Here is a 144,179-nt window from a genome sequence, read left to right on the forward strand (position 1 = left end):
AAGCCTAAAATCTCCATATGTTAACTCCTTTAACTCCTCCTGAGTTTTATTTGAAGTGTTGATCTATAAGAAGAAATTTAAACCATCTCAATGTAGTTTTACATCTCCTCTCTCAGGCCTCTCTCTGGAGCTCTAGTAACAACAGTTCGAACAGCTGACTGTTTTCTTAGTGAGCCAATAAAAATATAGCAGATTTCACACTCGGAGAAACCAAATCCTGTAAGGCTGGATGGGTCCAGGTGGGCGGGGCTTGGTGACTGGTTTGCTGTGACATCACAAGGTCACAGAAGTCCTGATGACTTGTGTTAAAACATCGTACAGTAAAGGTAGATGTCCATGTGTAGTGTGATTATAGATCAGGTCTAGCTTCTATATTAATACTGTGAAAGTATCAAAGCCTCAGTCCACAGAGAAATGCACACAGCCTGTATTCAGAAACTGAGCCTTAAAACCAGCCGTCAGGACTTCTGGAACTTTGTGATGTCGCAACAAAGCAGCAACTGAAGAGAGGCTCAGAGCCTCCTCTCTTCTGATTGGCTCACTGACCTGCTGTTACTAGAGCTCCAGACAGAAGCCTGAGAGAGGAGATGTAAAACTACACTGAGATGGTTTTTGGTTCTTAAAACCACAAATATATCCTGTTATGGATCAACACTACAATTATGAATTTACCCTAGGGGATAAATAAATTATCTATCTATCTATCTATCTATCTATCTATCTATCTATCTATCTATCTATCTATCTATCTATCTATCTATCTTCAAATAAAACACAGGAGAAGAGGAAGTTTTAAGGCTCAGTTTCTGAATACAGGCTGTGTGCATTTCTCTGTGGACTGAGGTTTTGATACTGTCACAGTATTAATACAAAACCTAGACCTGATCTATAATCACAGATATAGAGCTGCCAGAATGAATCAAATAAAATATCTACACTTCACATAATACTGTTGATATTTATCTACATTTTACGAGCTTGAAGATCTTATCATCACTAAACAGTCTATCATGTAGAGAGCTGATAAAAACTAATCAAATAGTCAAAGTTGTCATATTGACATTTAAGGTGTATTGATTGATTTACAAACATCAATCATGCATTGAGTTAGACACAAGAAAACATACCTTAAACGGACTTTAAAGTTGTGGTCCTTTGACGTGGGGTTGTGTGAGGTAAACATATATAGTCGGTAAATTACCTGCAGTACATTGTGTTCATCAAGTTAGGATTCCAACCAGCAGAGTGGCGGAGCGATGAGCTGTCACTTTAGAAACAATCCAACATCTGTTTAAATGTAGCTTTATGTAGAATATTTTCAGCTTTTTATCTTCCCGTGAAAACAGCACTTTCCTTTGTTTTCTACATTTTTCAACCCCTGTACCGTATTCCTATGCAGAGGCACTATAATACGCTGCAGTCACAGGTCATCCGAGTGAATCACAGTGAAAATATTCTACATGAAGTTACATTTAAACAGATGTTGGGTTGTTTCGGTGGGCACAGCACATCAGTCTGCCACTCTGAGGGGTGTTGCCAGTCGGCTTTACTAACTGGGAGCATGCTGAGCAGAATCTACTGCAGGTAATATACCGACTATTGATGAGTACTTTCACACAACCCCACGTCTAATATTCACAACTAACCCTTTAACACTGTCCAGTAGCTGCAGCCTCTGAACTGCTCAGTCAGTTACATCGTTAATTATTAAAGATGAAAAGACAGAAAACATCCTTTCATTCATCATTCACTGATGAAACTGTTCATAAGACGGAAATTGCGTTTGTGTGTGTGTGTGCGTGTGTGTGTGTGTGTGTGGGGGGGGTCATTTCGCAAAAGAAACAACAACCCTATACATACATAAAAAGCTTTATATTTTAAACCCCCCCACCACCATGGGTGCACTCCGGTACTTAAACACATAGCACCAAATCTTTGTTTATAATCAAAAAACACATGGAAATGTACATTTATAGAAAATGGGAGGTTTAATGCAAACGTATGTGTGAGACATTCACAGTATCACACATGGCTCTGTGCCTTCTCTCATCATGTGATCATCATTTTACAGTAAGACACTTAAACCTGGTGGTCAACGCTGAAAATGTCAGGTAACAATGAAACAACATGCCATGGACCACAGACTTGAATCACTATTTACACTAAACATGAGGACACAACAACAAGGAGACATTACATCATTTTAATTCATGTAATTTTATGGAAATTAAACTGTTGCTTCTGTGTTTGGTGTCAGAAACTGTCAGAAACTGCATGGTGCAGTAAAGCCAGTAATATCTAAATAAAAGTAAAAAAAGAATAATACTGAATACATGTGCATGTAGTCATGCAGATACACTGGTTTAGTTTTATTAAGTGAAGTTTTCAGACAGCTGATGCTGAGTTTTGTGCCTCCACCCCAGAACAGCGGAGTGAATATGTCCTGATTAAAAGATGAAAATTATAAGAATACAGTTTTCATGAAGTATATCTACTTTACTGAACAAGCTCCAGTCATGCAGTAACCAGGATGTTTGGTGTTGCTGCGACACAGGAAAGTGTCTCGTCTTTAGCTTTAGCCTCTGAAACAGGAAGCTAAAGTCAGTCAAGGCAACAGTGTTGATCTGAGCTCAGAACACAACGGTGCCAGTGTCAAGAGAGGCGGAGCTCGCTGCTCCATCTTCCCTCCACGCTCATCTTCTCCCACATTCTCCCTCCCAGCTCTTCCTCAGGTGGGATCTGTGTGTGTGTGTGTGTGTGTGTGTGTGTGTGTATGTGTGTGTGTGTGTAACCAAGTATCAGGATCCACTCCATTTGCAGTTCAACAACCTGCGGTGAAATAAAGCGAAAGGCATTAGCTACGACTCCGATTAATCTGACATTTAATGTGTTTTTGCATCACAGGAGTGAGAGTGTGTTTGTGTACAAAGGAGAAAACAAGAAGGGAGGGAAATGAAAAGCAGAGTGAGAGAGAGCAGGTGTTGGAGTGGTTAATGGCCGACAGCGTGAATAGCTGCCGCTGTCCGTTCCTGATTAAGGGAATGAACTTGTCCTTTGTCTTGGCGGTCAACAATGAACACCCAGCAGCACTCAGAATACCATCCATCAGGCGTTCCTCACACAGGGCCAAACATTTAATGAAGCTATTACAAACTTCCTTCTCCACACTGCCGCGCAATTGAGAGCCAGTGACAGTGACTTAACCCTCAGCAGATATGGGGACCATCTGTTGTGCCCGCTGCACATTCAAATCAACAAAAGACACGGGGTCGGGTTTTCACACAGGCCTAATGCTGCAGGTAAATGAAGAGAATCTGAGAAAAAGGAAAAGCTCTCCTGCTGTCTCTGCCTTATATCTGCTGTGTGTCAGTGGCTGCTCTTCACACCCTACACACTGTGCACAAGCTTATATTGTTCAGACTGAAGCCATTAACAGACCATGTTTCTTACAAATACCAAGAACCTTTAAAAAAATGACAACTATTCTGTTTTCTCCTTAAGTGAAAATTAAAAACATAAAAGTACTCGACCATCATTCCACATGAGAACACCAGCAGCAGCACAAACACTTCTACCACCAATAACATTAACATAAACTCAAACATCTCAGTCGCTTCATTCAGCCGACTTAAATGAGGAATCTCAATGAGCATAAATGCAAATACTTATTTTTCTTTTTTATTTCATCCTCAAGGTTGTTTTAAAATGCTCTATATGTGGAGTGATTTAAAGGCAGACAAAGAGGAAGCGGGTGGAATGGTTGAAGGTACACAGGCCACAGGTGGATGCTGGGCTGTGAAACATACAGGAAGTATAGGTGCACATGCAACGGCTCTGACGAGCTTATTTCAGAGATGAAATGTCAGAAATGTCAGAAATGTCAGGATGGATTGATTAGCAGTGGCAGCAGTGAGAGATCAGTGCCGCCTCCTGACTTTGTCACCATCACAAGGTCAAACACCTCCTTCAGTGTGGAGCAGCCAACGGGGGGGGGGTCTCTGGCCTTAAATGACTGTGTTTCCTGTTTTACTTTGAAATTATTTTCCTCATGTCCAATTACCCTTGCCTCCCTGATGCATTTAATTAAAGTCAGGAACACATGGAATGTCTTGTGTTTCATTTTGGCACCATGTTATCAGTTTAGAGCAACACTGTCTGCATGACCTGAGCGTCTCTCGCCTCACGGCTGCACCACGTGATCTAGAGATTCGGCCTCTCAACATAAAAAAATATAGATATATTTTTAACCATTTTAGCAGCTGCATGTGGAGACACTTTAGTCACGTTTACTGTCAAAAATAAATAAATAAATTCAAAATGAAGAGAAATCCAACATTCAGTAACCTGTAAACCCTATGTAGAGAGACAGAGCAACCGGCAGTGGGTTCGGGCTGCAACTCGGTTTGCTGCTGGAGAAGTCGTCAGTGTTCAGGTCATTGAATGTCACTATCTGCAGGAGCCAAGACTGAAAACCTGAAATGTTCTGATAATATTAAACATGTTTAATTTTATCTGAACGTCAGAGATTTTCCTGTGACGGTGACGTCAGCTGAGAAGTGGTTTGGTGACAGGATGAACGTCAGGCTCCTGGTGATGTCAGCAGGTCTGAAGTGAAGCAGGTTTGTGAAGGACCACTGCTGCTGTTTCTCTACATTTCAATCACTATTGTTCTGAGCAGACAAAACAGCAACTCACATAACACAATCACACCACTTCACCATTAACTGTCTGCACCAATACCTGTGCATAAGACACAGTTCACACACTTTGATAAAAACAAGGTCGCTGCGTTCCATGCCGCTAACACAGCTAACGCTGCTAACTGCAGACACCAGAATCTTTCACCATCATTAAACTCTTTATCACTTACTGTAGCTTTCTTGTCTCCTGGTCTAGTTTTCTATTTTTATTCATCAGTGCCGGGGCACTTTAACATTGAACTCAAGGATCAACAGATTAGATTTTGGGGGTCAAAGGTTAAAGTCATGGTGACCTCATAAAATACGTTTTTGGCCATAACTCACAAATTCATCCACTAATTATGACACAATTTAACACAAATGTCTATAAGGATAAAATTAAGTGATTTTATAAGTGATTTTATATCCAAAAGGTCAAAGCTCAACTTCATTGTGACATCATAATGTTCTGTAAACATACATCTGGTTATTGTTCAACACTATAACTCAGGAAGGTGTGGACTGTGACCATGTTTCCTGACACTGGTGGAGGAAACAACCTGATTCTAATTCATTTTTATTTAATTTGAGCAAATGCAAATCAAAGAACTTGAAGACCAGTATCCAGTGATGTTAGCACTGTACCTGATGGTTTGAACCCAGTCAGCTGGACCACCTGTTGAAATGAAAAAGACACATCAAACGTTCAATCAAATTCAATCAGTGTGATAAATGACAACACATTGTGCAGTGACAATGCAGACATGCTACTTACTTGGTTTCCTGATGCTTGTTTCAAAGAGAAACTCACAAAACTCTCTTTTCTGAAACTCTCTGAAAGACAGAAAAATACTGATTTGTATTTAAAGTCGTCATTCAGGACCAACACATTTGTTTATGCAAGGACAAATATAGAGAAGTAACACAAAGCAAAATACAAAGAAATCACAGAGACACAAAATGCAAACAATATGAACGACAAAAGAACATTATGAGAATTCTCAGAATTAAATCTTTTGGTTCTTTCTTTATGCAGATTTTCCTTGATTTAATCATCAGCCTCGTGTCAGACGACCATAAGTCACTTCGTCTTCTCCAACCTGAGCACACAGGTCGTTTGGTCTTCATCTTCTGATACGACCAATTGGAGCATCGTCGTCATGGTAACAATTATAAAAGGGAAATGAACAGCAGTTTCCTGTTTGGAAATTATGTGTTTTGTTGATCCTCAACCAAAGTTTCATCTTATCCTGTCAGTTGCCAAAATAATATGGACACTTTCTCATTCATATCCCCACATCTGCACATAGAGAGTCTGACTCTGTAGAACTGAATATGAAACTGGTCCTGTATATGATTATTTCCCTGATATTTTAAATGTTTGGCTGGACCGCAACAGCCATCATGAATGTCACTGACTGACTTGATTGACTGAAGATGATATTTGCACCACTGGTCAGCAGAGTGCCGAGCCATAGGGTGCTGAGCCGCTCTGGTTTCCCAGCTGCTTGGGAACTGCAAGGAAGAGGAGGAGCACTTCCAATACATTGAGCCTCGCCTCCATTACAGCAAATAAACTACACACAAGACACAGCGAGCAGGAGAGAGGGAGGGAGAGAGAGAAGTCACCAACTATGACCAACTTTACATGTCAAACAGAAAGAGTTAGACCTGCCTCTAATAAAAGTCTGTGACATTCTGAAGTTGAAGTAAATAAAGACTAAACTATTGTGGATCCAGACAGAGGCTGTGCTCTGTGTGAGAGACTAAATAACAAAGATAGTCTGTCTCTGGGCGCCCAATAATAACCACAGGCACCAGCTGTGTAAACAATGACTGACTGAGTGACTGAGTGACTGACTAACTGAGTGACTGAATGACTGACTGACTGACTAACTGAGTGTTGCCACTTCCTGTGGAGTTTGATTTTTATTTTTCCTGTGACCAACTGACCAATCAAATCCCAGTCGACTCTTCTGATCAACCAATGCTGTGACCAACATTTACCCTGGAAGTTGGATGTTGGAGCTAAGACTGACATGTTGTCCCAGTAAAAGAAGTCAGAAGCTTGTTGTTATTATTGTTAATAACACCAGTTAATAAAAAGTATTACACAGTGTTTTGCTCAACACCATAGAGCAGTTATGTGTGACTGATTTAATGAGGAAAAAATAAGACAGAAGAGCTAATAAACAGAAAAAAAGAAACCTGTGGGTGAGGTCACAGAGGCTACAGCCATCTTTATTTATACTATGTCTTTTGTAAATACTGGACAAGAGAGAGCCTAAAAAAACCCCTGAGCCTCAGAACACACACACCAGCCTTAGGTCAGGCAGCCTACCATTCTTGATGACCAGGGACGTGGAGGTGCAGCTGGGGGGTCCAGAGGTGTCACTGGTCTCAGGGCTGGAGGGGGTGGGTGGACTGCGGCACCAGGAGGTCATTGGGGCCCTTTGGGAAGGCAGGAAGCTGGTTGGCTGGGAACAGTTCTGAAAGTAAATCCCAATCAGAAGTGCTGTGAGGTCGTCAAGTATAATATGTGTATTACTACTTTCCTGAAATGTATAAAAAGGTTGTTGTTTCTTACTCACTCACCGTGAAAGACAAGGCCTTTCTCTTCTCTTTGATCCTCTTTATGGCATTCCTCACCTAAATGAGAAGCAGCGTTTACACCCACTGGTTTGGCAGCCTCACATGCTGCACAAAGATACATTCTGAAGTTCTGCCACAGCGGCGACAATGGACTGAATGCCTTCTTACCTCACTGTTGTAAACAGCGTACACCAAGAAGATGTACAGGCCCTGCAGAGAGGAGAGGGACATGTTAGAAAAGACATGTGAGAGAGAATAAACTTAATTCATACTGGCAATATGGATCATGATCAAATCCATTCAGTGCTCCATTCTGTTGTCCCAGGCAAACAATTCTTTTCTCTTGACCATCAGATAGAGAATTGCTAAATAGCTCCTCATGCTCTCCATCTGTGTGGGTTTCTACTCCCTTCTGGCACAAACTTCAGTTGGATTCATCAGGGTGTGGCGCTCAGATCTCATTTGAACTGAATCCAGATTGAATCTGTGCTCCACTAGAGTGGTACCAGCTCTAACAGTTCTTAAAGTGACAGTTCAGGTTATTGGACGTGGGGTTGTGTGAGGTACTGATCTATAGTCAGTGTGTTAGCTGCAGTAGATTCAGATCAGCTCCCAGTTTTCTGAGCTGTGGAGTAATACAGTGCACACTTCAGGTGTGCTTGTTCATATTAATGCAGTAGTTCAACGGTTCACAAACTGTAGTTCCAAACAAAGGTTTGTGTGACTGCAGATGAAGTGGTGAAAATATTCAAAGTGGCTAAAACAGGTTTTTCTGCCAACTCGGCCCACAGCAGCTCATCCCTCAGATTCTGTACCGGTGCTCCTGCTGCTTTCTATAAACTGGGAGCTGAGCTGAATCTACTGTAGGTAATACACCGACTAAAAATATGGACCTCACACAACCCCACATCAAATAACCTGAACTGTCAGCCATCTGAACAGCTGGGTTATGCTTGAAAAGACCAAGTTTGTATTTGTTGTCCAATCACATCAAGAAGGAACAAGTATTTGTAGGTATTCCCAGCTAACCACACTGGAAGGCAGTATGAAAAACGTACTGTTACACAGAGGTGTTATAATCTTTAAATCGTGGCGTAATGGTGCACAGTTTCACAATGTCTCCTCATAGTGTTAGCTTCAGAAGCAGTGGACATTGGAGAATTTTGGAGAGAGGGGATTTCAAAGGCTGTGTGACCATCTGACAAGCACATCTATTGAAGTACATTGACAACTTTAGCTGCTGTTTCTGTTCTGTTCTTAACCCATTAAGACCGATGAGATGCACATGGCAGAGCTAGTCTATGAAGCCAGGGAACGGCACACCCAGCTTCCCAGCCTGGCATACCACCCAACATCCATCACACACAGAAAACAGTGGATTACTCTCTTTGGGTTTGGATGGAGTTCCTGCCCTATCTGCTCATCTTTGGGTCTGGTTCACTAGTGAGAGTCAGATGAAGTGCAGGTCGACAGGTGGATCAGTGTAACATCAGCAGTGAAACAGGGTTTGTAGTGAAGAGGGAGCGGAGCTGGAAGGCAAAACTCTCAATCTTCGTTCTGACCCTCACCTGTGGTCATGAGCTCTAGAAACTATGTTTCATCCTCAGGGTGTCTGGGCTCAGGCTTAGAGATAGGGTGAGGAGCTCGTCTTCCACTGGAGGTTTTTGGCAGGAGGTGGGGTCCCACAGGAGTGGCTGGAAAACATAGCTAGGGAGAGGAACATCTGGACTACTTTACTTTACTTGCTGCCACTGTGACCCCACCTTGGATAAGTGGAACAAAATGGATGGATGGTTGGACATGTGACTGATGAAATGTGTTGTGATTCGCTGAAGTTCATGTTGGAAGGTGAAATCCATCATGGGAAATGTATTTCATTTGTTTCTTCGGTGCAAAAAGGTTTTTAAAGTCGTGGTTCGGACAATGGCTGACAGCTTGAGTGAGGGGAGAGATGCTGAAGTAGAGTAGAGCAGTTACCTATATGAAAACAACAATGACAACGAATTAGAAGATTCAGACACTACCCTGCGAATAAGACCCAGTATGGCTTTTATTGTAAATTCTTTTCTTTACCCTACTTCATCCATATATAGTTTAGAAAAAACTAAAACTTTAGAAAAAAGAAACTGTACTTACATTTTTGACAAATATGCTTGTTATGTCTAATTACCAAGGCAAAGCCAATAATTTACAATAAAACCCACAGGTTTAAGCTCTCAAATGGTTTTTATTTCATGTATCTATCTAGTTCAGAGGCTTAGTAAATCAGAAACCCTCAGGTTTTAGGAGGTAGTTTTCAAACAATGTTTAGGTTTTAGAGGCAGCCTTACTTCTTAATGGGTTAAAGCTCTATATTCTACACATTTCTGGTGTTTTATTTGAAGTGTTGATTCATAAGAAGATATATTTGATGACTGATTGGCTGACTGTTTTCTGAGTGATCCAATAAAAATATAGCAGATTTCAGGTAGAGAAACCAAATCCTGCAAGGTTGGATGGTGGGTCCAGGTGCGCGGGGCTTGGTGACTGCTTTGTTGTGACATCACAAAGTTCCAGAACTCCTGACGGCTGGACTGCACTTTTATAGCATGTTTCCAGTCTTATCAACCTGTCAAAGTGCTTCACACTACAAGCCACATTCACCCATTCACACACATTCATACAGGTTTTTTTTCAACTCATACAGGGCTTCTGCACTTCACTCATACACTGGTGGAACATCCATCAGAGGCAATGTAGGGTTCACTGTCTTGCCCAATGACACTTCAACACGCAGACTGGAGGAGCCAGGGATATGGGCCTTTATGATCTGGTGTCCCAATCTTGATCATTTGTCAGTGCCTTCCAAACCATGAATGTTTTCTGATCACCTCCCTCTGTGATTAAGGGTTGGTTCAAAATTTTCACACTACACACAACAGGTACACAAAGATGACAATGTACAAAACCAGGACATGACAGAGTAAGAGGGAGTTGCTTATTGGGTAGAACAGCAGATAAGCTGCTGGGTTCTTGCTGCTGTTGTTTGCTCTCTCTGCTGTTTGGGAGCAGATAGATGCAGCGGCCATGTTTATGTGTATGATATGATTAAGGCAGTGATGTGAGTGGAGGTGGAGCCACAGGAGATACTGTGTTCTTTGTGTTTGGGCAATTGTGTTCACAATTAGAGAAAGTGTAATCACAGTCAAAAACAGGGACCGTTATTCAAGGACACATTGATCCAACTGTGACTCTGTCTGAGTTTCACTGGATGTTTAGAGAAGCTCTCTGAGCTACAGAAAATTTAATTTAATTGACTGTTGAGCAACTGTTGTGTGTTTCTCTGGATATTTAAAACTGTTGTTTCCCATTGTGCTGAAGCTGCAGCAGACACAGGCTTCAGTTTACCAGTCACTGAATTGTAATCAAACATGGTGATAAATAAACAGCAATTCTTTTATTGATGATAATTTATAATCTCATAATTATGTGCATGTAAACAGCTACTGACAGACAATCACACTCTGTAGACTGCACAACATTACAATATGTCTGAAATCTGAAATATCCCACTGACCAAATAATTCAGTCTTACAGACAGTGGTGGTCGGTCAATAGAACGTGCACATGCAAGCTTAACAAATTATTTTTAAATATTTGAAATTAGTAAATGAGTGACTGTTTACTTTCTAAACATTTCAACATTTTAACTTCAAATGAATAAACCATTAAACCAGTCTGTTTTCCATTGGTGTGCCAACACTATTTCAACATTAGTTTCCTCCTGGTCCTGTCTCCATCTCATACATTTTTATGTTTTATTTTATTTTCCTGTCATGTGCACAAAATCAAAAACCCTAATATGTTTATGAAACACCAAAAAATGTGATTTCATTAAAGAATTACAGGATTTTATACAGGTTGGTCTTAAATAAAATATTCTGCCATCTCTCTCAAAGAAATGAACATAAATAGAGGACATTTTACAAGAGGATGCCTCTCATGCCCTTGTGTCTCACACAACAAACACGGTCCGTCCTCTGGAGGGACATTAAACCTCTAGGGTTACTGTTAGTGACCCTGAATGTAACACATATTGATTGATTGTGCACATATTGATCTTTGTCTTTTGTTTAAATCAGACTTCACACAAGGTTTTTGTATCAACAGACCATTTTCCTCCATATAATATATCAGAAACATTTTACTCCTGATCTCCTGGATGTCACACATTCGCCTGTCCTGAAGAAAAATTGACAAACTGCTCAAATAAAACAAGGATTTCAATAAATATCTTTTTACTGAGTCTCCGGTCAGACGTGCTCACAGGTCTGTTTCTGTCTGGAGGTTCCCATCCAACATCTCCACTACTGACCACAACTGAAGTTCATTTACAGACTCGCAAGCAAAAGTCAAACAGCTCTATGATGTTCCGTATTACAACTTGTATGTTCACATAAACTGCAAACACCAGAAACACAGGACACACACATGAATTATGGAGCTGTGTATCAGTATTGAATCCCAGATTAGTTAAGTCCAGATATACATCTTCTTGATATATAAAGATATACATTTAGAACATAAATGAAATACATGAAATATAAATACATAAATATATGAAATAGTAACATTTTTATATGGTATAACATGTTGTGACCATGTATGTTAATGATATACAGTATATTTTATTTATATATGTGTGTTAATGTTTACAATATAAAACATACAATTCATATTTGTATGGGCTAACAATATATGAAATTGTTCCAATTTCTAACAGGTTTAATATATTATTTCTGGAAGCACTTGTGAAGAACCAGCGAGCATATCGTGAGTGTAGTCTCATGTGTTTCACGGAGACCTGGTTAAACGACAACACTCCGACCACTGTGGATTTACCCGGCTTCACTGCAGTACGAGCGGACAGAGACACCAGAGCAAGTGGAAAGAATAAAGGTGGAGGACTGGTTCTGCTTGTGAAAAATAGATGGTGCAACCCCGGTCCTATCACAGTGAAGGAGAAGATCTGCTGTTGGCTGAACTGTTGGCAGTTGGTTTTAGACCGTGCCATGTACCGAGGGAGTTCTCACACATCGTTGTCATTGTTGTTTACATTCAACCACGAGCAGAGCCTGCAGTCGCGTGTGATGTCATCACAAGACTGTTGTGTGAGTACAGACCCAGCACCCTGATGCATTCATAGCAATATCTGGGGATTTTAACCATGTTACTCTCACCTTTCACTTGATTGGCTTCACTCAGTATGACTGTCACTGTCCCACAAGGGAAAATAAGGCACTTCTGATCTGTTGTATGCAAATGTCAAGGAGGCCTACACTGCTTCAGCTCTACCACCACTTGGCAGATCAGATCAAAATCAGTTTTTTCTTCAGCCTTCCTAAAAGCCCCGTGTACTGAGGCAGGCTGCAACCACCCGCTCATTCAAGAACTGGACCCGCAGGCCAGTGAGTCTCTAAAAGACTTTTGAGTGCACAGATTGGAATGTACTGTTGGAGTTACAGGGAAATTATAAAAGCAAGGACTCTGACCTTGATAGAATGGTTGAAAGTACCACAGACTACATTAACTTCTGTATGGACACTGTAATACCAGCAAAAACTGTACACTGCTTTCCAAACATCAAACCCTGGATCACCAGTAACATCAAGACCCTCCTCAAGCAGAAAAAGGAGGCCTTCAGGGATGGAGACAGGGAGAAGCTCAGGTGTGTGCAACATGAGCTGAAGAAGAGATTAAAGCAGGAGAAGGAGGACTACAAAAAGAAAGTAGAGAGGAAGCTGCAGCACAACAACACCAGAGAGGTGTGGAAGGGGATGAGGACCATCACTGGCTATAAAGAGAAGAACAGCCAGGCAACATCAGGTGATGTGGACAAGGCCAATGAGTTCAACCTGTTCTACAACAGGTGTGACACAGCCTCACCTGTTCTCTCTCCACTGCTTCAGCTGCAGCTTCTCCTACAGCATCTCCTCCACAACCTGACACTGCAGCTGCAACTCTCTCCACACTGGGGTCAAGTCTCCTGTCCTTTACAAGACCAAGGAGATGTCAACATTCAAAGGAAGGACATTGAGGTGCTTCACACTTATAAATACCTAGGTGTGCACCTGGACAGTAAACTGGACTGGTCCCTGAACACGGAGGCCTGAAGGGGCAGAGCTGGCTCTTTTTCCTCAGGAAGCTCAGGTCCTTTGACGTCTGCAGTGAAATGCTGCACATGTTTTATCAGTCAATGGTAGTCAGTGTACTTTTTTATGCTGCAGCATGTCAGACATGAACACAAAGAGACTGGACAAGCCGGTCAGAAAGGCTGGGTCTGTGCTTGGCAGGAGTCTGGACTCACTCAGGACTGTTGTGGAGAGACACATGCAATGTAAGATGGAGGCCATCTTGGACAATACCAACCATCCTCTACACAACATTCTGGCAGGACAGAGAAGCAGCTACAGCTGCAGCAAACATCTCATCTCACTGCGCTGCAGAACAGAGAGGTTCAGGAGATCCTTTGTTCCCACTGACATAAGCCTATACAACACCTCAGCCAAAGGAGGTGGACTAATCTAATTATTATTGTTTATTTATTATCAACTGTTATTATTATTACTATTATTATCAACAATGAGCTAATGAATTTCCCCTAGGTTATAAATAAAGTATCTATCTATCTATCTATCTATCTATCTATCTATCTATCTATCTATCTATCTATCTATCTATCTATCTATCTATCTATCTATCTATCTATCTATCATATTTGTGTATGTTCAACAGTCTGCAGATCTTTTTCATGTTTAGCAACTTAAACTACATCATCCACAAACAATAATATAATAATATGATCACAATCTGATTATTGACTTTAAATCACAACCAGTCTCCAACTTGAACAATCACACAGGTCGTTTTCTTCAACCCTCTGATTCGACCCTTAGCAGACCGCTATGGGTCGAAAATGGCCAGTACCACTTTACAACAAGACTATCCTTATAGAGGATTTATAAATGGTTTATAATTAGGTTATCAATTCAGTGTTTAAACTGATTAACTTTATAAATCATAAATGAACAATTATTAACACGTTATAACACAGTTTTCATACTTTGATGCAGTCTCACTATTTGGCAAGTTAATGCTTACTACTCTTTAACGTTTCATGCCACATAAAACTTTTCTGACCAATCACATGCTGACGCTAGTTAATTACTCGCAACTTAAACATGTGATGAAGCAGCAGGTACAAATGCTGATGATGAAGAAAACTAAGAGAGCTCAGTAACTCATGAGATATGAGGCTTATTAGGGCACTAAGTCACTGCTGCCCTTTTTATCTAATGTGTTATAACAGCATTAGTGTTAACAAGCTAATTTATAAACTAGTTATAAACCACTCATAAATCCTTTATAAAGGTAATCTTATTGTGAAGTGGTACCAAACAACCTGTGTGGTTGTTCAGGTTGGAGGTCTGGCTGACTGTATGCAGCCTCACCAAGGTTGATCATCACCACCTGCTACTGGCTGATACTGAGGTGTGTCAGACAGAAGCACAGGTGGAAGATTTGGAGACAGGTAATATCAGACACTGAGGCCTCGGTCTACTTGCCAACGTTCTCTCCTTGGAAGGTGCTCAGACTGTTAAAGCAGCCCAGTAAAACAAAAGGGTTTTTTTGGTATTAAGAAGAAAACGGTCTGGCCCAGCGTCATCCTTCTACCTCCATGAGGAAGAACTCCTACTGTAGTGTTATCTGCCCTCAGCCGGACACCAGCAGTAAATCCAAATTAACTAGCAGCTCTCTGGGGGTCACCCAGGGGCTAGCTCATTCTGATTAATTAAAGACTGCAGAGGAGCATAGGAGAGAGGTGGGCTGAGAGCGAGCGAGAGAGAGAGAGAGAGAGAGAGAGAGAGAGAAGGATGTACAGAACGGGTGGAAGATATAAGAATAACAGAGCCAGTGTATGGAAAAGTGGGCAGCAAGGGGAGAGAGAGAGAGAGAGAGGAAGTGAGCACTGTGTGTTATCAGGGGAGGAATGCTGGAGGTCGATGTGGTATGACCTGTCGTTCAAAGAACACACACACACACACACGAAGGTGCATGAATACCCAGCCGCAGTTACACAGCACAAACTGCAGATGAGCAGATAAAAACATTACACACAGGTCTCTGTATTACTTCCAGTCTGCTGTTGCTGCAATAGTTTATGAGTTCATTTATGAGTTCATTTGCTCCTGATGTGAATTTAAGATTAATTTTTGACTAACATCTGAACTTTGACAGCCAAGCACACAAGGTTTTTCAGTCTTGTTTCTCTAAAATTAAAGCATTTCTATCTGTCACTGACCCCAACCTGACCTGCATGTCCTTGTTTCATCTCCTCTGGATTACTGTAACTATCCATGTTCTGCACACAGCTTCTAACTGGCACTACAATACTGATGAAAGCATTATAGCACTGGATGTTGTTTGTTTGATATGTGAGGAAATTAACTCTTACTTCAGACTTCTTCCTTAACGTATCTCAAACAAGTGGCTGCCCTGACAGATGTCCAGGAGTGGGAACTGCAGTCCAGGTGGACACAGGCATGTAAACTGGAAGATTGTACTCAAGTACAAGTAAAAGTACTTGTATGAAAATGTACTCAGATACAGGAACATGTCAGTTGAAATGTACTTGAGTGAGAATGTAATGCTGCTTCTTATGGAATTCACAGCAGAATAAAGCAGCAGTAAAGGTGGATATGTATAAACTACATATACTCCACAGCGGCTGAACTGACAAACACAGATGAAACGCTATGTTGCTAGGCAACACGGTAGTTGATGCTGTACAGTGTTTCAAACACCTGTCTGAACTTCTGTCTGCACCGCAGCGTCCTCCATAATTAGTCCACTCAGCCTCCGTCTCACTACACTCCTCAGTATTTTAGCATTTAGCGTTAGCAACACCCAGCATGCACCTGTTGGTCAGGCAACATGGCAGGTGTGTTTGATTTAGGACACTTGCCATGGTCGCCGGGCAGTGCATCCAATCATTGATCATCTGATTTCACTCTTTTCATTTGTCAACCGGAACTTCATCATGTGACTTTTGTTTTTACTCAATAGTGATTTTAAATTTAAATGTACTAGAAGTAGTAGTAAGACTAAAGTTACAGATTTTTAAAAAAACTCCAAAAAGTACACCACACACACAAAAACGACATTGTTATAGTGACGAGAGTAAATGTAATTCGTTACTTCTGCCCTTGGTCACTGTTGTTCTGGGGGGCACATTGTTTCACCTGCTACACAGCAGCTTCATGGGAAATGAAAGCCTCCCCCTTCAGATTCACCTCCACCCACACCAGTGGGAGTTTCTCACCACTCCGTCCACTGGAATACATACGCAGGCTGATGTACAGAGAATCGTGCTTCAGCCCAGACATTTAACCAAGAAAGGCGGCAGGACTGTATCATCTAACTATTAAGCCCAAACCACTCACGCTGTATTACACCACCTCTGAGTTCTGATTATAAACATGTCACAGGACATTTTAACTTTATTTGTACCAGTTATGTTTTGGATGATGGCTGATGACCTGAGTGCAGTTGACAGCAGTTACATGACATGACAACGACTTGGAAGATTCAGACTTCAATCTGCTAAGATGCTAAACTGCTAGTCAAGGTCAAGGTGACACTTGTTGGTGGAGGGGGAAGAGGGGGAGGAGCTAGTATCACTGCTAGCTAGAGGTAAAGATTGACCTGATTCAACACCGTCACTAAAACCTTTATTTCTCAGCCTCTGAAACAGATAGAGACATGAAATAAAACCATCAGAGACCTTAAACCTTTGGCTTTTATTGTGAATCATTACCTTAGTCCTAATATTCATCAAAATTAAAAAAGAAAAATAAATAAACGTTATAAAAAAGTTGAAGTGAACTGAGAATATTAACAAAGGTGCTTGTTCAAATTGCCTGAACACCAATATATATGTATGTATGTATATAAAAATAGTATTCTACAATTTTCCCTAGCAATGAACCAACACACATTTGAAACCTGAACCACATGCATGTATCCATTTTGGTATGATAATAGAGGGCATGATAGGCCAGACAGAGTTGAGTTCAGAGTGGAGATTTATTCTTTCAGGTTATCTACTACAAATAATACTCATATGTATCTTGTATATGTATCTCATTATTTTTCATTTTTTCCATTTCAGAATGCCACCAGAGAGATCATCTATAAACTGTGACTCTACACTCTGTGAACTATGACAAAATTTTGTTTTGTAAATAGATAAAGGAAGATTTGCAAATGAAGCCTTAATTTCATCTGTATATATGTTCTGATAATGTGAGTACAAATACAGAAATTTTTCTCCACTTAGGCCCAATGTTGTCCTAAAAACGGACTATAATTTAACAAATTCGATACCCTTTCATTTCTGCATCAGAGGCCTCCTACATCAACATCTGGAAGGTGAAAAAATGTTCTGCTTTTTTTTCTATGTCTGGGTTTTACAGGGTTAAACCTTTAGTTACAAGCTAAAGAATCTAGCAAGCAAATAAACCAAAATACTAACCCATTATTCAACAGTTTAAAACACGTTTATCCATAAACCTGATACAAACTACCACAGTTAGTCATCCAGTTATCCAACTGGCAGCAGATGATGTGAAAACAGCCTGTTCAAAATAGTGTAGTCCATAAACTAGCTACCATCTAAACGTTGACATGATCCTGAACATAACTTCGCCCTTAGTACATTTGACTTTTTCTCTCATTTTCCATGTGCTTTTCATGCTGTTTTCCAGGGCGCACCTACGGAGCGCTGGATATTACGCCGCTTTCTGATTCATTTAGCTGACCTGTGGCTGTGGCGTAACACAATGTAGGTGCGTAGGAAATGTAGTGCGGGGGTGCCCTGGTGGCTCACCTGGTAGAGCGTGTACCACGAAGGCTTAGTCCTAACCGCAGCGGCCTGGGTTCCTTTGCTGCATGTCATCCCCCCTCTCTCATCCTAACTTTCCTGTCTCTCTCTCACTGCAACTACCGGATTTAAGGCAAAAAAATGCCCCAATAAAACCTCAAGAAAAAAAAAGAAGAAAGAAATGTAGTGCCAAAGCAAAATGCTGCTTTGGCGGGAAGATACCGCTGAATATATTCTACATGTCTGACTATGTATGACTACTTCACACAACCCCATGTCAGCCTGACTATCCCTTTAATATTTGACTATGAATAAATCATCATGTAGAACTTCCTTTCTTATGCTATATTTAAACCTACAGTGTTGTTTTGTTTCAGTCACTTGGGGGCAGCAGAGACAAGGTCAACAACAGCACTGACATATCACCTGTTAAAGTTTATGTTGTGAACTTATTGAACTTATATCAAGCTGCCATGCACTGTGTGTTGTGACACCTTTCTATCAGAAACAGCATTAACCTTTTCATCAGTTTGTGCTACAGTAGCTCTTCTGTGGGCTCAGACAACACAGACTATCCTTCACTCCTCACGCATATCAATGAGCCTTGGGCGTCCACGACCCTGTCACCGGTTCACCACATGTCCTCCCTTATCCTTCCGGTTGTCCACTTTTGGTCGGTACTAACCACTGCAGACCGGGAACATCCAACAAGACCTGCAGCTCTGGAGATGCTCTGACTCAGTTGTCTAGACATCACAATTTGGCTCTTGTCAAAGTCGCTCAGATTCTTACACTTACCCATTCCAACATCAACTTCAGGACTGAATGTTCACTTGCTGCCTAATATATCCCACCCACTGGCAGGTGCCATTGTAACGAGATAATCAGTGTCATTCACTTCACCTGTCAGTGGCCATAATGTTATGGCTCATCGATGGATACACATATACATACATATATGTATATACACACACACACACACACAAACATATGTATCTATATATAAATACATACATACAAACATACATATATATATATATATATATATATACATATATGTCCTCTTATTGTGCCCCGGTGGCTCACCTGGTAGAGTGCATATCATAAAGGTTTAGTCCTAACTGCAGCGGCCACAGGTCGGAATCTGTGGCCTTCTGCTGCATATCATCCCTTCTCTCTATCAGAATAAAGGTGAAAAAAAAATCTGCCTTTTCTGCAGACGATGTGGATACATTAATCTTCCAGAATAAAAAAAAATAAACTCGAGAAAAGAGTAACTGTATCAATACTTTTCTATATCTATATCATTTAGTTGTTATTATTACTTATTTAACCTTCTGAAGCACTTTAAGTCGTGTAAGTAGATTGTAGCCAAACCCTTAATACCTCAATGAATTAGGTATGTTTTAAGAAATGTGCCTTTATGTGCATTTCTTGTTCAAGAAACAAGTCATCCTTAAATCCTGAAATTACGGAAAGTTTGCCACTGGATTACAAGTTTACAAGTTTACAATTACACGTTTATGTTTACAAGTAAAATTCATAATTCATAAAGAAATGTAACGTTTTTCATGTCTTTTTTTTTCACTGTACTGAAAACAGACCAAACCGTGAATTCGAAACTGAAGTCAGTACCGAAATGTGAGTTTGATCGAAAATGGATTATATCTGCTTTAACATTTGCCATTTACTCAAGATACTGATCAGAACAACAATCACTGTGCATGTGTTAAACCGTAAACAGAAAAAAACAGAAAGGAAAGTATTAAATTTGAAAATGAAAATGAGGTTGTTTATTTACCTGGAAGGCATTGAGAGCAATGAAGACATAGGCGACCACGACAGACAGATGGACCAGGACTCCACATAGCCAGGTCAGACCCAGCACCGGCAGCAGGATGAGGACCGGACGGGTCACAGCCCTGCACGCACGCACGCACGCACACACACACACACACACACACACACATACATGTATCATGAATGCACATACGTCTTTGCATGAATTGAAGACATATTCTGAAATACAGCGGCATGAGAAAGATGTCCAGTGACCAGTGAAAAAAAACTCCACATAGTTCTGTGGCACCATTTGATTCCCGAGTACTACACAGGAGTATAGGCAGACAGAAGGACCCAGCAAAGTGGAGTTTCAAGGTATTTTGATGACATTTTCTTCTCAAATATTTCCTCCTTGAATCCACATCAAACATCTCTGCACAGCTATAGATTTTACGCCTACCACAGTCATACTCCTGTTCCTTTGCAATCATCCTTTCAATGATCCTGGTGCTTATACGGCCAATAACCATTTCATGGGGCAAGGCAGAAAAGGTTGCCTTTGTTCAAACCACCATTGTTGTCACACTGCTGCACCTGGGTAGAGAGATTGAGTTTTCAGACTGCACTGTGTCTGCAAGGACAAAGCCAGCACTCAAAATAAAAGGGAAGAGAAGGCTCTTCCCTTTTATTTTTGAAAGTCGTTTTCCCTCTAATCTCCTGAATTCACATAACACTCTTGAGCTGGCACAGACATCTACTTTCAGACTGTTTGTGAGGGAATGAAGAGACGTGGTGAGAGGGGGAATGGCGTTGTGGAATTTTCATCAGACTAAGACAAAATGTGTGAAAAGAAATTCTGGATGGAAGAGAGCTGCTGCATGTTGGGTTGAAGGACTTTTTACCTGAATATGAAAAGAGACCCTCGCCTCTCCTCAGCCATAAGATATATTAGTAGCACCTACCATTTCTAGTGTACTGACCTGTGTATTAACCTTTGAAAGTGCGCATTAGCACCAACAGAAAAATGTCCCTAATACAGACATGTCTTCTAATCCATTTACCTGTAATCCTCACAATTGATACCGAGTACAACGTGAGGGAGGTGTAGATGACTTTATGCGGCGCAGGCTTCATCAGGATGAATCAGCTAATCACAGGAAGTCAGTCAGTGCACTAATGGGATGGTTAATCTAAATTTCTTACTTGCTTCCTGAGGTTTCTTGTTAAAGATGGTTTTGTATTTATTTGTCCAGGTTTTTGAGATTTCTGCTCCCCACCAAAATACAATGAGAGTGAATGGGCTTTCATTTGTACTTCAGCATCTCCTCCCAGAGTAATTGTTCCCACTGCTCTGGATGCTCCACTGACCTCATCGTCCATGGTTTGCATCGGGACTCTTTATTCAATAGAAAGTAGTTCCAAAGAAAAGCTCACAGCAAAGGTCTGTGCTCCGTTAAGGGGAATGTGCTCTCCGGCCGTTTGTTGAATAACGTCAGTGCATATTCATATGTTTTACCAGAAATCATCATCCTAGAAATCGGACAAGCTTGCATAAAGGTATACCGTAGCAGAATTACTAGAAATGTGTGTGTACTATCATCCTGTAACCATAGCAACGTAAACAGGCCTGACACATTGAAAGGGGAAATTATGTTTGCTGCTCACTCTCTGACTGGCTGTCATATGAATGTAAAGCTGGGGCACAGCAGCTGCAACAGGAAACAAGCTAGCTGTGTTCAAAGGAACGAGACTGTGATATTCTATATTTTCTAATTAACAACAAATCAAACAATGAATGTTTTCTACTAACAAGTATTGTGTGTGTGCGTGTAGGTGTGTGTATCCAAAGCCTGATATGTCTTATTCCTCTGAGCCACAGAGCTCCTTTGTTCCCAAAGACCATTAAAGTGAGATGCACTGTGTCACTGGGCAACATGTTCCTTGATCAGTCCACTACTGAAAGTAGTCCCCACTACTGTAAGTCTTAAGCCAGGAACACACTGGATGTGTCGTGTGTGCGTAGCGCCTGCAAAGCGTTGTGGTTTTCACTTTCGGGTTTCAGTGCACACGTTTACGGGTTAGAGCAACACACTGGCTGCGTGATCTAGAGATTTGGCTTCTCGCCTGTTTTTCACGCGTGACGCATCCTACAGTAAAAACAGACAGAGAAAATACCTGAGGATGCCTCGTGACATCATACAAGCAACATCACTTAACTGACACCTACGCTATAGTTTCTATGTCTAGACTGAATCTGAATATGAAAGACATGAAAAAATATAAATATATTTTTCAACCATTTCATCAGCTGCATGTGGACAAAGATGCATTTTGGGGACATTTTCTGTCAAAAATAAATTGATTAATTTATAATGAAAAGAAACTCCTGCAAACTCTGTGTAGAGAGACAGAGCTGCGATCCATGTGAACACACACTCCGCAGCAGGTCTGTAATGTCAGCCGCCATGCTCACACCACACAGACACTGTGTTCCTAGCATTAGGATTCAGTGTCAGTTTTGAAAACCACCAAGGTGTAAAAAGTGTATATGACTTAAAACTAGATAAAAGTCAATGTTGAGCTCCTGGCAGGAAACCACAACACTGACACATGATCATAGACCTGGAAACTTTACTGACCTATGTGCAGATTGTTTCTGCGTCCAATGACAAGAAATTGGTTTTCAGTGTGCAGAACAACCTACAACTGTGTGGAAATTTTCAATCAGCCTCTCAACAGGTCATTAAGGTTGAACAATATGTCTGTCAGAAATGAAACAGCTTTGTTCTTCTCTTTTTTGAGGAAATCCACAAACAGTTTGTCTTGCTTGACGGTTTGAAGCTCAGTGCAAATGTCCCAAAATACTCCAGAGCTCTTCTTTTGCTGAGCCACATGACGTTTTTGTGGAGTTGTGACTCATGAAAAGCTGACCTCGGGAATGTGTGCATCATTTGATGATGCCCTCAAACAGCTGAGCAGTCTCTTAGTCCCAAAGCTATTGTTTTTCTTGATCATAAAATCCAACAGAATGAACCAATGGTGCATTGTCTGTTGATTCATCCACAGTCAGCTAGATGAACAGTGGTCATGAAGTTTGTGTTTGTCTCACTAGGACTCAAAGATGAACTGATTTAATTTTGGTGGTCAAAGGTCAAGATCACGGCGACCTCACATTCTTGTGAAAATATCAGTAACGCCCTGAGGGAACATCATCACTGTGACCTCACAAAACACGTTTTTAGACATGAATTCCTCCACTAATAATGACACAGCTTAACTCAAATGTCCGTGAAGATAAAATCAAGTGATGACGTTTTATATCAAAAAGGTCAAAGGTCAACTTCATAATGTTCATCATAATGTTCTGCAAAAACACTTCTGGTCATTCATCAACACTGTAATTTAGGAAGGAGAGACTGTGACCATGTTTCCTGATACTCAGCTGGTTGCCGGAGGAAATAACCAGGTGGAGGTGGAGGTTTTTTTTTTAACCTGCTGCATTACTTTTTAAACTTCTGACAACAGTCTTGCTCACTGCAGTGATCAGCAGACGGCTGAATGATGACAAGAGCGATCTGGCTCATGTTGTGGTAGGTTTTTTTTGCGGTAGGGGGTGTTGTTTATAATTTAATTATATTGTTGTATTTTATGTTTCAGGTGTTTTTTTATAATGTAACTTTTTTTAAATAAAAAAACGAAATAAAAACATATTATGAACTAGAATCACCTCTTCATGGTTGTTTCATCCACTACTCAAACAAATTTCAGGTTACATCACTGTTTATCCAGTCATATAAAATATTAAACATTTGTGTGAAATTGTGTCATAATTGCTGTGAAGTCTTGAGTAATGGCTGAAAAGTGTGTTATGAGGTCATACTGACCTTGACCTTTGCACCTTGACCACCAAAATCTAATCAGTTCATCCTTGAGTCCAAGTAAAATGTTTGTGCCAAATTTGAAGAAGTTCTGTCAAGGAGTTACCGAGTGATTGTGTCCACTAGGATGAGATGGATGGATAACCTGAAAATAATATTTTCATAAGATGGATTTTATTAATAATATCGATTTTCCATAAAAAGTACTAAATATACTAAAAATTTAAAAAATATTACATATGGGACTGGGCTGAAAATTAAGCGAAATATTATCGAAATATCAATATGGGCAAGTGCGATCAAAATCAGAGGGGCTGGAGTTTTTTTTGACAAAGGTAAAAAGTGTCACATTGTTGGGTATTGTTAGCACCATCAGTGTTGTGGTGCTACAGAGACGCCCCAACCTGCAAATCATATTCTCCAGACCAAAAGGAACATGATTGTTTGGTACAAGACCAACACCTTTTGGATTGTGGTCAAAATTGTTTTTGGAGGATTAAACTGTATTTTGGTCTAGATCTGGATCATGCAAATAAGAGAGAGTAGTGCATCCAAGAAATAACTAAAGCTCTTCTAAAGATGAGAGTTCAGCAGAAACAAAATGGTTTGAGACTGAAAGCCACAGATAAAAAACACTGAGAGGGACCAACAGTTTGTTGGTTCTTCTCTCAGAATCTGTCGACAGCTTTATCCTTTATCATACAAACAGCAATATTTCTGTAATATGTGGTGAAATAATTGATTAAGAAAATAACAGAACTAAGAACGAGCCCCTCAGCCAGTCAAAACCTTTAAAGTGAGGACTTGAACTTTACTGTTGTAAACTGAACACTGCTGGATGGATCCTACAACTCATTTTAAATATCAGAATTTACTGTATGTGCTGTACACTCACACAAACATAAACACACACACACACACACAAACACACACACAGTTCTGCCGGGACCAGGTGTTAAGCTGATAAGCCCTTACAACTCCCACAGCAGGACCGGAGCTAAACTCCCATTCTCTCACACAGTCTGTATTGACTATTGCTGGCTCGACCAAGACAGAATCAACAAGTGTGTATGTATGTGTGAGAGAGAGAGAGGGAGCGAGGGAGAGGGAGAGAGAGAGAGAGAGAGCGTGGGCTCACAAGAGAAAAAGGCTCATGAAAGAACGAGCATGAAAAGCAGGAGGAGAGAGAGAGAGAGAGAGAGAGAGAGAGGCAGAGAAGCCATTGTATCTCACCAGGTGAGGTCAAAGGTCTGCATCTTTGATGCTGAGCTTGGACTGAGCATCTTAGCACGGCGACGAGCACTGGAAACAGTCACCATGACAACCCGACACAGCACAACTGCATTGACCTGCAGGCAGAGGACAACAGCATCAACATGGCCTCCAGCAAACACGAGACGTGCCGCTGCAGATCCACTTAGCTTCCAGCTCACATGTAGAGGAGGGAAAGTTTAGCCTCCTGCTCAGGCTGCAGGAAATCAGTGTTCACTGACGTACGTTACTTCTTTTTTTAGTTGCTCCCTGCCTCTCTCTCCGAGGCAGGAGAAAATAAAATATAAAAGGGAAATGCAAAAGCTCATCTTCATCTAGAAGCTTGCTCCTCTGATTTTGTGATTTTGATTTTGGGGCAAGTCTGGAATCATGCCCCTCATTTATTCCTCCTACTGAAGTCCACTGCGTTTCTTTGTGGTGTTACTAAAATGTTAAGAGTTTCCTTCATGATAAAACATTTGTAAAGTCATTGTTAGATTTTCTTTCTTCTTCTTCTCTGCCTTTGGCTAGTGCACTGCCACAGCCAGTGGTGGATCAAAACACTGTCAGTGCTCGTGCAGGTGCAGCTGTTGGTGCTGGATTCAAACACAAAGGAGACCATGCTAATCTAAACATGGTTAAAGAATGCTTTGGGCTTTTAACAGAGTTCAAACTGTCACTGTATAAAATGAATGTTATCAAATTATGGTTATTATTGTCCCTTCTTTTGCCTTGACCTCCTTTAAATGTTTGAAAATAAACTAATTTAAAAGATTATAGTAAGTCATCACACACACACACACACACACACGCACACACACACAGACACACACACACACACACACAGACACACACACACACACACACACACACACACACACACACACACACACGCACACGCACACACACAGATTACATACCGCCAACACAAATACAACAGGTCCCACAAAGGCCCAGATGGTGTCGGTCTTCACGTTGAGCCAGCAGTGATCCTCTGCCTTGTACTCGTCCACTGATATTGCCAGTGTCACACCGACTATCAGAACAGGAAGTCCTGAAAAACAATCCAGAACCAGAAGATGAACTGTGGTGGGATGTTTAAGGATATTCATGGAGCGGTGACTGTATGAAACACAGTATTTAGTCTGTTGTGTTCTCTTGGTCTATTTAGTCTGAACGGGAACATTGAGCACAGAGAGCTGAGAGAACACCTGAGTGTCTGTGCTGTGGATTCACATTCTGTTCTCATCTCATTGTGTGACACACACTCATACATGGATTTGGGAACATGAACAGTAGCAGCTGCAGGAGGCTTTAACTGGGTTAAGGTTGCAGTATAGAATAACATCACTTCACATAATGTTATCATGAATAAATCATCATTACAACAGCTATAATATACTGGCAATAACTACAAGCAAGTCTAAGAGTGTAAAGCTCCACTAGCGGCCCCAAGAGGATTGGACGTTCATTACAAGAGGGTAAACATGCACAATCTGCCCTGCGGGCATTAGAAGACAGAATTTTCAAAATGGAAATGTTCATCCTCTGGGGAGTGGATTCAGTTTGTTTCATGGTGTCTGCAAGTCTAATTTTAATAGCATCATTCTGTCAGGTTTATAATGTTTTAAATACATCTGGACAGAAGTTAAGATGCTTTGAACAAGAGCACAGACTTTAGCTTTAACATCCTGAGGACAGGAAAAAAGGAACAAAATCACCTTAAGTAAGTGGAGGAACAAAGAGGTTTATGGGAAATGTGGTCTTTGTTGGAACAATAAGACTAATTTTTGCCAAAAACATTGTTGAAAGTCAACATGATTGCATGGAAGACGAGTTGAAAACATTTGACTACAAGTTATCAAGTGTGGTTTCAATTTCTTTATATTTATATTTGTTTCTCTGCCTCTCTGCTGTTCAGCCTGGACTTCACTGATCATTGTGAACACTAACACCAACATATCACCACTGCAACTTTGACATGAAGTCATGAAAAAACCCTTTACACCCTAGAAATTAACATCCAACTGTGTTATCTTAACTGACAATATCATAACCATATTATAACCCAGCAGGCACCAACTGTCAAAATAATGTCAGGAAGACTTTGGACTCTAATGTTAGAAAGATGTTAAATTTTGGTTGGAAATGAAAAGCCTGTTGGCGCCAGAATTCAACGTTATAGTTGTGTGTACAACTGCATGTTAGTACGTGCCAGTCCTTCCTGTTTAACCGCTGGTCCTCCCAACGTTTAAAAACACATCAGCTCCACCCACAGGTTAGTGCAGCATGCAGCACGAAAAGTGAAAGTGAAGTTCCAGAATTTCCTCCACTGAAGAAGAAACATTTTCCTCTAAAAAAGGCCTCAGACAAAGACAGAAATGAAACCAGAGCACATTTGGATTGGACATTGGGACTACTGGTCAGCTGGTGAACCGTCAAAACATCTTTAATGTTTTTATTGGCTCTGTCATTGTCTTTACTAGCTCCATTAGTGTCTTTACTGGCTCAGTCATTGTCTTTAACAGCTCCATCTGTGTCTAGCTCCATAAGTGTCTTTACTGGCTCCATCAGTGTCTTTAACAGCTCTGTCAGTGTCTAGCTAGATTAGTATCTTTACTGGCTCTGTCAGTGTCTAGCTCCATTAGTGTCTTTACTGGCTCAGTCATTGTCTTTAACAGCTCCATCTGTGTCTAGCTCCATAAGTGTCTTTACTGGCTCCATCAGTGTCTTTAACAGCTCTGTCAGTGTCTAGCTAGATTAGTATCTTTACTGGCTCTGTCAGTGTCTTTACCGGCTGCATCAATGTCTTTATCTGCTTCGTAAGTGTCTTATCCGGCTCCGTCAGTGTCTTTACCAGCTCCGTCAGTGTCTTTCTCAGCTACATCGGTGTCTTTACCGGCTGCATCGGTGTCTTTAATGGCTGTGTCAGTGTCTTTACTGGCTCCGTCAGTGTCTTTATCAGCTCCATCAGTGTCATTCCTGTAACAACAGCCCCAGTGGATAAATCCAAGGCTGAACTTCTGTCCCAGTCTGACTGTGTTGTTGTTGGTGGCAGCTGTGTGTTTGCAGAGAACTGGCCTTCGTGTGACAGTATCTTAATATTTCTGTACTTAGATTTGGCTGCAGCATGTGAATCAGCACAGTTTCTATCGAAATTGTGGATCATGGATTACACTAATTAACTGGTGAGGATGCAGTGAATGTCACATCAGAAATATTAGTGGATATATCTACTCGAGTAAATAAATAAATAATTTATAAAATCAACTGTGTGTTAGGTTAGTTCTGAACAATGAGACCAGATTTTACATTGCTGATAAATAGTAAATAATTAACGTGATGTGACTGAAATAATCTCAGTGTTTCATGTGACAGTGTCTTCTTTTATTAATGGTTTGATTTCTGAGAAGGAATCACAGTGGAAATAAATATTTAGCTTTACTGTGTTTTTATTTGTTACAAGTTAATTGTACGGCAGGATTAATCTAATCTAATTTTATCTAATCTAATCTTATCTAATCATTTCCACTTTCAGTATTATTTACAACTGAGGTCATCATCTTTTGCTAAACACACATTAAGTGTAAATGCGAGATTATTGATGTGTCCTTCAACCACACTGCTTCAGCACTGGTACACTTTCTCCTCTTTTCTTTTTGACAGTCTACTAAAAACTTTTCTGCTATGTTTACTGTTGCTCTTTATCCTGATTTGACTGAAAGAAAATTGCAATGGTGAACATTTGTTGTTTTCATCTAAATGACACACCAACTGTATCTGATGTTAAAAAAAACAACCAAATAGATGCACAGTGTAAATTGTGACAACCCATTTTGTTAAGCTGCATAAATCCAGTCACAACAGCTCCACTAAAGTTACATGTAGTAGGATTTATCTGATTTTGATAATTATAAATTAAACATACAAGAAGAAAACACTGTATCCTGAATGTTTTGCATTAAAGCAAATTTGGTATATATATACTTTTATACCATATAGCGCTTTCCTTACTCAAAGTACTTTACAATACTTGCCACATTCACCTATTCACTAACACATCCATACATCACAGTCACACAGTGATGGAACAGCAGTCAGGGGCAAAGTGAGGTTCAGTATCTTGCCCAAGGACACTTCGACAAGCGGACTGGAGGAGCTGGGGACTGAACTACTTACCTTCTAATTAGTGGATGACTCGCTCTACCTTCTGACCCACAGCCGTCCCATTTGTAATATGTTTCAAATTAAAGCTGATATCAAGATCAATTATCACATTATCATGAGGTAAAAACACCAGGGTGTCAGATGTGTGATGATATGAAGTACGAACCATGATGTAAAATAAAAATCTTGTCTTCACTATAGAAATAAAAGAATAACAGGAAGCTGTAGGTTTAGAATCAAACATTTACATGCGCCTCTGCTGCTGGACAAGGCGACAGTCAGTGTTGAATCTATCTCGTCTTCAGGATTCATGCAGTTTAACCAGGTCATAAATCAGTCAGTTTACCCCAGCCGATGACGTAGTAGAGCTTCATCCTGCGGTCCTCACTGATGTTGACGGACACGACTTTGCTCCAGAGCAGCAGGCCCTCCACCAGCATCCAGGAGAAGGATGCCATGAAGAAGAGGTGGAGCAGTGCCGTCACCATGAAGCATGCTGCCTGCAGGTTTGGAAATATCTTATAAGCTTAGCGAGTACCTGCGAGCATCCAATCAGCCAATCTAGTGGCAGCAGTGCAGTGGATAAAATTATGTATCAACAGTCCAGGCTGGTGGTGGGGGTGTAATGGTGTATACATGAAAAAAATATTGGTTTGGACCTTCAGTAAAACTATTTGGTTAATGGCTCACCAAGCCTTATTTTCTCATTGATCTTCTTTTGCTGACTGAAAAGTTCCTACACAACACACCATTTGTCCTTTTCTCTTTCAAAATCTCAAACAGATGTGGTAAAAAATGTATTACTGAAACTGTAATGCCGTGTTTGAATTCAAAAATTACAGTCGATAATTTCAATACGGTGTTTGAAGTAGTTTTCCTTTCTGTCCAGCAGAAGTTGAGCTTAAATTTGCATACCCTATTTACATATTAAAGATCGGCAGTATTTATTATTAACTAAGCTAATCAAATTAGGAGGACATTATCAAGCTAAGCAAAACCAACAACCCCATGACAGTGATGGGGTTGTTTTCTTATGTTAGTATTGAATTTTTAAAAAATATTGTAAGAACAAAGCAATAAGTTGAAAGCAAACATCAACCTCCGAGACTGAAAAATGAAGCCAAAACAGAAGAACCAATAGCTGCAATTCTTCTAATGACCACTAGAGTCTGGCTCTAGGTGTGAGTATTGTATAATAACCTTCCAGCCATGATCCAGGCTGAATTAGACTGTGGTCTGGCAAGGCCTCTGCATTCAGAGAAATGTATTATTATTATTATTATTATTAATTTGTGAATTATGCACTTACACACTTGAAATGCACAAATATGTCGTATGTGAAATTTCACCTCGTTGACAGATGCCCAATCACTGCACATCAACAGCAGCTCAGCGGTTCCCAGAGAAACGATCAGGTTCTTGTGGACTGTGGTCCGGTCTGATTTAGGGACACTGCACAATTAAAGACACACACACACATAAATGAATGTAAGCACACAGCACGAGTATCTGAGTGAGGATCTGACAGTTTTTCAAAAATGTTTCACAAATGCAGAGCTGTTCACATATCTACAGAGCACAATGTTCTGGGTTTTTTTTCCCATTTATTGAAGTGAATCTGGCAGTTTTATGAAATGCTTTTCACCCTCAGCGCTTTACAGAGTGCACTCTGTGACGTTTGTGACTCACCCCACAGCAATGAAGAGGATGAAGGTGAAGAGGAGGCCACACAGAGACACTCCACAGCCGATGAACGTCAGCACCTGCAGAGCGTTTTCGTTCTCTGGGCTCCTCTGACACACACACACACACACACACACACACACACACACACACACACACAGCGTGAGCTGTAAATAGCAGCACATGCTGTAGATGAAAGCCTACACAAAACACACTGTGATAATTTGAGAGAGGAATGTTACCTGGGCTTCGTAAACCTGCAGCAGCAATGCAAAATTGGTGGTGTGGTTGCAGTGGCACACAGTGTATCCATATTCTTTGGACACCACCTCACAGCCTCTGGTATTCCACCACCCACCAGCCTCCGGACTAGGTAGACACAAACAGTGCATACTTACATATCTACATACACCAGGAACGCCAAGAATGAAAATATTTTCCTATCTAAAACTTTTGCAGCATTTAATCAAATTTTTACATTGAGGCAGGTGAGATAACTGTTGCATTAGCTACAGAGAAATCTGAGACCTCCACATCGGCTGTGCTTTTTCAAAAATACTCATTGGTACGTACGTGAGATCAAAATCCCAGAAGGCACACACTGGATCATACACAGCACCGGTGGGATTCTGCAGTAAATACAGAATACATAATGAGTATTCATTAAATATCTATATAAAGAAATAAAAGGTGGAGATGACAATAGGAATTTCAGAGAGCTAACCTGTACTCTGTGCTGGAGCTGGAAACTAACTGCCGTGCTAACTGGCTGGTCATCTCCCAGTGCGGTGGAGGATATGACTGAGGAGCCCAGGACGGTGCCCAGATACCTGGTTATATACACATTCATTTCTATTATAAGAGACACAAGGAGCGAGCTGCAGACATACATGAAGACTATGTAGAATATGCTTTACACTAAGAAGGCATTTTCTTACCACAATGACAGAAGTAAGTGTTGTATTACCTGAAGTAGGGCTGGGCGATATAAAAATCATATCGTGTTAATAATCTTCATATCAGTCGATATCGATTATATCACGATATAAACCAAATCACTATTTCTGTCAAGCTTAAAGGTTCATTTTTACTCCTAAGTGAGATGTGAAGATATCATAAGGATCATTTTGGTTTTAAATATAATTTTTTTTTCTCAGAAGTTGAACATGACAAATACGCTGAAGAACATTATACAACTGTATTTAAAATAAATAAAATAGGTATATATTATAAACTAAAATCTTAGCTCTGACCATCAAAAGCTTCGTCCGGGACTGTAAAGTCTTGCATTGCGCGTGCTCTAAGGATGGCACTGCCTCAGATGATATAAAAGATTAGTGGTATTAACTGTCTTGGCGGGAACATGCTTTTGACACAGTTTGCAGTGCACGCTACTCTGCTTCTTATCGGACTTTAATTAGCCAAAGTATCTCCACACTACCTCATTCCTCTGACCCTTCTTTTCAACAATGTCCTCGTCTTTTGAGCCTTGGCTGTATGTGTTGTGGTGTCTTCTTTTTTATTTAGTTTTTATTAACATTTTCTGCCGTCATTTTCTCTTTCATCTCTCTCCCGCTCCTGACACACAGGCGGGAACGGCCGCAGTAGCCCAAACATTACCAGCTGCTTCTCCTGCTCTGTCCTGTGTGCGTCAACCAAACCTGACGTGACCAGCCACATGATTGCTTCGGCGCAATGCTATTGTCATTATCATTGGCTGTTTGTATTTTCTGTCGAAACATGGATGAAGGAGTTCTATCGACGTTGTATCGACCACGTTTTATATTTCTATCGAGGAAAAGCTATTTTTGCGATAATTATCTTTATCATTTTATCGCCCCGCCCTGACCTGAAGGTTTTTTTTAATATCTTCCTAAAAACAATCCTTTGATTTGTTTCAATTTAGCACACGTGGTATTTTCTATTCTAATTCTAAGTCTTACATATGACATTTTATATTTTAGCTTAAGTGGATAGATGTGAATGTTTGCTAACATGTTTGCAAAAAGGCAGTTTCAAACTCACGTAAAGCACGTTACTCAATATAAGATAATAATTAAGATAATATGAAGTCAGATGTGTTATGTAGGTTAATATCTTATTCTAAAAGCTAAAATAGATTCCAAAGGTTCGACCCCATTATGTCCATAAGACTGCAAACCAATACAACAAGATATAACTGATTGTATACTTTCTCATTTCGGTGGATGTTTTCACATGATGTGCCCTTAGAGTGCTTGTGCTACAATGCTAGACTAGGCTAACTATAGCTTACATAGCTTTCATGTAGCTTTATGTTAAGGTTCCAACTAATGACTGAAATCCAATTTATTTCCAAAAGGGTCTTTTTAGATTTTTAGATTAGGGTTGTGAAATCTCTGCCATAATAACCACAAATTTAGTTGTTGAATTATTCACTTGTTTAAGCTTGACCTACATTTCATTTTCAATCAATGACAGTGAGGCAGCGTGATTCCTATTTTCGCGTAATTCACCAATGTGTTTTTTCCCCAATTCAATTATATTGCGGAATATTTGTGATACAATTACCTTACAATAAAGCTAAAATTCCACAAAAAACAACACTTTAAATGCCAAATTTATTTTCCTCTTGAGAGAAGGTAGCTTAGCCACTAAAACAGTTAGCATTATTCTGGGGAAAAACCATGAGCCACTGTGGGAGCAGACATATCGCCTTGTCAAACAGGTGGAGTAATAAATTAGCTAGCTATTAATAGTTTCATGACATTTATCCTAGTTCATCAGCATCTTCTTTTGGCACTCTCAGAAAGTCCTAGTCCTGTCACATGTGCTGTCTGATCCTGGACAACAACAACAATGTGGGGGTAGATTTGGTGGTGGCCAAGAGAGTCAGGCACACTGAAGTTTAACTTCATCAATTTGACAACATAACTGAACAGATGACAATGAATTCTTTCCAGGGGACACAAAAAAGTGATGAGCTCAGCTGGGATGCAGCAAAGATGCTCTTTGTGGTTTTGAAGTGATTTGTCAGTTGCATTTTGTAAAATTAGCTAAAACTTCCTTGAATTGGCAGGCTAATGAATAAGCCAAAGGCTAAAGCTAGGTTAACAGCAGATGTCCACAATACTGATGAGAAGATCAGAGTGTTTGTCTATTTGGTTGTTTTGTGTGTTTGCAGCACGTTATCAAATTCATGAAGATGTTTTCTTCATTTCTTTATGTTTTGTCTATGTGTAAATGTGTGCAGGCATAATTATCACTTTAGTGGATTAACCCACTTTTCAACATGGAAATATTCAGTCAGTCACCCGAGTCCACGAGTCATTCGCTGACTATTCTGCAATATCTGATCAAAGAAATATCCCATAATGTGAAAAGTGAGAGTACCACAGAGAATGAAAAAAAGCATCCATTTACCTCTGGCTGCCGTCTGTGACGGTGGGAACCATAGTGATGTTCTCCTCAGGACTGAAAAGAGGCCGCAGAGAGCCATACCACGTGTTGACCAACGTGAGCTTCTGGAAGCCTGAACATTCACCACAACAGATAGATGGAGCTTTCTTCAGCTTGCACCAGACAGTTTAACAAAACAGTACCAAGGGAAATGTAGTTCATTTAGGATCATGCATTGTTTAAGATGAATAGTTGTTGCAAAACCCAACAATGCGCCTCCATCTCCACTTCACTGTGAGACCTTGGGAGTGTAAGTAGGTGAATGCATGCTACATTCACATGTCTGTTGTTGGTACATTGTCAACTGCATTCATTGGCAAGACTTAGGTTAATAAAATGCGTGTTCTCTCTCCAAACACTCGGCACTGTGATAGATAAGTCTGAATAAGTGTCTGCTGTAAGTGGAGGAAGATGATTGCGTCTTGCAGCATTTTCCTACCGTTGTTATGGAGATCCTGTATCTTCTGATGTGGGACTGAAATACAGTCTAGGTTGGTGTGTTTCTCTGTGTCAGGCCCACAGAAGCTCAGTCCTCTGGATCCTTCCTGCAGCATGTGCTGCTGTACCTCCACTTCTTCAAAAGGAACAGCAGCAAAGAGATTTACTCAGTTACTGTTCAATTTTTCTGCATAAAGTTCCTTGAATACACCGTGTGTAACTTCCGCCTCTAGGAGTCTCTCAATCAAAACAATATCAAAAGACGGCGTTGGGTGACGTCATGAAATAGGGTGGGATCATGGGAGTTGCTGTCTTCATCACCATTACTGGAAGCTCCTCCCAGTTTGGATTCCTTCAGTGTCAGTGGTTTAAGACACCAAATAGACCCAATGATTCTAACCGTTAAAAACACTGAATAAAGCAGTTTTGCATTACAAGTCAGGCTGCAATGTGCAAAATTAGTGGTAAATTATTGGATAAAGTTAAAAGGCTTTGGAACTATCTATCAATCTCTGCTAGTGGAGTTCTGGGAGTTTGAAAAGGGTGGCAGTAGGAACTGGGATTTAGTGGAATAAAGGTGGGGCCCTGTGGATGCTGGCCACCTGTCCCTCAATGGCTGTGGACAGAGACTGATGCAGAGTTGTCAATAAAAGAATTAATACAGAAAGGTGAAATAGGAACGCCTTAGGAAAAGGCTGAATCACTCTATGAATATTTATACTCATGGCTCAAGAGATTCTGAAAGCAGAGGAGTGGGATTAGGCATATACGTACCCCATAATATACATACATTACAGCTGTTAGGGTAGAGGGTTGCCTGAAGGGATATCAATACTCTACAGTATTAGTTGATTTATTGTGGGAACTGTGGTGAGTGAAGAAGGTGGTTTTGGGGGTTGCCAGCACATGTTGAGGGTGATGAGGTGGGTGATAGGGCAAATTTAGGCAGGCATGTGCCAATTGGCAAGATGGAGTGTTGCAGTGTCATCAGTCAGAGACTGAATCATCAATGGCAGCAAGAGTGGGATGAGGACAACAGAGGGAGAAAAGTATACAACATCCAACCATCAGTTAAACCTGGCAACGAAGTGAACATTCGTAACCAAGCAGAGATCAAGTTGACAAGACTAAGGCTGGGACGATGTGGACTACCAAATTAGTTGATGCAAGTGGGGAATCACAGAGGTGGCAAATGTGAAAAACTGTGGAGACCTGGAGTCTATACAACACATCCTGGTACATTGCCCACTAAGGGGAGGGTTTAATTAGTGGAATTGCTGGTAATTTAAAAAAATGGAAAAATTGAAATTTACATGTAAGCTTAGACAGAGTTATGCTAGTAGTTTCCCCCCTACTTGTAGGCTTTGTGCTAAGCTAGGCTATATTTTCACTGTGTATTCTCACACTGAACCAGCTACTCAGGCTCTAACCTATGATGGATGTTTACAACAGACAGTTTGAGTAACAGTTTTCCTGTTAACCTTCATTTTTCTCTTCTTGTGGTTTGTTCAGAGCCTGACTTCCTGTCCCATATGAACCTATTTTTAACCATGTCTCCACATTTAGGTTTATCAGAAACAACAGAACTGATGGAGCTAAAATAAATCCCAACTTGTATTAAAACATATATTTATTTTACAATCCCTGAAAATGTGTTTCAATTGAAATATTTTTCAACAGCCTTAAATATGAACAACTATAGCTAAATCATTAGTTACTATATATTAAGTTTCCAGCTGAGCTCCACCCACTACAAACTGGTGAGAGAAGCACAGACAGAAATCTCTGTCTGATCGACCTTGATGTACATTTCCTCACCTAACCCTATGTAAGATGGAAAACAAGTGTATTCAACAAAGCATCACATTATCCCAGGTCTGTCCATTTAGAGGCTCCATATTTTCCTCTTCCTCTGTGTTTTATTTGAAGTGTTGATCCATAATAGGATATATTTGTCGTTTTAAGAACCAAAAACCATCTCAATGTAGTTATACATCTCCTCTCTCAGGCTTCTGTCTGGAGCTCTAGTAACAACAGGTCGGTGAGAAGAGAGGCTCAGGGCCTCCTCTCTTCTGATTGGCTGACTGTTTTCTGAGTGATCCAATAGAAATATAGCAGATTTCAGGTAAAACACACAAAGAAACCAAATCCTGCAAGGTTGGATGGGGGGTCCAGGTGGGCGGGGCTTGGTGTCTGCTTTGTTGTGACATCACAAAGTCCCAGAAGTCATGACGGCTTGTTTTAAGAACAGGCTGTGTGCATTTCTCTGTGGACTGAGCGCTTTGATACTTTCACAGTATTAATATAGAACCTAGACCTGCTTTATAATCAAACGACACATGGACATCTACCTTTAGACTTGATGGACCTTCTACAGCTGTTTTCATTTGGCAGCTTTTTCATATTGAGGTAGTTTCCACTTGTTAATTAGCAGCCGTTATGATTAAGAATAGAAACTGATGCAATATTTTAAAACTGTCAGGACTGCATCATTTTGTAAAACCCGTGGAAATATTACATGTGTGTTCATGTCTGTCTAGGCAATTTTATTTGTATAGCACATCATCACACAAAGAGGTCATTCAATGGGCTTAACAGAAATAAAAGACACATAAAAATAGAAGTAAAAAGCATAATAAGAAACCTGTATAAAAACAGTATAAAAACAGATTATAAACTAGATTATATCTCATTAAAGTGCAAAGATTAAAAGATTAAAAGTCACTTATGGGCAGATTTGATCTCCATTGGAAGCTGCTTATAGCCGCTGGCAGCATGTTTAGTTTTAACTTAGGTTTGAAACCATGGTTGTGAGGACATTTCGGCTGGTCCTCACTTCAACTTCAAAGGGCTGTTTTAAAGTTAAGGGTAGGGTTAGGGAATGCATTATGTCAGAGTGTCATCACTACTAATGTAAGACAAGCGTGTGGGTGTGTATGTGTGACTCACTGATATTGGGGCTGTGAATAGTCAGGTGATCAGTCTCTGCCATCATGCGAGGGCTCAGGCTGGTCACCATCCGGTCAATGCTCTTGACCACGTCCATGGGGCCATTCACCACCTGAAACACCCAGATTGGCAGCAGCACTCACTCACTCTGCGCTGCTCAGCATGGCTGTCAAAGCTAAAGAGGTACATTTCAAAATGACCATTCATATGCCGCACAATGACAGAACGCTTTCAGTGCCGTAAACTGTTTGCCAGAGTCCATGCTCAGTTTGGCTGAAGTGGGAGATAGGCCTATAATGCGTGGTACAATCATGGGATTTGCCATTGTTTGTTCTGAAATTCCTCGTTCTGAATTCAATATGCCCATCTAAGAGCTGAGCCTTAGAGACAGAGCTGGGAGTAGAGCGAGGTAGGTTTGTGGATGAGTATGGCCACAGTTTGTCAGAGTGCTGCTCATCCATTGAGTCTGGGCTGAGGTGGCCTTGGAGCTCTGAGAGGCCTGGGGGTGGGGTAGGGTGGGGGTGGGGTGATGGTGGGTGTACTCTACTACAAGGCACAACTCCATACAGAGCCACTCTACACACATCAATAGTGCAGAGGCAGAGGTGACAAAACGTATACAGATTTGGTTCTATGGTTTGGGGAGAACGCAAAGTCCCAGCAGTTACTGGATCAGAGCTGGTTCTGTTCAGAAACTCACAATGTGAAAATGAATTAATCTACATCTTAATCAAGAGGTAGGAACCATGTTCTTAGCTCTGCTCTACAGTTCTTATGGAACGCCATCATTCCGGTTCTGATGATGAGCTCTTATAATACATTACCTATAGAAGCACACTGCCCTCTAGTGCTTGAGAACTGGAATAGCAGCACTCTATCTATCTATCTATCTATCTATCTATCTATCTATCTATCTATCTATCTATCTATCTATCTATCTATCTATCTATCTATCTATCTATCTATCTATCTATCATCTATCTATCTATCTATCTATCTATCTATCTATCTATCTATCTATCTATCTATCTATCTATCTATCTGTCATGAATTCATTCTACTGCCCCACAGAGGACTTCTTCTCCTCATGGAGCCACATTAACAGATGTGATAAACAGGTCTGAAGACTGACAGGGATCCATCCATCCAACAGCTGTATTAAAGAGAGAACGTGAGCTTGGTTTGACTAGCACAGCTGTATATCTCTATCTGTAGCTATCCTATGCATGTATGTTGGTGAATAAATATATACATTTATTTTTTCTATTGCAGTGCTGAAAGCCTACTGTGAGGTATCACAATCGCTGCAGAAAAATACGGCCATTCTTTTATTGTAATCTTGGCTTATGCAAAGGAAGCAGCTCAAGCTGAGGTTAAAGGGTCTGAATTTTATTGATCCTGATTTTGCTCCCTGATCCCCTGACCCTAAACCAACATAAATAGTATTTACTAGATCTGCAAAACTAATATAAAATATAATTGAAATCACTTGGTCAAGTGCAATTTACAAATCACAGGAGCTGCAATTTTTTTTGATAAAAATTTTTCACAGCATTGTTGTGCATTGTTAGCACCAAAAGTGTTGTGGTGCTTTTTAGCAAAAATGAATTTTTTTTTAATTCCAGTTGAAATCACAATATCTGCCAAGATAATCATAATAAAATTTTTTTGCATATTGTGCAGCCCTAGTATTTACTTTTTACTAGTATTATAATATATAATTTATATACAACAACAATTTATGATCTAAAAATGTTTTAATTGGGTCTAACAGTTCTCTTTGAACTAAATTTGAAATAGAAAATTTTATTGCAATAACAGTATCAAACTGAAAAAATACATTGTGTTAAATGCCTGCAGGATAAAAATGTCCTTAGTGTCCCTGAGCCTAAATTATCGGCCACAGCTGATATAGATACCATCAGCAGAAAGTAAAAATGATGCACAGAGAGCAGCCACATATGAAGCAGATCTGAAGAAACAGTGAGGGAGTGCTACCTCTCTGATGGCCTGCCACTTCGCGGTGTTGTCTTCACTGAGGATGCTGTCCGCCACACTGACAAAGTGCTGGCTGAGCTCCTGGATGCTCTCCTGGCTTTGGTTGGTGGAGTCAGCCGATGGATGCGTGGGGATGTCAGCAGCCAGAGACAGAAGCTGGATGAGGGACACCATGTCTGCCGGCTGCAGTCCCTCCTGCTGGGTGTCCTCCAAGGCCTGGACAGAGACATCCAGCAGGGCAGAGGCTTGGGCGAGGCTACTCAGCCCTGAAGGCTGCTGCTCCAGCACGGGCTGGGAGAGACAGAGACACCAGGGTCCAAACAGGGTTTTTAATTCATATTTATTTTGGACATTACTGTATGAAAATGTTTCATGGACCTCTGTGGGAGTCCTCCATCTCTTATGTAATGTATCATTTAGTACATGAAGACAAGTGTTAACTCTATGTTAGGTGTGGTTTACATGCTGCAAAGTCATTTGACAACAACAAACAGAAAGTGTTAAGATGTGGGAAAAGAAGGGAAAGGAAGATTTCTAGGTCGTCTACCTGGGTTTTGTTGGAAATCTTCATCAGATGGTTCATGAAGGTGGTCGGCTGAGACCTCTGAGAATCACTCATCTGCTTCATCTTCAGGTAACGCTCTGTGCCAAAGACAATTTCACATCAGTACACTGGCCCGAAGAGCTCAGTGCACTGCAACTTAAGAAAACACATGCAAATAAACAAACGTGCTGTAAATTCAGTCCTACAACACCACAAAGTGTTTCCAGGGGACACTAAAAAGTGATGAACCTGACTGGGACTTTTGAAGTCAAAAGCACTGGATAAAACGTGTGTCACAGCATCACTTTTTTTCTTTCGAAGTTATGTTTTGCCTTGATTCTGATAGAGAGAGAGGGAGAGAGAGAGAGGGTGATCACAGGGCCACAGGTTGGACTCGGATAAAGGATTACACTTTAATGCCCCACTCCCAGCTGCCCAGCCCGCCCCTACACTTGTGTCCGTAGGAAACATTTCCATTGTGTTGTAGGACAGAATTTTCAGTGCGATTGTGTATTTACATGTGTTTTTTGCAGTGCATTTGTTGTTAAATTGATGAAGATGTTTTCTGAATTTGCAGCATGTTTGTGTCTGCATGTGTTTCCTTAAATTTGCAGTGCATTGAGCACTCAGGACCACCCTGCATCAGGACTGATAATATAATGGCTGCTGTGAGATTTTATCTCTCAGCTGAAGGCATTCAATCCTGAGACTGCTGAGGCATCCCAGAATAAAACACTGAACTCCCAGGGGTACCTGACCCCCAACTTCCCTCTCAGCGGGGGGGGGGGGGGGGTTTCCTGCACTTAAAGCTCAGACATTCTCATTTAGTTAGAGCTGGCTCACATATTATACATGTGTACTCTTATCAGCGTCTCTAACAAACCATCCTCTCTGCTCTACTTGACAACTAAAATGACAGATTACAAGAAATGTTTCATGTATGTAAACAGAATGGTCTCAGACTTTTGGACCCTGTTTGTTATGATACTTCCTCCATTTCTCTGGATCATCTCTGAGATGATTCTACACCTTAGTTGGAGTTCACCTATGGTAAACTCAGCTGATTGAAGAAAGGCACACACCTGTTATAAAGACTGGTTATTATAACATTAATAACATATACTATATAGAAATACTACATGAACCTCAAGCTGCACCGTCATGTGTTACCTCAGTCAATACAGTGTATCCAGATTATTAACAATGAGACCAGACAAGCCTGGTGTTGTGGACAGTGTGTGAGCCTCACCTCTGCTGCTCCTGCAGATGAACGGCAGTGGATCAGAGCAGTCAGCCAGTCCAAACTGTGGGAGCTGGTGTGACCAGCTCTGCAGAGTCTTGCAGCCCTGCAGCTCCACCTGCTGGTGCACTGCTGCCCACATAAACACACACACACAAGACAGGGGTGTTTAAAGGTCTTTACTGGTGAAAAATCTCAACAATGGATGAGGTAAATTTGATGCAAAAGACTGGTGGCAGAAAAATCTGTCTTAGTGACTTTCACTCTGTCTGGATCAGGGGTCTCCAACATGTGGTGCCCTAGGCGACATGCAGTGATAGAAACTCTTCTGATAACAGAACAGAGACAAACTAAACTTTTCCAACAAACAGGAAACATGTTGCCATAGATACAATGAGTTAAGCTGTGGGCTTCAACTTGAGCCCCGTCTTTCTTTTTTTTTCGCCCATGTTTTTTTTTCAATTTGGAAAATGAATTGTAGTGAATGATCTATTTTTACTTCCTGTTTCTCATGAACCATTGGATGAACTTACAACTATCACTGATCACTGACTGAGGAGCTTCTTCTTCTCTGGTTTCTAATCAGATTTATGGAGGTTTATTTACAGTGGTGTTCTCAGGTGTGACTGAATCATGACTCAGATCTTTGACACTAAAATTGATGTTTTGGTACAAAATGTGAGTTTTGGATACTGATATTAGATGTTTTGTTTAATTATCTTATTCATCTGATCTGGTTTGGAGACTCAGATTCAGTTTGAGTGTTTTCATATGTGAATAAATGTTACCAGTAATATAAGAGATGAGGAGCTTTGTCAAAGTAGCTCTCAGAGTAAAAAAAGGTTTGAGAGCCCTGGTCTGGATGGGCAGGCCACTTTAGGGAACGACTGAACCACCAGAGGCGACACACCAGTTATTGACAAACCTGCTCTTTACTGATCTGACATCAGGATGAGAGCTAGAACAAAAACTAAGGAAACTCAAGGCTAAAAAAAAGAACATGTAACAAGAACAGTAAAATATGAAGAAAGCAACATTAAATACACATACTGTGATATTAGCATATCAAATAAATAGTCAAGACTCACAACTTGGTAAACTCACGCAAACTCACACTATTGTAGTTACAATTAAAGGAGTAATCCACCTATTTAGTACGTCACCTCCACAAAAGATTGGGGTTCTTACAAGGGACAGATTAGATTCTTAAATTCCCTTTGGCTGATTTGGGTTATGTTGTTTCTATCCAGATGCACTGCAGTTGTCTTAAAAGGATGAATAACCATCTTCAGGTGTCTTGGTGTGAATTTCTTGGAACAGAACTTTGCTGCAACAAGGTCCAATGAAGCAAGAAACTCGAGTGGTGGATGGAGGTCAAACTGAAAGTGAGCACATCTGAAATCCTTGCTAATGCCTCAATTCAAAGGAAAACTGTGCACAAAACTAGGGTAAACACAGTCGGTCAAAGAACCAGGAAGTGAGTCCGTAAATTGTGATGAATGTTTACAACAGACAGTTTGAGCATGATTTTTTTGTTTTCTCTTCCAAATAAGTTTGGCTAACCTGGGGGTTTATTTAAAGCCTATCAATGTGTTTCCAAATTCAGCCTTTACTATGCTGAGTAAAATATTAACATAACCAGTAAGAAACTATGGCCTTCACAGGACTAAAGACTAATAGGCTGACCCAGGGCTTCACTCCAGTTCTGCCCTCTCACCTCAAAAACTTGCACGTTATAACATCAAAATTCAGATTTTTTGATGGGCCTTTGATGATGCTTTTTGCCAATTGTCCATTGTGAAATACAAGAACGTGATCTTACCTGGACAAAACAGCAGGGCCTGCACCTCTTTGACCACTGGGTGGCAGCTCAGCAAGTCCATGTTCCAGCTGAAAAGCACGTCATGGGTCATGGGTGAACATGCTTTGAGGGCTGTGACATGTCTCGTGTCCAGGGACATATTCCAAACATTCAGATCAGTGATAGTTCCAAAAAATGGCTCTGTAAAATTCCCTCCAAAGGAATCTTGGTCCTGACCCAGAATAAATATCCCATCTCCATGGATATCCCTGGAAGTGTCTGTGCCTGAACCTGTGTCCTTCCTGTCCCCGTCCACGTAGATAGCCCAGTGGCTGCTGCTGCGGCGCCATGTGACACAGATGTGATGCCATGCTCCGTCATTGGGGAAGGACGCCTTATATGGCAGGTGCTTCCCGTGGATTATAAGTGCCAGGAGGATGCGTTCCCGCATATCCACTTGACCTCGCAGCTGGAATTCATTGGTAAAGACGGGGGCAGCGTAGGAGAAGATGGTGGACACCTCATTCCACTCAGTGTCCCACTGAAGGCGAACACACACACTGACAGAGGACAGTGCAGGGAGCGACATGTTGACACGAGCAAAGCCATCACGGGAGTCCTTTGGGAAGTTTAGAGCTGAGAATCGAACGTCTAAATGAGAGCAGAAGAAGAAGTTGGTGATTAAATTGCACATTTCAGTTTTGTATTCTTTCACTTTCTTTATAAACTTCACTGATTCCCTCACACTGCTTGGCCAGGGCCACAGGTTTGGAGGCTGCTTTGCTGGAATCCCTGACCCAGATAGGTGACTGAAGACCAGTCTGCTGGAGTAGCTCCAAGGCCCCCTCCTGGTCCTCTGACGGGTCCAGGGTAGCGAGGGAGCTGAACTGGCCTCTGCAAAAACTGTCTGCCCTGGAAAAGGCCAGCGAGTCATTGACCAGCTGGAAGGCTGAGTGAGACCTCAGGTGGACCTTTGTGGACTTTCCTAAGGGGTCAGAGACAGACAAAACCAGGACATTATGAGTTAAAAAAACTAGTGGAGCATCAATCAATAAGTGTTAAATGCTTTTTTTGATGGATTGAGTGAAGGCATAAGGAGAATTACTGGCCACTAAATGGCCACCAGAAAGTGTCTCACCATGTGAGCCCCCCACTGTGTCTGGCCCAGCATGTGTTGGCTCACTCTCACATACCACCTACAGGGAAGAAGTCACATTTACTTTATCATCTCAACAACTGCTGTGCAGCACATTTAATACAAGCAGCGTCCAAAAGCTGCAGTTTATCTGCCATTTCAAAACACATGTGTAGAGGGAATTTGAAAAGACAAAAAGCAGTTTGAGAAAGATGAGAAAGTTATTACCATAAACGAGAGTATGAGCATGAGTCCAGTGCGCAGGGCTCCAGTCATCTCTGAGCCAGTGTTGTCTCCAGCTGAAATAAACCACTCAGACTACACAGAAAGTAATAATTCAGTTGGATCCAGATGTACCTCTCTTTAAAAAAGGTCTCTATCTCCGTCAAGTCAAAAAAAAAAAACACAGCACCCTACTGATTATGGGTAATTAAACCAATCTCAAATGTAGCTTTGAGTGAGGTAAGGTAAGCCAAAAGCATGTTTTGGCAAGTTGTTTCCAGTGTGTGTCCTGACTCCTTGTTGCTCTCTACTCAGTTGTAGAATTAGGATTTTCCTCCAAAGCAGCAGAAAGTCTCTGCATGTGATATGGGAACAAACTCCACAGCCGTGGGACAATCCAACCCAAATCCAGTCCAGACTCCTCATCCACTGCATCAGCCACAGCGTCCAGCGTATCCATCAGTCTCTAGTCTCCTGACTGGGAGACAGCCAGCGATCCCAGTGCATCTGTCCAAGAGTCCCAGTCTGCCTCCTGCCTCCCCTCAGACCCCTCAGACCCTCCCTCCTGCAGCACCCTGAAGCCATCTGCCTTTGTCATGCAAATAGGGCCATTTTTTAAAAGAACCCTACTTACGCAAGCAGTGTCAAGCCTTTGGCATAGAGTTCATCTGGAGGAATAGGGCGGTGGACATTTTTACCATGATACACACTCAGGCCTTTTATTGGACTCCTTAAAGATAATTGGAACATCTGTTTTATGGCTGGACTTCGTAGTCAATAAAAGATTAGTAGCCCACTGATTCGAGCAGTGTATAGTGAACAATAAAGTCCGGATGGATTTCACTGGGTGATTCTGTGCAGTGTGGTTGAAAGGCTTATATGCATTCACAATTAGACCTAACTGTCTAAGTCACACATTTAAATACTGGATCCCAAAATCTACATTTGAGGAAAATAGATAGAAGCGGAGGTGAGACAAGCAGAATAAACCTGTCAGTTAATCAAATCAGTCATTCAGCACTAAAGAAGATTCAACTGTAAATCAACACTCTACTTAATTTACTACTAACACAAGTAAAAAAAAGTTTAAAAAAAAGTACAATGAACAATGTGTCTGTCCTCCTTCCTCTGTCACCATTTCCACAAATTTAAAAATCTGTTGGTGGTCCTCCCCTTCCGCTACGAACTCAAGATGGGGACCGTTGAGGGTGAGAAGTGTCCATTGTTTTACATTCAATTTTTGGACCTTTTTGAGTGCAACATCCGAGTAGTTGTAGCGAACTGCCTGTTGCCTTACTTGCCACTGTGAACACATTGAAGCACTCGAATTATTGAGACACAGCACAAGCGTCTCTGCTTAGTACACTGTGTTGGTCTGGAATCTGATTCGTCAACATACACAACTGTGTAATGTAACGTAAATTTTATAGATAATATATATGGAATTATCAATAATAAACTCACATCATGTAAAACTGGCTTGAGTGTAACATTGTAACTACAAACGAATGAATTTCCACTGTGACTGTGTTAACTTGTTCTTTTATGACATCATAATGTTACACACCAATGCATTCTGACCAATAACCATGGCTGAAGTCTAAGTGATTATTTTATTATTATTACTATAATATTATTACTCTTTATTATTAAAAGCGGCTTCTGTATTTTCATGTAGTGGAGAGCAGTGTCACGATTTATGAGGTATATTCATCAACAATAGGCTTAATATTAATACATATTGATGAGCACTAAATGATTTGCCAGAGGTCTGAAATCATTTTAAGGATGGTAGAATTACTGAAGCAGAACACAAAGTGACTTCATTCATTCATGCAGCACTTTGTAAAAAAGTGATAAATGGATGACTGTACTCCTCTTCCATGTAGGCATCACTGAATTCATTTTTTTAAATGTATTTTTTGGCATTTTTTTAATGCACTATTGACAATGAGAGGGGGGGGGGGGGGGGGGGGGGGGCATGTAGCAATGGACACGGGCTGGGTTGGAACCCAGGCTGCAGGCTGTTGTCAGCCTCTGTGTTTGACATCTTTTTCGAGAATTTGTGATAGAGATACAGGAGCAAACTGATGACTTTAGGTGGAAAATATATCATGTTGTTTTAAAATTTAATTGCAGGTGTTTGTACAGTTAACAGTAAAAATAAGTTTGGCTCATCTACCTGCATGCGTTCTTACCCCTTCTGACTGGGTGTAGATGCTAAGTGTAACTCAGCAGGTATCTTTATGAATACAAAGTTATTAGAACCAGAATAATCCTTTAACATCGACATTGTGCCAACTTTGGCTTTACACACACCTGCCCAGACAAACTCTCACACAAAGAGACAGAGTAAGACTGCTGCTGAAGCTTTAACATCCCTAATGCCCAGAACTCAGGGATCCACACAAAGACTGATGAGGACAGAGCCAGACATTAGTATTCCAGCTCGGTATCCACTCAGAGTGAAACACTGGACGAGACCCTGCAGGAGCATAAAGCTCCTCCAGGCTAAGGCTCCTGAATGTTGCTCCCCCTCTCCAGTCACCCATTCATCTGACTGAGAAACAACGTTCTCCTTCAGTCACCCTGTGGCTCAGGCTGGGCTGAAAAAAAAGAGAAAAGAGTTTACTCAAGTGTTTTCACTGACTAGAAATGGGCAGCAAACAGCAGACCTCAAAAGGTTTCTGCAAATTACAATCAGGGATTTCCGCTCTTATACAGTGTCAGTTACAGATGAAAAAGAAATGTTTAAAGTTCAGGTTTTAGCCCAGTGCAACTCAAACAACAGTAAGTTGCCTTCGTTTTATGCATACAAATAGTTTTGGTTTCATCTGTCCACACTGAGATATTCAACATTTCTGCTTCCACCAAAAATGCCTCGGATCTGGATGTGCTCATATCATTTAAGTCATATTTTCATTCACTGTTTATTTACTGTAATATTTCTGTCTTTTAGTGGCCTTTGACAAATACAATTTTCCATAAGCCCTGGGCCGTCACTAGGACCTGACTGACTTCCCAGCTTGACAAAAGAAGTGAGTCTGTAGGTGAGTTATGTGGCTGCAGATATCTCACACCTGTCTGCAATAGTGCCGAGAGGTTCTGGACCTCTAAGTGCACCGAGTATTTCAAGTAAAAATTTTGCAATATTGGCTGAGTGCAGGGCACATTAATATGATATGACGGAGTCCAGTGGGTAAATATTTAAGTCAAATTCCAAAACAGTCATTAACACCAAAAGCCAAGAAAAGTTGTGGAACTTGTGCAAAATGAGGAATCAGGAGAAATATCCACAGGTCAACTAGCTTACTCTACTGTGACTAATCTGGTGAGTCCAGAAGTCGGTGACTATTCAGCCTCATCATTCATTGCAAGGCCATATGTTCTAAAGATTAAATTTAATATTTTTTATTAAGATAAACAGTTAATTATTAATAACAATAATTAAATAATAATATAAAATATCTTTGGAACTACATATTAACACCCTTCTTAATATGTCAGGCGATTTTAATAAAAACAAGAATAAAATAAAGAATCAGTCATACTGTTGTGTTTCATCTGTCCCACTACTGTGTTTCAAACAACGGACAACTTCAGTTCAAAGTCAAATTATATCAGAATTGTTCCACATTTGTGCCAAGGAACACCTGGTATCTACAGACCACACATGTGAGATGTTGATCACAACGGAAAATATTTTATATAATGACGTTTATCTTCTCTCCCCGACGCGGGTTTGTAATGGGTCTGTAGTACTGAACAGTCTCAGGAAGTGCATACAGCTATGACATCACTTACTACACTGCTTTAGAGCTAAATTCTGTCACACAGTACTATAGTGAGTTTAGTTCACACTTTTTAAAGTTGTACATGCCTTCTTTTAAATAGCTGATAGTTTGGTAACGTATAAAAGCTGAGAAGGTGGAGAAGGCAGGAGCCTTATCATGTTGGCGTACGACTATATCCTGGAAGCAGTGCATAACAGTGTACATTTGATTTGTATCAAACTCAAAAGTATCAGCAGAAAAGATGAGTTTCATCTTTCATGGCCAGCAACAGTTTTAACAGGGGCAGTCTTCTTTACCAGAATACCAGGGTCTGTAGCTTGGACACTTTCACAAGGAACCATAGTAAACGTCCCTGTTCCACACTATACAGTGACACTAACAACGACTGAACAACAAAGAGAAGAGAACCAATCAAGAAAACATGCAACAGACCTGAATCCGCATTCACACAAAACACATCATGTTTACTTAACATCTCACTAATAAATGGATTAATCAGAGAAATAAATAACTACTAAAAACACAACAGTATCCTCTTTCAAAGTTGCTCTGGAACAAGACCAGGACAAACCTAGTATCTGTCTGGACCTCTGGTCAAATCCTGATTTTATAACTGTGACAATGTCTGACAAAGTCACCAAACACATAAATGAAAGACAAAGACTGAGCTGTGATCTCAGCTGGATTTACTGTAACATGATCAGAGAGAAAGTTAGAAGAGACAGACTGTCTTTGTTATTCAGTCTCTCACACAGAACACAGCCTCCAACTGGATCCACAATAGTTTAGTCTTTTTCAACTCCAGAACGTCACAGACTTTTATTAGAGGCAGGTCTTTATGTCTAACTCCCTCTGATTGATATATAGAGTTGGTCATAGTCGTTAGTATGAAGCCTCTTCCCGATGAATTCTCTCTCTCCTTCCCTCTCTCCTGCTCTCTCTGTCTTGTGTTTAGCTATTCCTCTGCCTCCTTTAGTAATAATGATACATGGAATCAAAGCAGTTTATTTGCTGTAATGGAGGCAAGGCTCAGTGTATTGGAAGCGCTCCTCCTCTTCCCTGCAGTTCCCAGAGCAGCTGGGAAATCAAAGTGGATCTGTAGACTGTGGCTCTGCACTCCACTGATCAGTGGTGGAAATATCATCACTCAGTCAGTCAGTCAGTCAGTGACATTGGAGATTACAGGACTGGCCCTGCTGTTGCGGTCAAGCCAAAAACACCAGAGGTCCATTAAAATGTGTGCAGCAAATAACAGAAAAGGTGTCCCAGAGCTGCTGGGGAGCCTGGTCCCAGAAGAAACACTGGATTCTCTCTACTATTCAACACCCTATAATTCACAGCATAATAAGCACCATAGTGTCCCACCATTCAAGCAGAATTTTGCCCAGGATTACAACCCCACACTGGAGACAATCATGAAGCCTCCGCCTCACTCGCTCTGGAAGCCTGATTGGAAACAGTGGCTTTTTGAATTTTTGTGGGAAACACCAACTGGTCAGCTGTGATGTTAGAGTCCAATGACTCACTGGCAGATCCGGGAAGCAGGAGGTGAGAGAGCGCAGGATATTAAATATCAGCAGGTGCTCACATAACTTTGTTAAAACCATGAAAGGTGCTGTAGTGGATCCCAACTTTTCTAGAATATGGAAACTAAACTCCAGAGGGTTACTGAATTTAGACGGATGACAGAAATGCTGAGTCTCTATTGTTGATTATTAATATCTTCAAACTGCTTTTTAACCATCATGCAAGTTCAGAAATGTGACTAAAAACAATGATGTTAGACATTGCACCAAACTAGATGCCACAGCACTGTGTCACTGCAGTAACACTCATAAAAGGTCCACAAAGAAAACTTAACTAGCACATTAAAAGCTGCCACCTGGTCTTTACACAGCACAACATCTAGTTTTAATGAGTATATATGTCCATTGGACAATGCTCAGATATGTGCACAATGGCTCCTCAGTACTGATGCCAGACAAATGACTTGAGAAAAATAAAGACATGTGAGGCCACTGCAGTAATAGTAAAAGCTAAAAGCCTTAAATATACATTGAAAAGGGAAAACAAACACATCTCAGTTTGAATCAGGTTCACACAGGGATCGTTTTAAAGAGAGACGGTAATGTCAAAAGCCACTGTCAACAGCAGCTTTTATTGTCTGACACAGAGGGAAACTCATTGTCATCTAAAAAAAATCAACAATTACTAGCTAGCACAACTCAAACATACACACAAGCACATTGACAGCAGGCCCACTGATCAGAAGTGGGCACTGGAGTCACATGTGGAGTCACATTTTAAGTCCAGGTACAGCTACGGATATTAAACTTTGTGGGTTCTGAAGGATGATTCGGATAAAGACCTTGAATTGAGATTAAATCCGTTGTTTTAAACACACACACAGCCATGGGCATCAATCAGCTGCTGAAACATCATCCACTCTCCTGGTTTCAGGACTGATTTTAACATAAAAGCAGCACAAGGTCAAACATGCAGAGAGAGAGATTAAACTATAAAATAATGTCTGCTGAATAAAAAAACCTATGAACTGATCAAACATGATTCATTTTTACAGATTAAAGAACCTGCATATTCACACAGCTATTTTCAGTTATTGTGGCTGATTAGATCTTCTCAGGCTGTAGGCACCATGTGCCATGTAGTGCTGGCCAAAAATGAATGACTGATTACTTTGAACTGGTATTTTTGCAAGTTTGATATGAATCAAGTTTACACTGGTACACTCATACTGCCTCCGGGAAGTAGATGTATACCTGCAGTCTACAGTCTGACACTGAAAAAACTTACCAAACTAACTGTCAGCCATATGAATAAAAGCATGACAGTCTTAAATAGTGTTACAAACTGACTACTGACTGAGTACTGCTGAACTAAGTGAGGTGTAACTTGCTTTAGCAGTGCAGGTGGTGACTGACTGAAGTTTTCCCCTCAGGGCAGGCTGTACACTGATGAAAGTCTCAGAAACAGCTGGAGGGCGACTTGGAGCTTGTTAGCCTGTTGATATTATTCTTGATTTCTTCAGCTTTACTGCCTGTTAATAGTGTTAAAAATGTTATTAGCTGTCATTACTATTTTTTTTTTGTAGGAGCACTACAGTTGCCATTACATTACTATCGCTGTTACTGCCGTTACTATCACTATTATTAATATTGCTATCACTGTACGTTCTTGTTCTTTTCCTCTGTGCTCTCTCTTGCTCTCTCTCTCTCTCTCTCTCTGTCTCTGTCGCTCTCTCTCTCTTTCTCCAACCCAACCGGTCGAGGCAGATGACCGTCCACCCTGAGTCCAGTTCTGCTCGAGGTTTCCGCCTTTTAAAAGGAAGTCTTTCCTTGCCACTGTCGCCTTGTGCTGCTCTTGGTGGGAGTTGTTGGGTCTCTGTAAATAATATTGTAAAGAAAAGGTCTAGACCTGCTCTATTTGGAAAGTGCCCTGAGATAACTTATGTTGTGAATTGGCGCTATACAAATAAAAATTGACTTGACTTGACTAATAACTTTTGCATTTTGATTTACATACTTTTATCATCTCCAAAGCATAGAAGGCATATATTATAATCCATTGTACTTCTTCTTCTTCTTAATACGTGTCTGGTGTACTGTACAGAAGACATATATTATTATCCTGCATACTTCTTCTTCATATTATTATTCCTCTTCTGTATAAATCTGGGTGTGTCTCAGCTAGGTAAGAGGAGCTGACTGTAGGCTCTGTGGTAGAAAGGTTAAGCAGTTTCTACCAACACACATACAAACACACACGGTTGTATCACCAGCCATGCTTCAGGTATGCCACCATCACATCCAGTGTCTGGCTAAAATGCTGTGCTCTCTCACATCCATCTGCAAAAATACCAAGCAGCATCTGAGAACCAATCAGCTTGTGCACCAAGCAGCAGGCATGCTGTCATGATACAACATATGACTATGTCATTTTTTTTTACTTCCACTTGATAGCATTTCATGTCAGTGTCCCCTGCACTCTGTTGCCTGAGAGGTGCTCAACACCCAGTGCTCCAAAACATGAAATACTTGATACATGTACACAACTGGTATCCTAGGGTAAATAACACTTGAACCTCTTGGCACTATCGCACCATGTCACAACATTTAAACAGGCATGACAAATACATTTCTCCTAGGGGATAAATAAATAATAAATAATAATAAATATTTATCTATCTATCTATCTATCTATCTATCTATCTATCTATCTATCTATCTATCTGAAGTTGTAAATTCTTGAACAGGAAAGTGTGAGAAAGGCAATAAAACCCAGGCTGTGCACGAGAAAACATCTAATCAGAAACACTGGGATCATATGACAGCGTCACAATGTGAACACAGTGAGACAATGAAAATGGTGATGGGGAATTATACACATAGTGGAGCATTTAGCAGCTAAAGGAGCTGGTGGAGACCAAACACAGAGCTAAAAGAGAGGGAATACTGGACTGAGATTCATCAAGTGACACAAACATCACTCCAGATGAATGATGTGCAAATAAGAAACTGTTTGCTAACATGTTTGTCATATGAATTTAAACGTATGTACTGTAACAGACACCAGTCACTGAGACAGACTTAGAGTCCATGTCTGAACAGGGCTATAGAAGATTGGGCTGGAAGACACATGTCGTTCAAAACAAAACAAAAACAAAAACAAGAAGGAAACTAAATTCTCCTTTAACTCTGAAGTGGGTCATAAAAACAGTGGCAGTCACCAGGAATTCAGGGCAAGACATGCTGAGCAACACGTTCACCACGCGCTGACCTTCATTCTACATGTGGAAGATTTCTGTTCCAGCAAAAGTCCATTTACCCATGTGTAGACTTACATGCTTAGATGAGACGGAGTACCAACATGTATGGGAGCTGGATTGAAAGTAAGGTAAGTGTGTGTGTTTCTTTTCTCTGCTGACCCTGAGCTCTGTGCAAACAGTTGTTGAGAGAGAGCTCTTTTACTGGCTCCAAGTCAACACCACACTCACACTTCATTTCAGACTGAGGAGGACACACAGTCAGGTTTTCTGAGGATGGTTCAACACAAACCACAGTTTGTAAAGAGGCTCTTGTGTGATAAATCATGCTCCGGTTTTTCCAGCGTTTGGAGTCATCTGTGCTGCTCTATGCCTGAAGTCGACAAACCACTTTAGTCAGAGCTTTCTTCATCAACAGATTTGGGCACAGAGAGCAGAGGCTCACAAAAGAGGCCGGGCTAATTGTCCTCCCTCCCTTACTCCCTCCCTTACTCCCTCCCTCCCTCTGCTGTTCCCTCCACTGTAACGTCGCTGCCACTGCCACCCAGTGTATTTCCATGACAACCTGGGGATTGTAAGAGCGGTATGGAAACGTCAAACACTTGGTGGGCTCGCATCATTGCACACAAAAGGCCAGTGACCTACATGTGGAGCAAGGATGAAGGCTTTTCCCAGAAGAACAGGCCCAGCAGAGCAGTCGAGGACGGGACAGCAACAGAGTGACTGCCTCCCTCTTTTCTTTGTTTTTTTTTTTTATCCCACCCAACTGCTCAGCTGCAGAACAGTTCTGAAATGATGTTGACTCCTCCAGCCTGTAAACCTGTTTCATGAGATACATCTTGATCTGTCAGGGCAGTAACATGATGTGACAGTGGAGCAGCTGTGAAGGAGAAAATACAGTTTTAGAAACTCTTTAGGAATGAATTCTGCACTTGCGTCATAAAGTATGAATGGTTTTAATATAGTTTCTTACACCCCTGTGTATACTGCAGTAACATGTACAACAGGACTTCAGATATATAAGTTAGAAAAGGCTCAGGGGGAACACAGAGCTGCGGCTCCCTGTAAACAAACATTCCTGGCTAGTCAGCGATCGGGGGCCTTGTTTGTCTGGCCTAATCTAGCAACAGCAGATCGTCTTTATGGCCGCCTCTTGGCCATCAATCAGTTAGGCTACTGAGGAGCTGGCTGACAACAGTAGGGGTCACGCCATCGCCATGGAGCCTGCCTTTAAAAGCAGCCATATAAACGATATAGGGTGTTGGCATGAGACAAAGAGAAAGAGAAAGACAGCTGGGCAAAAGGGACGGGTCTCCCAGGGTGAACTGTGTCCTCTCTGGACAGAGCTGAGCTGAGTCAGCCCCTCAGACTTCAGACAGAACAGCACAACAGTTCAGTCTGACAGCTTATGATGTGGGACAGATTTGGCTGATTAGATGTTTTAGCATTTTTGTAGAATTGACCAGAATCTTTATCAATATTCTCATCATCCCCTCTCTCTCTCCAACTTTCCCATCTCTCTCTCAGTGTGACGATAATAAAGGCAGTAACCTCAAAAAATCACCACAGTTGTCTTCTTGTCCTACTAGCTAACCACTGCTAAACATGCATTCACTTGGGTTTACTTAAGATTTTCTGAAGATGTGAGTTCTGGAGTGAAGCTCACTGGCTGCTCATGAAACCACTATCCTCCATTTTCTGTCTCTACACATGTTAAAGGTTAAAGCAAGTCGAGTGTCCACATGGTCACTGGAACAGTTTGGGCTTTCTGGAACCATTCCTTCTATTATCTGAATCTGCAGCAACTTGTACAAAGTCATAGATCTCAACACCAAAAACATGTCTGTTTTTTTTACATCAAGATCCAAACTTTATTTTCTGAGAAATGGGTGAAAGTGATGGAGAATGCTCTGTCTCACATGACACAAATTTCTGGATTAGCCACTTAAATCGGATCAGCACCAGAATTGAATGGGTTCCTCCCTGGACCATGTCCCATCCCTCAACCAAGTTTGATGTTAATCGGTTCAGTACTCTGTGTAAACCTGCTAACAAACAGACAGACAGACAGACAGACAGACAGACAGACAGACAGACAGACACGGGTGGTGCAGAAGTAATAAGCATAACTTAAGTAAGTATAAGTAGAATTCAGAGCATCAGTGTCCATATAACAGAATCAATAGACAAGATATGTCTACCTGAGATTAATCAAGTCCTTAATTAGGTTCCAAAAACAATTCAGAGATACCAAAGTTTAGTTTTTTTCAGTGAAAGAGAAGCAGCACTTTCAGATATCCAGGTGAAAGATGAGGACAGGTAAGTTTGTAATCTGTTTAAAAGACCTTTATAAATAAACAGGATCTTCTTCTTATATAAAGGGAGGTGCAGTCCATGTTCTGATTGACAAGAGTACAACAGTGTGTTGTATGTGTCACCTGTTACACGTGTGACATAAAAACATAAAAACATGAGAAGAGAGCAGTGTTAAAAACTTTTTGTAAGCAGCTTAAGATAAGATATAAAAAAAGAGAAGCTGCTGCAACAGAGTGCGCCGCCACCTTGCATCTGACAAACAGACTAGCTGACTGACTAACACTGTCTTTCTCAGGCTATGTCCACTCGGCTACGTTTTCATTTTAAAACGGTGTTTTAGAACAAAACTCAGACGTTTTAGCTATGTATCAGAAATACTCTCTGTCCTGTAAACACATATAACATGACCATTCAAATACACTGAGCATGTGCGAGCCGGTGTAAACAGGAAGTAGATTGTCTCCTCTACAGTTTGTTAGTTACAGTAAATCCTCTGAAGGAGGAACAGCAAAGACAGTCGTAGCATTAAAACAGAGAATGTAAGTGAACAACAGCTGCTAGCAAAGACAACAAGGTCAGTAACACTGTAACTCATTATCATCTTGTATTCACCACTGGTAGTCCAGGCTGATGAGAGCCAATCAAGAGAAACCGTGGGTGTGACGTCATCGTTTCCAAAGGTCTCAGTTTCTGTCTGTCAGGACTAACATGGCACAGGCAGCGTTTCCAAAACTCAAGGGGATGGCAGGAAGAAACGAAAAAAGTGATGTGATTTAAAACTAAGACTATGAGAGTGGGTCTTTACCATGAAGAGGAATCGTAGATAAACATATTTTAGCGTAGTCTTAGATATCTCCATGGATGAGATGTTAGAGCTCAGCTGGACGAAACAAAGTTCTAAAAAGTGACTGTAAAAATTCACATCACTGTTTTTATTCCTCCGTGACAGCCAGAGCCAGACATTTTGTTTTCAGGTTGTTTATCTGTCCGCCCCATTCTCTTGGACTGAAGGACAAACTGATTAGAATTTGGTGGCTAAAGGTCAAAGGCCTCAGAAAACACTTTTTAGCCATAACGCAAGACTTCACATAGCAATTATAAGAACATTTAACAGACATGGTTCATATTTTATATGACTCTGGATAAACAGGGATGTAACCTGAGACTAAACTGAGTGGAGGAGGGAGACAACCACAAGGAGGTGATTCTAGTTTTAACAGTATTTGGAGCTAAATGTTGCTATTTATTTCAGTATGCACCACTTTACAATTGGTTCCCCATAATCACAGAGTCATATATGGTGTCAAGAGATTTCAGAGTGAAATTTGAAGAATGCAAATAGATGACATCAGCATGATCAAGGACTGAGTCAAAGAAAATCCACATCCACTTCTTCATTAAAGAATAAAGACTTTAATAGGGTACTGTGCAACATATGAGACAGGAGAGGCTGACATGTTTTTGTGACCTGTTGAGAGATGAGCTATTACATGTGTGTATATATTATATGAGCTGGTGTAGGTCTTCTCTATAGTGAGTCCTCAGAGGAAATGGAAAGCAATAGGAAAGTCCAACCAGAGGATGAAGGAGGCAGCTGTAAAGGGAGGATGGGAGGATGTAAACTCTGAACCTATTGTCCCTGTGAGACCACGCTGGGTTCATGTGACGGGGACTTCCATCACCACGCACATCATTAACCATATGATGGCATATATTTCTGAACAATTTGTTTATTTTCTTCAGGAACAGTTGTAACAGTTTATTTAACAGTATACTTTTATTTCACTTCTGAATGATCTCAGCCCAGTGACAAAAAACACCTCAGTACATTTAAACAAGAAAGAGACAATCTGAGGTTTTGTTCTGGAATATTAATATTTGTTACAACACTTTATACTTCTACTCCACTACATTTATTTTACAGCTACAGTTAGAAGTTTCTCTGCAGGTTAGATGGGTTATATATATATATAAAATGAATAATATATATATATATATATAATATAATAATGAATATATATATATTATATATATATAATGAATGTTTATGATGAATATAATGCAGTATGAGAAGTGAAGCTCGACTCAGTGTGGTAACTCTTGACATTGTTACACTGACACCCGGTGGCAAAACACTGCACAGCTCTGCTATTTTTTGAATGACTGTTACACCACAGTTCTGCTTTATTTCACTTTCAGCTCTCAGTAACATAACACCTCACATTTCAACACACCCACAAAACAACACCTATATTTGTGTTTTGTATGGGTGTGTGTTTCTTAATGGTCACAGAGCTGATATCCTTCATCCCTGGCTCCAGTCTGCAAACAGATCTCACAACATGGACTTCATTGATAATTTGAACTTGTTCTGACATTGTGCTTCTCTCTTTATACATTCCTTATTTATTATTCATTCCTTGCTTGGTCAAACACCCCAGTATATTGCTGACCTCGTGATCGTGCTTTTCAAGCTGTGGCACCTAATTTATACACTGCTCTCCTCTTGTCCTTGTGATCCCTGGACTCCTGTGAAACGTATTGCTTTTTATTGTCCTACTTTGTCTGTGTTTGGAACATTTGTACATTTTATTGATGTAAAGCACCTAGTGATTTTGTTTCTGTGAAATGTGCTACACAAATAAACTTTAACTGTAATAGTAATAGAACAATAGAGTAGAACAATAAAAAAAACCCTGTAAGTATTTACATGAGTAAAGACAGGAAGTCAAGTCACATAATCACTGAAGGTCACTGAAGGTCACTGAACTCACTGTTGATGAAAGTGTTTGAGACATGGAGCATGATCCTGCTGGAAGGAGCCATTAGAAGATTGTGAACTGTGGCCATGAAGGAAGAACACATTCAGCAACAACACTCAGATACACTGAGACATTCAGACCATGATTGATTGATTGATTGATTGATTGTTTGATTGCTTGCTTGATTGATTGATTGATTGATTGATTAATTGATTTATTGTCATATTCATCCATCCAGCACAACCTCCTCCTGATGTTGACTTTGTCTCTCAGCAAAACTGGAAAAAAATGCAGACAAAGAAAGAAAGAAAGAAAGAAAGAAAGAAAGAAGGAAATTTGCTTATGCAGTTTTAATGTAAGTTTTGCCTTTGAGGTATTTTACTTTCAGTTTATTTATTTATTCATTTATTTTTTGTTTTTTGGGAGATTGTGTTCTGTTATTCTGATATAAATCTAATTCCACACATATCCAAAACTTTATACACATTAATACACATCGACTAATGTAAATGCACAGAACCTGTACACGTTAATCTCATCCTCTACCACCATAAATGAATTTATGTAGCACAGCATTTAGCTAATCATTGCCTCGATTGCCATGATTTCTCCATTCATTAATTACTTGAAACAATTATTCTCAATATTCTCATCATTTTTTTATTGATTATTTCAGGAGATATAAGCTAAATATCTGAAATATCTAAAAAAACAAAAGGGGGACATTGTATAGTATATTGTTTCTTTTTTTTCTTTCCACTGGTAATTTTTTGTTGCTTATAAGAAAAAAGTACGGTAAAATAAAAAAACAGAAAAGTGTGTGTATGTGTCACAGAGAGATCACAGCATTGCACTGTAACCTCATTTCATTTCCTCTGCAGGTCCCTCTTCAGCCACTGGGTGGTGCTCTGGTGTAAGACATGAAAGGTGCATTAGATATTGGTGGCATACACTCTGTGTGTGGATATCTGTGTGCATGCTGAATGGACGCTGTCAACATCTGTCTCAGTCGTCCAAGCGTCTCTCTGCCGATCAGAGAGCAAACGGGTTTCCTGGTGACTGGCAGTCACCTACAGCCGCTCTCTGCAGAGATGACTAAGGAGGAGGTAATTACAGGAGCAAGCAACAGGAAACAGATGAGCAATTATGAGAATAGAGGTTTGCACTTAGCCTGCACATTGCCCCAGTGCCATCGCTGCAATCCATGATGCGATCCAGAGCAGCCACAAACAGATGAACTCCTCATTACACCTGGAGAGCCACAACACCTGAACAAGTCAGGGTCAAAACCTGTGCTCCTCAAGACCACCTGTCATTCCACTGATCAATTTCCAAGGACCCATAACTTTATTAAGAAATATGCTTTACCATGCTGCCATGGTCCAGATGGTGTGTTGGCTGGTGAGGGCCTGGAGTTTTAGACTGAGTCTGTCAGATCTGAATATGTCCACTGATACTCAGTGATTGTAAATGGCATGTGTGGCCCTCTCTCTTGAAAATCTTATCTGTTGTCCCCTTCACTTTTAGTTTTTAAGCCTCTGTCCATTCAACAGAGTCCAGAGAAGAGGAGTTGATGAAGATGTAGATATTCCTGCTCAAACAGCAGAGTGGTGCTCTGCAGCGGGGTCTTGCTTTATTACTGTTGACAATCAATATCATCCTAAAGAGAGACAACAGAACTGGACATCAGTCACAGACAGTAAACCCAGTGCTTTTTGTAGATGTAAATTAAATAATTGAATGAATACTGGGGGAGACTTGTTGCAACAAGTCTTATTTCTCCAATCAGAAACATGTTAGAGTGATGACAGTCATACTGCACATGCTCAGTTAGACCCTCCCCTCACCAGGAAGACCAATGACACTGCATTTAGTGGAAAAACTGGTTCTGCAGGAGAAAGTCTTTTTTTTCACGAGCTGTATTTTCGTAAAACTGTCCTGAGCTTTTGTCTGAATTCATTAAAACTTAGTTTGAATCTTTGTTGTGTTGACTTCTAAGTCACAGGGTTATCATGTGTCAGTGTACGTGATGTTCTATCATGGCTGACAGGGTGGAGATGGTTGTAACAAGTTATGGTAACTGTCTCAGAGGTGAGCAGCCAAATCACAACCGACCACACAACAGTGTGTTTCTAAATTCTAGTTCAAAATAGATCAAATATTAAGCTAAGTTTGTCCAATAGCAACAGATAAAACAATAATTGCTCCTTTGACTACCTTAGAGAAGCATGAAACATGATCCTTTCATGATATAACACATAATATATTTGTCTGTTCTCTTCATCATAAGCAATAAAATAAATAAATTGTGGCTATTTTGACTCAAGGTAGTTTCAGTGTTTTACACAAAACAAAACTCAAAAACTGTTCTTTGATAAATATTATTAAATGATTAAATAATACTATAATATCATTGTTAAACAATGTAAAGTATTTCCCAGAATATTATGCTTATTGAGAAAAAAACATGGCTGATTACATTGTGACCATCATTTCTCTAAATACAGGTTTCAAGTCAAACACAGGGATAAACATTAGTTCACGTGTCTGAATTGAGCTGAACCAGGATATACCTATCACCTGATATATCAACATGTTAATTCAAATTAACTTACTGATTCTATCAAACTGATGTCAGAGACAGGTCAGCTACAGTAAGAACCACTGTGCAGTAAAGGTGTAGGTGTCCTGGCTGTATCTCACAGGTGGTAGACCCATGCAGAAATATAATATATGGCATATATGCCATATGTTTCCATATATGTCACCTATAAGGTTATCACCTTATATATATTATTATCAGATATATACGTCCTTTGGATACATGAAGATATAAGTTTATAACATATGAAATATCCACAGTAAAATTAAAGTTTATCTAAACAACAAACTTATTAGAATTCTATGTTTCTACATGATTTTCTTAATAATTTCTTATTAAATTTAAACATACATGTCTGTCTTTTATATTTACATATATAATATGAAAATATGTTGACAGGCTTTGGGATGGATATATATTTATGTAACATATGTCTACAATATAACATACATAAACATACGTGACATATATGTCATTATAGTTAAGTTAGTTCCGAGCATGTAATCTGATTGGATGAGAGTCATTCCATGAGTGCTTATATAGAGTATAACAGCACTGGGACTTTTAACTACATGTATCCCTCGGCTTAACCATTAAGTAGCTTTACGTTAACGGTCGTTATCTATCTTAGATTGTAACAAACTTTGCAAAGATGAATATATTTCTAGAAATAACATTTGAATGAAATGATGTGTGGTCATCCGAAGCGGATGAATGGAAGAAGCCTGGGTACTTCAGCTCACACCTGAGGTTACGTGATGTGTTGGCCTTACCAAATAAATGATGAAAGAAACAAACAAATTATAATGTGTTGTTGCTTATGTAACTAAGATGGTGCTCATAGAACTGTTGTATAAAAGCAATATCACACTGAGGTTGTGATGTTGTACTGAATATCAGCACAGCTGTGATTGTCTTCGATACTCGGCCTGCGGCTTTGTGCCTATGACCGAAGCATTTGAAATTTATAAACTGAAGGAGATTCTGTAAATACAGCGAGCTGGGAGCTTAAAGGAGCTATTTGTAAGTTTAGCTATTGCTACATAGCTATCGTTAGCATTAGCAGCTGTTTACTCACAGGTCTAGAAGAGAAACGTTGTGAGTTCAGCAACAAACTTCATTCCTTTACTCACCAACGTCTGTGTGTTTCAGGGTCTATTGTAGTGGCTCAACCGTCGCTCTTTCATTTACTGCTGCTTGATCACCTTACCAAGGTTCTCATCGTTAACTAAAACTAACAAAATAACGAAAAACTACATGTGAGAAACATTTTCGTTAACTGAAATAAAAAATAAAAAAACAAGGATTTATGAGAAAAAATAAAAGTAAATATATATAATAAATAACTAAAATTGTATTGTGTGAGAAAATGTCTTTAGTTTCAGTCTCTGTGAGTTTGTTTCATACATCAGCCTGTAGTATTTTGGGTGGATATGAAATACATCTTCAGTTTGTCAGCTGTGTCAGATGGAGCAGTATCTCATAGCTGATTGGCTCTCAGTGTATGACCAGCACATGTGACCTTTAAGTGTCCAAAACATTCTCTGTATTAACAATGTAAAGTATGTTATGGTTAATTACCTGCAGTGATGAGCCACAGAGCTGCAGCTGGACAGTCCAATTGGTTGATGAGTTAATTTTGAGTTAGCTCATCTAAATGACACGGTTTGATGTTTGCTTGAGTTTTTATTACACAAAACTTTTTCTGACCTTTTTGAACCTCTCCCCTGACAAATATACCGCATATTACAAAAAAAATAGAAATAAATGAAACTAACACTAAAACTAATGAAGCTTAGTGAAGAGTTATCTGCCATTTCTTCACAAGTCACAAGCACTGTTTCTCTATAAGCTCCACCCGCTCATTCTTGTTTCATCCAATCACAACCTGACTCAGTGGCTTTCAGCCAATTACTTGTAAGCTATCAAACTTTAAAATTGTTCTCTCACTCTGCTGTCATTTCAGTACCGTGATCACTCGGTGACCCAACTCCACCCTTTCACCTCAACCATGGACGCCAGACCGTCTCCAATCAAACCCTCCAATCAGAAGTTCCCTCTCATGAAGCTGTTTTGTCCTCCAGCTCCATGTCTCATCACAACCACTAGTGTCAAGGCTCCAGGGGAAGATTCCTCCAATAGGGAAGAGCTTAAACCTATGAACCACTTATCCACTTCCTGCCAGGATTTAAGCACCAAAGTCTGTTCCTCCTCTTTACAATAAATTTCATTTTACCTTAATTTCTCATAGTCTCTTATTAGTATCTCCTGATTGAAATAAAAACTAATCTAAAATGAAGCTTTTCAAAAAATAAAAACCAAACTAAACGAGCAAACCTGCTTTAAAAACTAATTAAAACTGAAAACAAAAAGTCAGAACAAAGTGAAAATAAAAACTAATGAAAAATCGAAAACTATTTGACTTTTCACTTTACAACTACAGGCTGAGGTCTGAGGCTCAGAAAGACTCGTGTCCACATCTGTCAATTAAGATCTTATGGCAATGTACTGTCCATATTGTTGTTCAGACTTTATTAAAACATCTGGTAAACAGTGTCTTAAGTCCTGCTGGCTATTTACACTCTGACTTGCCTGAATTCTCCCCTCTGTTTTTGACTTTTGCATGTGCCCCCGCCGACTGAAGACACAGAGGCCATGTGGAATGAGGTGTGCCTCTGCTGATGAGGGAGAGATTGAAGGACCTACACACATTTCCTGTGTCTCTCCGGGCTTCTGAGGAGATCTGCTGCTTACTCAGGAGTGAAAGCCTCAAATTAAACTGTTTGTGCTGACAAAGGACAAATGGGATTTTTCCTTTGCGCAAACGGTGCAGGATTGTGTTGGCTTGCTCAAAGTGTCAGAGAAAAAAAGTCTCCTGCTCGACACCTCTAATGAAATATGCACGTGAAATTTAGACCTGCATATTGCTGCCAATGTTTAGGTTTTACATGTATAAAGAGGCAGCGAGGAAGAGAACAGGGGAGGAGGGAGAAGAGAGATAAGGCGAGATAGAAGAGGGGAGCAACAGAGAGAGAGAGATGCCGCTCCTCTCTCATGTGTATAGAAATGTCTTTTGTACCCTTGAAGTAAGAGTAAATTGAATATTCATGAGTGAGTATGAATAAGTGCTCTGTCAGCTGCCGGTGTCACTGATAGATGAGGGGTGGGTCTTCATGGAGCTCCACTGGCCAGCCACAGTCCTCGACAGAGGGGGGGGGGGGGGGGGGGGGGTACAGGTACAGAGCAGCCTGGCCCAGGAAACAGGCAGGTTAGAGGGGTTAACTTCAACCCGTACAGACCATGAACTCCACCGAAGGTGAGGCCGGTGTTGACTTGACAGTTTCAAGCTTCACTGACTGGAGATCAGTGGAGCTAAAAGCCACAAAAAGCTGATGGAGGAGAGAGATTCTTTTCCTTTCACACACGACTGGCCTGAAGTCTCCTCTGATTCCTGTTTTCCAGTCAGTGATGGTCCAGAAACCCCCTCTAATTTCCTCTGACAACTTCTCACAGTTGCTTCTCAATCCCCAGTGTCTACCTCCTCCTCCTCTGCCTCCCCCGCCACCTCCTCCTCTCCCCCTCTGCGAGAGAAGAAGGCCCACACACACACACACACACACACACACACACACACACACACACGCAAAAACTGATAATTTCACCGCTGATATTTTGATATGATAATTTTATTCATGATGCCACTCCTCGGCCGCTGCGCCGCTCGTCTGTACAAGTGTAAATGAGGGGGGTTCCAAATGTAAAATGTTCTGCTGAGGGGGATCAATGAGGCGCTGTGGCCAAAACAAGGCAATATACAAAATGAGTTGTGTTCCAGTATGCAGACTGGCCTGGCCCACACCGACTCCAGTCAGCGAGCCTGGCTCCTCCAACACACACCAGATGGCCTCATCCTCAGGCAGAGAGCGAGAGAGAAACACAAAGAGAGAGAGAGCACTGGTGCATCATGTCCCAGAGGTGCCAGGTCCCAGTCAGTCGAACTTACATCCAACAATGTGCCTGGATGCTACTGGAGCTCAAGCCCCAATACCAAAAAATGTATATAATAGGTGGCCTGATCGCATCTCTTCACTCATCCTTCCATCTTGTTACATGTTACTGACATCTCGTTAGCGTCTGAAATCAGTGGAACCTGCAGAATACTCCCATCGGTGTGAAACAGGCTTTCTGTTAAAAAAAACGTGTCCTCTAACATGAATAAATAACACACAGACTTTAAAACATTTGTATATTTACCATGAATGTTATAAAATACTGTAGAAGTGTATTTTACTCTGTGTGCCACATGAGAGGGAAGAGAGAGGAAGTAACACCAACCTCCCTGGAGATCTCTGATAATCAAAACTACCATCTTATTGAAGAGCAATGATACCACATTATTCCAATAAGCTTTAAGACCTGCAGGAAGGTAGAGCAGGAGCTGCTTTCACAGCGATATGTCAGACTAGTCTGTAGTGTTGGTCCAGTCCTACTTTGGCTCATAGATTAAATAAAGACACAAAAATAATCATTGACTCATTTTAAGACAAAAACATTAGACACCTTACCCCCAGACTAATTCATGTCCAATGTTGCCATGGTAACAATCAATGACACCTGCGCTGACCAGAAGCACCCAACAACAAAAAACTGGACAACGTGGCTCATAATTTGTGGTTTGCTAACATGTTATGGAGAGAGCAAAGAGAAGGAAAGAGAATTTAGACCAAATCCGATTTTTCTTTTTTTTGTTTCACTCTTCAAGTAAAACGTCTTGTAGCTGTTGAATTCTTCCTAATGCAAACATGTTCTGCTGAGGGTAAACTGAATAGTGTTTCCTTTGTTGGCTGTTTTTTTATATTGAAAAAAATCTTAACTGCAGAATATATAAGTAGTTAGGGCCCGAGCACCAAAGATGCTGAAAATGTTTTATTTCTTCTCTGTAAAAATGTATTGCCTCTTCGAGCCTGAACATACTTGAAAACTCATGAAGGACACATAACATGTCAAGACTTACAAAAAAGTCTATTGCACCCATTTCTTAAACCTAACAGGAAGTCAGTCATTTAGAATTCCTTCTGAAATTTTGGTGCAGTTTTTGCGATTTTCTGGCGTGGTACTTTAAGAACCTCCTAGAGAATTGATCAGATGGACATCATATTTGATCAGTCTAATGTAAACACCTTTGCGATGCTAAATTGGAAAGCTTTCGATTTTTCGTTGCTCATGGCGCTGCAGTGTTTTTGCCATGAAACAGAAAGATGTTCAAATAAACATTGTTCAATCTGCTTCAAATTTCACATTTGTTAAAGTCTGGCACTGAAGACATGCTTGCTAATATGACATCATAGTCACAGCGCCACCTACTGAAAACAAGAAGTAAACCTTGAGTGACAATCATCATTTTATTTAGATGAAGTTTTCTTGGTCTAGTTTACACTTGATACACAGGAACATGATGCATGTTGGCAAGTGGGGTCCTGACGAAGGCCCTGAGGTGCACGACGGGGTGAAAGCTGATTTAACATGTCGTTTTCAAATCCATTTTAAATATCTGGTTGTGTTTGTGCGACACAAAGTGTCAAAATTAATTTAATGATGAAGTTTGGTTGTTTACACGTGGAGCGGCTTGAAGAAAGTCAAACTTGCAGATATTCTTTAAAGTTTCTAAAAGTGCCAGAAGAATATGACAGCACTTAGAAATGTGAAGAGCGGGTGTCGTTTTCATCCCCAAACGGCCGTCCAAGGCCATAATACAGATGGCCCCGCGGCCCCCTCCTCACCGCCCACTGCTCTTTGTTTTCATTCCTCTCTTTTGGTGATAATGTATTGTCTACAGGGTGTGTAATGATCCTTGAGAGCAGCCGTATACGACTAACAGGCACTTCTGTCAAACACATCACCATCGCTGCGCTCATTGATTTGTGTTGCCTTTAAAATGGGCCGTTTCCCTCCCGTGCCGGGCGCAGCCGTAATTGCATCTCGCTTAAATGATTCAACCAAGGCGCTCTGTAGCGCTTACCTCCGCCTCCCCTCCGCCTCCCCTCCGCCTCCCCTCCTTCCACTGTCACTGTCACCCTCACTTATTTCATTATGGATTCAGCAGACTTGATAAAACAGCGGGGGTGCCCCATTCCACAGCGCTTAGCCAGCCTGGCTGAGACAAAGAAGTGGTCAAGCGGGGCAACAAATCTCACCAAATGGAGCGTTTGCTCTTTGTGCAGCCTAGTTATGGAAAACTGATAGCAGCATCCAGAATACTGAATAGGTGCATTAAATGCTGAAGAAGGGGGATTCTTCTCCTAATTGGGCGAGGGGGGGGGAGAGTTACCCATTTTGTATCTGACAATGAGTTCTGTGAAATAGTCTAATAGCCTGTACACAGTTAAAAGGGGCAGTGCAACCTCTCCCCAACCCCTCCCTCCACTCAAAACCATCCCATCCCGTCTTCAGCTGACAGATAAACATGTTCTCTGCTGGCTAATTGCACTACCTGTTTCTATCCAGTCTCCAGTGACAGGCTGGCCGCGTCTCCGTGAAGCCTCAGATCTCCAGGACCACACGATGCCGGAGTAAAACATTCAAACACAGACACAACAGTGAAGCTGAGGAACTTCTAAAGGAGGAAGTGGAGGATTATGTAGCTTTGAATGTACTTCAAGGTGCATAATCTCATTTGTGTATCTTCCCCAAATGAGCAGCAAGGTTTGCAGCTAAAAGAGACAGCTGTTGGACAGGCGCTGATGGATTAACTAACATGACAAGTGCAGCAGGTAATGTCTAATGATATCACCGTCAACAAGAGGGGAAAGAAAGACAGACAATTTTAAAGCTAACCCAAGAATTCACATTTCAGCATAGCAGGTCTTCTCCTTTTCACAATGAAATAAAGATGTTGAGAATCAATATGCAGCCGTACACATCAATATACATGTCCTGCAGGTCCCACAAGTATTCCATGTAAGTACTGTTGTCTGAATGGACTGCAAGTGGCCATAAAAGATGCAGGCCCCCAGCTGGACACTGACTCCCTCCAGTCAGATGAATAATAGTACAAAGGGCTGCTAAATCATTGAGATAGCTACTCTGCTCTGTCCAGACTGTGCTGGTCCAGTGCTACACCACTAACAGATCAATGCGGAGGACATAAGAGGAACCAAGGTCCAGAATCCTCCAGACGAAGCCTCAGCAGTCAGAGCTCAGGAGGACTCTCAGCTGAAGGGAAAAGTCTGATTAGTGGGAAGCATCAAAACTGACTCTGCGTAATAAAAACAGGACTGTGTTCCAATTAATCTGAAGCTGCAGAGCTCTTAGAGGTTAAAGGTGTCGGGTCCTCTCAGAGATGAGAGGGCAGACTAATGGACAAACGGTATACTCCTTCCTCAGACCTGTGATGATCATTCTGAAGCTGGATGTGGCCGGCTCATCTCACACCATTGAGGAAGTGACCCAAATACAGGGCAAGGTCACTGCAAACCGGTTTCAGAGGATGTTAGCTGAGAGCGTGGCTATAGCTGGGAGAGAAAGGGAGAGAGACAGCATGTTGTTTAAGTAAAACCCTCAAGAACATTATGATTTATTTAAGTGAGGAGAAAATATGAATAATGTATTGGCTATACGGAGCATGAATCTCTTTTGTACTAATTGTCAGGAAGGCTTGCATCCAGTGTGTGAGGGGTGGAGGGGCTGCAGGACCCGGAGATCACAGGGTGCTACGGCTCAAAGAAGCTGGTCCTAGAGCCACAGCCATTGACTTGCAAATAAGCTGAAGAAGGCTAATTAATTGGGGGGCTAATGAAAGTAGTGGTTGGGCTTGTGAAGAAATAATCTCGGACCCCCTTTTCACTTTCCCCCTCTTTTTCTGACTTTCTCTTTCTCTCTCTCTCTCTCTCTCTCTCTCCAGTTCACTGGCTTGATCATGCTCTCTCTTCCCACAAGATGGCTTGTGCTATTGAAGTTGATTGCAGAACGCATCAATATGTGAACAAAGTTGTTGGTGGTGGTGGTGGTGATGGGGGGTGTTAGTAGAATTAGCATTCATTTGAAGAGAACCCCCCCCTTCTCCAGCTCTGTTATTTATTCTGTAGCTTTTGGCACATTTTCTGGTTCTCCACTCCCAGGAGGAGAGACGGAGGAAGATGGAGCAGGGTGTTTAAGATGTGTGATAGGCTGTAATCGTAACTTTTGCACTTTTTCTTTCTTGTTTGCACTGGAGAGAGTCACACAGCAGCAAATAGAGAAGTCGCTCTGTCGTTCTTGTTGTGGTGGTTAGAGGGTGGGAGTGCATTCTTGGATCAGATGCTTTGCCCTGCAGTGGTCTCTGTTTTCTTTGAAGCAGTGCGACTCCTCTCAGTGGAACTCCCTGTGACTGTTGCTACTACTACGACTGCTGTGACGACGAAATCTTAACCCTTAAAGACTGTCTCTCACTTAGACTGTTGAAAATCATCATGCTCATGCTAAAATGATGCTGCAGTGATTCAGGCTACATCCGCCCATGTTTTCATTTTAAAATCCGTCACTTTTCCTATTTTTGGCGTCCACACTACTCCATCGTTTTCAAGCCCCTAAAATAGTTTTAGGCTTCGTCCACACTACGACGTTTTTGTTTTAAAACGCATCTCTGTTGCTCTTTTTTCAACTCCCTCCATGGTCTCTCCTGATTGGCTCTCATCAGCCTTGAATACCAGTAGTGAATACAACATGATAATGAATCACAGTGTTACTGACCTTGTTGTCTTTGCTAGCAGCTGTTGTTCACTTACATTCTCAATTTCAATGCTACAACTGTCTTTGCTGTTCTTCCTTTAGAGGATTTACTGTAACTAACCAACTGCAGACAATCTGCTTCCTGTTTACACTAGTGGTCATTAATGTATGTGTTTTCAGGTGTTAGTCTGGATGGAGAACATTTTCGTTTTATAACACTGTTTCTCCTCCAGCTTGCTGTGAAAATTTGAAGTTATTTAAAACTTTTCTCTCTTTCTGCAAAGTCAGGCTGTTCTGAAAACTGCCTATGTAGATGAGACTGGTCCAGTCTTGTTCAGCCTCAAATGATATGTTCACAATTATGGTCATGGTTATGACATTGCAGCCACTTGTAGTAACTGTTACTGTTTCTCTCCATGGCATAAATAGATGCACCTACAACAGAGTATTATATAATATTAACTACCTTATCTAATGGTGATTTATAACCCCTCAGGAAGAGTATACAGAAGAAATATTAAAGGTCCACTTACTGGCTTGTGGAGAATTCAGCTTCAACACCTTCAGGTCTAAATTTCTTAAATAACAAGAACTCTGGTCAAAAGACTGAATGCATCCGCTGTCCGTGAAGACCAGAGCAAAACCAGGCACAGTGACAGTGGACGACTGGAGGACATTCACAATGGAGACCATCTATGAAGGGATACATGGAGGACCACCTAATCTCATATGCAACCATTTGATAACAGGTGACACCCAGTCCAGCTCCACCTGCTACCTGAAGAAAGTGAGATGAGGAAAAGTGAGAGCAGATAGAACTTTTAACTTGTAAGCAGAAAATCTGCATTTCCGCATCGTAGATGAAGATTCCAGCAGCTGTGTTTACTGACTTCTGTTTGTGCTACAAAAAAATATCCAAGAAAACTAGAATCATCTCCTCACGTTTGTATCCCTCCTCCACTCAAACTAGTTTCAGGTCACATCCCTGTTTATCCTTAATCATTTAAAATATGAACCATTTGCAAAAAAATTTGCCATAATTTCTGTGTGAAGTCTTGAGTAATGGCTAAAAAGTGTTTTCTGAGGTCACCATGACCTTCACCTTTGACCCCCAAAATCTAATCAGTTCATCCTGGAGTCTAAGTGAATGTTTTTGCAAAATTTCAAGAAGCTCTGTCGTGGTGTTTCTAAGATATCGTTATCCACAATAATGGGACAGATGGAAATCCAGCTCTGGCTGTCGCCAGCGTGGAGGAATAAAAAATGTATTTATGAGAAAATATTTTACAGGTGTGCAGCTCTCATTGCATGAATTCACATACTGATTTGCAGATGTGCAGATTTTGTCCATGATTCCACATTTTGATTTGGGTGTGTGAATGTGTTGTGCACATTCACTGCAGCAACTGTAGCAAAAATGCAGCATATGAGTTTCTTATTTTGTGATTCATAAAACAGGATTTGTGCAGCTGCAGTGAAGAATCTGAGAAGGTGAAACTATTGTTGCGTTTGTGGTAGAGAAAAGAAATCTACAAGTCTTCATCTCCAAGAGCATCTTTTCTCTGTGACCTCAAACTTACTGAAACATGTGACTATTTTATATAACTACTAACTCCACTGTCACAGCTGCTCATGTGTTCTTCACCAGAAACCTTTGGACTGTTTCTTTGATGTAGGACTTCATAGCCAAGTTTTGAGACTCTGTGAAAAACACTGACATTTTTTCCAAAAGTGAGCAAGTGGACCTTTAAGTTCATTTTCTTCGATGTAGCTTAAATCATGTTCAGTTATCTGCAAATTATTTATCTGCAAAACAACCAGTAAAGCTATCACTAATAATACTACTTCTGCTACTTTTTCTGGTTCTGCTACTACTATAGTACCTCAGTTACTTCAACCTCAACTACCAATACCACGATTGCTTCTTCAAATAGTACTACTACTTCAAAGCTTCAAGTTGACAGCACTTTTTAAAAGAAAATGTGTCTTTTTTAGTTTATTCTGTAGCTTTTGGCACATTTTCTGGTTCTCCACTCCCAGGAGGAAAGATGGAGCGAGATGGAGCAGGGTGTTTAAGCTGCATGACGGGCTGTAACGGTAGCTTCTTCACTTCTTCTCTCTTGTTCACACTGGAGAGAGAGAGAGTGAGGCAGCAGCGATAGAGAAGGCACCCTTTCTCCCCCCTCTCTCTCCTCCTTGCTGTGGTGGTTGGAGGGTGGAGGCACGTGCTCGGATCAGATGCTCTGCCCCGCAGTTGTGTCTTGTTTCTTTGAAGCAGTGTGACTCCTCTCAGCCACCCCAGCAGCTCCGGGCACTGCCACCGTCTGCAGGGTCCTGCTGCACAGAACCATGCCGCTGTTTGAAGATATGGAGAGAAAGCCTTCTCTGCTCGACCCAAGCTACTGCCATGGGCGCACACACACACACACACACACACACACACACACACACACAGATACATACACATGAATACTCACACACCAACTCCCACTCATACAATCAAAATCATTCTCAGCTTCTTCTTGTTACCCTTTGATATGTGCTCATGCTCTGACTCCCACCCTCTCAGTAACAAGCAGCATCGCTGCCTGTACAGCAGTGACACTAACAGTAAGATGTTTTCATCAAGTAATTATGCGCAGGTAATATTATATTATATATTTCAAACATGCAATCTGATTTGAGTTCATTGTGATGACTGAAAGTACTTTTGGTGTCTGTCTATTTGTCTGCATCTGATCTTAGAAAAGCCACTGAATAAACTTAAAGGTGCACTAATCAATATTTATACAGTAGCCTGTTAATAAAGGGGCAAATGGGTGTTTCAGTGTGTTTCAGCTGAACTTTATCGTTTTGACTCAGGTTACATCCTCACACATTTAAGTTTTAAAACACATAACTTTTGCTACGTTTACATCTTTCGTCACTATCCCTGGAGTTCTCAAGCTCCTAAAATGGATGGCTCTGGTCTACCAGTGGTGAATACAACATGATAATGAATTACAGTACACCTGACCTTGTTGTTGTTGCTAGCAGCTGTTAATGCTACAACTGTCTTTGCTGTTCCTCGTTCAGAGGATTTACTGTAACTAACCAACTGCAGAGGAAACAGTCTACTTCCTGTTTACACTGGCTCACACTTGCCCAATGTTTTTATATGGTCATGTGATGTGTTTCCAGACATGATCGTATATGATGCTAAAACACTCGTCTGGACGGAGATCGTTTTCATCTTAAAACGCCGTTTGAAAATGTAAAGGTATCAGTGTGGATCTAGCCTCAGTCTCGCTGGTCTCATTACTGCCAGCAGCAGGAGGGGCTATGATGAACATAACGTAGTCTACACTACCTGCCCAGGACAGAATAGAAGATAAATAGAGTTAGCATCAAGTGTAGTGGAGGATTTAGCTTAAGACAAAATTTTCTCACCAAAACAGAACTAAAAGCTGAGCGAAAGTTGGACTTTATCAGGTGAACACAACAAATGAATAAATGAATGCTAATATTGCTCTGTAACTGCTGGACGTGTAAATAGGCAACTGTTCGCTAACATCTTTACAAGCTGATAATATCAGTGTTGTCAAGTCAAGTCAATTTTTATTCGTATAGCACCAATTCACAACATAAGTTATCTCAAGGCACTTTCCAAATAGAGCAGGTCTAGACCTTCTCTTTATAATATTGTAGTATCCTAAATACTTCTGGAGTTAGATAGAGGGAGCTGTAGGATCCATGGGTGGACCTGACAGGAAGTCCTGTCAGGAAGTATTTTATATAGGAAGTGATGTATGGATTGTGTGCTCTTTTGTCTGTCACTATCATCGATTAAAAGCCAAGAAATATATGATGGCGAGTTCTGTGTCCTCCTTGTGCTGCCTGGGCCCACAATATTACATATGGCGACGAGGATAATTTGGAGAAGAGTTTTTTGCCCTGCTCTCTGGCCACTGTGGAAGGAATTGCTTCTTTGATTGGAGGATAGGACTCCAGGTGAACAAAGGACTTGGGGGAAGGGAGGAAGACACATGCAGGTGAGATGGCAACAATAGGATCCCTGCCACCATTTGATCCAAAAGTGCAAGCTTGGGAGGAATATTGCGAAATAATGGAACACTTCTTTATTGCAAATGTTATTGAGGAAGAAGAGATAAAGAAGTCCATTTTGCTTAGTGTGGTGGGAGCACAAACTTACAGTTTGATGAGAAACCTCTTAAGTCCTGCAAAACCAGGAGAGAAGACTTTTGGACAACTGGTAACTTTATTAAAGAACCACTTTAACCCCAAGCCAAGTGAAATTGTCCAGAGATTTAAATTTAATTCACGCTTGAGAAGATCCCCCGAATCTGTGTCTGAATATGTGGCAGAATTAAGGAAATTGGCACAAGATTGTGATTATGGAGCAACACTTTCACAAATGTTACGGGATAGACTGGTATGTGGAATAAATGATGACCGCATCCAAAGAAGATTATTGTCAGAGACTAATCTCACATTTGAAAGTGCCCTGTTTCTAGCACAAGCAATGGAATCTGCCAACAAGAATGTGCAGGATTTGCAAAGTAAGGCAGGAGCCATGTCCTGTAATGCAGTGAGGGCTGGAGGATCAGAGAGCACGGGGAAGAAGAGAGAGAGAGCCAGAGAAGAGCAGAAAAAGATAAAGATTGTTATCGCTGTAACGGTAAACATTCACCTGAGGACTGTTGGTTCAAATAGGAAAAGTGTCATGCCTGTGGAATAACTGGACACATAGCTCGAGCGTGTCGCAATAAGAAAAAGTTAAATGCTGACAGGAGAAATGACAGAAGGCCCAGAGCAAGTGGAAGACGCTACACACAGGAGAGAAAAGTGCATTATTGTTCTCCCAGAGTGGCAGAAGGGAGTGATGAAGACGAACAGCCATTATCTTTGTATAATGTCTGGTGCGAAGATGAAGAGGAGGCAGTGCCCCCTTACAAGGTATGCATGACTCTAAATGGTGAACCAGTGATATTTGAAGTGGATACAGGATGTGGACTCACCATAATGACTATGAAAGCATTCAAAGAAAAAGTGAAAAATGCCCCTCCATTAAAGAAAACTCGCCTGAAGTTGAAAACATATACAAAACAAAAGATAAAGGTGCTGGGGAAAGCATATGTGAAAGTGAATTACAAACAGCAAGAAAAGATATTGCCCATAATAGTAGTTAAAGGCACAGGTCCAAACTTATTGGGAAGATGGTGGTTGAAGCATGTTAAATTGGACTGGGCTGAAATAAAGCACCTTGCACACCACCCACAGTCTCTGAACCTGGAGCAAGTGCACACTGCAAACCACTCACAGCTCCTGACCCTGCAGCGAGTGCTACAAAAGCATGAAGGAGTGTTTAAAGAGGAGCTGGGAATGTTAAAAGGGTTTAAAGCTACTATTCATGTACCTGTTGATGCTGCTCCTCGCTTTTATAGACCAAGATCAGTTCCCTATGCTATGAAGCCTAAAGTTGATGCAGAGATTGACAGACTGGTAAAAGAGAACATCATTACTCCAGTCAAGTATTCTGAATGGGCAGCTCCTGTGGTTCCTTTGCTCAAACCGGATGGTGACTGTAGATTGTGTGGAGATTATAAATTGACTGTAAATAGAGTCTCCACCCTAGAACAGTACCCCATACCCAAAGTAGAAGATTTGATGGCTGTGTTAGCTGGGGGGAAGCAGTTTACAAAACTAGACATGAGCCATGCATATCAACAAATCCAAATGGATGATCAGTCTAAAAAGTACTTAACTGTAAATACTCACCGTGGAATGTTTACATACAACAGACTACCATTTGGTGTATCCTCCGCTCCAGCAATATTCCAGCGAACCATGGAGGGGGTTCTCCAGGGAATTCCACATGTAGCGGTGTATCTGGATGATATACTGGTTACCGGAGCAACCAAAGAAAGGCACCTAAAGACCCTGGATGAGGTGTTGAGCCGCTTAGAGGAGGCGGGTCTCAGATTAAAGAGAAGCAAATGCACGTTGCTGGCTGATGAAGTTCAGTATTTGGGACATAAAGTGGATGCTAAAGGAGTGCATACTGTGGAAGCCAAAGTAAAGGCTGTTGTTGATGCTCCCACCCCAACTTCAGTAACAGAGCTCAAGGCCTACCTGGGCTTGTTGAATTATTATAACCGCTTCCTTCCCAATCTCTCCACATTGCTGGCCCCTTTACATCATCTGCTGAGGAAAGATGTGGTTTGGAGCTGGGGCAAACAGCAAGAAGAATCCTTCAGGAAATCCAAAGACTTATTGAAGTCAGCTGATGTGTTAGTGCATTATTCTGGGAAGAAGGCTTTGCTATTAGCCTGTGATGCCTCACCCTATGGCCTAGGAGCCGTATTGTCCCACAAAATGGAAGATGGAACAGAAAAACCCATTGGTTTTGTATCTCGTACCTTGGCACCAGCGGAGAAGAAATACTCTCAGCTTGATAAAGAAGGTTTGGCTGTGATCTTTGGAATTAAAAGGTTCCACAAATACCTCTATGGACGAAACTTTACAATTGTAACGGACCACAAGCCCTTGATATCCCTGTTCAATGAAACTAAACCTGTTCCTCAGATGGTGTCACCACGTGTTCAGCGTTGGGCTGTATGGCTCAGAGCTTATGAGTATCAGATTGTGTATAGACCTGGAAAGCAGCACATAAATGCAGATGCCCTCAGTAGGCTCCCCCTTCCAGAAACATCACCTGCTGAGGAAGAGGAGGATCTGGTGCTGATGCTGGATGGAATGGATGATGCACTGGTGACCACGGAACAAATAAGACATTGGACAGCTAAAGAGGTGACATTGTCACGAGTGCAGGAGTATGTCTTAAAAGGATGGCCTTCTACAGTGGAGCCTGAACTCATGCCTTACTTCACCAGACGCTGGGAGCTCAGTGTGAGAGATGGATGTGTTCTGTGGGGGGCTCGGGTCATTATTCCTCAGAAAGGAAGGAAAACTCTGTTAAAGTTGCTGCATCAGTCCCACCCAGGAATGTGTAGGATGAAAGGACTAGCTCGGTCATATGTCTGGTGGCCACAGATGGATCGAGATGTTCAGAGGGAAGTAAACCAGTGTGACGCATGTCAACAGCATAGCATGTCTCCCTCTACAGCACCCTTACATCCCTGGGAATGGCCAGAAAAGCCTTGGACACGACTCCATGTGGATTATGCAGGTCCATTTTTGGGTAAACTGTTTTTGGTGATTGTTGATGCCCATTCTAAATGGATGGATGTATATCCAGTGACTACAGCAACCTCACATGCAACCATTGAAAAGCTCAGACAAAGTTTCAGTGTCCATGGATTGCCACAGATGTTGGTGAGTGATAATGCTACCTGTTTTACAAGTGCTGAGTTTGCTGATTTCATGTCTAAAAATGGGATCAACCATGTCACCTCAGCCCCTTTCCATCCTTCATCAAATGGACTGGCCGAAAGAGCAGTTCGAACCTTTAAGGAAGGGATGAAGAAGATACAAGGAGGAAATGAGAGCTTGGAAGCAAAAGTGTCCAGATTCCTTTTTAGTTACAGAATCACTCCACACTCTACTACAGGCTTGTCACCAGCTGAAATGTTGATGTCAAGGAGACCTAGGTCTGCCTTGGATCTGTTACTTCCAGACATGAAGTCTAAGGTGGAAAAGAAACAGTGGAAACAAAATGTTAATCATGACACGCACACAAAGCTCAGAAGTTTTGCACCTGGGAATCCTATATTTACAAAAAACTATGGATATGGTCCCAAATGGATTCCTGGAACGATCGAGAGCTGCACAGGTCCCCTGTCATGTACAGTCCTCATAGGAAATGGACAGATCGTGAGGAGACATATTGATCAAATCAGGAAGAGAGAGTCCAGTGGTGTTCCTGATATAGATCCCAGTACACCTCAGGCTGTGAGCAGCCCATCTCTTATGGAGACAGGCCAAGTACAGTCCCCTGAGGTCCGGATCCCTGACTCTTCATCCCATGGGGAGGACTCTGGGAGTGCCCCACTGATACTGGGGAGTGAGTCCCCACATGTATTACAAGAACAGTTAACACCACCCTTAAGGTGCTCTATTAGAGAGAGACACCCGCCTGACTATTATAGGCCTTAAATAAACACTGAAAAGAAAGTGAATATTTATTCAGCTCTGCAGAGAATACCACCGTTGCTTAACTTTAATATAAAAAAAAAAAAGTAGTTGATATAAGTTTAGTTTTTGGCAAGTTAAGTTCTTAAAGTTTGAAACAAATCTAAATTGTAAGTTACAAATTAAGAGTTAATTTGAAGTAAGTGCAACATATAAAGTTGAGTAAAGTGTATAATGTTGATTAACGTGTCTTATGTTCTCTTGCAGTGTATGTTGTCTGCAGACCTGAGAAGGGAGGGATGTAGTATCCTAAATACTTCTGGAGTTAGATAGAGGGAGCTGTAGGATCCATGGGTGGACCTGACAGGAAGTCCTGTCAGGAAGTATTTTATATAGGAAGTGATGTATGGATTGTGTGCTCTTTTGTCCGTCACTATCATCGATTAAAAGCCAAGAAATATATGATGGCGAGTTCTGTGTCCTCCTTGTGCTGCCTGGGCTCCCAATATTACAAATATTATTTACAGAGACCCAACAATTCCCACCAAGAGCAGCACTAGGCGACAGTGGCAAGGAAAGACTTCCATTAAAGAGGCAGAGACCTCGAGCAGAACTGGACTCAGGGTGGACGGCCACCTGCCATGTTGATAATAGTGATATTAGTGGCAGTAACAGCAATAGTAATGTAATGGCAACTGTAATACTCCTACTGATGAAAGTAATAATGAAGGCTTCGTCTTCGTCGTCTCCCGCTTATCCGGATCCGGTTCGCAGGGGCAGCAGCCTCAGCAAAGAGGTCCAGACGGCCCTCTCCCCAGCCACTTCCACCAGCTCCTCCGGGAGAATCCCGAGGCGTTCCAAGGCCAGCCGAGAGATATAATCCCTCCAGCGTGTCCTTGGTTGGCCCCGAGGCCTCCTTCCCGGTGGGACATGCCCGAAACACCTCCCCAGGGAGGCGTCCAGGAGACATCCTCACCAGATGCCCGAACCACCTCAACTGGCTCCTCTCGACATGGAGGAGCAGCGGCTCTACTCCGAGTCCTTCCCGGATGACCAAGCTCCTCACCCTGTCTCTAAGGCTGAGCCCGGCCAACCTGCGGAGGAAACTCATTTCGGCCGCTTGTATTCGCAATCTTGTTCTTTCGGTCATTACCCAAATTTCATGACCATAGGTGAGGATTGGAACGTAGATCGACCGGTAAATCGAGAGCTTCGCCTTCCGGCTTAGCTCTCTCTTCCCCACAACGGACCGATTCAGCGCCCGCATCACTGCTGACGCCACCCCAATCCGCCTGTCGATCTCCCGTTCCATCCTACCCTCACTTGTGAACAAGATCCGAAGATACTTAAACTCCTCCACCTGAGGCTGAGAACCATGGCCTCAGACTTGGAGGTGCTGATCTTTATTCGGGCCGCTTCACACTCGGCTGCGAACCACCCAAGCGAAAGCTGAAGGTCGGTGCCCGATGACGCTAAGAGGACCACATCATCCGCAAAAAGCAGGGACGAGATCCTCCCGCCACCGAACCCAAACACCTCCACCACCTGGCTGCGCCTAGAAATTCTGTCCATAAAAGTTATAAACAGAACCGGTGACAAAGGGCAGCCCTAGCGGAGTCCAACCCTCACCGGGAACAGGTCCAACTTACTGCTGGCTATGCGAACCAGACTCACACTCCTTTGGTACAGGGACTTAATGGCCGCTAACAAAGGGCAATCCACCGCATACTCCCGGAGAGCCCCCCACAGGGAGCCCCTGGGAACCCGGTCGTAAGCTTTCTCCAAATCCACAAAACACATGTGGACTGGATTGGCAAACTCCCATGCTCCCTCCAGCACCCTAGCGAGGGTGAAGAGCTGGTCCACAGTTCCACGCCCAGGACGAAAACCACATTGCTCCTCCTCGATCTGAGGTTCAACTATCGACTGGACCCTCTTTTCCAGTACCCTGGCACAGACCTTACCAGGGAGGCTGAGGAGTTTAACTGATAATGCTACCTGTTTTACAAGTGCTGAGTTTGCTGATTTCATGTCTAAAAATGGGATCAACCATGTCACCTCAGCCCCTTTCCATCCTTCATCAAATGGACTGGCCGAAAGAGCAGTTCGAACCTTTAAGGAAGGGATGAAGAAGATACAAGGAGGAAATGAGAGCTTGGACAGTCCTACAACATCCAGAGCCTTGAGATACCCAGGGCGGATCTCATCAACCCCGGGGCTCCGCCACCGCGCAGTTGTTTCACTACCTCGGCGACTTCTGCCCCGGAGATTAGACCATCCATCCCCAGGTCTCTTGACTCTGTTTCCTCCACGGAATACGTGTTGGTGGGATTGAGGAGCTCCTCAAAGTATTCCTTCCACCGTCCGACTATATCCTCAGTTGACGTCAGCAGCTCCCCGCCCCCACTGTAAACAGTGTGAGCAAGTTGCCGCCTTTCCCCCCGAGGCGCAGGACGGTTTGCCAGAACCTTTTTGGAGCCGATCGATATTCTTCCTCCATTGTATCACCGAATTCCTCCCACACCCGAGTTTTTGCCTCAGCAACTGCCGCGGCTGTGCTCCGCTTGGCCCACCGGTACCAGTCAGCTGATTATAGAGACCCACAGGCCAACCACGCCCTGTAGGCCTCCTTCTTCAGCCTGACGGCTTCCCCCACCCCTGGTGTCCACCAGCGGGTACGGGGGTTACCGCCACGACTGGCCCCAGCTACCCTGCGGCCACAGCTCCCAACAGCCGCCTCAACAACAGCAGAGCGGAACAAGGCCCATTCTGACTCAATGTCCCCCACCGCTCTCGGGACGCGATCGAAACTCTGCCGGAGGTGTGCGTTGAAAATCATCTTGACGGGTTTTTCCGCCAGGCTTTCCCAGCAGATCCTCACAACTCGTTGGGCCAATAATGAAGGCTAATAACATTAATAATAATTATTGTTAAAAAACAGGTTTAGCAGCAGGTGTTAAACAGGGTCATGGGGACAGTAGGTGGTTTGCAGTAGCAGATCCAGACTCTACAGCTGCAGCTCTGGAGGCAGAAGGACCTGTGGAGAGTAACAGGGAAGAGATAGAGAACGAGAACGGAGAGAGAGAGAGGCACAAAGTCTGGGCACTTCATGTGCTTGAGGGAAAAAACAAATGGTTAGAGTGATGCAGTGATATTCAGAAAGTTTACAGGGATCTCGTCAGCAGAACAACCTGGACTCTACTGTACTGAGTTTACTAATTTATTGAGACTGAGGCCCACCTGCCGCTGGTAGGATGGCAACAGGTACAGAGCGTGACTCTGTAAAAGAATAAGAAGCTAACTGAAGTTAAGGCATAAAAATACATGTTAAGTTTAGATTTAAAAGTCTGAACGGAGTCAGACAATCTGATATCAGCAGGGAGGTTGTTCCAAAGCAGAGGGGCCTGATAGAAAAAGGCTCTACAGCCAGCAGACGTCTTTTTAACTCTGGGAACAGACAAGAGTTATTGTTACTTGATCAAACTGGTGTCTATGTTGGGTCGGTCTAACAAGCAGCATCTCTGTTTTGTCTGAATTTAGGAGCAAAAAAATATGAGACATCCAGCTTTTCACAGCAGACAAACAGACCTCTAAATTCTGATCTGAGAGGAATCATTAGACTTTATAGGTACATACAACTGAGTATCATCAGCATCAAAATGGAAATGAATTCCATGACTGCCAATAATTTGACCAAGAGGTGAAATATAGAGAGAGAAAAGCAGAGGGCCAAGAACAGAGCCCTGGGGTACTCCATATTTCACAGCAGAGTATGTCCATATAGTGTCATTATAGGAGACGCACTGTGTTCTGTCAGATAAGTAGGACTTTTACCAGGTGAGGGCCAGGCCAGAAATACCAAATTTGCTTTCAAGTCGGTCTAAGAGAATACAATGAGCTATAGCTGCACTGAGATCCAGCAAGAGGAATACAGAGGAGTCGGAATCCATGCAGATCAGAAGATCATTTGCTACTTTAGTGAGCGCTGTCTCAGTGGAGTGACAGGCCCTGAAGGCAGACTGGAATGATTCAAAAAGATTGTTATTAGACAAATGACACAAATGAGACAAAAGCTCCTGAGACACAAGTCTTTCCAGTACTTTAGAAAAGAAAGGAAGGTTTGAGACTGGTTGATAATCATTTAAGGATCCTGGAACAAGGTATGTTTTTTTAAGTAAAGGTTTAACAGTAGTCTTAAAGCTACTGGGAACTGTGCCAGAAGTGAGTGATAAATTAATAATGTTCAGCACTGAAGGTCCCAGGATTGACCAAGAGGTCTTTGGAGAGCTTAGCTGGTAGAGGGTCCAGTAGACAGGCAGTGGGTTTAGAAGACAACACCAGCTTAGACAGTGCTTCAAGAGAGAATCTGTTGAAGGATAATGTATCAGGGACTCAATGTAGTGCTCTTCTTCTCCTGTAGAAGCTAGAGAAGAAGAGGTGATTTTATGTCTAATCTCATCTCTTTTATGACAGAAAATTTCTAGAAAGTCATGGGCTGTAAAGAGTGAGCAGCTAAGAGAAAAGAAATCTATCATTGTGTTTATTGTTACTGATTAACTGAGAGAAGAAGGCTGCTCTAGCAGTGGAGAGAGCACACTTATGTTTTAACACACACCTGTGCCACTGAAAGTAGAGTGCTTCAGATTTTGTTTTGTGCTATTTACTCTCCAATCTCCTGCAGGCCTGTTTCAGGGCTAAACCACGGTTTAGACCTCTTTAACCATCTGGTTTTAGTGATGAGAGGAACAACTGAGTCCAGGAGGCTAGACAGAGCTGTGTTTAATTTACTGTACAAATTTTGACTGAGTCAGTTGCTACAGTGCTGGACCAGTGTTTCGTGTGGTAAATACATTTCAGCTAGTAATGTGAGGACAGGATAGTGCTGCTTCAAACTTGTGTTTCCAGCTTTCCCCCAAGTGGTATTACAGATTTAAGCATTTGTGAGGGGTGACATACAGGGTGAGAACACTGACCTCTAGTTTGGGTTAGGGAGAGTTTCCTGCCTTTATAAGGACAGGTGTGGGCAATCAGTGCCTCTTTGTCTGAATCCTGGTAGATGTATGGTAGGACTGCTTGGTGTGTGCAGATGTAGAGTTGTGCCTGTCTGATATATGCTCTGCTGCCTCGTGTTGAAAAGGAAATTCAGCCCTCGTCTTTCCCTCCAGTGTGAGCCAGAATAGTTGGCCCGCTGACCTCTCCACTGTCACCTTTAATCAGGGCCCTGGATTTAGCAAGACTTAAGTGCCAGACTGCTGCTTTGCCTGGCCCCCTTGCTTTGCTTGCCTGTGCCAATTCATCTACATGGTCTGGCCTCCCTTGATTTGCTTTGTCGGAGCCAGTTCACTCCACATGTCTGCTGTCCTTGAACCTCTAAATGTGTATTGTGTTGAAATGTATGAAGTTGGGGCCTTCCATGACCTATTGGGTTATATAGATACCATATTGGTCTCAAAAACTGTGTTCTGTCACACATTAACAACACCCCATCAGAGGCTTTTTCTTTCGTCTTAAGTATTTTCTCTGGTGTCCTGTACTGTTTTTACAATACCTGTGCAGAGAGAAGTGTCAGTGTGGAGCTGTTGTTAATTAAATAATTAGGAATAAATTTGCTGTAAAATAAATAAAATAATCATTAGCAACTCGAATGAATGAATGAAAATACCACCTGCTTCTAATAAACATGACTTATGCTTTAATTGTGTGCTACACTCCATCAGTTATGTCAGTATCTGCTCCTGCCTTGGACTCGTGGTGTGGGCTCTCTGGTTGTTCCTCTCCTCACAGAGTCTTCTGGCCCCGGGGTTACTGGATCATTGGGCTGGTAGAGACCCCTGCCCTGCCTCCCTCTTTCCTCTCCCTAGGTATGTGAACCCCTTCTACTACTTGCCTCACAACCCCTTTTGCCCCATCTTCTCCATCAGGGACCGGGAGCTGAGATGGATGGCGAGGCAGAGCACAGCCCCCCATATGGGCTGATTTATAGTTCCTCCTTTCCATCTAAGCAGAGCAGAGGACCCTGGGGGCCCTGCCTGGAGAGCGCTGGGGACATTTGCCGTCTCAGACCTGATGGCCCCGGGCTCCCAGTCCACCTTGATGCCAAGTACCAAACGGCCACTCCAGAATGGTCGCCATCCGTCATGTGGGCAGCCAGGGATCTGCCTTAAAGAGCTGGAATGCAGAGAGGAGGAACAATGAGACTTGCTTCCTTTCTCCTCCTCTTCCCACAGACATTGATCTGCACTGCAACAATTTATTATATCACCTCTGCTATGGTTGCTGTCTGGGGGGACCGTGAGAGACACCTCCATGCTTTTGTTTAACGGTTGGTGCAATCACTATAAATATAACAACATCACTGGAAGCTCAGAACAACATTTTCTGTGCTGTATTGACAGCGTGTGGCTACTTCCTACTTTATTTAAACAGACCTCTGTGCACTGACACAGTAGCTACAGACATAATGAAATGTAAATGTAAACTGAGAAATGTCAACTGAACTGACCACTAATATATTTCAGGACAGCATGAATTCATATAGTTATCCTTTGAATGCCGTATTGTGAAATGAATGGATGTAGGACTTAACAACATTAGGTACAACATCTCACCTCACACAGATTTTTTTTTAAAATATCTACAAATTCGAAACACTGTCCGTTCACTAGTCAAGGAAGATAGATTAAGGTTATTTGAAGTAGAGAATATATTAATATCATCAACTACAATCAAAGGTAAAATCTGAGAATTTTATGATATCTTGTCTAAAGGTCATTCATCTTTCCAACCTCCATTAAAGATTTGGGAAAAAATGTCTAGGAATGGTTGTAAATAAAAATACCTGGTTAAACATTTGGGAGCTAAATTTAAGTTTACTCATAAACTCTGCCTCACTCCCATAAAGATGCACAAGATCTCTAAACATAATTCATCAAACTGTTCCACACCAAAGAGGGAACATTTATGTTTTGGCAATGAGATCTGTTAAAAACATTATGGAATCAGTCTTGAATATAGAATACGATTTACTACTTTGATTTATTTACGCCCAATTTTCATACAGATAAAAGAAAATTGTAGATTATTAATAACTATAACATACTTCGCTAAGAAATGTTGGAAAAATTATTCTCCTTCAACTTTTGGGATGTTTCTGGACCAAGAAACTGAATTTTGACCTTTGAAGGGACTAACTTTGGAAAAACATGACCGTGATTGTATCTGGTACTGAACCACTGTGGATGTACAGTCGGCTCAACATGAATTAAGGATAAATGACGTTGCTTTTAGTTACAACTCAGTCACTGCTGTTATTGTTGTTCGGTTTCTTTCCTGAGGTTCACTTCAGTATGTATATGGTGTTGGTGTGTGTGTGTATGTATTTCTACATGGGTCTGAAGGGAAGGGATGGGGAGTATGAACAATGTGTAACAACATTGTGTAGACTACATCACAACATATTGCATGAATGTAAAGCTGAATAAGTAGGTCATTTTGGCCATCTGGAACAAGCTGAAAAGATAAAATGGTGGTGGTCTTGACATGGGCTGGTCAAGCACTACTCTACATTTGGGTAGTTACATGTAGCATTAGAACTATTATACTGAGTTGATGTTAAAAGTCATTCAGTGTGTTTTGATGGAGATTCTCTGCAGTCTGTATATTTACAACAGTAAAACTGATCCATCTGAAAAATCTGAGATTATTTTTATTTTTTTCCCACCAGGTGTCATCCATATCTAAATGCAACAATGTTTCTATCTAACTATCAGTTTTCTTTATCATCATCAACATTAAAGCTTCCAAAGCAAAAAAGTGACAGAACAACAAGCTGAAGCTTTTATTTTGAAGAGTTTTGTCTTATGTAAATTATGGAAGCCATTTTACTGCACTAAAAGTCAATGTCATTTTGACATTCAAATATTGATGTAAATATAATGTTTTTGATTTCAACCATATCACTCAGCCCTACTTCATATGATCACTTCTATGGGATTTAAATTGATTAATTTGTTTTTGTTTTAAGGTTCTTGATATTATTGAGGCCTACTGCTCCTAAAGTTCTGATCTAATCTCTCATCCTGTGTCCATGTGTTAATATATTTCTAACTGCATGCTAAATATGTGTCAAAAAAGAGTATTGGAGCATTCTTTTAAATCAACATTCACCTTTTTCCTCTTCCTTTAAAACATCAAAATAATTTTGATTGTCTCACGTAACTTAACCTCAATCATATATTGTAATTCATTCAGAAATAAGAGACTGTCCTCCATTAACTTATGAACCCATTTTCATGCTTTCAAACACACCAGGAAAAGACCCAAACACACAACTCAAACACAGTCAAGTTTCCAAAAGTGACACCCATAGGTTGTCTGTGCAGCAGGTTATTATAATATTATTAGGTTTTGTTGCTGGGCGACCTATAGTGGTTGTAGGGGTGCTATTTGAGGAGACACACGTCGTATCAGAGGGTTTATGGTTGGAGGACGAGTTGAGAAATACATCAACATAACATTCATTTGGAGGCATATTTCTATTTAACTATATAAATCCTCTATCTTCAATCCTCTACTTGCTCTTAGAAAATATTTGTAGGGAACAGTTTGTGCCTTGAGATGAATGACAGTGGACATGTGGCTGCACAATGAAAACAATGAGCTAAAATAGCCCAAAAATCTTTTTAGAGCTAAGGAGACCTGAGAGCTTCACATCACAGATTCATTTGATCCTTAATATAAAAAAATATTGATTAGTATATCTAAAATCTCTTATCCTGAGGTGTTCTGCGCTTTAATCTAAATAAAAGTGAAAACATTGATATGAACCACCCAGTAGCAAAAGGAAACATCTCAGTGCATCTTGAACACAGTGCTCCAGCTCTATGTTGGGTGGAGTGCAGGAAGTGTCAGGACTTGGATGTGGTTTTGAGGTTAGAAGCCAAGGTCTGTGGCTGGAAGCACTGCCAGGAGCTCAGTGCCTCAGGCGTCAGCACGCAGAAATGTAAAATAGACTTTGTGGATTATATAATCCAATATAATTTTAACTGTTGAGGAATATTCATCCTCTTTGATTGATTAGGACATACACAAAAAAACACACACACAAAAGAAAAAATTTCTATACATCAGATGAATCCTCCGCAGAGCAGACAGACAGTGTTTCGTCTACACAGTAAAGGGATTTCTGTCTTTATGAGCTCTTTCTGATTCCCGTCAACATTGTTTTCCCTGAATCTCAGCGGGCCATTAGTGAGTACACAGACAAAAATTGACAATAGGCGAAATACTATACGGGAAGGATCAGTGGTTCTGTTCTCTGTGTTATCAGTGTTTTTTTTGAAAGTGTTATTTCAATTAAAAAGCAGATAAACTGCTGATTAATTCAGCACACTTCCCAATTACAGATCAAACGGGCCTCCTGGGGGCTGCAAAGCCCCAAAGATGGCAGATGCTGTGCACACATTCAGGCATATTTCATACGGCTATGAAATATTGAGCTGGTGTGTGGGACTGTGGTACCGCTGGGTGTCTGTGTTGTTGGAGCTGTATGTAAATCCGGCTGTGACACCCCTGTCTGCAGCAGGAGACTGATATCTGGGACATGTTGGGAGAGACTACGGGGACAATGATGCAATCTGAAGCTAAGACGCTCCAGACGAGTTGTGTCTCACATTCTGCTCGCTGCAACAGAGCAACGCTGGTGCAACTGTGATGGTAAATTAATGTGAGTGCATTGTGATGAGATGTGCACTAATATGGACAAAAGTTCAGGTAATTGAGCATGTAAAACAAAAACTGGCTTATACACACATTTATAAAATTAGACAAAAAAGGCAGATTCAGCTCTTCCAAGATCCTTCATGAAATCCTTCATCTGGGTTACATAACAAACAGATGGCCATCTTAAATATTCCACCATTCACAAATGGTCTTTAGTTTTTTTTTTTTTCAGGCTTTTTTGCCTTTATTACAGTAACAGTGAAATGAAGAAACAGGAAGGTCAGGAAAAGAGAGAGAGGTTGACACACAGCTAAGGGCCGCAGGTCAGGCTCGAACCCGGCCACTGTGGTTAGGACTGATGGTACGAGCTCTACCAGGTGAACCAGCAGACCTTTCCACAAATGGTCTTTCCTATCAGAATGGTATTCTTACCACTGGCCTGGTTTTCATCACTTTGCTGATGTATGGAAGTCTTATGGATCTCCTTTAAACAACTCCTCCTCCAACCTGAACAACCATCAACCCTCTGATACGAACATTAGCATGTATTCATACTTCTCATTATTTAACATAAGATATGTCCAACATTGCGATTTGTGCCATTAATTCATTGTAGCGCTGTGCACAGAGCATTGATTCACTGTTGGTACACTAAGGTGCAGTGCGCCTGGCTTTTAAATGGAATGGGAGATGCACTGTAATTGGTTTATTGTGTATTACGACCAAAACACTCCCATGAGATCCCATAAGAGACTAAGTACAACTCTTTTCTGACATTACAATAGTGAAAGTGACATGGACATGCCCTGAATGTCCCACGTGTTTCAGACCGTGAGCTTTGGACCGTTAAGATAGTGACAGGTGCAAACATGGAAGCAAATTCTTTGATTTCAGAATCTACAGCATCAGAAACCAATTGAACAAGATGATTTATATTTTTCTTTTTGCCAACAAATAACTATTGTGTGCATTTGTGTGTGTGTGTGTGTGTGTGTGTGTGTGTGTGTGTGTGTGTCCCAAACTTGATATATCTTATTCCTTTGTGCCATACTATTGACTGGGTGACAGGTTCCTTCATTATCATGAACACACACACTGTATGTCATTTGGATTCAGTCCCACACATATGCTGTCCTGCTGTCCCGCTGTCCCGCTGTCCCAAATGCTCCCAAGAGCACCAAATGTGGATTAATCCGCTACTGAAAATAGTCCTCATCAAACGCATTTCCTGTAGAATAACGCTAGCTGTGTGCAGCTATGGCCATAGAACAAGTGCTGCATGAATGTGTGTGTGAATGGGTGTAAAGTGCTTTGAAGAAAGGCAGTACATTCGCCCCTTTTGATTTAGTTCATCTACATGAATTTCAACTTCCACAGCCTCGTCTTGACCCAATGTTTTGAAGTTTTACAAAAATAAGTTTCCATCCTTGAGTTTCTGCAAGTTAAAGGTGAAACAATATTTTTTTCTGGATTTTTTCATGCTGAAAGGACCATAAATAAAACTCCATTCACCTCGATTGTTTTGGGGCAGGGGCAGAAATCTCAGTAAAAGATATCTGGACAGATCAAACCAAAAAAATCTGCATGGATAGATGCTACCAGGGATGAGTTACACAAATATGATTTTTGTAATTTGAGTGAAGCTGGGCTTAAGGGAAAAGTCTGTTTACAGGTTGTTATTTAAGTAAGCATAATGCCTTAAGTGTCTCTGAGGTGAGCTGTGTGAAGTCTGATAAACGTCCTCAAGTGATAGATAGATAGTTAGATAGATAGATAAACAATAATAATTAAATTAGTCCAAAGGATCTCCTGAACCTCTCTGTTCTGCAGCGCAGTGACATGAGACGTTTGCTGCACCTGTAGCTGCTTCTCTATCCTGCCAGAATGTTGTGGAGAGGATGGTTGGTATTGTCCAAGATGGCCTCCGTCTTACATTGCATGCATCTCTCCACAATAGTCCTGAGCGAGTCCAGACTCCTGCCAAGCACAGACCCTGCCTTTTTTACCAGATTGTCCAGTCTCTTTGTGTTCACATCTGACATGCTGCTGCCCCAGCAGACTGTTTACTGTCCTGGTGCACACCTAGGTATTTGTAAGTCTGCACCGCCTCAATGTCCTTCCCTTGAATGTTGACTGGCTGAAGGAGGCAGTTCTTGTCGCTCCGTTCACTGAAGGCCATCGTCAGAACCCTGTATTCCTCTTCCTGCCCGTTCCTGATACGCGCCACAATAGCTGTGTCATCTGAGTATTTCTGGATGTGGCAGGACTCAGAGTTGTACTTAAAGTCGGTCGTATACAGTGTGAACAGGAACGGAACCAGAACTGTCCCCTGTGGAGCCCCAGTGCTGCTTATCATTGTCCCTGAGAAACAGTTACCCAGCCTAACGTATTGTGGTCGTCTTGTCAGGTAATCCACAATCCAGGACGTGAAGCACGGATCCACCTCCATCCCTTCCAGCTTGTCTTTAAGAATGGGTGGTTAGATGGTGTTAAATGCATTTGAGAAATCAAAGACCATAATCCTCATGTAACTACCTGGCTTGTCCAAGTAAGAATGAGCCTGGTAGAGTATGTAAAGGACGCCATCATCCACTCCGTCTTCATGATGTGTGATGTGAGGGCAACCGGTCTGTAGTCATTTATCTCAGCCGGTCGTCCTACTTTAGGTACCGGAACAAGACATGATGTTTTCCACAGGACCGGGACCCTCCCTGTTTGTAGGCTTAAGTTGAAGATCCTCTGGAGAGGTTCAGCCAGCTGGGCTGCTCAGTCCTTTAACAACCTCGGACACACACCATCCGGGCCTGTTGCCTTTCCAGGAAGTAGCCTCTTGAGCTCCGCCCTCATCTCCTCCGCTTAGACACTCACTGGCCTCCAGGGTCCAGGTCCTGAATGAGCGGGTGGTTGCAGCCTGCCTCAGTACACAGGGTTTGTAGGAAGGCTGAAGAAAAAACTGATTATGATCTGATCTGCCAAGTGGTGGTAGAGCTGAAGCAGTGTAGGCCTCCTTGACATTTGTATACAACATATTCAGTGTCTTATTTTTCCTTTGTGGGACAGTCAACATACAGAGTGAAGCCCGTTAGGTGAGAGGTGAGAGTGACATGGTTAAAATCCCCAAATATTGCAATGAATGCATCAGGGTGCTGGGTCTGTACTCTCGCAACAGTCTCGTGAATGACATCACACGTGACTGCAGGCTCTGCTCGTGGTTGAATGTATACACCAATGCCAACACTGCCTCCGGTTCATCACACTTGTTAGCCAGGGAGTTGACATTTCCCATTAGGATCGATGGTAGAACAGGCTTAAACCTCCATCTCCTAGCCTTTAGCTCAGCCCCGGCTCTGCATCCACAGTATGGCTTCTTCAGCTCAGCCAGTATGGTATGTTTAACTCTATATCAGGACTTTAAAGCCAGGAGTTCTTTGTTCATGTACATTATTTTCTCCATCATCAGACGAAACAACAACGTATAATAATAAACGTCAATCAACAAAAAATATACTAATATATACAAATATATTGCAAAAAAAATACGAGCTCCGCGGAGTATTAAAAAAATCTGGGGGTGTGGAGTAAGAAAGAAGTGAGTTTATTTTCCTCTCTGCTTAAGGCTTGAGGCATCAGGCTGCATTAACCACGACTAGCATAACACTTTTGTTTCCATTTATTTAAATTGTAAAATGTACAAACAATCAGAAATATCAGTTCTTAAATAAAACAAACTGATGAAAATTCAACAAAAAAGGGTTAAATTGAAAAAAAATCTAAAGAATAAATAAACAAATACAGAAATTTAAAAAAGACAAATATATAATCTAGACTTCTTCAGACAAGCATTTCATAATAGATATTAATTGCTGACATTCTCTTCTTCTTTGTTAAATATTTGAGAGACTCACTTAGGAACAAAAAATCCAGTGTTTAACCTTGTTAATGTCCATATGATGTTTTTATATAATATGATGAGGGAAATAATCATCAACACTATGACTGAATGTTTCCACCTTGAACTGCATGGAACCAGTGACAGTCTCATAAAAGCAGATTCAGACAGCCAGGGTTTCATACATCACAAACCTAAGGAACCAATCCTGTCAACTTGTGGGGACAGGGGGGTGGAGCTAAATAAACAAGAAACCTTGTCAGTTCAGAGGGAGAGTTAGCATTAGCAGCTACCAAATAAAAGATGCTAACTACGCTAACTGTTCTGATACTAGTTAGTCTCTGGTTCTGGTCTCAACAGACTCCTCATCTGAGTCTGGGTCTGATTTTAGGCTGATTCATGTGGCCGAGTCTCTCTGATGTTTCCTCCTCTAACCAGCTTCATACTCTCTGCTCTTTCACCTGTCCACCTGGAGCAAGCAGGTGGTGGGCGGGCACAAGGCCTGATCCAGATTTCTCAACCAGGAATTAAGAGTAGGCGAGCTTCAGACACAGTTAAACAAAATATTAATCATAGCAGAGGATTTTTACAGAGTTTAAAACATGTCTAGAGGAACTTTAATATTCAGGAGAAAGAAGTAATTTTGCTCTTTCAGTGTTAATGTTGAGGTCACACATCACTGACATTAAACAAGAAATGAATAAAAAAGGCTTTTGATACTGAAATATTGTTTATGTATCTACTTCCTATTAAACCGACCCACACATACAGACGTCTTTAAAGAACCTCACATTGTGCTCTTTCTCTGTGCTTATATGTTTCCAGATGCTGCACACAGTTGCCTGATTCTTCTCTTTTACTAAGTTGTTGGGGCTTTAACTTTCACTAGTGTCAACCTGTCCTGATGATAGCTTCTTACACAGACAGATTCATGGTGAGCCCCCCACCCCAAGTGTCCATAACTCATTTGAGTGTAAGAGCAAACAAACTGCTGTAACAGCTCTCTGGACAGGAGTTTGCCTGGTCCAGTTATATGATGCTGCTCCTCTCTTGCTGTGCTGCCTACCAAACAAGCCTGCGGCACTTTGTAACCACCACTTTGTGTCCCAAAAGACACCGGACCAATAGTTGCAGAAATCCGATGTGACCATAACACATAAATCATCTTTTAAGCACTGAGAGGAGCAGGTGCGAGCATAAACAGTGTCGACGCTGCTTTCTCAGTGATGTAAATAATTTATCAAACCTACACACACAGCACTGTTTATTCCATCCCAGTCAGTGTGTAATCCTCAGACACCATTTTAGTGGAGGGCCTGTCAAACCATGCGCACACACACATGCACACACACACACGGTCAGTGTTTTAGAGGCGGCCCTGTCTGTCGCCATAATGAATCCCACTGTGATCACTCTGGCAGTTGTGGTCATCATTCTCTCACCAACACACACACACACACACACACACACACACACGCACACACACACACACACACACACACACACACACACACACGCACACACACACACACACACACACACACACACGCATGCACGCACACACACACACTGATGCATGCATGTGCATTCTCCCCTGCACACACACACACACACACACACACACACACACACACACAGAGGTCCTGCTGACTGTCTGCTCATTCATCATGCGACCCCTCATGGAGTTGCTTGTGGGAGTCTGGGGATACGATGGAGATGGAAGGACTGCGGAGGAGGTGGAGGTGTGGACATGGTGGTGGGGGTGGTGGTGGAGTGTTGGAGGACAGGGTGAGGCAGAGAGAGGAATGTGAGTTCTCAGACAGAGAGGGATGTGTCTGTACAGGCGAGGGACACTGTCATATAGAAGAGGAGGGAACTCATAGCTTAGTGCCTGGGGACTGACTTACAGGCAGAATGGGGAGGGAGGTGGGGGAGGCGGTGGTGGTGGTGATGGTGGGGCCCATGGGAACATACACCCACAACCAATCGACGCCTTCCCCCCACCAGACTCAGAAGAAACTAACCTGGCCACCACCACTAAGCTGTTATTCAGGCTTCATTTTACCGGTGCAGAATATTCTCCCTTTCGTATTTCCCGGCCGTTACGTTGACAACTGTTTCCTCTCGCTCCCCCCGCCAGCAGCAAGACGTTACCTTCCCCAGGAGCATTAAATGCATATCTAAATAGTTGATGAGCACTAAGCTGTTGGGGAAAAGAGTCGCCGGCGGCTCCTCATTGAACGGCGCCTCAGAGACACCCAGTGGGACTGCTTTAAACAAGCTGGCATCTTGCTGCTCGGCAACCAGGGAAAGGAGTTGTTTTGGAGCCCAGCAGGTTCTTCACCTCCCCAATCTTTTAAGGTAATTATCAGAGGAAACACCTCTGTTCTGTTCCATTCAAACCATGAGTATGACGTGAGGATGAGGGAGATGTTCAGAGAAGAGCTTTAAAGGAATAGGTTTGAATGTACCTGTTGGTCATCACTTTTCCCATCATCCTGCTTCAGTTAGTCATTTTTCTACATTTCCCAGAATGCCCTCTGGCCACACTTATTGATTTTCATCAAACCAGGAAGGAAAATTGACAAGTAATCTCTTATGGGCTGGGTGATATCTCCATACAGCCCAAACATCACAATATACAATGTTGTTGTGATATTAGATTATTAAAAATTATTATAAAAACAATAGTTTCAGTTATTTTTCTAATTATATATAATTATAGATCATTAATAATTAGAGAACGTCCTGTAAAAAACGAGCCTGCAGGTTGTCTGTGCAGCAGGTTTATCATGACCCATAGTTAGGTTTTGTTGCTAAGTGACATCTAGTGGCCATAGTAATTATGACAGGAGCAAAGAGAACAGTGAGGGGATGTAGTATAAAGAGAGACAAAGTTCACGTCAGGTGAACTTTGTCAGGTGGTGTTCCATTCCCGTGAAGCCCGGCTGTTTATATTGTTTCTATTATCCATGACTGTTATTGTTATTATTGTAACCATGGTGACGAAGGCAGGTACCATAGACTGTAAATAAAGCCTCCGTGAGGTCACCCATAGGTTTCTGAAGAGCAGTGTTAAAGCTCAGAGTGAGCTGCTCCACTGTCGCCATCTTGGCAGTGTCTGACTCCACCACACTCCCAGCTATTCCAAAAATGTCAAAGAGTAGGGGCGCATGTGGAGCAGAGACTTCGGCTTCATGTCGGCTCGAGGCAATAATACGCTTACCCACCTGTCACTCAAAGAGACCACGCCTTCAATTCTCCATAGCTTTAATAAATGTAAACAGGTGAGTTATATAAACAGGTGTCATGAAGGAGGAAATTAGCTGTAGAGACCAAAACTGTTTTTGTACCACGCTGTAAACATGTTTATTTCTGCTGTAAAGTTGGACATTTTAACATGGGAGTCTCATTGTATTTTATGTTTCAGGTTTAATTGAGCTGCTGTTCAGTAGCAGAATCAAGTTTTATTTGTCACGTTAAGTTTCAATGTACAGTAAGCAAAGCAGAGACTCTGCAGCAGGACAGACTGACACAACTGAAAAAAATTTTTTTTTAATTCGATATTGTGAAAAATATCACATATAATGGTAAATAATAAATATTGTGACATCGATATTATTCAATATCATCCCGGGCCTATCTGGGGTTAATGTTCAGGTGAGACTGATGTGTGGATCTGCTGCTGTACATTAAACAGGACACAGATGTGATCGGTGCACAGTGGCAGCTGTGTTTTGATTCATTTTGTCTATTTATTTTTGCTTGTTTCTTGTCATTAAACTCCACTGTGTGTCTATTTTACATTTAACCAGTCATCGTAGAACTATAAATTAAAAAAATTTATTTTTTTTTCAATTGATTGATTGTTTGGTTAGAAAATAGTGAAAAACACACATCATGTTGCCCAACACAACATTTTCAAATGACCTGCTTTGACTAACGAACAGTTGTCATCCCAAAGATGTCTGGGAGTGTACAGGTTACAGTAGCTCACCTGGTTCAGTGGCTCCATCTCTCTCCACTGTCACTGTCAAAAATAAATAAAACTTTTAAAAAAGACAAAAGGTATGAAGTGAACTATCACATGAGACAAAGAAAAAAGCAGCAAAGTCCCACAGCAGAGAATATGAAGATTGTTTGAAACATTTTTCTGATTAATTGATGGTTTCAGCTCTAAATCAACATCTGAAGAAGAAGGAGACAGTGAGTTGTGTTATTTTTGAATGAAAACAGCTGCAGCTCCAGGGTAAATACTCCTCAAGTCTTAGGTGTTGGGGTTTCAGACAGCACATGAACACATCAACAAGGAAGCGTTTCCACTTGGAGTCATGCAGTGACGACATAACTTTTATCAAATAAATAAAGTAATAAAATGACGTGTGTTTGCCATCAAGCAGCTGTCCTGCCTAAGTGCTGATAGTTATATGAAGCATCCTTGGTCACTGTAGAAAGTTTACACTTTCCAGCTGCCATTACTGCTGTGTGTGTGTGTGTGTGTGTGTGTGTGTGTGTGTGTGTGTGTGTGTGTGTGTGACTGCATGTGTGTCCAAGTGTGTGTTGCAGAGTGCGGTTCATGCTCCTCCAGAGAGTGGGGAGTTGATGCCCACACTGTGGCAGTACAGAGATGGAGGAGCTGGCTTGTCCAGAGTTGATGTCTCTTGAAGGCGTTTTGTTGTTGCTCACCCCTGCACCCGAGGGACCATTAAGCTGAAAATAATTGGCTCTGAATCTCCTCCCTTCATCGATCCTTTAGAGTCAGTGAACTCTCTGAGACACAAGCGCCGGCGTATTCAGAGATGGAGAAAGAAATGCACACACACTCTCTATCTCTCTCTCTTTCTCACACACACACACATACACACACACACATACGCACGCACGCACGCACGCACGCATGCACACACACACACACACACACACACACACACGCACACAAAGAGAGCCAGAGAGGGAAGAGTGTGTGAGAAAAAAGGGGAAAAGAGAGGCAGACACAAGAGGGTTGAAACACCAGCAGTCAGCAGCTCAATATGAGGAAGCACATGGCCTCAGAATAGCAGTCACTGGTTCTCAGTGGAGGTTAAATCAAGTGAATTTCTTCATCTATTTTTCATATTTTTTTCTTTTTTGGAACGGCACAGGAACAGTGGCCCTAACACTTCTGGACCCCCATTTATCTCCAGTGTGACACTCACACTGGCCCCCACATCTCCTCCATGAGCGATGGAGCACAGGATGGTTGGCGACCAACAGAGGGAGCCCAAGCTTTTCCACAGACACAAAGCGATGATGAGGAGCCACACTGCAAAGAGCAGCTGCTGATACACTCAGCTCTCATCACACACTGTATTACATCTCAGGTCCAGTGAGTTTCACTGAGATCTACCTAACAACATCATGATAGTCTCATTAACAACTTACAGAGCTGCATTCATTGATTGTTGACCAGGAGAACAAGCAGAAAAAACCACATTGACACATTATCACCTTGTAAAGCTGTGCAAATAAGGCTGTGGTTCCATCCAGCAGACATGGAGCAACATTAGCTTTCATTTGCAGTTATGTTTCCGTCCAACATCCACTCATCTGTCTGTCCTGGTTTAGTTTCCAAAAATTCCAGAGGAAAATATCTGGATCCTTATTCGCTTTAAGTTTCTTCAGCAGCTCGTCTCTGAGTTTGTCTGTCTGCTGTTTGGAGCATGGTGGATTCATCAGAGCCTCTTTTTACTGCTACTATGAGCTAGAAGAGGCTGAAGAGGTTAGGTTTGTAACGAGTGACACCTTTCACATCACAGTCATTTCATGAATTGTTCATATAAAATATATTAATTATTATCGCTAAAACAGCCTCCACAAGGAACAAACCTACCTTGTCATTTTAGCCTGACATCATGAGTAATGGAAGTTCACTGTGCAATGCAATATATTTTTTGGCCACTGAGCGGCAGTGTAACAAGCTATAAACACACCATTCACTTATTATTACTTGTTTATTATTACATGTTAACAGACAGGGATGCAGGTTAGCACAGCTTGTGTCTCACTGACTTTGAATGAAACATGGCGACCACTTACTTTTGCTTTTTTGGCTCATGCACCAAAAAGCTAAAACTTTTTAGTGTGATCCACAGAACATGAGCTTTAGTGTCACCCAGAACTTACACCAAGTTTGACGTCACGAAAATAAAAATGACTTTTTAGGTTTTGGGAACATTTATTAAATGTGAAACCTCCATGGATTCATAACAGGACGAGTAATAACAGACCTTGTCACCAATTTCTCTCTGTTATAATGGTGGTGGTGTTTCTCGCATGGCCACTGGGAAAGGAATCACTTCCTTCAACACCTCCTTCAAAAACAAGCTAATAATCAAATATTTATGAAAACTAGAAGAGCATAAAAACAACAACAAAGTTACTACGTATAAAGAAACTGTAAAATGTGTACCAAACAAACATCATGTCTGGTTTCTCTGGTTTTGTTCATCTACAGCCTGTGTGAGTGCTGTACATAAGGTCGCCACCTGTCCCGGTTTTCCCAGGATTGTTCTCTCTTTTGAGCAACACAATTATTATTCTTTCCCAGGACACAAATTGTCCTGCTTTTTGTGAAAATAATACACTTCTAATTTAGAATTTCATAGTTTTTAATAAAACCTTTTTTTTTCCTTCTACTGCTTTTCTGTTTTCATACTGGTTATGTCCAATCCTGCGTCTGAAAACTTATGAAAATGAGTACAGTGGTAGTAACAGCGGGTGGCAGCAAGAGTGTTAGTAAAAAACAAAAAAAAACCTGTGTCACAGTGTGTACCATATAAGCGTACTGAGCCCTGAGCAGCCGATCCCCTGTTCGACTCCTGACCGGCCTTTTACTGCATGTCCTAAAATAAAACTTCAGTTTGTTTGTGTAGTGAAATGGGGGAGAGATGGATAAGGACGACACCAACATGTGCCAGCAGCGAATCTATACACACAGAGCAACATTAGCATCTGTTTGGAATCATGTGTCATAATAATATCCAGCCTTCTTTCAAAGCTCTGGTTTGGTCTCCACCAACTCCTGACAGAAATGTCTGGCTCTTTAACTGCTAAATGTTTAGGCTACAGTAGGTTCACAGTTCATGAACTTATTTCTGCTGTGAATAGAAAAGGGACTGAAATGTAGACTCTCATATAAGAGAGAAAAGATTGTATAGATCCCACACAGACTGAAACAACAAGCTCAAGTTTGAGTGTTGGGGGATTTCTGTGGTGTTGTCATTATGAGTGACCCCTCTCACATCATACAAAGAAAAACTGCTCCTACAATTATGTATACATGAATACTATACAAATTAATTGATTTGAACAAGAACCATGTGCAGTTATCACTTCATTTATTCTGAGAAGCATTTGCTCCTTCATTTGCTGCAAAGCCTGTCGGCGTAATTCTCAGAACAAAGTTTCAAAGAAGGGGCTGGATTAGCAGCCATGGTGTGCATTCATCTTCAATTACCTCCTTCAATCTTCATATAGTCAGGTCAGGATTTAATTAAATCTATATCCATCTGTCTTCTTTATTTGTGTGGCTGCTCCAGAAGCTGGAGGAACCGCCGCTCCTGTCATCAATACAGCGGATGAAGGCCACTCTCGGTGAAGAATTGATGGCCACTGAGGACACAACAGGGGGTGATCATCTTCAGTATCACTCATCCCCTCTCTGGCCTTTACAATGCAGAGTAGTTCATCAACATGAATATGGAATATATTTACATGCCCTGTCCATCCATAACGTGACACCGGGGTAATTAGATCTCTTCATATTCATATTTCAGAGATGACATGAATAATAATCCTGTGTCCCCACCATTGGAAATAGGTCAGGGATAATTGAATTTGTTTATCGTATTTTCTCCCATTAAGAGTAATCAGATAAGTAGTGGGGTACAGCCCTGTGACAGAGTCCTCCACCACTGATGAACCATCACATTAATTGAAGCTAATGGGCAGAGTGGAGCGAGTGCGACGGCAGAAGAGAGAAGGAAGGAGGGAGGCAGCATGGATGATTGCATCGCATGGCAAAGGGAGGACAGAGATTGTCCTCCTTGTTGTTGCAGACCAGGATTGGATGATAGTGTGAACCGGACCAGTCTGGATCAGCAAACACACAAACTCCCTGCATCAAATACTGAGACTGACTCCTCAGCAGCTCCCTGCTGTGGGAACACTTTGTTCAGTCTGAGCTCAAACACCACAACAATAACTCCCACATCATGTGACCGGCATGAAAACATTTAAACTTATGTTCTGCAGCTGTCTTTGGAGAACCCTCATCCTTCATGAAGGTCATAATGTTCAGTTTAGTCGACACTTTTTCAGAGGTGCTTGGAGGCTGCATTAGTTTAATGTACCAAATGAACTGAGTGTGCAGTGCAGTCAGTCATTTCGTGGCTGAAAAGGGTCAACGTGCTGCAACGGCCCAAAACACAAAACAAGCTGCAAATACAGAAACCAATATATACAATATATATAAATATTTATATAAATAAAAATACATGAACAGAGACGTGCTGCTGCAGGAAGACAAAACAAATGCAAACTCAGAAACGATGTAACAACATAAACACATGAAATAAATGCAACAGAAAAAACGTTACATATCCAGACAACACAACGTCAGAGCTCCAGGCCTCTAGGGGGAGCTCTAAGTGGAGCACCCAAAGACTGTATTTAAGAGAATGCAAATGCTCTCTACGTTATCTATTGCTCTTTTATAATATTGTAAAAATTATAGTCAAATGTAAAAAAGAAAACAAACCTTTTTATGTCACCTCTTCTTTCTTCCCTCATACTCTCTCGTTTGGTCAAAGGTCAGAGATCAAAGATCAAAGATCCAGTTGCAGGTTTGGCCTCACGGGGGTTTGTGTGTTTTCATTGTTGCATTGTTTCTGAACTGTACAGACTTCATCAATGTACTTGTCCCTATCAAACGAATGAAATTCAAACCATAATCCAATAAGTGAAAATACACGAGGAAAGAAACACCAGACAGTTTTCAGTGATGTGTCAGATGTTTAGGCTGTCGGCAGTAACAGCACAGTCTTAGTGCAGGAGCGTAAACGCTTTAAGGTCTATCAGGTAAATGTGGCATGTTTAGACAATGAATGCTGTTCGAGTTGTCTTCGGAGTGCAATACAGACACAAACGCACACACACATGCATGCACGCGCGCACGCACGCATACACACACACACACACACACACACACACACACACACACACACACACACACACAGTGAACTCATTAGACTCCAGACATCAGCCCCCGTAGTGGGATGATTTCTGTCCAGGACAAACTTCATCAGTTGCTGTGATGCAGATGCACAGAAGACATTTCATTCAATCTTACAGGCTCATCCTGTAGAGAGCTTGATTTCTGCATGGGGCGGCTCCCTCTGTTTGTGTGCCTGAACTAGAGCTGCACAATTAATTGAAATATAATGGAAATCACAATATAGCCAAGTGCAATATCAAAATCACTGGAGCTGAAGTTGTTTTGATGAAGGTAAAATGTGTCACATTGTTGTGCATTGTTAACACCATCAGTGTTGTCGTGCTACAGAGACGCTCCACCTGCAATATTCTCCAGAGGTAAAGGAACATGACTATTTCGTACAGGACCAACAAAAATCACATCCTCATTTAAATATTTTTTCAGTGAAAATAAAATGAAAAAACAACCATCCCAACTGAAATCACAATATCTGCCAAAATAATTGTAAAATGATTTTCTATGAATTGTTTTCATAGCAGTACGGTGGTTCAGTGGTTAGCACTGTCGCCTCACAGTGAAAAGGTTCTGGGTTCAAAGCACCTGTGTGGAGTAGCATGTTCTCCCTGTGCCTGCACGGGTTCTCTCCGGGTACTCCAGCTTCCTCCCACAGTTCAAAGACATGCCCATTAGGTTAATTGGCGAGTCTAAAGTGCCTATACATCAGCCCTGTGATGGACTGGCGACCTGTCCAGGGTGTATCCCACCCTCGCCCAATGTCAGCTCGATTTGCTCCAGCCCCCCCACAACCTTGCATGGAAAAGCGGTATAGATAATGGATGGATGTTTGCATAGCATGCAGCTCTAATCTGAATACATAAACATTATGAATCCCAAACATTCAGCCATTCATTTGGATTTCCTGTATTACATTGTGATGTTACACATACTACATATATATGTATACGTATATATGATATTGACTTTCTGATCATTTACCATTCACTGCTAAATACAATGTCCTAAAAAATAAAAATGGCATAAAATGCAACAAAATGTGCCACTCACATCTACAGTGGACTCAGATCATGTTGTGACAGTTGGTGATGGATTTTGTGCTCATCTCCAACAAGCCTTTTATTTAAGGCAGAGGTCAGATATTGTTGCCATCTTTACCAGGATCACACATCATTTACAGCACAATTACAGCAGTGTGCTGCAGGGGTTAGAGCCTTCATGAAAACATTACTGGTCGAACAAACACAGCAAAGAGCACCACCTGCAGAAACTATGTTGGCAAAAATGTGACAGAAATAAGTTTCAGAGTTAACTGACAAGGGCAGCGCCAAAACTTCAAAGCAACAACCATTAAATCCAAAGATGGAATCAACTGAAAAAAAACAAAACAAATGTGTCTGATGAAGCTCAGGAGCTGTTGAAATCACAGTCTGTACCACTGTAGTTATCTGCCGAAGCCAGGCAAAGGAGCGCTGCCGCCATGACAAGGCTTGACGGGGATCTCAGGAAGCAGCAACACACAACAATCAATAGGCCAGCCTCGGAGGAAGAGCATGGGGGGGGCTAGACTTCACAACCAATCTCCTCTGAATGCATCAGAGCGCCTCGCTTTCCACCCTCACTCTAACATGGCTTCATCTAAGTGAGAGAAGTGCTAAAGAGGAAGAGCGTGGTGACAAGTTGTATGAAGAAAGGTAAAGCAGTGACAGAGAGGCCTTTGTGGAGCTGATCTGCCGAGAGAGCTGCAGCTCCACTCCTCTACTCACAGCAGGCTCTGCTACTCTTCCTGGTGGCTCTGTCACTTCCCCTCAGGATTTGTCTGTGTGTGTGTGTGTGTGTGATTCTATCCTTGTGAGAAGCAGCTTTAGACTTTTAGAGGCAGGACATGTTGGCTGGTCCTCAGTTTTTCAAAAATTCGAGGGTGACTTCAGGAGCAGGATGAAGGTTTCCCACCGTGCAGGGCAGCAAGGGTTAATGAACTGATGGTATCAGGGGTAATTAACACTTGGTCTACCTAAAATAATAAATAAGTCAAAATCCATCCTTTGTAACAGATCTTCAGAGCAGCTCATAATAATGCTGTCTGATAGATATGGTCGGGGTTTGGTTCACACAAGAGGTCAAATCTTTTTTTAAATGTGGGAGACCGCAGACATAACGACAGATTTAACTGAGTTATGTTCCTCCACATCCAAATTTTCACGTTGTCTGTCCATCCATCCCGTTCTCGTGGACACAATGTCGTAGTAACACCTTGATGGAACTTCTTCACATTTGGCACAAACATTTACTAGGACTCAAGGATGAAGTGATTAGGGTTAGGTGCTCAAAGGTCAAAGGTCAAGGCCAGTGTGACCTCCCAATACACAAAATTTCACAGAAATATTTTATATGACTCTGGATAAACAGGGATGTAACCTGAAACTAGTCAGTAAGAGTGGCGGAGGCACTCTGGTTAATTTTGTAATTGTAAGAGCGCACAAACCAGATCATTCAGTCCAGACTCAGGACCACACACTTGGCTTTTATACTAAACAAGAAGTTCCAGGGACTCCCACAGAAACTTGTGATCAAGTGTGACTTCAGAGCAAAACAAACCTGGAGATGGACTGTCGTTGTCAGCTGATTACACTTGTGTTCTGCAACGAAAACTAAATACAACAAAAAAAAGAGGATGAAGTCATGGCTGAGAAGACAAATTGAATGTGGTTTATACATTGTAGTGTGAGCTGGAAGCAAGGCTGATGCAAGCTACTGCTACAAGCTAATGGTAATGTTTTTTTTACACAGGTGGAGGTGAGAGTGAAACCTGTTTTCACCTGTGTCTGTTTGTTGGCTTGTTTGTTTGTTTATCAGCAGGATTACACAAAAGACTGAATTGATTTGCACCAAACTTGTTGGAAGGATGAGTCAAGGACCAGTGACAAACCCATTACACTCTGGTACTGTTTAAAGAGGCGGATACAATAAGTTTTTAAAATCACCTTCCGTAGATGCACATTCTGCGACACTTTGCGTCATCTTTGGATCAGTTAATGAAGAAATCACAAATTTATGATGCGTACTGGGCACATGTGTAGGATTATTTAGCCTTTGTGGAGGTATGATGCCCCCCCTGACAAACAAATCTGGTTTGAGGCTGGTCAGAACCAGTTGTATGCCTGAATGATCCCACAGTGTGAGAAACAGTGTGAGGCTCTCTTACACGACATACACTAGTGATGATTGGATCTTCAAAAGCCTAAAAAAATGAATGAATTTTAACCGGAGCGTTGTTATGTTGCACTCATAAATGAATGTCAGTGAACTGAATCGATCCAAGATCAGACACGCCACTTGCTCTCATGTGCACCCTGAATGTCAGGCACACAAAGAGGGCCACTGATGTGGCTGCCATGATTTGTCCCAGTATGTCCAATGGTGTGGAGGGTCTTGTTGGACCTGGGTGGTGCACCAGTGGTCATAGTGAATATCTATAGGTGATAAAAATGTATCTAACTTAATGAAAGTGAAATCTACCTTTCTCTCTCTTCTTTGTTTTTCTCTTTTTTTCCTCTCCCCCTCTCTTTATGTCTTTTCAAATTAAAAGCCCCCCGCAGAGTTGGGTAGTTGCGACTTCATGACATCAAAGCAGCAGCAAAAATTTTGCAGCAAAAAAAAAATATTGGGAACTCTGTGGTGGATTACTTTGGAATGGGAACTGTATATTTATACTATTTATCTTGCGGTCGTCATGATGCAGCCCCTTGCATTGTATTAATACAGGCTTGTTTTCAGTCTGAACATCACCGCATGGCGTCAGCTAATTGATTTTCCCACTGTATGGCAGTCCTGTCTTCAAAAACAATTAGCCTCATTTACATCTAATTTGCATGAACAAATATGTTTTGGAGGAGAAATGTAACGCTGCCTGGGAGACCATTCTCATCAACGTAACTGAGAAAGGTTTATATTAAAGATGATGCTTAAAACTCGTCACTGCCAACACAAACTATATTTGTTTTTCCTACAGTAATCACTCATAGCAACTAAAACATGATTTTTTTTTTTTTGTGCATTTTTACCTTTGATTCAATAGTTGCAGTAAGAGAGAGACAGGACAGTCGGGGAGAGAGGATGGATGACATGCAGCAAAGGGCCGCCGGTCGGATTTGAACACGGGCTGCTGCGGTTAGGACTAAGCCTTTGTGGTACGTGCTCTACCAGGTGAGCCACCAGGGCGTCGCAGCAACTAAAACATGATCAAAACACTCGCTTAAGGTTTGAGAAAGAATGAAAAATTCAACATTGACTGGAAGCTCACAATATCATTGTTGCTGTTATTATTTATAACACAGGTATAATTGATTACAACAGTATATAGCATTGTTCCTGGTCTCCCTCTTCTTTCTTCCCCCTCTTTCTCTCCTTTCAAACCTCAAAACCTCAGTGTCAAAGTGCTGTGCTTTGTATGTTCAACCATCCACCCATCCTCTGCACACTTCCTGGATTGAGAGACAGTGCACACAATCAAACATGGTCAGCAAACATGTGAACATGATGTAAAGAGGTAGAACCTGGTAACACAGAGGATGATTAAATGAGTGTGTGTGTAAAGTCAGATGTACATGTGATGTACACCTCTGTTTGCCTCTGTGTTTGCTGTTGTGTAGCCCGGTGTCTGTGCAGCGACCTCTCTGCAGCAGGGCGCCACAGAGTTCAGTAGGTTGCTGTCAGTGACATGGGGCGCCGGCGGGTTCCCAGCAGTGTTGTCTCAGTACCACTCACCCTGGGGTGGCCTCTCCTAGATAATTACCCCTGTCACTCTGTCACTCCAATCTGTCCCCACCCAAACAACATCATCACCGTGACGATGGATAGGTTGATGCTACTAATCACCGGCTGCCCTCTGGATAACATGCCTCCCTGCCTCTCCTTCACATCACCTCCCTGCCTTTAGAAGCTTCTGTGTTCTGCATCCTCGCAGCAGCTCCTCTAGTTTGTATTTGCATAATTTTCACCCACTAATTGTAGTGGAGGATGACTGCGTGTTGGACGGTTATGGCTGTTGGAGGTGATTTTAATGGGGGAGACACCAGATAATGGTGGTGCCCTCTCGCCCCTGTTTGTGCCTGAGCCTCATTAGGGTGATCAGGGAGTGCCAGTCAGAGAGGGCTGCAGCTGGGGTGAGAGGGCACAACACAGCACACTTATTTATCTAAAGACGAGTGTCATGAAAATATTTCATTATGGTCTGTTGGCCTTCCAAAACTTTTTTTTTTTTTTAAGAGTAATGATGTTAAGAAATTTTTGCTCAGGGATTTTATTTGCTCAAACTGAAAATAGACTGGCTGATTCAGTGCATGTTCTGCTTTTGTCTGCTCATTAACAAATGCTTATTCTCATGTATTTATACAGCATATATGCATGCCTTTCATTCACTTGTACTGTGAGGTATTCTTTCATAAAATATGAACTGAATGTGGACAGGAAGGTAAACAGAATGTAAATAACAGTAAAAACTTTTACATGCTTTTTTTCCCTAAATTTAAGAAACTTTTTATTTGCCTAAATATCACTTCTTATTTTTCCTTTCAATTTTATTATAAAAAAATGAAAAACAAGAATAGGGGAGCTGAGTAATGGTAATTTTTGACATTTCTGTCTGTATCTTTTAAGCCAGTGAATTTAAAATGTGATACCAACTAGTTCCATGTGTCTGCTGTAAAATGGTGCAGGTGTTATCTCAGCTACACAAACAGAAAATGCATCATTTAGTCTCAAACAAGGACTGAAATGTTAAAGTTCACCTCATAGTCAGGGTTAGTTGTAACATATCCTGGGGTGAAATACAGAGGAGGACAAAGTCCACATCTCCATCACTGGAGTCAGAGTACAGATCCTAGAGGAGTAAAAGTCACAAGTTTCCAAAACTCAAGTAAAGAACAGATACTGGAAAAATATACTAAAGTACAGAAGTAAATGTACTTCATTACTGTTCAGCCTGGTGAAATGTAACATTATGACATAAGGATTATGACAAAAACTTGATATTGAAATCTTTTTATACAGCATTTAATGACTTTTTAACATAACTGGTGTGTGTGTGTGTGTGTGTGTGTGTGTGTGTGTGTGTGTGTGTGTGTGTGTGTGTGTGTGTGCGTATGTGTATGTGTGTGCACTTGTCTTATGATAAAATAAAGTTTTATCCATTTGAAATATTTTCCGTTCATGATGAAACTCTGTTGGGACTAATCAGTCTGTGACAGAGGACGTCAGTGGAGTAGTCAGTCCTTCAATGTGGCCTGGGTCACATTTGCGTTCACAATGCTAAAAGAAAGTGGTCTCATGTGGTCCACACCACCTCAGAATGTAGTCTGAATGATCACATCTCAAACGCGTTCTCAATGTGGGTGCATTCACACCTAAGCTTAGAGCTGATCACTTGTGATCGGATAACCTGAGCTGGATGTTAATACCAGGTCTGAACAGGGCCTTAGTTACTGTCAGCTACTTCACAACTAAAACATTAGCACTGACAACTAGCACGAAAAATATCTACACAGACAAAATAAACATAAGTTTGAAAAGTAGAACTACAGAGCAGACAATGCTATTAGTAGACTGTTTTATCATTAATAATATTGTATGGAGATATTTTTGGCCCACCACTTTGGTCCAGACTGAAACATTTCCAAAACAATTGGATGGATTGAATATGGTACATGTCCACTCACTGATCCTATGATCTCGTGCCACCAGCGACATTTAAGTTTTTTTACTAAAATATATCTTATTACTGGATGTATGGGGCTCAGAGACTGGATCCTACTGGCTTTTCCTGTTGGGCCGCCAGCAGGTAAATGTTTTCACTGTTCCTGTATAATATCTCAAAATCTTCCATGTGTTGACAGCTGAATCATCCTGAAATTTTAAGCTTCCTCATAAGATGAATTGTACCAGCAGAACATTTCTAGCACCATCATCGAGTTAGTACTTTGGTTTAGGACCTCCTACCTGCAACACTACTGACATCCCCATATCAGCCTCAGCTGTGCTATCTGTTTCGGGCTAAATTAGCAAGTGTTAGCATGGGCATTCTAACATGCTAAACTAAGATGTTGAACATGATAAACATTATACCTGTTAGCAGGTATTAGTATTGTCATTGTAAGCATGTTACTTAGTAACATCATCATCATTTAGCTCAAAGCTCTTATTGTTTGACACTTGGAGGCATTGAAACAGACGAAACACAATATCCGAGGCTAATGAGACTCCGAGGCTAACTGCTGTGCTGGACTAACTAGTCAGTTAACATCTATTGAGATGCTGCAACTGCGATCTGCTAATATCTAACATTGCTCAAAAAGAAACAAAACATTCATCTGTGTGGAGTTTCTTCCTTATCTTTGTTCAAGAGTGTGGTATTGCATTATTACCATTATTTTTTCATTGCACGTTTAGATGTTGTAATGCTTTCCCTCAAAACCCTGCCCTCTTTCTCAAATCCCTAGCTCTTGCTCAAAACTGTTTGAATGCACTCAGATACTGTTGCTCCACAAATGTGCTGTGCTTCAGTTTGAGTCCTTCTCCTCGCACTCTGGATCTCAGATTTCTGCTGTTGTTTTTGGGTTTTTGTAAAATGACATTGTCATAAATTTAAGAGTATCAGATCAGAAGCTTCTCTGACTGGAAAAGGACAAGGTTAAAGCTGTCTCCAAACCCAGCAAAATCTATGAGTTGCATGGAGTGTAACGCTAGGAACACACTGCCTGCGTTGCATGTGCGTGGCGGCTGCTGACCTACTGCAGAGAAGCACGCATGCTTGAAGGTTACTGAAATGTTGGATTTCTTTTCATTCTAAATTAATTTCTGATTTCGTTTTGACAGAAGACATCATTAAAATTTCACTGTCTCCACATGCATTTAGATCATGCCACGCAGCCGCAAGGCATGCCTTGTGTGTCCTCCTGGACTAATTATTTAGAGAGTAAGGTAGCTTGAAGGGAAGATTGTAACAGTGCATCAAATACATGAATGAGCAATTAACTGATTCTGTGCCAGCTACTGTACAAGGTTCAAAGCCACCAAATGCTAAAGCACATTCAGAGATTCTTATACGCAGGATTACATCGAATGTCGAGCACGTTGGATGTGTACTGGATTTAGCTGTGGAGGCTCCCAAACCAGCCCCAGCCTTCCTTATGACCTGTCTTACTGGCACAGCGTTGAGCCAGGACCTGGTCTGAAGTTGTCCATCACAGAGGCAAATCCAGCAAGAAATCAAACAAGAGAGCACCAAGGGTCACCATAAAGGGGAAACTGGCTCTGAGATCCTGAGACACTCACAAAATGTATTCTGCCTTCCCTGTTTAGTTTGGCAGATAGGTAAACAGTTTTCCAAATGAGGGACAGAGGCTTGTAGGTTCAGGCTGTTTGTTTCTTGCCTCCCAAATGAAGGTACTGTAAAAAGGGATATGTTTCCTGAACTCTGTAGAAGCAAAGTTAGAACTGCTGACTTGTCAATGCTAGTCCAGTCTGCTGCTCTACATTGACCAGCTAAGGCATCCTGAAGGTGTCAAACCCAAACTCAAATTCTCAGTTGAATTTTTTTTTTTTAGGCTTTTTGTGCCTTTATTGATAGTGTCAGTGGATTTAACAATACAGCCACCACTAGGTAAAAAGATGCATAGGAGGAGAGGGCAGCACACTCCCCGACAGGTATAATACAATGCCCTGCTTGACCACCTTAACTTCCACCTTACGTACTCTATTGTTCTGGCTAGGCACAATCCTAACAATAAGTCCGATTGACCACTCACTTCCTCTAGCCTGGGAGTCCTTCAGCAGTACAAAATCTCCCTGTAGGTTACACCTCTCAGAATGCTACTTTTTTCCTGGGTTGAAACGTCATCAAGTATTCTTGTCTCCATCTCCTCCGGAATACATCGGCAAGGCTTTGAACCCTTTTCCAGTGTTTGTTGGAGAGGTCATTGACATCAAAGTCCCCTTCAGGTGCAGACAGTGTATCCGCATACTGTGTCAACAACATTAACGGAGTGAGAACTGTAGGAGCTTTGGGGTCAGATGATATGAGAACCAATGGCCTCGATTTCATAATGGCAGTGACCACCGCCATCAGAGTACCTCATGTGTCAGATGGGATGTGTTCATCTTGAGTAGAAGGGCATCCAGAATGTGTCGTGCGATGCCAATCATCCTTTCCCACAGTCCACCCATGTGGGAAGAGTGGGGAGGTTTGAAGATCCAAGTACATTTGTTGTCCTGAAGATATGTCTTCAGATCAGGGTCCTCTGTGTTGAGGTTGAGTTCTTTACAGGCTCCAATTAAATTTGTACCCCGATCCGATTGGAGCATTTTAATGGGTCCTCTAATTGCAGTGAAGCATCTGAGGCCATTGATGAAGCTTGCAGTGGTCAATTTTCCATTTTGTCTTTGATGAAGTCTGCCAAAGTTCAAGACAAGGAACTGTGTGAGCCGGATGTGGAGCTAGCTTGGATTTTCCCATGACAAATCTTACATGACACTTCCCTGTTGTAGACACAGTTTTCAAGTAGGCGACAGCAGCTATAACCATGTTTGAGGCATCTGAAAAAACACAAAGCTCCCTGTATTGTGTCTGTGTAGCCCAAGTAACAGGAATGTAATGTCTTAGGATCTCAAGCTGCCCCAGGTCTTTCATGGAGTCTCTCCAGAGCTTCCATTGTTCCTGCTTTACTGTTGGAAGTGGAGTGTCCCAATCATACTGTTCGACAGAGAGTTCTCAGAGAGGGTCGAACAGGCTGTTCACCATAGAAAGAATACCTTTGTTGGTCAAAGGCTTCTCCTCTTGGGACACACAGAAGGTAAAGCTGTCTGTCTCGAGTTTCCAGCTGAGACATAGACTTCTTTGAAGGGACAGCGGTTCCACTCCCAAATCTAGGTCCTTCACATCCTTAGCTCGGTCTTCTGGAGGGAATGCTCTCAGAGTGAACCAAGTTCTCTCTGAGACACAAGGCCAGCTGATTTTCCAAGCAACAGGAGTCATAGCAGAGTTAGCATGGAACAGCTAACTCTGTGAGGAGAACAAAGGAGATAACAGCAAAGCAACACAGCCAGACAGGACTTTACTCCACCAGGAAGCCTCTCAACTCACTGGACTTTACAACAACACTGGAAAGCACCTCTTTGTTTGTTCCAAGGACTGGGTAACGTTAACTGACTGGGCCTAACCTCTCCCAGCACAGCATAGCACAGCATAGCTAAGCAGCAGAAGTCTTAACTTTGTTAATGTACTTATTGATTGATGTCTTGATGATGTAATGTTTGCTTAGGTTGTGGTCAGTCATATAGTTAATCGGGTACTCGTATGTTCACACACATAGTAGTACGTCTCAGTTCTAGAAACTGCATGAAGCTAACCTCCTCCCTCTAACCTGGTACCTTTAGATTACATGAGCTAGGCTAACAAAGAAACTCACACCTTCCCTCCCACACACTAGGTGGTCTCAGCGGCCATTCTGAGTAGTTACTTTGTTTACCGCCATCTTGTGTAGTCTTCTTTGTTCAGGTCATGTGGTCACAGTGATCACTTTGAATCGGCCATCTTGCCTTTGTTTGTGTCCCCACAGACACACACACATACCCCTACACACACACATACACACACCTGTATGTACTAGATTAGACATTGTGCTTTACTCTGCTCCATTGTAAATAAATGCCTTTAAGTATAACTATTGGTGTGTTTAATGTTGCACAAGCGTGAATAGTGCCAACCTCTACTTTGTAGAATTCCAATCCTTCAATTTTAACTTACTGTTGATATGGTAATTTGGTTATACTTAGTAAACTCAAATTGTTCATCAGAGTTCCAGATTAATGGTAATAAATTGAGACTGAAACCATATTGGCTATTTTGCCTATTAGTTTAGGCTGGTGCCCCGAGGACTTTCATTAATTTTAAAGTTATTATTTAACATTAATATTTTTAATATTAATATTTTTTTAATTTATGATAGCCAATAAATTGATAGACAACCGAAATCCAACATATTTGCCGTCCAGCTCATGAGATAGAGCTCAGACCCAACAGCAGTCAGATGTTGATGGCATCTGTTCCATCGTCCATGTAGTAACTGCGCATGACAAACTCTCTTGCATCAGCACTGGAGTCTGCTGCTTGCAGGGAAGCTCGTCGTAGGCAGTAAATGGCAACTGCTGGCGATGGACTGTTGCCAAATACATGCACTGTCATGCGACACTCTTTCACTGGTTTCCCTGGTAAAACATCTATTGCACGTCTGCTGTAACTGCGACTGGTTCTCTTTGTAGAAGCGCATCAGACTTCCAACAAGGGTATTGTTCAGATCAGGTCCACTAAAAAGCATGTTGTTGAGAGAAACTCCTTCATGTTTGGCACTGGAGTCGAACACTACTCTTATCAGGTCTGGCTTGCAAGGATGGTAAACACCAAATAATGGGAGGTACCAACACCTTCCTTTAGTGGTGGAGCTGGCTCTGCTTGCTTGGCGTCAAACATCTTTTGCATAAAGTCGATGAAATCTGTTCTCATCTGTGGTTTCTTGTCTAACGTACGCCGTAGGGATGACAGATGCTTTACGGCTTGAGGTCTATTATTTGGAAGACGGTGCCGTGGTGACCGAAAAGGTAAGGGGGGGAACCCAGGTGTTTGAACTATCCTTGTACATTTGTTGATCCAGCGTTTGCAGGAAGAGCTTATCTTCAATTGACAGAGCAGGTTTATCATCGTGCTGCGTTCTCTGAAACACATGGCTGCTAAGATCATCTGTCTCTCTCTCCAGGTGAAGCGTGGAGTTTTGAAGACTCAGGTCTGGGTTTGACAACTGCCTCTCTTTGATCTGAATGCTCCTCTTACATGGACTCAAGAGTGAAGCTCGTCCATTTTGTAGGATATTGGTCTTGTAGACACTGATGCTGGCTGACTTATGTGCCGCCCCAAGACACGTCTCCCACAATGACCCAACCCAAGGTAAAGACGTTGAGCATATGGTTCATTGTGGAGTCCATTGTATTGTTCCCTGACCTGCTGCACGCATGAATGAATGTCTCTGCCAAGGAGGAGGAGAATTTCAGCATCTGGATCGATCTGGAGACCTGCCCTAGGGTTATTGATGTAGGTGGCTCTGATTCTCTTTGCTTATGCAGCTGACTGCGGTCCAACCCATTTGGAAAGCAGGTCTTGCTTTTCTTGAAGTGACAGACTCAGATCCTAAACTGCACTTTGGAAATATGTTTTCCACGTCCAGTAATTTTCTGGTTGGTGATCAAATTTCAGCAACCCAGAACTGACCATCTCTCGTCGCATCAGATATTTTGCTAGGTCTGGAGGTCTGGGTGTTGATACATTGAGATGAGGATAGTAAAACTGACTATTGTTCATTGATTTCCCTCGATAGGGACCGTAGTTCCAGCTGGTAGGCTCCCTCTTTGGGCTTAAAGCACGGCTGCACTGTGGTATAATCCTTCGTGCCTCATGTGTTTAAACTCCTCACTGCTATACTCACTGCACTGGTAACCACTCGGTTCTTTGTTGCTTAGTGCTGCTTCATTGTGTCCATGGCTGGCTGTGGCACTGATGAAGCTATGGGCTCAGGAGGATTTACCTGAAGCATCTATAGATCAGAGTTTAATTCTGCGTGTTGCTGCACATATTTGTGTTTGTTGAGCTGGGTTACTAGGTGGCATCTCGTCCAGTTGGGGCCGTTGTGGGTCTCCACTTTCTTGCTTGGATGCTTCCCGAGCTTGAGCCTCAGCTAGTGCTGCCGCAGCTGCTTTCACTGATTTGAGTCCATGTTGGTCGGCGTCTAGGTCAGCTTTTCTTTTTAAGCTGTTCAGCTTGTTGTTTCAAGATGTTTGCTTCTTTTTGCGCAAAGGAAAGTTTCACTTGGGCAGCTTCAGCCTTCGCTCGTGCCCTGGCGGCAGCAGCGGATGATGATGTAAGCTGACTGGAGCGTGATAAACCTTATACTATTGATCTAGCTTCCAGTGTATCTTTGTATCTTTGGTTCCTCTGCAGAAGTTGCCATGCTTGATGAGCCTTCTCTGATGCTTGAAACACTTGCAACTATAGAGCAGTTCGTCTGTTTCCCAGCAGAGTGTGATGAGAAGGATGCCTTTTTACTATTCTGCCCTCCCTGAACATTGTCTTTAGTTTGGCAGATAGGTAAACAGTTCTCCAAATGAGGGACAAAGGCTTGTAGGTTCAGGCTGTTTATTTCTTACCTCCCAAATGAAGGTACTGTAAAAAGACATATGTTTCCTGAAATCTGTAGAAGCGAAGTAAGAACTGTTGACTTGTCAATGCTAGTCCAGTATGCTGCTCTGCTGCTTTGGCACTCTACACTGACCAGCTACGGCATCCTGAAGGTGTCAAACCCAAACAAATTCTCAGTGGATTTAACAACACAGCCACCACTAGGTGAAAACATGGATGCCGGGAGAGGGCAGCACAAAGTGGATTTATCTAAAGGAAAGGAATCAGGTCTTTTAGTAGACCCCTGGACTTGAATACACAGCTGGCCTCACCCATGGGATAAAGTTTATTGGCAATATCTGTCTTTTGGATCTGTAAAGACCACCTTATGGGGTTCTGGATCCAGGTTACTCATGTAGCATGAACACCACAATTTAGAAATTGCTCTCGTTGAAAGGGGGCACCAGTCCTCAGGGAGGACAACAATAAATTACTTAATTGATTAATGTTAACAGTCTCATATCAGAAGCCATGATTTCTCGATTCAATGGATGTCCAGTCTCTTCTTCAAAAGAACACAACAGGACAACACCTGAGGGTAAATAAAGAAGTTTAATAACTAAACTACTATCTACAGAGTAAATGCAATGTGTCCTGTTATCACAGTGACGGATTCTGCCGGTGTCTCTCTGGTGGAGTTTGCCAGGAGACTTTCTGTCTAGGGAACTCTTGATTTCTGGCAGGCTTATCTGCAGGCAGTCGTGGGAGATGTGTTATCTGCTGGCGTCTCTTGCGGATTGAAGCGACACTAATGCACTCAACTCTTACCTGGAGCATGTGCTAAGATAGCACAAGCTAAGAGCTTGGAGCTCTTAGCAATGTGTGACTTGATTACAACTTTTTTATCCCCAGGGGGCTGTTACAAGTTTCACGGGCATTACCTGTCTTCTTCTGTGTTTCAACTTGGAGAAGAGAGTAATTTTTCACGTAACTTTTGAATTGTTTAATTGTAGTTTACTTATAAACTCACACATCCGTCTTCCACTATGGTCATAAAACATTCAAATAAAACAACATATACACCTAATGGCACTAATAATGACGGACAGGAATAATATAAGTGTGGATTTCATATTACATCCTTCAAACCTGGAATTAATCATAAAACAAGTCGTTAACTGATCAAACATAATAACATTTCCTAAAGCTAATAGTCTATAAATGTGGATTACACAGCAGTTCTTTAACTGTAATACTAATAGTAATAATAAATACATTCTGGATGTCATGTAGTGAGTGTTACATTGTGTGAAGGATGTTGACAGTATGGTCACATAAAAGACATTGTCTTAAAGTCTACATGTTACATTTCAACCATCTCACCGGATAGAGGTTTGGGATTGACCTATTACATAGAAACATCACATGCTTTACAGAACAGTTAGATATTTAATTTCATATTCTTCCTCAGATCTGTGTCTGTGAAGAGAGTTCTGCTGGTCACTACCAGGATTGGAATGAGGGTTGTAGATTATGACTCTTATCTAGAGAGGGACAGAGGAAGGGAGGTTTGTGTGTGTGTGTGTGCGTGTGTGTGTGTGTGTGTGTGTGTGTGTGTGTGTGTGTTACAGTAGCTCACCTGGTTCAGTGGCTCCATCTCTCTCCATTGTCACTGTCAAAAATAAATAAAACTTTTAAAAAAGACAAAAGGTATGAAGTGAACTATCACATGAGTCAAAGAAAAGCAGCAAAGTCTCAGAAGACAATATGAGGATTGTTTGACATGTTTAACATTTTTCTGATTAATTGATGGTTTCAGTGTGTGTGTGTGTGTGTGTGTGTGTGTGTGTGTGTGTGTGTGTGTGTGTGTGTTCATGCATGGCACAGAGAGGCCAGGGTTTACACCTTAGTGATAATCAGTCCTTTCAGTGTTATTTGTCCTATATAAGAAACAAACAAATATCATTAGACAGAATCTTATTTTTACAGACTGGAGATTTTCCCTATGCTCTCCAGTTTGTCTGGTGTCCATTCGTTGATCCTCCTGAGCTGACCCTTTGACACATGATCTGGTTGAGTGTTTCTCTGACATGGTAAAAACATGGTCTGTTTGTGAGAGAAGGGTCCTTTGTCTCAATTTGATAGTTTTTATGGTGGGAAGAGTAAGTAGGTATCAATTTTGGGTCCATACCTCTGCATGCCCTTACAATGAACTTCTTTAATGGCTTGTGACTGATGCCAGTCCAGGTATGTCCACTACACTCGTTTCCAACTTAGTCCTGCTCTTGAGATGCTGTACCCGGGCAGACAGCCTGTACCTCTATCCCCTCACCTGACCCTCTGATCCACATCACCCCAGGCATTCAGAGGATGTCTCTGTCCCAGTCAGGGACCCAACAATGCCCAAGCTGCCACACTGAAGCTCAGTCACACTGATGAACTATTAAACAGCAATAACGACAGACATCACCACACAGGTGTCTACCGGAGATGAGACAGACCATATACCACTTCCTTAAACAAAATGGTGATCTTAATCAGCTGGTGTCGTGGTTAAACACATTGTAGCAATCACAGACCATCTGGTACTGGTCTCAGTGATCACACATCTCTTTCCTGTCACAGAATCCCTGCAGCTGAAATGAGCTCCTTCTAATGTCACAAATCATTTCTGGTTCATGATCATTGAAAAGAATCTGAGTAGATGTTCTTAGTTGAGACCTGGTTAAACAGCACTACTGGTGTAGCAACACAAATAAAAAGTAGTCAGATGAGTGCAGAGTAGATGTGTTTTTTTGAGCTCCTCACAGCACACTAAGTAATATCAATTGATCAATTCATTATCAGCATTTGACAATTTCTTTTATCAAACTTTGACTGGTTATCTTCCTCTACACCACCGAAGAATGGTACATAAACATCTCGAGTAAAACTGCATGGGGCAGAAAGGGTCCTGCACGCCAGCTAACCGACGCTGTGGCTAACGTTAGCTGTGTTCAATCCAGCAAGACATTTCAAGACATGTCAGCAGCCGAAGAGGAAGATGAGCTTCCACTCATCTGGCAGAAAATGTCAAACAGAGTCTTTTGTCCCCCCAGCAAGTCTCAACGGGAGGCTAGCCAACACCGAGAATCAGGCCGCAGATCACGAGCGGCATATTCACGCTGTGGAAACCTCAGTTGCTGAGTTACAGCAAGGAAATAAAAAAAATATGGCCCAAGCTTTCAGATCTGGAAGAGAGATACAGACGCAATAACATCAAGATTGTCGGCATCTCGGAGGGCAAGGAAAAGGGGAGGCCCACCAAGTTTGTCTCCAACCTGAATCCCTAAGCTGCTAAGGGATAACAACTTCACCAAGCCGGTCGTCATCAACAGGGCGCACCGCATACAACAGCCCAAACCACCAGATGGCTCCAAGCCCCGCACCATAATTGCCTGGGTGCATTTCGCACAGGAGAGGGAAAACATTCTGCAACTCGGCTATCTGGACCCAAATTTAGATACGCTCTCCTCTGCTATCTGATCATAGCCCTGTCATTCTCAACCTCCAGCTGTCCCTCTCCAGACAAGCTTACAGCTGGCGTTATGTAATTCCAATATAATTCCAGCCGTTTCTCGCAGTTCCTCGAGACCACACAACGGTGAGGTGAATGATTCAACACTGTGGGAAACACTCAAAGTGTATATCAAATTATTTCTTACAAAGCTACACTGAAAAGAGTCTGGCGAGGTTGTTTAAAAGAGAATGAGTGAGAACTACTAGCTGTTGAACAGGCTTACAAAAACTCTTTGCTCCAAACATATTAAATCAACATTTTAGCATTTCTCTCCACAGTTCGTCTGTAATGACACTGACCTGGGTGGATTCACATCATTTAAATATATTACTCTTGAGCTCAAAGCAGCATTATCAGTGCTGATCATAACATTATATCCACCATCAGGAGATTCATCACTATTTCTACACACTGTTAAAAAAAAAAAAAAAAAAATTGACAGCTGTGGTTGCCAGAATAATATTGTAAATATATGGTTACCATGTTTTATGGTAAAACATTTTAAATTGAAACTGCTGTAATTTACAAAATTACATTTTAAACTGGTCGGCCTGATGGTAACGTCAGAGGTGCATCAGGCAGAAAATCCTTGCAGGTGGTCTCAGCTGTGCATAATTCTGTCATTTCTCAGAACACATATTTGTAATATCTAGCCTACCTGTACTAATAATAGAGAGAATGTGACAGATTAGTTGTCAACTCTTTGAAACTGAAAGAGTAAAGATGGGAAGAGGACAATTAGGTTGTTTTTATTAAATGTAAGAATTTTTAACACTTTAAGGATTACTGCATTTCCTTATTAGAAAAGAACACATGTACCAATATTTTCAAACAAGCTCTTGCAAATGAGGAAATAGGCTACAGGTGTAATGGGGTGTGATAGGACCCAATTGCAGCACAACTAAACAGATGGATAGTTGGTAATGACTTTTATAGAGAAACCAGCAGAGAGAACAAACACAGGTGGTGGGTATTAGGGGTCGAGGAATGGATGTGGGGCTCGAGAGCCGGGGGTCAGGTGAGTGGAGCGAGGTGACTGAGCTCACACACACAGGGGAAAGTTCGTGGACCCGAAGGTTGGGGCTGGCGGTGCCGAGCGTTAGGGAGCAGGCTGGAGACGTTGTCGAGGGAACAGGAGGATCAGAACCAGGTAAGAAGTCGGCGGGGAAGACGAACCAGGAAGGAGCAGGCGAGCAGGTAAACGGAATCAGACGAAGGATTGGGAAAGCAGCAGGGAAACACTCACATTGCGACGGCGGAGCTGGAGAACGCCAAACAGCCACAGGGACAGGCAGACAGGGACCAGGAAGCGCACAGGCAGAACTCGTGGTCAGGGACAGAAGGCTGAGGTGTTTACCAGGGCAGAGACGAGGCAGGATGGTCAGGGACGAACAGAGTCGAAATCAGTCCGGAGATCAGTGCTGGAAAGTCTAGCATGATACTGAGAACAATCTGGCAAAGAGCAAGTGAACCAGGGATGTATATATACTGGCCTGATTGGAGCTAGAGTGCAGCCGGGGGCAACAGGTGAGGACAGCGAGGCTGGTTAGAAGGTGTGGCAGAGGACTCTGGGCTTCACACGAAGACGGGATGTTTTTTTTCCTATCCACTTTAGTGCCCTTCTCTGGGTTGATGGAGAAAAAACATCTCAGGAAATAGAAGAAAAACAGACAACTTATTCTGTCCTCAACATGTGTATGTTTGTACAAGAATCGACAGACAGCTAACAGTCTTCCAAGAGAAATTCTACAAAAGATAATAACAATTACTGAATGCTATTTAAACAACACAATATGTGACCAAACATGAAATTACAAATACCACATTCAGGTGATGTGTTAACAGCTGTACATAACTTGTAAATAATGTACATTAAGTTCACCAGCTTATAGAAACAATACTGATATACATGCAGCAGAAAGCTGAAGGGAGCTGAAGCTGCACTCTGACCACATGTAACTTGTCAACTACATGATTTCCTGACTGTCTTCTCTGAGCTGTGACCTGGCTGCATCACATGACTAAAACAACCAATGAAAAGAAAACAGCATTAGAAAGGAAAGCATTGTGGATTACTCACAAACGAACACTAGGGGGAGAAATACTAAAACTAAATACAAACTTATACAGAGCATTATACAACTGCATTAATGATCAATTCGCTTCATTAATAACAACATTCATATTAAAAAATCTTTTATTCAACCTATTATTTTAAAGCCTCAGAGGTGATCTCACGTGGTTTCACTAGATATGACATTTAACCTGAATATTCATATTAATAACAAGAATGACTTAGAAAGAGAGAGTGAATTTACTGGAAAGCCTGAACTTGCCAACATATAAATGAAGCCATGTACACTTAGTAATAACAGCACAAACATTGATAATGTCTGAGTAATCAAATGACCTTTTTCTGAGCCTCAACCTCAACAAAGACTAAAAGGGTTTAACGCAAAAGTGATTCCTGGATGGTGAGACAGAAACGCTCTCTGATATTATCATTTGAGCCATACAGTTGTGACTGCTTGATTTGAACATTTCAACAATACTTGGTCATTTGCTTCAAATACAGCTGCTATCTCAGTGTATTCTGTAATTAAAGCACAGAACAAATCAAATATTGTGCAGAAAGTTGGTCCCAACACTCACATCGATACTGTATATGGGCACACTGGGTACTTTTATTTATGGTTGACCATGCTAGCCTGTGTAACAGGAGAGAAATTTAGTTGTTCTTAACCCTTTTAAACTTATTTAGGAATTTATATTTAATGGCGGTGCCTCCATTTAACAGGAAAAATATGAAATATTGATTTTAATTCCATTAAAAAAAATTTCTCTTTTCTTGATATTCCCCTTTTAACTCAAAACGTAAAGGTAAAAATGTAAATACCTTAAAGAGATGCAAATATGACACAAAGACAATACTGTAAATTCAAATGAAGAATTTATATATAAAATTATAAAATGCACATAAAATGTGTTTCAAAACACTCTGAGATTAGGTTGTGAGCTGACTACGCTACTCTTTGTTCACTGTAAACAAACCTGTTTGAATTTTTGCTTATATCTCTCTTTTTTTTAATCCCTTATGAACTGTTGTGTTTTTTTTAACACAAATTAACAGATTTAATTATGACATTTTTTTTTTTTTAGTATATTTTTTGGGCTTTTATTGCACAGGATAGTAGAGAGAGACAGGAAATGGGGAGGAAGAGAGAGGGGGAATGACATGCAGTAAAGGCCGTTCGATGCAGGACTCGAACTGGGGCCGACTGCAGCGAGGACTGTAGCCTCTACACACGCCTGCTTAGACCACTACGCCACACAACGCCCCAGATTTTATCATGACATTTTATCTCCATTTAATATCTTATTATCTTAATTATTTATTAACAATCATTCCTCTGAAATATAGTTTTTTAGACTGGGCTACATAATTATATACTGTATATACACAGAAATATACGCAGTGGTCTACCAAAGGGGAGATGTTGGAACAGAATGTCTAATGTAGAGTACAAGTCCTGGAGGGTGGGCAGGTTGGCAGCAGGTGAGTCCACAGATTTATTGTCACTGAAAAGTGAGGCAGCTGCCTTTTACAAAGTCAACAAACTGCCTTATCTTTATTTGTGACTTTGCCATCCATGGAGTAGAACCCAAAATACTTGCACACGCTGCTCTCAGATGTTTTGATGTTGTGATTATCCGCTCAGGACAACTCTTCTTCCTGTTGTCCTCCATTTTCATAACAAAACAACACTGCATTATAATTAGCTCAGTTTACTGACAGGTCAATAGGGCATTCAATAGGTCAAGCTGACAGAGTACCCTTAGCTGGATCACAAGGCAACTACTGCTTCAAATAGTTTGATGCGCTTATAGAGACTGCAGCCTACATTGCGAACAGCATTCATTTGTCATTACAGCTTAATTTATGATAGCCAATAATTGATAAACTACCGATGCGCCAACAAAATGGTGCCTCGTGTGTGAAGTTTAGTACCAATGCCCAAAAATGGGACTTATGTTTGATTTGAACATTATAGAACTATGGATATAATAAGGATCTAACCAGATAAATGGCAAACAAAAAATGTATTAAAATAAAGAAATGCGGTCAAAGAAGCATATGAGTGAGTTTTTATTAATTCAGTGAATAATTGTGTGTTTACTTCATAATTTATATGGCTACGCCAACACAAATAGTTCCACAACTGGACTAAAGCATGGCATTCAATAGGTAACCATAACTAGTGGTCAGTTTTATCATAATTTACTTCAGTTTCATATTGATAACTCTATATATAACTGTCAACACTGATTATTATCAATACACCACTGAAGCTGTATATGAGTCTGAGAAGGTGAATAAACTCAGTTTAAAGCTCCCATATAGTATAAAAGTAGATGTCTTTGTGTTTTTTGATTATAAAGCAGTTCTAGTTTTTGTCCACTGTGGTGGTCTGTAGCAGCCAGGAGAGTGAAGCAGGGGCAGTGGACTCCACCACTCCTGCGTTGGACCTGGACGCTGAAACAACGTGGCCTCATTGCTGCCAAATGATCCAGGCCCAAGGTTCTATCTGTTTGGCCCATTTCAGTGCCTATTGGTAAGTTTCACCAAGCTACAGTCATAGGCTACACTCTGTTTCCTCAGGTTAACTTGGCCGTGACAGTCAGCCAATCAGAAAAGAGGCTCTGAGCCTCTCTTCTGATTGGCTGACTGACAGAAAAGGCGTTGTTCTTGCTAAAGATCCAGAGAGAAGCATGGCAGAGATGTACATCTCCATTGAGATGGTTTTTGGTTTGTAAAACCACAAATATATCTTATAGATATCAAACGTCAAGTAAACACTGGAAAAGTGTAAAATAAGAGTGTTTACCCTCCTGATGTTTGACAGAGAAGGAAGTATAGATTGAAGTACACCACACACACTTACACACACACCAAACTTATTTATTAAAAGAGAGCAGGGGGTGGGGGTGGTATGTGTGTGTGTGTGTGTGTGTGTGTGTGTGTTTTTGTGTGTGTGTGTGTGTGTGCGTGTGTGCGTGTGTGTGTGCGCATAAAGGGGGGATCGATGGCTGTTCCCCCAGCCTCAGTCAGCGGAGAGTTAAAACGCAGTTAAACTCCTGCCGAGCGGACGCTCTCCCTAACCAACCAGCCTCACTCTCATTGATTTTTTATTTAGCTTCCAGCAGTGATATGTCTTCCAATGCACAGAGAACACACCAAGCCTCCACAGCTTGTCAGCACATAAATCAGGTCCTACTGAGCCTGGCCTGCCCAGTGTGCAGAGAGCAGTCTGTTAACAGAACTAAACTCTTACTTAGTCCAGAGGTGAACGCAGAGCTGCACAACCAAGCTCGGACAGCAAATCAACCGCTCCGCACTGCCAGGGTGAGACAACGCCTCAAAACGCTTTGCATTCATTTATATCTGTTTGTATGGAGGCAGAAGATACAATAATGCAGATAACACTTGACCATCATCTATGTTAAATCTGACATGTTGCTGCTGTAGAAGTAGAACAGACAACAAACACAAAACAGAAGAAAACGTGCATTTCCAGATTACATACTACGTTGTACAAAAATGAAAATTAATGCATTGGAAATGATCCACACTCTGACAGATGTTAAAAAATCAATCAGTGTCTCTATCGTGTCCCTCGTGTAGTAATGACAGTAAGAAGTCCTGCAGCTCAGTGCAAGCAAAACCAAGAACCAGCTGGTGGATTCACAAGGAGCAAAACCTCCCCCCACTACACCTGTGAGCATCCAGACGGTGGACATCAAGATTTTCTTTGTCATTTTATGCCTTTGTTACTAAAGCCATGTTGCAGGTAATAGTCAGCGCCTCAGGGCCGGGTTGTGCTAGAGAAGAACTAGTTCCTACGATGATTGCTTTATCAAAGTGCTGTTCTGCAGCCACAGTCAAAGGTCATCACAGACAGGAAGGAGCCCTGCTCAAATAAACATGGGGATAAGACTGCACACTTTAAGACAGTGTCCTGGAAGACGTTGCATGTAAAGTGACAGAAACAGTGTATTGCCCTGAAGCTGTTCGACCTGATGAAATATATTGGCAACCCCAAAAGTCCACGATGGCAAATAATGAAACACAGAGACATTGTGCAGTTGAGTCTAAACAATAAGTTGACTGATTAATAATTTGTGAGAAAATTAACTGGCAATTTTTTTTGATAATCCATTTATTGTTTTAGTTGTTTATCAATCCACCTGACATCATGGACAAAAACCACAGTACAGAATCACCAGCGCTCTGCTTTCATCTCTGAAAAGTGTCTGTGAACACCGACCATTTAAATTTTGAGGACTCTGACCAAAAGTTGTAAAAGCACTCAGTGTCCACTCCAGAGACCAATTTACAGTCCAGTCCCTGCAGCGGTGCTCCTGGCTGAGCGAGGAGCTCCATCCATCATAACAAGCAGTGCTTGTGGGTGGGAAGACAGTGAGGGATCATGTCCTCGTAGCTGCAGTAGAGACTCCTACTGATTTGTCAGGGTGCCTGTGTGGGGGGGGTGGGAGAGTGACGCTCTTTATAGGCAGGAGAAGAAGAAGCAGCTGGCAGACAAGAATAACTTCAGAGTGTTTGAGCTTTATGACCTTTGGGAAAAAATATAACCAAAGGTTTTGAGATCTGGATGAAAGCTCGGAAAGCTACTATCTATAACTTTTAAGTCATATCATTTTGTTTCATTTGAATAGTTTTCATTCAGCATGCTCATAGTCATACTGCAAATAAATCTTTCATTTACTCTTGGATACAGGATCTCTAGATATATCTAGAGTTCGGGTTAGACATGTGGACCTTTGGAGATTTCTCTAATACTTCAAAATGACCATTAAGTTGACTAACATGTCGCTAAAGCAGTTTCAACAAGAACTAATTGTTACAACCTTCATGAGGAGGATTTACTGCAGGACTGTTGTGTCAGGCTGCATTAGTTTCAGCTGCTTGTTTCTTAAATTGTTTGACATATTGTTTGAATAAGTTTGAAAAGTTCGTAAAAGTAAATCAATATTTTTCTCCCCCAGAGTTAGATGAGAATATTCACACCACTGTTTATACAGTAAATATATGTATGAAGTTAAAGCCTGCCCAGATAGCTTAGCTTAGCTTAGCATTAAGACTGGAAATGGGAAAATAGTTAGCCTGGATTTGTGCAAAGGTAATAAAAGACAACTACTGGCACCTTTAAAGATGCTATTTGTAAGTTTATTGTCAGGAGCAGGTGGGGGTGCCATTGCTGTGTTTACAAGACAAGTGGTTATCATACATCCTCTGAGCAGCACTTCAGGACAGACTGGAGGCTACAGTGAGTAGCTATCAGAAAGTGAGAGGCTAGCTGGTTAGCATGCTAACTTCAGTAAAAGAAAAGATGTTACAGAGACAGAAGTTAATATTGGTGTTTGTTTCCACCTCTGGAGACAGCTGTTGGTGAGTAAAGGAATAAAGTTTGATGCTGAATTCACAATGTTTCTTCTAGACTGGTAAGTAAACAGCTGTTAATGCTAATGTTAGCTATGTAGTAATAGCAAAACTTACAAATAGCTCCTTTAAAGATCACATTATCCCTTGATTGTTTAATCCATAAAAACGACTATATGTGGTTTTACAGGGGTAGGACCTTTCATCTCACTCTCATAAAAAAGTGAAAAAGTATATTTACCAAAATTAATTTGAGAAGACAACATAGACATTCATATGCAAAAATATTTCTCCCAATGTTCCAAACTGTGCCAGTGGTGGGATGCAGAACATCAAAATATAATCAATACATCATTATTCAAATCTTAGTGTATTAATACATTTACTGTGAGATTATTGCAGCCGTAATATTTCACGACAGTTGTGTTGCTATTAGTTAGTTAGTGGCTCTCTAAATAAAGGCTATATTTCCCATGAGCCCGATTGCTTGATTTCCCCCTGGTGCCACCAGCCTTCTTGGATTTAATACAGTGGATAAACGTGTGAAGTTATTTTTCCCTCTGTGCATCGGTGACAGAAAGCTTTTATCCTGTTCATGTGTGAGAGACAGCGCCCTCACCTGCTGTAATGTAAAGTAATTTGACTTTTTAGCACTGTCTTTGCTTAATCCAGTCTGGTGGAACATTACAGCAGATGGAGTACAGTGTTTGTGTATCAGAGCATGTCTGTTTGGACAGCTGGACATGCAAAAAGTGAATGATGAGAAACAAGTAAGAGATAAAGGGTGATCACAAACAGCAGAGGTGGGAGAAAAGAGGAGAACACTGACTTAACCTTGGAATTTTTTAGAGCCTTACTTATTTTGTCTTGCCTTTTTTCTTTTGTATGCTCTCATGACATCAATTAAAATATTTTTTTATTTTACTGTTTCCTTATTTTTATTTATTTGTTCCATTTTCAGCACTATAACCTGGAAACCATGCATAAAATGTTAATTATTTGTTCACATAAGTAGCAGACATACAGTGAGAGCTTGAGAACAGCAGCGAATACAAGAGTCGTTATTACTGCCTATGATAAGTATTTGTTTGCCAATTAAAAATGGAGTTTTGTTTTCTTGGTCATACAGTTTTACAGGAGATAAAAGAGGAGGAAGGCAGATCAGATGCAGCTAATTGAAACTCTGCATTTCTTGTGGCCTTGGATCCCTCCACAATACACCAAAGCTCCACTGTATTATATTCTTCTCGCACAAAGCTAATCACATGCAATTAATTAGCAATGTCTTAAATTTCTCAGGATGCTCCGTGGAATGCAAAGACATAAAAACAGAAGCTGTGCTAATGATGCCAGGTCTCACAGTGCAGTCCTGGTTAAGATGTAAGGTGATACTTTTATGAATCAAGATGCAGCCACAAAACAGGTCACGTTACTGTATAATACAGTCCGGTTCTCGGCTATTAGCTACTGGGTGAAGGTGGTAAAACTAAAACATTTCTGAATTGATGTCCTATTGTGGTCACTGACAGTGGCTGAGGTAGAGGTAATCTGGCATTGAAAGGACAGCTGCAGACGGTGTCTTTCAATTGAGTCCAGAAGAACCTCAGTGTTGAAATGATCAGTTATCAGTTAAATTGCACATTATGCAGGTTAATGGAAACGCGCCTTGTGATTCTGTCTAGCCTAACTTTAGAAACAATAATCTGAAAAGCTGATTCAGTTTTAATCCATTCCTCAAACTTAGAACATACTAATGAGACCAATCTGATTTGGACAAAACAGTTCAGAGATACCATGAAACCCCTTTCTACAACATAGTCCCAGGAACTAAGGAGTGTTCAAACTAAACTAGTTAAGATTAGGTAAAGTTTGGATCTTTAAACCACCTCTGGTTACTGGTGTTAGCAGCAAGTATGGTTTAATACTACAGCAAACAGTAAAGGTCCATTACCAGCTACTTCTGACTCTACCAAACACAAAACAACTAATGTATCTGTATCCAGTGCAGCCAAACAAATTGGTGTTATATTAATACAGGGTTAAGTCAATAATAATTGAACCCAAATCAGATTTCATGAGTAGTTTTCCACACAGCAGCAGGACACAGTAAAAGTGTTGGTTAGCTTGCAGAGGAGTTGGAGGTCTGTCACCTACACCTGACAGTGGCTGCACCTTACTGCTCCAACTCTGCAATGTTCAAAACTGATCTCAGAATGACTTCTCTTGTTTTGCTGATGATCTGCGTGGCCACTCAAAAATATCTTTTCCATAAATGAGATTAAATTATCCTTCATCTTAAGCTTCTTGTTAAAGGATTGGCGTAGTGAAACAGACGGTCTGCAGCTAGTGACCTGCTGTCTGGAAGCCGAGGTCATGGCTCTCTGAATGGCAGGGGAGCGACCCAGCTTTGGTCCTCATCTTTATAGACTCCCTGTTCCATAGTCTTCAGAAAGAGCATATCCTAAACTGAAGGACCAATCTTGTCATCATTCTGTCTGTTGAAAGACGTTACATCCCAGGTGCTCTCCATAGTCCTCACATGTGGTACCCTCCACATGGATAGGTGCGGGGAGACCTGCGGCCTTCCTGCTGTACCACATGGCTCGAAGACATAGTGGCGACCATTTTCCAGTGTGTTGGTATAGACATTTTTGGAAGGGGTGCAGTTTGTTGTGTACAAAGCATTGCTTTGCAGGATCCACTTTGCTCTTGCGCATTATGTCAGCTGAAGAGGAGTCTTACAGACTACAATTGGAGACCTCTGACTACTGTACTTAGGGGGTTGATTTACTTTTCAGTGGAGGGTTAGTGCTGCTTGGAAGGAAGGAGAAGCTGGGATCATTTTGCATCTTGGCTTGCTGGCAAACAAAATCCACAAAGTAGTTGAATGGTGGGAAAGGAACATTATATTCTTCTTTGAACCTAGAGCTGTGTGGGAGCCATTTCTCCTGGGATGAGATGTTTGCTGCAGCTGTAGCTGTTTCTCTGTCCTGCCAGAATGCTGTGGAGAGGAAGGTTGGTATTGTCCAAGATGGCCTCCATCTTACATTGCATGCATCTCTCCACAACAGTCCTGAGTGAGTCCAGACTCCTGCCAAGCACAGACCCAGCCTTTCTGACCGGCTTGTCCAGTCTCTTTGTGTTCATGTCTGACATGCTGCTGCCCCAGCAGACTGCAGCATAAAAAAGTACACTGGCCACCACTGACTGATAAAACATGTGCAGCATTTCACTGCAAACATCAAAGGACCTGAGCTTCCTGAGGAAAAACAGCTGGCTCTGCCCCTTCTGGTAGATGGCATCCATATTCAGGGACCAGTCCAGTTTACTGTCCAGGTGTACACCTAGGTATTTATAAGTGTGAAGCACCTCAATGTCCTTCCCTTGAATGGCTGAAGGTACGGCCTAGACCTCCTAAAGTCCATGACCATCTCCTTGTGTCATGGTCTCAGCCTGGAGGGTGCAGGGTTTTGGTTTTTTGGACTTTTTTGGGACTTTCTTGATGATTTAGTTTTCTGTGTTTTGGGTTTCTGTTCTGGGTTTTGAGTATTTTTGGTTTGAGTATTTCTGGTTTGGGTATTTCTAGTGTCTAGTTTAGTCTTCCCTGTCTTGTGCTCTGTTTCCCCGTGCACTTCCTGTTTTATTTTGTAATTTGTTTCCTTGTGTGTCTCAGTGTTTTCCTTCCTGGCTTGGTCCTGTTTTCTGTGTGGTGATTGTCTGCCCCGCCCTAATGTGTTTCACCTGTGTTCAATCACCAGTGCCTCCTTGTCTATATAGTCTTTGTGCTTCCCTTTGTCGGTGTCGGTTCGTCTGTTTATCTCTGGGTTTGTCTTCATCTGGTCACGTTGCCTGTTCATGTCTGGTTTGCCCTTAGTCTGTTCATGTTGCCTGTTGTCATCCCCTGTGCTTCTCGTGTTTTGGCCTGCTGTTCCTTGTGGTTCCCTGTGCTTGTTTTTTTAAGTTCTTTTGTTTAATAAACCTGTCTGCACTGTCTCACAAGTGTTGGCTGCATTTTGGGTCCAGCTCAACCCTGACAGTTGTGACACCTTGGTCTTGGAGGTGTTCAGAAGGAGGCAGTTCTTATTGCTCCATTCACTGAAGGCCATCCTCAGATCCCTGTACTCCTCTTCCTGCCCGTTCCTGACACAATAGCTGTGTCATCCGAGTATTTCTGGATGTGGCAGGACTCAGAGTTGTATTTTTAAAGTCGGCCATATACAAGGTGAACAGGAACGGAGCCAGAACAGTCCCCTGTGGAGCCCCAGTGCTGCTCATCACTGTCCCTGAGACAGTTACCCAGCCTGACGTACTGTGGTCATCTTGTCAGGTAATCCACAATCCAGGACAGCAGGGATTGTGTTAAATGCACTTGAAAAATCAAAGAACATAATCCTCATGTAACCAGAAGAATGGGCCCGGTGTAAAGGATGGCATCCACTCCAATATGTTCTTTGTAGGTGGGTCTAGTGCATGTTCAACCTGTGGCCTCAGAAGGTGGAGAAGCAGGCGCTCCAGGGTCTTCATGATGTGTGATGTGAGGGCCACCGGTCTGTAGTCATTTATCTCAGCCGGTCGTCCTACTTTAGGGACCGGAACAACACATGATGTTTTTCACAGGTCCGGGATAGTGCTGGTTGAACCATGATATAGACACACACACTCTATACACACATCTTCACAAACATGATATTTATTCCATTCTGTTGAGAATTCCTGTCCCCTGCACTGATTTTGCTGAAATCTGAGTAAGGCACCGGTGTGTATGTACCCACAGCTGATGAGGAACATGGTTCTTGATGAGTAACTTGTATTTAAATCAGGAGATGGATGGTAACACTGAGAAGACGAAGAGCTGAAAAGACAAAACCTGGCCTGAAAACACAGGCAGGGAAAGTGTGTCTAATCACTGAGAGCTTACTGAAGCCCACAACACTTTCGCTCCTAATGATTCGCTCTCCTGGTGCTCAGGCTGTTCTGCAGGGTGGAGGGTCATACGTCGGCAGAGTCCGAGCCAGAGTATGAGCCAGAGTATGAGCTCCTGTCCCCCAGCAATCACTAATGGAAGTCCCAGCAACCCCTCCTCTGCCTCCGCCGCCCTTCAGAGCAAGGGCATTGTTAGCACACATGTCAAGTCCAGGATGGAACAAGAAGGACATTCTGGCAGAAGAAAAGAGGGTGGAAAAGGACCAGTGGGCCATTTGCATACGCCTGTGATCCTAATATATACAGGTTGCCAACCTTCGAGGTCGGAGTTCACCCCAGTTGCCGGGGAAACTGGGCTGTTCTCCCCATCACTAGCTCGTTAAAGAGCTGCGGGAATAGGAATAGGTCCACCAACTGTCCTCATTGTGCTGTGGCTATGTCTGTATGCGACCCCACCAAGTAATGAGGACCTGTGCCATGACGCCCACGTGCACACACACACAGACACAGACACACACACACACACACATAACAACATATCACAGAGCGAAACACAACTAAATGCACAGATGCAGATACATGTACCAATTCAAGCATAAAGTGTACACACACATAAACACACACACACACAAGCCAAAACAACAGCATCAATAAACATGCAAAAAAGCAGGCATATGCACACATACAACTTGGAGCCTAGCGACACACACACACACACACACACACACCATCATAGCCCAGCAGTATCTGGCAACTTTTTCAACAACTCATCTTTAAACCTTTAACCCTCCCAAAAAACAAGCTTATAGCGTGAGTGTTGCATCCTCTCCGTGGCTTTCTCAGCATCAATTAGCATGTTTTTGTGCAGCTGAGCATTTCCTCTGGTGGGCCGAGGTAAATAAGGAGATGGAAATGAGGTCCAGCGCTCTAATCCAGCCAGGGTGCAGGTCTCACAGTAATCCCCCCAAGAGCTGCTTGGCCTGGGGCATGCAGAGGGGTAATCCAGCCCCCTGAGACCTCATCCACCAGCCTGCTCACACACACACACACACACACACACACACACACACACACACACACACACACACACACACATAAAGTTTAGAGAAAAATGAGAAAGAGAGAGAGAGAGAGAGAGAGAAAGAGAGAGAGAGAGAGAGAGAGAGAGAATAGAAAACAGCACAAAACACCTACTGGCTGAAAATGCAAAACTTGGGTGACACACCCAGAGAGCTGTGTCTAACATTACATTGGCAAGTATTTTTATTTTTTACATTATGATGATTTAGATTACCTGAATGAAAATTGTTAAACATGACAGTTTTCTCTTAAAAGATGGTGATAGATTTTTGTTGAAAATAAATGTTTAATCAATGGGATTTATCACAACATTATATGTGTTGAGCTTTAATGTTCATATATGTTGTTTCTGACACGCTAAAGTTAGTTTTGGTCCTCAGATATAAGTTTAATAGCATGATGTTTAAAACCATGAGCTGTTAAAAAAGTTTGTTTTCATTATGTTTCTTTTATTTGCTCTTTATTTAAATGACTGTTTTTTGGCTCATTAAACCACTTTAAGCTATACAGGTACATTGCTACCATGGTTTTTGTCACTTTTTTTAATAATTAAAGTCAAAGGGACATTTGAAAAATGTTTCCAAATAGTACAAGCTCATGTCATGTGTCACTACGCATCTGCTGTCATGGTGACAAGAGGAGCGTCTGGGGGGTGAAGAATTGGACAGAGCGCAGCAGATGCAGAACTGAACAGTGAGTAAAAGGACAGACTAGCAAATATGTTTAGTTTTTATGATAAAGCCGACGCTGCAGAGGAAACGCACACGCTATACATCCAGACTGTCGGCTGTTACAGACCACACCACAAACATTCCAGCGCCTGAAAACGTCCTTATGTTGAACCACAACCACAGCAAAGTACATTAATAAGTAAATAATAATAATAATAAATGAAACACTTTTATTCTGTCTTACCATTACTTGATAATAACTTTACATGTAGGCAGTAAAATAAATCATTACATCCCCCTGGCCTGACACAATGTCTCTCCAGGTTGTTTGGACATGAAATCACACAGTGAAGGATCATTGCAAACTTTAAACCAACAGAATAATAATTAAAATGAACTTATTTTGACTTGATAGACTGAAGGACATAAAGGATTACTTAAATATGTGTGACTGCTGTTCACATTTTCTGGTGCAGCGTGATGTCACCATTAATGATTCACACCAAGAAATTCAATAGAGATCATTTTACATTCTATCGAAATTATAAATGAAAAAACATGTTTATAATATATGTAATATCCTGTACAAGTGCATATTTAAAAACAAGACTAATATCTTCATGTATGTAAATGGGGCTGGACTAAATATAAGAAATCTTTAATGCAAGTGCAACATTACAACTAGAGAGCCTCCTAAAGTAGAGCCTCCACAGAATTTAAACTTAGATAACACAAAGAACCTTACAGCTTTCATAAATATGTGATTTATTTAGAGCTCCATCCAGTCTAAAGGTAGATGTCCGTGTGTTGTTTGATTATAGATCAGGTCTAGCTTCTGTATTAATACTGTGAAAGTATCAAAGCCTCAGTCCACAGAGAAATGCACACAGCCTGTAATCAGAAACTGAGCCTTAAAACCAGCCATCAGGACTTCTGGAACTTTGTGATGTCACAACAAAGCAGTCACCAAGCCCCGCCCACCTGGACCCACCATCCAACCTTGCAGGATTTGGTTTCTCTGAGTGTTTTTACCTGAAATCTGCTATATTTCTATTTGATCACTCAGAAAACAATCAGAAGAGAGGCTGAGTCTCCTCTCTTCTGATTGGCTGACTGACATGTTGTCACAAGAGCTCCAGAGAGAAGCCTGAGAGAGGAGATGTAAAACTACATTGAGATGGTTTAAATACACTATATTGCCAAAAGTATTGGCTCACCTGCCTTGACTCGCATATGAACTTAAGTGACATCCCATTCTTTATCCATAGGGTTTAATATGACGTCAGCTTCAACTCTTCTGGAAAGGCTTTCCAAAAGGTTTAGGAGTGTGTTTATGGGAATTTTTGACCATTCTTCCAGAAGCGCATTTGTGAGGTCACACACTGATGTTGGCCTGGCTCTCAGTCTCCACTCTAATTCATCCCAAAGGTGTTCTATCGGGTTGAGGTCAGGACTCTGTGCAGGCCAGTCAAGTTCATCCACACCAAACTCTCTCATCCATGTCTTTATGGACCTTGCTTTGTGCACTGGTGCACAGTCATGTTGGAACAGGAAGGGGCCATCCCCAAACTGTTCCCACAAAGTTGGGAGCATGGAATTGTCCAAAATCTCTTGGTATGCTGAAGCATTCAGAGTTCCTTTCACTGGAACTAAGGGGCCCAGCTCCTGAAAAACAACCCCACACCATAATCCCCCCTCCACCAAACTTTACACTTGGCACAATGCAGTCAGACAAGTACCGTTCTCCTGGCAACCGCCAAACCCAGACTCGTCCATCAGATCGCCAGATGGTGAAGTGCGATTCATCAAGCCAGAGAACGCGTCTCCACTGCTCTAGAGTCCAGTGGCGGCGTGCTTTACACCACTGCATCCGACGCTTTGCATTGCACTTAGTGATGTATGGCTTGGATGCAGCTGCTCAGCATATGGAAACCCATTCCATGAAGCTCTCTACACACTGTTCCTGAGCTAATCTGAAGGCCACATGAAGTTTGGAGGTCTGTAGCAATTGACTCTGCAGAAAGTTGGCGACCTCTGCGCACTATGCGCCTCAGCAGCCGCTGACCCCGCTCCGTCATTTTACGTGGCCTACAGTTTCGTGGCTGAGCTGCTGTCGTTCCCAATCGCTTCCACTTTGTTATAATACCACTGACAGTTGACTGTGGAATATTTAGGAGCGAGGAAATTTCACGACTGGACTTGTTGCAGAGGGGGCATCCTATCACAGTACCAACCTGGAATTCACTGAGCTCCTGAGAGCGACCCATTCTTTCACAAGTGTTTGTAGAAACAGTCTGCATGCCTTGGTGCTTGATTTTATACACCTGTGGCCATGGAAGTGATTGGAACACCTGATTTCAATTATTTGGATGGGTGAGTGAATACTTTTGGCAACATAGTGTATCTTCCTATGGATCAACACTTCAAATAAAACACAGAAGAAGAGGAAAATATGGAGCTTTAAAAGCTGTTAGACCTGAACAGAACAAAAACATCAAACACTGGCAGCATCATGTAACAAGAGCTGTGACAAGAAACAGATCTGATCATGAGGCACTGCGTTACCACAGGTGATATCTCACTGGACCAGATTAGACAGAGTATAATTTGCCCCTGGTCCAACTTGATATTGGTTGCCTTTGCACCTGCCGCCCTCACCCAGGTGAAGAATCACCTGACTGCTCGAAGACCTCTTACACTTAATTGTAATAATTGTAGTCCAATTTTACTGGAGAGTTTTTGTGCCCTATAATACTCTAACAATGTAAATCTGAGGCATAACGTACATATTCAAACTGTAATATTAAAGCATCAGCCTAAAAACATGTTTACCTCCAACAATCAATATCCGTCTAATTTTATTTATTTTTTGTAATATCTCTAATGCTTGGATGAAAAAAATCTACACATCTACCATGAAACACACACACACACACACACACACACACACACCTGTGAGCACAGATAAACCTTTACCTATTAAACAAACAGCAGTTCCATTGCAGTACCTGATGTCCTTGTGCCTGTCGACCGTACACTTGTCTCCTCTGTTTCATATTCATTGACCCGCTCTCACCTGAGGCTGCTGACAGGTGGACCCATCTATTGTCCACGGCGTTGGAGGCACAGCGGGGCAGGCCTGCAGGGCAAACCCATAGTGGGAGGTGGATGATGTGGCTGAGGGAGGGCTGAGGGAGGGCTGGGTTGTGCGGCGTGCGCCGTGCTGTCTGTCTTCGTCCAGCAGCGTGTGACAGTCAGATACACATGCACAAATATTTATAGTGCTTTTCCTCATGTGGGCAAGCTGATCAGCACACACACACAAACACACACACACACACAAACTCACACATGTGAGTACCTATTGACTTTTGCACAACTGCGAGAATGCTGCTGAACATCAAAAGAATTATTCATTTTTGTGGGGAATTTAACCCACTCCTCTCCACCTTCAGAGGCCAATTAGTACCTGTAGTGTAATGAGGCTTGACAGCATGTGAATGTTCCACATAATTAACACAAATGGCATTAAGCAACTGCATGACACCCGGCTGCATGTGGTGCAGCTTCACTGTGAAAAACTGATGCTAAGTCTGTCAGGTTGACACAAGCCCATGTTGTATTGCATTAGCGTAACCAATTCACAGACTGTGGAATCGAGACATGGAACGGATCACATTGACTTTTGTCTGACAGGCCGCGGGTGAGTGAGTGCATGTACAGATTTGTCTGGGTACTGAGCGATGTGTGTGACTGTGTACGTTGTGGGCTTTTTGTGTGTGCGTGTGTTTGAGGTCTGTGGAGAGGTGGTGTGACTGCGCTGACATGTGTCCGACAGCGTGGCTCGCTCCTGGGCCTCTCTTTCACTCTCGACTGACCTAGCTCCCCTGAGCTCCATGTATAATGCAGCAGGCCAGAGACGCAGCCCTGCATAATAATGTGTGCAATGTCTGCTGTGTATCTGTGTGTGTGTGTGTGTGTGTGTGTGTGCGCGCGACAGCAGGAGAAAACCAGCTGGCATTGCTGCTCAGCATAACAGTATGTTTGTGTATGTAGTCACCATGCACTCATACAGTCTTACCATGTATGTTTTTCAACATACAGTAATTATGAAGTGAAACTGATCCAGGAGTCAGAGTTTTATATGGAAACATGGAAACATGAAAACATGAGCACTGGTCTTAACCAGAATCAATGCAGCTGTGAAGAGCATGTCCTTCCTTGTAGCTTTGTCTCTCTGTGCTTCAGCACATCTGACACTAGTGTGTGTGTGTTTATGTGTGTGTATATATCGCAAACACATACCTAAAAAAATTCCCACACTTACAGAAATACCAGACTCTGACACTCAGGCTTGGGTTGAGAATGCGGAAGTCCAGGTCCAGCTTGTGAATTACAGGTAACACCTGTGGCTTATACAGGATTGACATTGACAGGCTATAACATCAACACCTATGGATAATCTATCACACAGAATTTACACCATGTGATGGGAACGATACTTACCTGGGCCAGCAGAATTCATCACAGTCACATTCGCCCAAAGTAGGGTGAACAATTCATCAAAATAGCTAATTTCCTCCTTCATGACAACTGTTTATATAACTCACCTGTTTACATTTTATTAAGGCTTAAAGTTATGAAGAATTGAGGGCGTGGCCTCTTTGAGTGACAGGTGGGTGAGTGTATGCTTGCCACAAACCACTCTGGGCTTCACCCATGCCCCTCCTCTTTGCACATTTTTTGATTAGTTGGGAGTTAGGGGGCAGAGTCAGTCACTGCCAAGATAATAATATATGAATCAGAATGTATGTTGTGTATTAGATCATAGACTGTGTACCTGGAAATGTCAAATCATCTGTACTTTATACAAACCCCTAGAACACACTCTCTCTCAATGCTAAAACACTGTACTGCTGCAGTATGCAGGGGTTTAGGTCCATTCACCAGTCCGACCTCAGCTGCCTGATCACCATGTTGGCATATTATACCTACACAAATAGCTCTGATGAAAAATGGCACCTCCTCTAAGGAACAATTATCCCTGCAATAAAGGCTGCAGACGAAACACAAATAAGACCAGAACACTGGTTCTCTTCACATCCAGCAGAAGCTGCTGTGGTCATTATGGCTATATATAGTCATGCTGCTTGTGGCCTTCATTAGGCCTCTCATTTTGTGGTAGTAAAGGGCACTCGTGGCTCTTCGACGCTGCCCTTTTACTCTGTGGCACCATGGAGCTGTATGCAAAGCAGGCGCCTGACTCTCTTAATAAAGGCCTTAATTTGGGCTGAAGGAGAGATGAGCTGCCAGGCCTGATATACACGGTGTTATGGCAATGTTATGGAATGTCCTTTATAGATAGCTTGAGATAATTTAATTCTGGGTAAAGGGGTCAGAGGTGGAGGGTGCTCTGCCCCAATCGAGTCCATGTTTCAAGTCCGGCTGACATGTTCCCAGAGGAAGGTTTGACATCCCAAGTACTAAGTAGGCTAGCAAAGTGCCCCTGGCATCAGGGCACCCAGATGGATGTGGCTTGACCATGATCAAAGCTCAGACACCGTCCTCCATCACCCTGAAGGACACAACCACAGGTCCGGCCTCCTCTTCCCCCCTTACCCTGCACCCACTTTCTTGTCTTCCTCAAAACAAAGTAGCGAAACAGGCAGAGAATAACACACTTGAAGTCTTAAGCCAAAACAACATCAAAAATCTGATATAAAAGCGAAAGAGGGAAAGCAGACGAGAATGTGCATTTCAGAGATATCAATAGTCTGGCATTGTCTCAGGCATGAGGAGGAGGAGGGGGAGCAGATCAGAGAGCTGTGCCCAGTGAGGGCTCAGTCTGCTGGGGGCAATGCTTCTGGCAAACCCCGTTACCCCTGCTCTGACCTGGAGGATGCCCCAGCCGCTGCATGCTCCAGACACAGTGGGCAGAGGAGCTGTGTTGAATACCAACCAGCTCCTGTCTTCTCAGGAAACCGTGCACAATATCTGTGGAAAACAGCTCAGGAGTGAACTGTTGTGAATCTAGGATTTTCAACATGATCAAAAAAAAAGAAAAAGGATTAGATGATTTTAATACAGGATAGACAATGGAATAGCTGTAGACCTGGGATGAGCTCATCCCTAACAACAACCTTCAGCGGGGGGCTGGTGGCAGTTTCCCACTCACTCAGCCCCTGGTGTGAATTATAGGATACATGCTGCTTCCTAGTATCGCAGTGCTGAGTAGCTCCTCATAACGTGTCATGTCAGTCAATCAGGGTGAGGTGGGGGGATGGCAGTGACAGTCCTGTACCCAGGTGCCTGAGCCTGACTAGTCCCATTATTAACACGGTCATGGGCTCTTTTAACAAGACCCCATGTACAAGCACTCAGCTCCCTCCTCTCTTCCCCCCACCTTCTAACCACTGCCCCCAGGGGCCCAGGGAGCAGCCAGGAGACCCTTGATCTGTGAGCTCGACACTTCCTGAAATGCCCCATGGCTCTGGAGACCTTTTGACCACACTGACTTGTATAAGGAATCAATCACCTGCTCGCTGTCTGGCCTGCTGGGTCAACTCATCAGAGCCAGAGCTATTGACAAGCTGACTTACAGTAAGGCAGCTGTAGAGAGGGGCACTGGCTTTCAACACAGGACTGAGCAGCCGTGTCACTGTTGTCGAGAGAAAGGCCAAAAACAATAGTCCTGTTTTTGATTCACGCCACTGCACGTTTGTGATTTTTAATCCCATCCCGAACAGGTAAGCTTGAGATCCATAATCCATATATGTAACTATGGCGGAATCTCTTTCTGTGTGCATTTTGATTTGCTCCACAACTGCTCATGTGATGAACTTCACACTTCACAAGTTTCTTGCTGAGGACCAGAGAAAGCTTCAATTGTTACTTTTCTACATGTTATGTGAAGAAAAAGGCCGGACTCCACTACAAGGGCAGTGCAGCACCCAGACAGTTGACACATGCCAGGGTTTTAAGAAAGGCACAACTCAGCTGGGATGGCACTTTGTGCGGCGTCACCCAGACACTTACAGAGCAGTACCAGTAACACACACTGCAGGGTGTAATGCTCAGCACCCAAGGAAGACCTGTGTCGAGTGTGAAGTTGTTTGGCCTGTGTTATCCATCCTGCAGCTTTCTTGTGAGCATCATCCAATCAACTGTAATGCAGCTTTATAGATTAACCTACAGCAGTGTTTGATTTCTGTGACAAGATTCTGCAGCAACATGATAAAGAACCATATTTTAAATCCATTGCATTAAAACTTTGTTTTGTTTGTCTTTGTTTTGCACCAGCACTTGAACAGATAAATACCAAGCATCATAGTCCAGTCCCTTCTGGACATGATGAGCAGCAGCGTTGTGTGATACAGTCTGATCCATAGTGTTCCCATGGAGAGAGCAGAGACCCAAGCAACCTAGCAACAGTGAGACCTTGGGTGTTGCGGACTGCTTGTCTTTACCTCTGTGATCAAAGTTCAGCTTTGACCTTGTTTGCCTGTAACCTTTCAGAGCTCAACCAATGAGATGACAGCTGTTCATGACATGACTTCAAAGTGACCTTCAACAGAGAGAAATGTAAAAGGCATAGAAATCTTTCTGGACTTTCAGGTTCTTATGAATCTATGATTCCCAGTGCCTCCTTTTGTTTAAACTGAAATATGGAATTCACTTCCTTTACACATTTTGCTGGTCTCCTTTGTATTCCTGACACTTTTCCTCCACCTGCACCACTCCTAACATAAACCTAGACCTATCTGAGTTTGCTTGGTCAATTTGCTTGTAGAGTGTAAAAAGATCTGTATACTACTACATATGACTGTGGAGTACTGTGGTGCCACAAATTGTGTTTGAGGGTCACTCCACAGAAATCACTGTTGTTGAATTTAGGCTGCGGCATGCTACAAGTGTTTTTTCCATTGGCCTACATTGGGCGCAGCTGATGACTTCCTGTGATAATGAGTTGATGCTATATGTGCTACACCAACTTGTACTTACACAAGGTAAAGACTGTAGAAGTAAGAAAAATAACATGAAGACAATAAAACTAAATGGAAACACTGACCAACCAACCAACCAAAACAAAGTCCACATACAGCAGGAATGAGGAATAATATCCACAGGCTAACAGGCTAACAGCCAGTGAGTTTGCAAACTGACTTTTTTGCATGAATGAATTTGTCAAGCCCTGAAGCTTCCAGTCAGTCTGTTCGATGTCCAGACTACAGTTGGGCAGGTAAAGGAATCGCCAAGGGCAGCAAATCTGCTCCAGAGCTGGTATCAGCCAAGCATCAACCTCCGAGGATGAAACATGAACCCAACACTGAAAAACCAAAAGCTGCAGTTCCTCTAATGACCACTAGAGTCTGGCTCCAACAGTGAGTCAATCACCATAGACTCCCATGTTAAAATGTCCAAGTTTACAGCAGTAATAAACATGTTCACAGCCTGGTACAAAAACTGTTTTGGTCTCTAGAGCTAATTTCCTCCTTCATGACACCTGTTTATATAACTCACCTGTTTACATTCTATGTATGGCCTCTTTGAGTGACTGGTTATAGTAACAGTTGGCTAGCTAGCTGTCTGTTGGTTGTTGCCTTTTGGAGGATTTTTTTTTAATCTAAATAGAGAAAATTTGACTTGTTGTTGGTTAACTGATGCTCAGTACATGAGGAAGTCTGTGTTCCTGATTTTTTGAGTTGAAATTCTAATTTTATTTTATTTATATGTAGCACTAATTAAAAGTTGTTTTTGTCCGCGCTCAGCTTACCTGCGTTAGCTAGATAACTAGCTAATTAGCCAGCAAATGAATTATCCTTGGGTTGCTGCTCTAAGGACAACCAATGAGCAGCGTATGCATGCTGCAATTCACCGAAGTCTCGGCTCCACACACACCCCACCTCTTTGTCCGTTTTTGGATTAGCTGGGAGTTAGGAGCGGAGTCCGACACTTCCAAAGATAAGAAGACGGCGGGGCAGCTCACTCTGAGCCTCAAAACCATTCTACAGAAACCTGTGGGTGACGTCACAGGTTACATCCATCTGTATTTAGTCTATGGTGCCAGCAGAGTCAAGTTGAACATACAGTATGAGTCTGTACTCGTTTGTAACACTGAAAGGTCTGAGCAGTGAGCACATGCAGCTCCAGTCAGCCCTGAGGGGAAAACATGTCAGTCAGTCACCACCTGCGCTGCTGAAAGCTAAACTTCGTCACAAAGATTTAGAGCTGCAGTGCTTCTATGTATATGGCTGTTTATCTGGTGACATATAAAAGCAGGTACCTGTTATCAGTGAAGGACTGTTCACTTTGGGCCGGTACTACATTGTACAGCTGCTCTGCTAGGAGGCTCAGTGTGAAAGTCTTGGACCTTGGACACCAGATGTTCTGCTTCCATTGTGTCTGATATGTGGTCTTCCTCACATATGATGGACCTGATTACATGTACTGCAGACTGACTCAACGGGACATTGGCAACCTGAGCTACATCTACATTTTAATCAAATGGCACAGAAGAGGTTTCTGCCTTTAGAAGCTCAAACTGGTCAAATCAAAAATTTGGGGTTTAATATCAATAAAAATGTCAATTCAGGGGTGGGGGGGTATTGGAGGGCTTTAGTCTCAAATGATGGTCAGAAATTAGATTTTCTTCTTTCCTCATTCTGAGGAAACCACTGAATATTAGTTTTTTTGCAGTTGATTTCTTACCAGTAGTTTAAATCCAAAACTATATGCCGGTGCAAATCTTCAGACCCCCTATTAATCGAACTCTCTGTAGCACCTCTTCATTACCACATCAACTGACTTCACCCCTCTGTTTCTCCTCCCACGTTGCCCCGACCTGAACACCCCCGTGTGGTTCAGCTCAGGAGGAGAGCGTCCCACTCCAGCGAACTTCAGTGAACTCCTCCGCCCCACATCTTTCCCTCCAAACCTACCTCCCCTCCACACCTCCTTCCCTCTCTTCTCCTCCTCCTCCTCCCTCTCCAACTCCCACTTCTGCCTTTCCAGCCAGCTGCATCGATTTCATGTTTGGGCTGCCCACATTGATTTTCATGCAGGTTCATGGATCATACCGCTGCTTCCTCCATCTCAGTAGTACAGTGGGAGGCAAGGAAAATCATCTTTGACAGCTGCTGCACAGAGATGCAGCAGTGGGCCCCCGCTGCCCCATGCTCACCCCGGCTTGCTCCTCCAGCACCTTCTGTACCGCTTGCCTCCCAACCTAAACCTGTTTCCTCTCCATGCTGTCCTTCAACACCAGCACCATCTCCAGAGCCCACAGCCTCTCACTGCCATGTGGTGGGCATCAGTTGTACTGGAGTGATGAGAGACTCCAGTGCACCTTTTTGTTAGACAAGTGGACTAACTTAGACCTGTTCAATTTTAAACAGACAAAACAAAAAAATAAATAAAAATAAAATTATTACTATAGCGTCACAGGCCATATGTAAGAATATTTGTAGGATAATACTGCACAGCTCCTGGTGCTGAAATAAAATCGAATGAATTTAAACTCCTTGGATTAAACAACACATGTAATATCCAAGTATTATTTTGTTATATGACAGATTAATCCTGAATTGAGACCTGAATTTTCATATTAATAAAAAAGAATGACTCAGAGTTTGTAAAATTACTGGACAGCCTTGAACTCACCGAACGTGTAAATGAAGCCATTCGTTAGATATCTCAGACTGGTCTGTCGTGTTGGTCCAGTCAAAGTTTTGCTCAAAGATCAGTCTAATGTTAGTCAGACTGTTTCTCTAAAATAAAGACTGACTCATTTTGTTGGAGGTCAGAGGTCCAGGTCAGGGCCAGAGTATGAGTCTGAACCTCTTCACTAATACTTAACTTACAAAACAGCTGCACATCTACTGGACTCCCAAAAAGTTCAAAGAATTTACTGGAGATGGTCAGAGTTCAATGTAATAGAGTTGATTCTTTCACAAGAGATAAACCTGAGCCGGCACCTGTAACCATACTGAGAACAAACTAAACATCATCTTATATAGTCAGTAATCCCTTCTTCTTAGGTGGAATCTCCATTTATTTTTCTAAAAAAGAACCAATTGTAACACTAGTTATAAGGGAGGTTAAACACCTGGGGAATAGTAATACACCAATATCTAAAATCCAGGTCCTAGTGGAAGGATATTAGGCAAAACAAAACAACGACTTTATGATATAATTGGTGTATTTATACACAAAATAATGAAGAGAAACATTTCTCTAAGAACTGTGCTGGTTCACCCCTCTGTTGTACTTAGACAAAAACATTGAATAAAGCACACAAAATAACAAGATTAAATTTAACTTGTACCATTATTTTTCCAGAGCTTAGTAAATTCAAAACTCAAAAAAATAAATAAAATGAACTTAATTGACCAACTTTAAATTATTGTACCTGGGTACTTACATTCCTGACTTCGGCATATTCTTGCACCTCTTAATTTTCCCTTCAGCAGTAAAGCAGGATCCTTCTTGTGAAAAGTTATTTTAAGTTCAGTCCAGTCAAGTCAAAACCTTTTGTTATTTCAGTCACTTTCCCAGTTTCAGTTTTTTTTGGGTTAGTTAGGGGCCCCTTATATCTCTTTTGTTAAATCTTATCTGGAATTGTGTGGAAAGCTGGTGTTCCCAAAACCATGGAGTGGCTCCATGACTCCTCCACATGCAGCGGTGGTGGTGGTCAGACTGCCTCGCTGGAAAACATCTCAAGTTGGAGTCGTCCTCTCTCAGAAGTCAACAAAAACAAAACCAACCAGAGAATTCTCATCTATACACATCATTCAGTGGTCCTCCGTAACCCAACAGTAATCCTAAACAAGTTTACTTCTTATTGGACAACGTTAACACCGAAATTAATTGGATATAAACAACATTTACTCCACGCTGCTCACATAACCTGCACACGCATTTCCATTGCACTCATTCATACTGTCACTCTCATTCTTCTTCCCCTCCAACTTTTTTTCCTCCCTGCTTCTGACTTTAAAGTGTCATTTGTAGACACTGTGCCACATTTTGGATTTTTAGTGGGACCATATGCAAAATATTATCATTTTAAATCAAACAACTGCCTGGTAAATTTATGGGGGTTACACCCCCCCCCCCCGACCTTACATGCGTCCCTGTATGTTCAACTTCCTTACACTGTCTCTTACACATTAGACTGCAACTGACAAATGTATGGCATAGAATCAATAGTAAGAGCTTCAGTAAATGCCTTATCTAATCCACTTAACAAAGACTGCACAACTTCAACTAGGGGGTTCCCTAATGATGGGTGTGTTAGTCTTTTAGGGTGGGTTCTTTCTCTTGTAAACCTCCTGTATGATTCACTCCTTCCTTATCATCCTCATCAGAGGCTTGAGACCCTCTGTCCTCTCCTGTCTGTTGCAGCCTTTGGGGTTCCTGAGCTGTTACCAGCTCAACTGGAGACTCAGCCTCAACTGTTGTGCTGTTATCTCCCTCCTTGAATCCTTGTGGCTGGAAAGATGGTGTTTTTGGGTCAAGAATAGATTTCTCCACTGATTCCTCAACATCAATGCCAGCAGTGGGCTCATGAGCAGATAAGCTATCACAACTCGGCTTTCCCCTGTCCCTCCTGGAGAGTACC

At 41.8% G+C, this 144,179-nt stretch overlaps 2 protein-coding genes across 3 annotated transcripts; one reads left to right on the forward strand and one right to left on the reverse strand.

Moving 5' to 3' along the window:
• Positions 1-1,965: 1,965 nt before the first annotated feature.
• Positions 1,966-45,257, reverse strand: adgrd2 (adhesion G protein-coupled receptor D2). 2 transcript variants are annotated; one of them, XM_056376745.1, is made up of 25 exons: positions 44,725-45,257; positions 44,500-44,557; positions 44,107-44,346; positions 43,383-44,012; positions 41,570-41,689; positions 40,324-40,418; positions 39,777-40,067; positions 37,779-37,890; positions 34,831-34,965; positions 34,356-34,464; positions 31,678-31,783; positions 31,527-31,582; positions 31,196-31,322; positions 30,960-31,063; positions 30,620-30,722; positions 29,617-29,770; positions 26,024-26,157; positions 25,086-25,201; positions 19,994-20,114; positions 7,440-7,481; positions 7,275-7,328; positions 7,021-7,168; positions 5,455-5,513; positions 5,325-5,355; positions 1,966-2,829 (listed from the first exon to the last, which is right to left on the reverse strand). In XM_056376745.1, exons 1-25 carry the CDS (start codon positions 44,770-44,772, stop codon positions 2,822-2,824), a joined length of 3,201 nt encoding a protein of 1,066 aa, XP_056232720.1. In that variant the 5' UTR covers positions 44,773-45,257; the 3' UTR covers positions 1,966-2,821. The 2 variants fall into 2 exon arrangements, with proteins under 2 accessions (XP_056232720.1, XP_056232719.1); XM_056376744.1 differs by having other exon boundaries at positions 41,570-41,692.
• Positions 45,258-70,291: 25,034 nt separating this feature from the next.
• Positions 70,292-78,077, forward strand: LOC130169195 (uncharacterized protein K02A2.6-like). Its single transcript, XM_056375693.1, has 3 exons — positions 70,292-70,468; positions 74,395-77,704; positions 78,040-78,077. Exons 1-3 carry the CDS (start codon positions 70,292-70,294, stop codon positions 78,075-78,077), a joined length of 3,525 nt encoding a protein of 1,174 aa, XP_056231668.1.
• Positions 78,078-144,179: the final 66,102 nt, after the last annotated feature.

Source organism: Seriola aureovittata, chromosome 5 (assembly GCF_021018895.1).
Source record: "Seriola aureovittata isolate HTS-2021-v1 ecotype China chromosome 5, ASM2101889v1, whole genome shotgun sequence".
Taxonomy (NCBI): domain Eukaryota; kingdom Metazoa; phylum Chordata; class Actinopteri; order Carangiformes; family Carangidae; genus Seriola; species Seriola aureovittata.

Bases quoted from the DNA above. Each gene is read 5' to 3' on its own strand.
- adgrd2 (XM_056376744.1), bottom strand. From the start codon at position 44,772: ATGACTGGAGCCCTGCGCACTGGACTCATGCTCATACTCTCGTTTATG. The intron at 40,419-41,569 runs GTGAGGCTCACA...TCTTTGGCACAG, and splicing joins CATCTGCAGGAGCAGCAGAG to AGCGTTACCTGAAGATGAAG. The intron at 5,356-5,454 runs GTAAGTAGCATG...TCATTTCAACAG, and splicing joins AACAAGCATCAGGAAACCAA to GTGGTCCAGCTGACTGGGTT.
- LOC130169195 (XM_056375693.1), top strand. From the start codon at position 70,292: ATGCATCCGCTGTCCGTGAAGACCAGAGCAAAACCAGGCACAGTGACA. The intron at 70,469-74,394 runs GTGAGATGAGGA...TGGTTCAAATAG, and splicing joins CCACCTGCTACCTGAAGAAA to GAAAAGTGTCATGCCTGTGG. The intron at 77,705-78,039 runs GTGAGTCCCCAC...GTTCTCTTGCAG, and splicing joins TGCCCCACTGATACTGGGGA to TGTATGTTGTCTGCAGACCT.